General features: G+C 39.1%; 2 protein-coding genes and 1 long non-coding RNA gene across 5 annotated transcripts; all 3 read right to left on the bottom strand.

Moving 5' to 3' along the window:
- Positions 1-1,166: 1,166 nt before the first annotated feature.
- Positions 1,167-26,879, bottom strand: kitlga (kit ligand a). Of its 2 annotated transcripts, none has more exons than XM_066650041.1 (10): positions 26,577-26,879; positions 13,450-13,557; positions 12,464-12,520; positions 12,208-12,363; positions 7,868-8,075; positions 6,548-6,577; positions 5,925-6,025; positions 5,597-5,703; positions 5,152-5,205; positions 1,167-3,421 (listed from the first exon to the last, which is right to left on the bottom strand). In XM_066650041.1, exons 1-9 carry the CDS (start codon positions 26,589-26,591, stop codon positions 5,175-5,177), a joined length of 813 nt encoding a protein of 270 aa, XP_066506138.1. In that variant the 5' UTR covers positions 26,592-26,879; the 3' UTR covers positions 1,167-3,421; positions 5,152-5,174. The 2 variants fall into 2 exon arrangements, with proteins under 2 accessions (XP_066506138.1, XP_066506139.1); XM_066650042.1 differs by having other exon boundaries at positions 1,167-3,403.
- Positions 26,880-50,504: 23,625 nt separating this feature from the next.
- Positions 50,505-105,861, bottom strand: si:dkey-106n21.1 (solute carrier family 23 member 1). Its single transcript, XM_066649612.1, has 12 exons — positions 105,745-105,861; positions 95,253-95,408; positions 80,609-80,766; positions 80,319-80,490; positions 77,133-77,314; positions 76,012-76,129; positions 72,928-73,084; positions 65,522-65,775; positions 63,476-63,640; positions 54,936-55,044; positions 52,778-52,873; positions 50,505-51,376 (listed from the first exon to the last, which is right to left on the bottom strand). The coding sequence occupies exons 1-12, from the start codon at positions 105,817-105,819 to the stop codon at positions 51,189-51,191; spliced, it is 1,830 nt and encodes a 609-aa protein (XP_066505709.1). The 5' UTR covers positions 105,820-105,861; the 3' UTR covers positions 50,505-51,188.
- Positions 105,862-109,699: 3,838 nt separating this feature from the next.
- On the bottom strand, positions 109,700-110,451 carry LOC136673152 (uncharacterized). Of its 2 annotated transcripts, none has more exons than XR_010795890.1 (3): positions 110,365-110,451; positions 110,141-110,241; positions 109,700-110,035 (listed from the first exon to the last, which is right to left on the bottom strand). It is a non-coding gene; the product is annotated as an uncharacterized lncRNA (long non-coding RNA). The 2 variants fall into 2 exon arrangements; XR_010795889.1 differs by having other exon boundaries at positions 110,141-110,281; positions 110,365-110,421.
- Between the last annotated feature and the right edge of the window lie 20,766 nt (positions 110,452-131,217).

Genomic DNA, 131,217 nt, shown 5'->3' with positions numbered 1-131,217 from the left:
GGACTGACATAAATAAGGAATAAGGCTGTTTCTAAGGTTACAACAACATGGCATAATCTAAAATAAAATTAACAAAATCCATCTAAATTAGCATTGTAGCAAAGCACGATTATAGCAAAACATGTAGCTTAGGAAACTAGTAATGCAGGAATTTAGCATTATAGCTGAGAATGTAAATCCAAGCCATAGTCATTTTGGATAAATGAACTTTATTCACATCTCATACATATATTTTCATCATATGCATATATTCATATAAAAATACACAATACAGTAGACTGTTACCCAGGTATCAACTGGGCCACAATTACTTATTTGCTTTTTGGCACCCTGACTATCTTCCTGACTAAGAGCCTTTTTTGTGACCATCCAAACATGCAGGAATATGAAGCTGGACTTGAATACAGCTGATGGGACGTGCCGATCATCATACGCCCTCATTCAGTTTCTGTTCTCCTTCCTGGGCTCTTACGTATCCAACATCTTGTAGAGTATGTGCTGATCTAGGTTTGCCTTTTATGTCCATGTAGTGGATGATGATACAGATGGGGGCTTCTTCTAGTTCGTGTATTTGATATAGAAACATAAAAACCCAAAGAGCAGTTTTTCCAGGCCAAAGATAAAAATGACAAGAGATCAAGTTCTCAGAGGCCATTACTGAGCTGTATATTCATGAAGGGTATTAGGACAGTGGTGGTCATTTCTGTGGCATGTTGAATACTGTCCACAGGTTTCAAGTTCTGAGGCTCTTAGGCGGCTAGAAAAACGGGGAATGCCATCATACAATGTTTCATTCACAGCTTCAGCCTGTTTCCACACATATGAGTCAAATAATAGGTAATAATGTTATGTCTGTTGAGCTTGACTTATTAAAATGTCTGTGATGATTAGTATTCTGGTACAACTTTCCCCCTGTATTCTGGTATGACCTTTATCTTGCAACTGGCACAAGAGTTCTGTCATTCTGCTATTTTTCTCTTTTCATGATTAAATGAAACCTCACATAACTGTTGACGTCCAACAAGCGAGTACACAGGCACTAACATCAAAACTAAGCCATCTTACAGCTTTAACACTAGATAACACTTGACCACATGAGCATATACACTAACATTGCAAAGGTTTTTTTCTTCTTCTTCGTTTTCTACATCAGAAAAGCTGTACTGTTTTTATTTTATTTTTTTTTTCTACATGTATTTCATGTCTGGTGGATAAATAGGTCTCATAACTTGTCTCGCCAAGTCTATTACTGATACAGAGATCAATAAACTGGTTATTTGATATGATTGATCCATTTCTTCAACAGCACTACCCAGAAGTATAGTTTGAAAAAAAAAAAAAAAAGAAAAATGTTCTGAGTCACTGCCATACTGAGTATAAGGCTGTAAACGTTCATAACTGGCAGACTTCAACTACCGCCCACTGTCATCGCCTACACTGACACATTTTGGCTTGAAAGGAAACTTTGCAGCGCAGTTGATCAGGGAGACAAGTTTCTATCAGGATTATCAGAGTGGTAAAACACAAAAGCAGGCCACGGGCCATTTCCATACAGATCATTACAACCAGTTGGAAAATGCCGGATTGTTTTGGGTTAGGAGCTAAAAGACAATGATCTGTTCTGAAATGTATTATTACCTGCCTATACTTACAATTGTTACTACAATAATCAATATGTACAGATTACTTTTGAGCAACAGGAGAAGAGCAGGAGCATGCAGATTATGGATTCATACTCAGAAACAGTAAAGAGTGTTCATAAAATGAATCATATTTTGCCTAAAGCTAATCTGAACTCTGAGAACTAATTGAAATGTCTTCCTTATGCAAGTAGTGCAACACTGTTTTAATTACACTCTAAACTCACAGACCTTTCTGGAATAAATATATGGCTGCACATCCAAAAACAAAGAATAATAATAATTAAAAAAAAAAGTAATGGGGACATCAGTTTACAAAAGGCACAAAAATGATGAAGGTTTTAGCCTAGTCTGACATTCAGGATTATGAAACCTTAAAATACCTAAATGAAGCTGGGATTTATGTAATAATCAAAAGTAATGTAACTACAAAAAGCTTCTTTAAAACAATGCTTATTCTTTCTGGTGTATTCAGTTAAGAGTAATTTAAGAGGTTATACCTTACTCAACATGCAGCGTGGCCATGACATTAGTCCTGTGTCAGTTGTCTGCTGTGGTCTGTGTTCTGTGTCTTTTGCTTGCACCATCTGTTTAGTGCTGTAGTGATGTACATATGTACCCATAAACGTTTAGAAACAGAATGTCAACTCTTTGCTGGTAAACAAAAATGCTCGTTGTCCTGTAAGATTAGCAGCCATTCAATGTTTTCCTTTACTAAATTAGTATAAAACACTGAAAATAGACCCTTATACGTGATACCATGTGAAAGAGATTTGAATCACGGGGGCATGCTGAGCCTACAGATAAATAAAGATGCAGAGGAGAATGCATTTTTTAAAAATGTCACTGATGTCCCTATTGTGAAGAATGATAAGACAGTGAGATGGGATAACTAGCAGTTACAAGGCCCAGGATTAGCTAGGGCTTGGGTTAGCTAGGTGGTTGCAGCATGGGTGCTGTTAAGGATTGTGGCATACAAATGTTTTTTTTTTTTTTTCTCATAAGATCATCTCAGCCACTGTTCATTACCATGCAGGAGCAGCAAATTCTCTTGCCAACAAATTATCAGAAAATAAATAAATTAAGTCCACACCACCAGTTTAGACAATAAAAAAGATACACAATTCAGATGATACAATTGAAGAAGAACTTTACTGATTTAAACTACTCAAGGATGAAGCAGTGTCTCGCTGGATGCCCAAACCAAGAGCGACAGAGCTCTGTGAAAGAGGACGCAGGAGGTAAAAGGGCCAGTGCGACTGGAGGTAGCCATTTCTGTTTTGTTCCCTCCAGCTTATTCAGGAATTCTTCCTCTGCTCTTTTTTAATTTTTTCTTTTTTTCTTTTTTGTTTTGGACTGAAACTCACTAGCTCAGACAGGATCATCTTTTGCAGTCCTTATTTCAGCCCCACATCTCAAGATGGATCCAAAAACAAAAAAAGGCGAAGGATCGCTGTGCACTGCAGTCTTCCATTACAGCCTTTTTTGTGTAGGTTGTGGTGGTCATTAAATCTCCAGGAGGAAAAAGAAGCTTTGTCCGCCATATGAAGATCGTAACACATCTTGATTGTCATTTTCTTCCCCATCAAAGCCTACCCCACCCCTAGCCCCCTCCCGTAGAATAAGGTCCAGTCTCTGTACTTAGAAAGAGTGTCAGAACTTGGTGTGCTGTTCTTTTGCTTTTGAAGCCAGCACATTTCCCTCGCAGCTGAGAGTATAGGAAGAGATGTGTGTGGTTTGCTGTCTTCTCTCCGCTGTACAATCTGTGAAACAGATGGATGCTGTAAAGAGCAAAGACAATGCATGAATTCTTCTGCATGGCCTACAATTTCGTTACCTTTTGGAACCACTTGCCGTTATTCAAGACTCAACATATTCAAGAGTCAAGATGGGGTTTTATGATCAAGTTTTTTTGGAAGAGCAAAAATCTTTTTACAATCCCTATTTCAAAAAAGGTGTTGATGCTGTGTAAATTATAAATCATTGTAAATAATAACATGATGCAATGATGTGTCAATCTCATAGACCAATGTTTTATTCACAATACAACATAGAGCACATTGAAATTGAGGAATTTTACGATCTTATGAAAAAATATTCCCTCGTTGTAAATGTGATGGCAGCAATGCATCTCAAAAAGTTGGGACAGGGCCATATCTACCACTTTGTAGCATCCACTCTTCCTTTTATCAAGTCTGTATATGTCTGGGAAGTGAGGAGATGAATTGCTGGAGTTTTGGGAGAGGAATGTTTTCCCATTCTTGTCTGATGTAGGATTCTAGCTGCTCAAAGTACAGGGTCATCTTTGCTGGATTTTTCATTTCATGATGTGCCAAATGTTTTTCTATTGGAGAAAGGTCTGGCCTGCAGGCGGGCAGTCCAGCACCTGGACTCTTCTTCAGTAAAGCCAGGCTGTTGTGATGGATGCAGTATGTGGTTTAGCATTGACTGAAATATGCAAGGCCTTCACTGAGAAAATGACATGCTCTGGGTGGGAGCAAATGTTGGTCTAAAAATTCTATGTTCAGCATTAATATTGTTTTTACAGATGTGCAAACTGCTCATACCACAGGCAAAATCAACTCCATACCATCACAGATGTAGGGCGTTGAACTGTTCGCTCATAACAAGCTGAATGGTCCTCCTCCCCTTGCATCTGCAGGACACAGTGTCCATATTTTCCAAAAAGAATTCAAAGGCTGTTTTGCCTTTGTCCATTTTAAATGAGCTTTCGTCCAGAAAAGATGGTGGCGTTTCTGGATTGTGTTAACATATGACTTCTTTATATGATACATGTTTAAGTTGTGGATTGCACAGTGAACTGACAAAGATTTCTGGAAGTCTTTTTGAGCCTATGCAGTGATTCAGTACAAAGTCATGCTTGTTTTTAATGCAGTGCTGCCTGATGGCTCGAAGATCACAAGCATATAGTACAAACTGCTGGCCTTGTCCCTTGTGCACAGGGATTTCTCCAGATGCTCTGAATTTTTGATGATATTATGTGCTGCAAATGGTGAGATATTCAAAGTCTTCACAATTTTACACCGCGGATCATTTTCCAGAAATCATATCACAATTGTTAGATGTAGTTTTTCACAGATGGATCTGTCCACCTTTGCTTCTGAGACACTCTAAAATGCTCTTTTTACACCCAGTCATTGCTCTTCCAGCTGTTTATTAGTACCACTTACTCTTCCAGCCCCTGTCCTAGCTTTTTGAGATATGCTGATGCTGAACAAGTTTATAATGAGTTAATGATTTTCATGATATTGTAAATTGTCTCACTTTCAACATCTGATATGTGTTCTATGTTCCATTGTGAGTAAAATATGGGCCTGCAATATGCAAATGATTGATATTTTTTGTTTAACTTGTATTTATTTACATTATACACAGTGTCCCAACCTTTTTGGAATTGGTGCTGTATCTTCAACAAATTGGATTTATTTTATTGAAAATGGTGATTCCAAACTTTTGTATTAGGCTTCCTTCATGGAAAAACATAGCTTACCGGTTGTGATGAAGACAGATGATTTACACATCTCCAAATGTGGTTAATCTGTTCCTGTGCATAGACAAATATAGACCATGTTGAAGGCTAATAACAGTGATTCAAATAAAATCATAATAAAACGCATGCACTACATTAAGCCTTTTAAATATGGTTGTGGGGAAATATTATGACAGTCACTGAGTTGCTATAAAAGTATGGCCTGCTGTTTCATAATAAACTTTTTTTCCAGCATATTGTGAATATGGTGTAGAACATACACTTCAACTGCATGTTTTAATATAAAGAGCATAAGCAGTGCAGTGCAGAATGCTGAATAACAATAATTGTAACCACAGCATCACGCTGTGACTTGTGCCTTGTGACCCTCCCTAATTTATATGCCACTGTGACACAAAGATAGACCACAAAACCTCATAATTAGACTGAAGTGGGTGGTAATTACTTTTCAGAAATGTCATCTACTGGGGGTGCGCAGGCCTCAGCTCCAGGAAACAGTGAAGGGCTTTCTGAACTCCCCTGGACTGGAGGGTCATTTCTTCTGGATTTCACCTGCATGATAAAATAGAGCGAGGACATTTTAAAATATATAATAAAATAAAATTCATAATTATTTCTAAAAGTAAACCCAGTGTAAGCATCCATTAGTTCTTTTATAAACAATATGTACCTTTTGTTCTTGCAGTTTAAGAATATAAGTATGCCAATCTGGGGAATGTGGGAGAAAAAATATGTAGTATTGAATTGCTGGGTTTTGGCAAGAAGTCACACACCTTCCAGATGAGCAGGAACGCCAGCACGATGACTGGTATGAAGAGGAGAGACAAGAGGCTCCTCTCCAGCACCTCTGGCAGAATCCTCTGATTTGTAACCCCTGCAGATAAAGCAGATATGCGTCAGTGTTTGGCTTGCTCACTCCACTAAAGGCTCTCGCCTGTCTCTCCAAATCTTAAAACAGGGGCTTAATCAAGTGGGGCACAGAAACGTGACAGCTAAGTTGACTTTCCTTTAAAAGTCCAAAAGGATTAACCTTGCAGACAACCGGGTAAACAAAGCAAATCTGCAAAGATGCTGCCAAGGGAGCTAAATACCACATTGGCACTCACTTTCCTAAAGGTTATTACTTAGAACGTAAACATATAAAGAACACATAGAGTTGAGCAATTTATAATTTTTATACATATAACGTTTTATTTTTTGTATGTTTTATTATATTCTGGATAGGTTTTCAAAAACTGTGGCCAGATTCTCTAGCGAAAGTGACTTGAGGTTACAGGCTTTGGAAAACTTTCCCACAGTACACTAATTTGTGGTAAAAAAAAATAGAGTAACTGCCAACCACAACAGACTTTAAAAATATTCCTGTGTCTACTCTTAGATTTGTGCAATGACTCACCTTGCTCTGCAGTGTTCTCCCCAAAACTACCTGTAAAAAAAAGAGAGAGAGAGAGAGACCGGGAAAACAAAGGGTGGAGCGTTAATACACTTAGATGAAAACGGCTCATTGTAAGCTGATAAAGAGTCCATCATGGCCCCCTTTTCTTTCTCTCCCACAAAAGATCTGATGTGTCTGCTCTCAGACAGAAAGAGACCTTGCTTGGGAAGATCAGAAGATTGCTCTGTAATCAACACATTGACAATTGTGTGTCGGCTCTTTTATTCTTTTCATGTGGTCCACCAGGGAGCACAGCAAGGTTTTCGAGCTCAGCTGAGCACTGTCATAATGGGGGCTGACAAAACCATGCTGTATTTCATGTTTTGTTCAGCAGGTTTTTTTTGAAAAGGTGCTGTGTGGAACAGTTACTGACACAAATATGCCGACGCAGAAACACAGAGGTAACCAAACACCCCAACAAGTCAAGATGGTAAGTATATACATTTGTTGGTCATGATTTAATATACAACATTGAGTTGTTGGTGCATGGTTCTTTGTAGTAAAGTGTCTGATTCAAACTCCAAATACAGTTATGTTTAACACAATCTGCTTATTGCTATAGCATGCCCCTGGCCAGACCACTTCACATTTTTGCAACTAAAAGTACAGAGCCTGTGACCTATCACCTAGAGAAGATAGAGCGGGTGGAAGTGTATGGAGAGGTAGCAGCACTTAATTAATCTCAGAATACACAAGCATATACTAACAGACATAAACTGACTGATCACAGAAACAACGAACTCCAGCAGGAGGCCGTGAGCATAAAGCTTAAACAACTAGAGTCAACTGGGATGCCCATTTGAGTCACATGACTCAGTCACAGGTATGAGGCATGGCTGAGGGGAGACAGATGGGGAAAGGAAACACAAGGAAAACATGAGACCAAAACAGAACAAACAAAATCTAACATCCTGACATGACCCAAGTGGCCATTTGCAGTGGAGCTTTTTAACATTCCTTTCCACTTTAAACTAACTTGTCAAACACAAACTGCATTAAAACAAGCTTGACTGGAATGTATTAACTGTAACCACTGCAATAGCTCATGTGATAGTATGGTAACTGTAGTGGTCTCTCTTGCCAGGCTGGTCCACCTGGCATCAAAGAAGCTGCTCCATTGTGTTATGAAAAATGTCTTATAATGGATGAATAAAATTTTCCAAAATTACTTGGAATTAAGTTTAATTACATTAATATATTAAATGTAAGAATGTGTATTTGCTTCTCTTATTGAGTACGAGGTTATAAGGAGGTCTTATGCTATCAATTTGCAGGCTTTACCTTTTGAATTATGTTTTGTCAACACCGTTGTTTCTACTGCCATTGTTATTGTTGTTTTTGGTGTCGTGGGACATGGTGGGGGTTCACAGTCTACATTTACTCTTGAAGAATTGGCAGTATTGAAAAAGTCCTCCACAAATTCGAAGTAGGGTTCTGTGAGCCACATCTCCTCTCTGTAGTGGCACTGAAACTCGAGCATGGCATCCTCCTGAGGAAAACAGAGAAACAAACTCTAATTGGTAGCAGGACCAAACTCACTTATGATGTGTATGGGAATGTGTATTCTTTTAGAAATCAGCAGCCTAATAAGCTCCAGAGGAAGAAGAGAAAGAAGCAATCTGAAACTTAAAAAAAACATGAACAAAAACACAGAAAATCTTGTATAAATATCAAATAATAGAAATGCATTAACAGACTAAACCTATAGATCAGAATGTCTAAACTTTGATGGTGGTGACCACCACTCAATATGTCACGAAGATTTTTTGAGAGTGGTTCTACTCAAAATATACAGATGTAAACCAATATATAGCCCACACATATCGGTGTCAGACAACAGTTGTCCTTTGATGCTTAGGTATAAACTCCACACTACTCAAGTTAGTGCAGAATATGCCATATCATATTGCTAAGGCTATGTTAACATCATCAGGCTGAAGTGTCTAAATGTGATTTTTATGACATAGATTTAGTAAAGTAAACATATCCTTAGAAAATTTGGTCCTAGATCCTATACATATTCAATTCATTGGCATGGGACATGAATGTAGATAGTCCGATTGGGATGGGGCGGGACATGTATGGCATGTGAGCGTGTGAACTTGTTGAAATGCGTGTGTCTCACGCTCAATGCATGAGACTTGAGAGCCCTGTACATAATACAGAGCTCCATGGCTTCTGCACCACAATAACACAGTAAACATTAGAAAAGGAGCCATGCAGTTTATAGGCATATTGCTCAATATTTAGGTATAGGAGGACCTACATCAGGCACTACACAGGGTTTAGGAACTCAACTGGGATGAAGCGGCTTAAACGTATGTATGCACATGCATGCTGTTTCAGGGACAGATTTGGGACACATTAGATACAGATATAGGTCACTTACATTTATGAATGTGAACTATCATTCATTTCATTCATTCATTGTCTGTAACTGCTTATCCATTACGGAGTCGCAGTGGGTCCGGAGCCTACCCGGAATCACTGGGCGCAAGGCAGGAACACATCCTGAAGGGGATGCCAATTCTTCACAGGGCGACACACACTCACACATTCACTCACACCTATGGACACTTAAGTCGCCAGTCCACCTAACATGTGTTTTTGGACTGTGGGAGGAATCCAAAGCACCCGGAGAACACACCAAACTCCAACACACCAAAAATAAAATCTGAGATAAAAATAAAAAATAATTGTATTTAATTGATTAATGAAGTCTATAATGTGAACATAGCATACATAAATAGCAGGTGGTGCCAGCTTTCAGCTGAACCAAAACTGCAATGGTGCCTGCACAAAAGTAGATCTCTCAAGTAGTAATCACATAATTGTACATAGTTTTGTTGGTCATCCAAAATCAGGCCAAATTAATTGTAATGTTGGAAATCAGGGTTGTGTTTAATGAGGAATATTTCACATTTTAAGGAATCCATTTCCATAGCCACCATGCTACTTCTGGTAAAATAATTTGGATGAGACATTGAGTAGTAAATAGGCCATCCTTCAAAAGTTACCATGACAATCCCACAAACAAAAGCAAAATGTAGGCAGCATTTAAAAACGCCCACAAGTGCAAGACAAAGAGCACTGTTTAAATAAGATGGAAATGATTTAGAATTCTTGGTATGTGGATGCATCAATCAAAGATTAGTATAAACCATGCAACTAAGGTTTAATGAATGAAAGCTAAAAAGAGCTTATTAGAATTACACAAATGAGATCTTTCTAAACAGCCTTTCAAAAGTTCTCTTTGTTGTCAGACATGTTAGCTATTTTTTGGGCAAAGCATTCTTTCATGATGTGCTTTTTAAAGAAAGCAATTTTCCCGAGGCTTCCACTGAGCTGGACACCAGCCCAGAATTGCAGATGATTCCAATATTGAAAAATAACATGTTGAAAATAGGATGCCCAGATCTACTTTGACTCATATTCAGAACTAAATTATACTTGAAGTCGAAGTTATCTTGGTCTTTGTCAATACAATTTATCAGAAAAAAGATCTTCCACACCCTGTTAGGTAAGCACTCTTAACAGCTCCTGTTCACACCAAAGAATTGCTCAACATTTCTCCCCTCAGCTAGTGCATACCTTCATTTCTTGGATCAACTCATTTGCCTAACCCAGGTGCCCAAACTAAGGTTTGCCATTTTTTCCTCAAGCTATTTTCTCTGCAAAAGCACTCATGAACTCACTCTTTGTCTGGTACATGTACTCGCAAGGACATTTGTATCAGGAAATAAAACTGTCAACAATATAACAGCCTGCACAAGATTTGCTTATTTATGTATAATCCCACTATTTGAATTGCAAACCAATGCTGTCGGAACATGGCTGAATTCTTCATGGGTCATGTAAATGAGACCAAATCCGTTAGTGTGGGTGAAGAGATGGGCCATATGATGATTCTTATTATTTGTACTTGTACATTGACAATAAAGACATTAATGTGATACATTTTGGTGTTAAGAGCACATCACTGATATCATTAATACATTCATTACAATGAAAGCAGAATTCTGTTAAATCCTATCAAATAGGATTTAGAGCAGGAGAGCTGTGAAATACTAAACACCTGAGATTCTGATATTAGTTTTAAAATATCACTGGTGAAAATGTCTTAAAGTATAATAATATGATATTTTTGCCATTTTACCCACCCCAGTTTGCAACTGCTCCTGGGTTAAGAAGATTTTGTGCTAAACCCTAGGTTAGAGATAGTGTGTCAAAGATAGTGGATCAATAGAATGAATGTTATGTGTAAACCATTACTCCTACAAGACATGCCTTGCCGATGTCCTGGAAAGACCTGTCCTCATGTATGAATGCAGGTCATTCACTCCAGCTACAGATAATACCGGCCTCCAGCAAAACATTAAATGTGTAGCTGGTAAATATATGTACGTATCTGCACCTCCTCCAATGCTAACCATTTTGTGGAAATGGTTTTAAGAAAACATGTCATTTGTGTCATTTCAATGTACAATTAGGCAGCATGGTGGTGTAATGTTTAGTAGCACTGTCGCCTCACAGTAAGATGTCTATTGCTGTTCAATTATTGACATTTTTAACATTCTAAAGGAAGCAGAACAAAGTGTAAAATGTATTCAACTGCATATTTTTATTGTTTAATGGTTTTGCATTAAAAATAAAGGAATTAAGGAAGGAAAAAATTGACCGCACAGCACTAGATGGATGTCTGGATGGATGGATGGAAGAAATCTACAATCCCTGTTTCCAGAAAAGTTGGTATGTTTTGTTTAATGCAACAAATCTGTGAGAATACATCCAGTGTTGTCAATAGCCAAGTTAAATGTATTGTGTAAATATAAACAAATTAAGAATTTATTTCCCCTCAGAGGAGTGCATCATATCATCTATGGTACCTTAACAAGTCACACATGCTGTGGGCACTGATGCACACCCATACGATGACAGTTGTTGGCTTTTCACATTTTGATGTCTGGATGTTCCCCTTCGTTTTTGACACAGAGAACACAACATCCAATTTTTTCTCCAAAACAAGCTGAAACCTGGACTACAACCCATGTTTCCACTCTCTTTTGAATTATCTGGGATGAGGTCAGACCCAAACTTGAATATGCAATATGTAATATGCAATTCATTGTGTATTTGATATTTAAGCAAATCAACAAATCACAGATTCTTGTTTTTATTGCATTTTACAAAATCCTTTTCCAGGAATGGGACCCATAACAATAAAATGAACCATAGCAGACTGAACTATGTTATGGTATCATGTAATCCTCTGAGTAGTATGTTAGTTTGGAGCTAACATACTAGCTTAAGGTTAATAACAGTTGAATAAGGAATCTATGAAGGATTTAATATCATACATTTATAATGTTAAATGGTCTAATAAACAGAAAATGGAAAGATATTAACGTAAGGCATAATTTTAATTCATCATTTTGCTGTATCAGATTAGGACACCATATTTTATATGAAATAAAATTCTGATTATTTTTTGTATTGTTACAACCCTACTAAAAATAAAGACGTGAGATTATTATATTCAGAGCTTTCACATGAACTATAATTGATTTGGGGAACATTTATAGTTTACATTATAGCACAGTTATAGTGAAATGACAACTTACCAAGACATGTCCGATATGAAACCGTATCTCACGCACCATTTGGACAAACGTTCCTATATTATCTTTGTTGGAGGAGATGTTCCCAAATTTCTGTGCCAGGAGTTTTAAGCTCTCCTCTAAGTGGAATACGTTTAGCTTCACCCAGCACATTCCACTCTAAGGGAGAAATCATTTTTTATTTAACAAAGCAAACTGAGCCCTCATAAAGCAACAGTAATGCCAGTGGTATTTTTAATAATACAGATTAAATACTTACCACGTTTTTAGGTAAATAATATAGTGTGATCTTGTAATCTTTTGGTATATTCTGCTTCTGATAGAGAGAGACAATAAAAACAATTGTAAAGCTCTTGTCTGTGTTTTTCATACTAAACATCTTTTCTTTCTATCTAAACAGATTTTCGACCATATGGTAGAGAGCAGCATGTGATCTGAGAATTTTAACAGGCACCAAACTTGAAAAAGAAAGTTACTATTAAGAAACCACATATACGCTAACATTTCCCTTAACACAGGCATGTCTTAGTATCCCTGTGAACTGAGATCCAGAAGCATGTTACCAATTAGCAAACAGTTTCCATGTACAACAATGTAAAGAATGGTTGCTGCTAGTGCTATTACACATTTCATTACTTTTCTTGGTATTAGTTGTAAAAATAAGTACACCTAGTTAGAGTAAAGCTTGCTATGAACATCCACACACATTGGCTTCAACTGAAGTGACCCATGGCTACCTTCACTGTGTGCGTGTGATGAATCAATTTAACTTTATAGAGCACATTTTAAAACTACTTTTCATATGTAAGCAAGAGAACTACCAAGAAGAATCTACACTGAAATAATTAAGAGAGTGGTCTCTGATGCTAGTGCCTTATATAAAAGGACAATAAATCTTTTATAATTTTAAAATACAACTGACCTAAATGAATTTTGGCTGAATTGCTTAAATTGAAAAAATGTTCCAGATAAGTCATGATATTCTCAAATTCAGCCTTGTCTTTGTTCCTCACACATTAGTTCCATATCTGTCATGGTAATACGCCTTTGAAACAGTAAGAGCCATACCTTTCACAGTGACGTATGAAAAACATTTGAACTGTCAATCAGAATATGTACTCCTGAGGCACACTCACTAAAGAGCTCCCAGATTGCTTTATGTCTAAAAAACAAGCTTGAACACAGTACAGTTTCCTTGCCATGAGCAGATGTTTGACACTTTAAACTTCAAAATTTAGCACATACCAGCAATGAAATTTTCTTGATGTCATCTGTTATGGGGTTTCCAATTTCACTGGAATAGGCAGCAACTGTGATGTAGAGTAATAAATGGACACAGGTGCGTATCCAAATCTGAAAAACAAAACAAAAATCAGAAGCACTGGACTGCATATGAGGGACAGATGAAATGAGGCTTAATCATCTGCACTGAACTTGAGGACACTATGTAAGACAATGCAATTAACATTTGATTGCTATTTTTTTTTTCAATTTCACATTTGGTGGGATCAGCTAAACCCAACAGACCTTGTGTGCTATTCATGAATACATTTACATTGCAATGTAACTTTAAAATTACTTTATAAGATTATGAACACAGCTGGGTTTGCCTAAACAATATCAACGGTTTTTCTTATCTTGCCTACAGAAGTCTTTTGGTTTGCTAAATCCGAATTTGCCTTCCAGCAGCTTAGACCTAATACACTTCCCCTAGTAATGCTCCTTACAAGTCTATGATCCCAGTGTGTTATGTAACATGGCACAGATATGTTCTTAACCCTGATTAGAAGATCCCACAGAAACTTCATGAGAGCTTAATACAAAAGAAGTGGGCAGAAGGTTATTAGCATTGTGATGGGACACTAAAGCAAAGTCACTAAAGTCTTCATAAAGAAGTAAACCACATTTGTTCACCCCTTGAAGGCACAAAATTGTTTGCACAAAGAAACAATCACCAAAAATTAATAAATTAAATTAAAAAAAATTCTGCCTTCTGCAAAATCAACTATAGTTCTGGCAGGGCCACTGGCCTAGTTACATCACAGGTGTCACTGATTTTATAGAGGCACAGTTAAACAGACAGCAGAAATTACACCAAAATAGCAATACACATTCCAAATTCCTATTTTAACTCTGATACATCGGGTCATATTCAGAGATATTCCATAGCTAGTCCTCTGAAACACAGTGCATGCAGCTGGAAACTTTTACTGTTTGGTTGGGATTCAGTAGCACTTCCCACTTGACTTTCAGCTGGACAAACACTAATTGTCAACAGAACCCTCCAGATTGTGTTCCATGGTCTCTACATCTTGATAGGATTATAGCTAGGCTAAGCTAGGCTAGTCACACTTCTGGTACAGAGCTAAACAAACAAACATACAAATTAGTATGCCAATTCATTGATCAAAAATATAATTATCTCATAAGGAATGTAACATTCCTTTATTTGCCTAATGGATCAGACAGAAAATAATCCAACAGTCCACTGATTTCAAATGACATAGGACGTTTGAATAGTTTTGAACTTCTATTCAGTAATGATTTAATTCTCTTAGTTGAAAGTACTCTGTAAGCTAAAAGTAATAATAATATGTATATTCTCATTTCTTTTGCCAACATATCGCTTTTATGAACCATTTCTGTTCATTTGTGTCAAGATTTGCAGTTGCCGTTAATGTAGGCATATAATTTAGAAATGTTTACATATTTTATGCCTAAAGAGGCAAAAATTCTTTTAATCCAAACAGCCATGGACCCAGCACAACTGGGGCTGTTTTTGTGAAAACTCTGTACTGAAAATGCAATGCTTCAGCCAGAAGGGCAGATCTCTGGGTCCAAAAAACTACATTCCCCTCATGTGAAACTATGCTAAGCTTGTAAAATGGGTTAAAGGTGCTTTTAGTTGTTAATTCAGAGCATTATAGTGCAATGTCAATGAAGCAGCCAAAAACAGATATCTCTTAAGCTTGTTTTACATTTTATCAGCCTGAAATCGAGCAAATATGCAGTAGGCACATTCTTAAGGCTGTACTTTGGTATTCTGTCGCTTTCTAAGGCAATTTAAATATTGCTGTGTGCTAGCAAATACTGGAAACAAATCTTGGCTGTGATACAGATAATGTCAGAGTGAGGAACTTCAACAGTGACTAAAAACATGAATGATATCTATATTTATAATGTAGGCTCATATTAAAACAATACAACAGACTTGGGCGCAGTGAATGCTAGTTTAAAACAACAATAGCTGTTCACTTATATATTGTTTCATATTTACTGCACTGAGTGTAAAATCATCTTGTATCCAACACAGAGAACAGGTTTAACCTGACAGCCGGTACTTGATTTTTGTGTTCAGTGCGTGAGAACACAAAAGGCTAGGTTTGAGAGACAGATTCTCAAATATTATTTTTTGTCATAATCCATCTGGAAATAAACAAAATCACATCCGTCATGGAAGGGTTAGCAAAGACAAGAGGGACAATAAGATTCTTGCTGTGCGTAGGTGTCGTTGCATGTCGAGGTAAAAGTGTTTCTAGGTAAAAGAATTACTTAAATTTCCAGGTATTTTTTATACTGAAGTACAAAATCAGCCTATAAAATAACACACATTTTCCAAGTGTATCATATATGCAATTCATAAATTGCCTCAATAAACCAATGTTATGTCATTGCTCTTCACTTAGATAAAAATATCTACAGTGTAACAGATTATTTCACAGTGTGTTTATTGGTTTAATACATCGTTTTATTTTAACAGGGAGAAAGCAACGGGTTTCTTTGCAGTGGGGCCATGCATATATTATACAAACAGGTATAGAAATAACACAAAACCACAGACACATATACAGCAGCACAGGCAGGGATAATCATGGACAATGCTGTCAATTTCAGAGAACAATGCAATTTAGCTCTATTGAGAAACATGTTCCAGACTAAATGTCTGATGGACATCTGAATAAGATGCATTAAACATGTTTTTTTCCCCATACAGAATCCTGTGGTGGGCAATAGTATTATGACCATACAGTAAACCTACATGTGAGGGAAACAACATGTTCTTAAAAGCCAAGAGAGCTGTAATTTAAGTGAGTAATTCCAGCAAAAGCAGTGTAAATGACACACAGGTGAGGCTATAAAGTCTGCACAGAAGATAGGGCCAGTTTGAACATAAACCACTATAATGTCTGAGGAAGGGGTCATGCCTAACAAAGTGCAGTGAGTGCAGTCTTGCAAACAGATTTACTGAAATAAAGAATAAAAATGTGATTGTATGGACACATAAATGTCGACACAATCTGTGAATAAATAACCTGTGGTAGGCAATATCAGCATCTGGTACTTTACTGGGACTCTTCAGTTCATTAAAAATAGCGACCTGGTTAACCCCTGCTACGCAATAAACTATAAAGTTGTCATACATTAATGAATGAAGGAATTAAAAAGGGAACAGAACAGAGAAAGGAAAAAGACACTTGCTCTGTATAAGAAACAGATGCTAGCTTGACGAATGGGTGAACATTACAAAACCTATGATCAGTGACTTCTTATATGTTCCCTGATCTGAGACCAGCAATGACCCACTGCACCCATCTGCTATGGATCTGGGCAGTGATTTTCAATCTGGCATGCAAGCTCCTGAGGGACTATATGTGGAGGTCTCTGCACACATTTCTCTGAGTTTTGCGCTCAGTACGACTCAATGCAGAAGAAAATTAATGACAGAGGAACAATACAGCATAAATCTATGGCCCTGTTGGTGGAGTGGTGGAGAACCAGGATTGCCATCACAGTATATCAGACAGATTTTAGTGGGAGCATATTTGGGAAAGTGAGAACGAGTCTAACAGACTTTTTGGGGATGAACACAGAACCCGTGTTTGTCACCCGGCTGACTGCCGGAAAAGTTCAATTTCAGTTTTCCTGGAATTATTAACAGCCATAAATCGACCAAAGCCGAACACTTAAACACATGCACTGACAGGGTCAAGCAGACAAGACGAAAGGCCCACAGGAGGGGAGAGCCAAGAGCGCAAAGTAGAAAAAGGGCACAGGGCCCCATTTGTTTTACTGGATTACAACATCACTGTAAAGATGAATATCAAACGTGTTAGGTATGTGATTAGTATCTACTGTATATCTCATAGACACAGTCAGCCTTTCCCCAGAAAAATAACATAACATTTCCCCTTCTCTGAATAACATGACACTTCGTTTTGGAGTATCATTCATATGAGGGAAACCTCAGTGACATATATTTCAGCATTGACACAAGACTGAAGAAGCAGCACTGAAACAAGATGTGTTGGTCAAAAGATAAAAGTAATGATGTACATGAGAGAAATTAACACAGTGGTGTAGAAAAAAAATTGCTTTTAGAAGAAAACAGAAATTCCAGTTTTTGTTTTCCTTTCCTCAAGTCTTCAAACTCACAACAAAGACCTGGAGCCACAGTGCTATCTCAGGCTAAGTAACTGAACAGAAGCTAAATGTGATGTGGCCAGAGATAACATAGAAAAGACAAAGTTTCACTTTCTGTCCCTTTGTCCATCTGTAAGATGATGTTCAGCAGTAACCCTGTGAGCTCTCCAAACAGATAAATGCCTGATTCACACACAGCAGACATTTTGATCGTCAGGGATAATTAACTTAGCAAGCTCTCCAGACACAGTGCTGGATTCATAGTGAACAATGCGCCATTCACTTCGTAATCTCATTGACAAAAACAGAGCCAAGCATAATGCTAATGCCAAAGATCAGCCTGTGTTCCATTTGTCTTACAAGGGAACAGTTTCTTTTAATGTTTGGACAGCTATTACTTTGAAGGGACATTAAGTTGTAAATCACTCCTCAGTGGCAACAACAACAACAACCGCAGCATCTATGATTCATCTATGTTTTAGTGGTGTGCAGCGACAACCCGGTCTCACACCTATTCGTGATATAGTCACATATATAGGGGACTGCAATTCGTGACATAGTCGCATATTTTCGACATTTTATGCGACGATATCATGATCATAAGTGTATGGGTAATTACCATAGAAACACTATGCGACAGTAACACGAAAACTCTTCCTCATTACAGGCGTCATTACTCATAACATAGAAAAAGGCATAATGCGAATTACACATCATAGGTTCTTATTCCAAAGGCATAAATTATTTTATTATAATATTTCTCCTAAGCAATGTTTATTATTGGTTTCCTACTTTAGCTTTAGGTCTAACAAGAACATTTCTTTCACTTAATGTCATTTTGACTAGTTTTCAAAAGGTTAATATTGAAAAGGACAGTTCTCTAGCCATTATTTGCTTCAATACTTTAGCAAATAATGAATTAGTGACATTATATTTTCCGTAAATTAAAATAAGACCATGGTATTAACGCATGGTAATGACGCCTGTAATGAAGAGGAGTTTTCGTGTTACTGTCGCAAAACACGGGGCACGAATATGACGGTTTCTATGGTAATTGCCCATTCACTTATGATCGTGATATTGTCGCATAAAATGTTGAAGATATCACGAATTGCAGTCCCCTGTATATGTGACTATATCACAAATAGGTGTGAGACCGGATTGGCAGCGAGGCTCTGTTAACTCAATGGGCTTCATGATCCTAGCCAACAGTGGCTTTAAAGACTGCCGTTAATGGAAAATTTCCCAAGGGAACTATGCTCATGATGTTGCAAATGTTCTGATTTTAGTGTAACTTTTATAACCTACTAAACAGAAGCACCTGGAGGAAAACCATGTAGACATGGGAGAACACACCAAACTCTTCACAGACAGTCACTCAAAGCGGGACTTGAACCCACAACCTCCAGGTTCTTAGAGCTGTGTGACTGTGACACTACCTGCTGTGCCACACTGCCGCCTAGTTCTATTATGTACAAATATTAACACAAGGCACATTTTTGTAACAACTACTTCTTTTGGCTGTATAGACAAATGTATGGAATCAGGACAACACTGAATCTTATACAATACTCATTTGCATGAATCACAAATCCCCTCTACGCTAGCAGAGACGGACTATGTGTTAATGTGTTAACTGAAGTTGTTGCATTCTTTTAAATATCAGTGTGAAACGCTTATATGTTTTTCTCTTAAAAGTCAGCATTTCTCTTTTGTGATTGGTATGATGGTGTGTTGACAGCAGAGTGGCAGATTGCCAAGTTAGATTTCATCCCAGTCAGAGTTCTTTAATATGATCCTGGCTAACAATAACCTCTATTTAATATCTAGATATATTTAGTTAATTCCACACACAGATGTGTAAGCAGGACTCAGTGGGGGTCAATTGGCATGGAAGAATCTGAGAGTGAAAAAACAACCAAGCTTAATCGAACCATGAGGCTATAGCAGCAGAAGTGCAAACATCATCAGTGTCCGGAAACCTAGCATAATCATTACAACCTCAGAGATGTAGACAGAGACTTGCATCCACTCAAAAAGTGCCCAAATCAAATTTGCTTCTGCAAATTGCACTCTCTGTCTATTGCCATTCAGGTGCACTTAAAGGGCCTCCTACTAACTCAATAAACACTGCAAAAAATGATAGTATCGCATGTCATGTGGACACATGCTTTCACAAATGCCCACAAAAAAAGCACTGCAAACATGCAGCTTTCTCTAGATCGCTGTCTCAATAGATGTAAACATGATTTCCAGTGTTATATCTGTCCAGATGTAAATAAAGGGCAGTTAAAGATTCAAACATTAACGTTTTCTGGGGCACTTTCAAATGTGTGGTCACAGCGTGAGAGGAACGCTTAAATGAAATCAAGCAATAAGGAATCAAGCCGTGAAGGAACTCAACGTGGAATAGAAGAATGTGTAATTTTTTTTACTGACATGTGGAACGACTCACAAAGAAAAGACACAAAAGAAAACATCAAACTGACTTGGTGTATGAAAAACAACTGCTGTAGTGAATTACAACAAGCTGGGGTAGTTACAATGGTGACTAGGGAGTAATTTTAACACAAAGCATTCGAGTAAACTCCCCACCAGCTCTTGACTATACTGTGTATATATATGTTTGCTTAATGTGTTTTTTCCATGTTTCAGTGGCTATAAATGAATAAACTCAACTGGAAAAGACACACAGGTATCTAAGTTTACTCTAATGGTATATCGAAGAGGTGCCTTGGTAGTGCATACATAAAACATTTGACTGATTAAATTTAACGATGTCAACTTAAATAAGACCTTTCACAAAATGTCTTACTCTGTTGACACAACTGAATTTTGCAGTGTACCCTTTCAAATTGTTATTACACCTTAATAACCTTTTTCCTCATCATGCCAAAATTAATTGTGTAAGTGGCATTAAAGCCTGAGAGATGAATCACATTCTCAAAAGATCTTGAAGGACGTTTAGGTTTTGTTTCAAAAGAACAAAAGAAAGAAAAGTACTCATTTGTTCCTAATCTATCAACTGGAGAAGCCAACAGGCCACCTGAGTCTAATGAAACCTGATCTGGCTACTAGATTGCTTATTTAGAGGGACACTATGACCGGGTGGGGCATCAACAATTGCTTAATGCATTTGCTTCATCTGGAAGGAGAAGGCTGATCCATTGCCATGATACTGAGAAGTAAATAGTTGCACATGGCAGTCCATCAAAGCTCTGAGGCACTTAAGTTGCATGGAATTTATATTATGGGAGAAAAAGGAGAAAACTTATAAAACTTATAATATCGAAAAGTGGCAAGCGTTGAAGGTTTTCACCAGCAGCAGAATGTGCCAGGCAATCTGGCCGTTAGATATGTTTGGATATCTACAGGAAACTTGACTCCAATTGTAAACACAAAACAACATCATACTAGATTTATAATGCAAGAGCATGGGTAAAAACAAGATGTTAGAAGCAGTTTCTTAGTAGCTAATAAGGAACAGGTGTTAAAATGAGGCTATTCAGTCCTTCCAGGCTGCTGTGTGGCCACACACAGAAGTCTTGCTCACTTAGACAACAGAAAAGAGCAACAAACAAAAAGTATTAAATTTGTGCTATCAATCAGTAATGATGAGGAAAGCCTGTGAAATCTGAGAAGTGTGAGAATGAATTCAGTGGATCAGTGGAACTGAGCCAGCAGTCAACTTTAAATAATGTAAATATCTTAATGCCATCACTAACACAGATACTATAGTTCCTGCTATGTGCCATGATGTGCTATAGGGTTCAGTCACACTGATGTAAGTTTATCGCCACCTCTACTACTCCTACCCCTATTCTATTCTATTCTATTCTATTCTATTCTATTCTATTCTAATACAAAAAAGATAACTAGCCTTTGTTCAAAATAGCAATTGTAATATAATTTTTTAAGAAGTAGAATGCAAAATGTGAGTTCAACTATCCCTTATCTACAAAACCAGAAGATGTCAAATGGCTGTTTGCTTTATGAATAAACTGAGTTTCTATTTTGCTAATAAAGGTTAGTTTCCCAGACAAAGATTAATCTAAGCCTTAATCAGCATCACCTTTGGCCTTGTGGTTTAGATCAGGACCTAGGGCAGGATATGGCGTTAAAGAAGACCCACCTCATATAGGACCTATATATTTGCAGATATCTGATTTTTGAAATTTTATTGTATTTCTGTACAACATAACCATTCTATAATCACTGCCACCAAGACCTCTTGAAATCAGTGGAAATAATGGCTACATGTAGGGTCAAACATGGGTGGGGCTTTTGCTCTCAGAGTTTGACGCTATTACTCATAGCAGAAACTAAACATCATTCAAGTTAACGTATAAGCCTGCACAATGAGCTTTTCCTGTTTGGTCTGTGCTCATTTGGTCACTATCAGGTTTGTGGCATTGTGACCAATTTAGCATTGGAGCTGCACTTTAGAAACAATTACAGGAACTACAGGAAAGATTATAAGGTGAAAAATAAATGTAAAAATGTTTAAAATAGTTAATCACAGATCTTTGTTTTTCTTGTTTGGTCCTAGACATGGGCCTATAGATTTCATTAAGTCTGCTTATAATCATCAAACTAATTTCTTTTCTGCAAATACTCTGACAAGATAAGCCAAATGTCTTCATAAAACTCTATATAAGTTAATCACACATCAATCAGAGTGCCCACTATTTTCTCTGTAAATGAATCTTAGGAAATTTCACTAGAAAATGATAAAAATGATTTTCAATAAACTCAAAGATTTTTCTGAATAATGATTATATGATTTACTCCTGGCAAAAATGGCTGTAGAAAATTAGAAAAAAAAACCAAGCTGAATCCATACTGATTGAAAAATCCACATTTAAGTGTGTTTGCCTTGTGCCCAACGACTCTGTGTAGGTGTCAGATCCACCGGGACCCTGATGCGGATGAAGCAGTACAGAGAATGACAAAAGATGATGAGTGAATGCGATGAATAACTGCAAACCATGCAATGATCACTATATGTAGGATCAACAACTCACTCTAATCCTTATAGCTTTCCATCACCAAGATTCACTATCTGATGGTTCTCTGCCAAGCTTAACAACTACTCATTTTGAGTGACCTGATTCTGAAGAATGATTGTCCAGATTGGAATGTCCCTTCCTGTCTGACGCCTGACCACTTTTAACCATGAAGCTACACCTACATTCCTGTCTACCATCCAGAAAAACTCCTATGATTTGCGGGTAACCACTCACCTGCCATGGAGCCTTCTGCATGTACTAGTGTTTCACCTTCACAGCCACCCACTGATTGCAAGACTGCCTTTAATTTGCCCTGACTCAAACTGCTTGTTCTTCAGTTGTCTCACACTGTACTTCCTTAACACAACCCTTAACATACTCTTTACCTGACATTATAGACTACTGTACACTCATTATATCACACGTTATAACATGAGATTATAGACAAATATACACATTATAACTCTGTAATTCACACAGCTTTTTGTTCATATGCCACTCTTTATTTATTGGTATGTTCCATTCTCATGAGCAGAAAATTGATATTCTTTCAATTCAATCATCTCAATATTCTGTATGTTCTCTATGCCCCGATTAAAGAGCCCTTGATGCACCCACTTTTAAGGGTGTATATTTAAACTATATGACATTTACAATTAAAAGTATATCTAATTTCTAAACATGGAAAAGGGCAGATGTTTACATGGCTCAGAAATGTTAGATCAGTGTCACATAAAGAGGAAATCGCGTGATCACAAAACTCTTGTGATTATGGCCCACAGTACACAGTCGCTTGCTTTAGGAATTTGGAAGTGATTCATATCTCTGTTTTAGAGTGTACTGATGCATTTTAAATGTCTGAGTCTCTTTCAATCCTTCAGTGCATTGCCTGTGGTCACAAGAATGTTTTGCTTCATGTTAGTTATGTCAGATAAGCCTGAGTGGTATAAAAGCATTAAGCATTTATTAATAGCTTAATAATTTGGAATCTCTTAATAAAATCCATCAAGGTTTGTTATTAGGTGTCAAGGAACTAACCTTTACAATTATTTTCCCTAAAAGCACAGAAGCACTAAGTGCAGACAGTTTAATTTACATTAGACATTGGGTCAATGATTAACATCAATAACTAAAAGGTTATTATTGATAGCAGGCTCTGCATTAAAACAAGCATTTTTTTTCCTGAATATACAGCAAATTCACCAGTGTTAGGTCAACACTACTTTAACACTATTCAACATTAGTGTTGATTTAAAACTCGTGAACTTTCAGAGCATAATGCGTCCTGTGTATTGGCCTGCAGACAACACTGGGTTGGGCACTGGCTTTCGTGAACTTTGCACTTTTCTCACCTGGAGTCCATGCTGAGATTTACTTTCAGCTATCTCAGTTCTTTTAAAATAAAAAAGTCCACCAATATACAATAAGTGACTGTCTCTGGAAAGAGTAGTTAATCAAATTCACAAGTCAGTGTAACTTTACATCAGTAGATTAACATCAGCTGCATGGATTTCCAGGGGATTTACAGCTGGGAAATCATGGATAGTTATATTTCTAAGTTTGTCATTTATGTTCAGGCAATATTGGATTAGGAGGTGTGTTTTCCAGGCTCAAGGATCTCCAGACAACAACTCAAACTCCACAACCTAGTAAATCTTCAGCCATCTCAATATTAACGCTCCGTAGCTCCTTTCATCACAGTACAGCAGTGAGAGAAAATTAACAGAAGCTTAACAGCCAATAAAACCGCAGACTCTGGAAATTTGAACCCTTAATACTGAGTGGGCTTTGGGCACCATATCGATCTATCATACTAGGTGTTTGTGACTCTCAATCTGACGCATAGTAATAACCGTACACAGTGAGCCAGGCACACACACACAAACACACAGACACCGACTGCTCTAACACAGCTCTGTAGTCTAAATAATATTCTTCAAAATAAGGTGAATTTGTCCATCTCAAACTATTGCCTAGGGCAGTTCAAGTGATTATATTTGTAATTGAATAATCTACAAATTATTTTTTATAATTAATTTATAACCCATGACAAATTTGAAAAAGTCCTAAGGATTAAAATGGACTATAACAAAACATGCACAGAGAATTAAACATAACAGCAGGCGATCTGTCAGCAAACAGAAGCTGCTGTGCATTTCTCTTGCTACTAATTGTATTCCTATTACAGTAATCTGGTGATTATTTTAACAATTAATCAAGTATTTAATTTTTTTTAAACGTCAAACATACCCTACACAGACAATTTAAACATCACCACGTAAACTTCCAACTAAACAAATCTACTGTTTATAGCTGTCAATACTGATAATAAAAGTGCAGCTGTAAGGAATCTATACATAATTGTATGTTATCACTAATCAGAGACTTTAAAATGCTGAACACTTAAAATAAATGTAGCTTAGTTATAGATTCCTTTTTTGTTATTATTACATCAAGTTTAGTCACGTAATTGTGGCAGCCAGTGACAGGTAGCCTCAGGCTGATGCTGGCAGGAGCAGACAGAGTAAAAATGATTTGGGGAGATAAAAGTATTCTCAAAACCTAACAGTAACCTTTCTCAATCTCCTGAAGACAAGTGCTCTGCTGCTAAGCCCCCCTACCCCCACCCAACTCTGAACAATGTTCTCAAAAATCAAGTGGATAACAATAATGCTCATCTGAGAATTATTCTGCTAATGTATTTATTTATTGATTTATTCACGACTTTGCCTGTGATTTGCCGCAGGCTTGCTGTACAAGGACGTCAGTGACCAGATGCAAATGCATGCATCTCTGTATTCAATGAGGAAAATATTTTCCACCAAGCTCCAACACAAACAATCCCATAAAATACCTACTCAGATTGGCTGGGGGCAGGCAAATAAAAGGCAGAACGAGCAGCAACGAAGCAGTCATAATACACATCTGACCAGCGACAGCCTGAATTAGGCAGTCAAACATGAAGCCTATAGAGCCATAATGTTGGATGTAAAAGAGAAAACAATCAGTAATCATAACTGCACATATACACTGAATAAATAAACTGGGGCATTGTGTCTTTGTACCAAAATATCAGGAAATTTTCTTTAGGTTTTAGGACATACTTTTGCCATGTCACACACCCATATTTGCAGTAGGCAAATTATTATTTGTATACTGTGTGGCAGCATACGGACCAAACTCGGGCATTACAAACAAGATCTATAGGCTGTTAAAGTGAATCATGACTTTCACATGACCCAAGCATCATCAGAACACTGCAGGCTAATACTCGACCCTGTCCCGGCAGTGGTTCACCAAAATGCCCTAGTGCATATCCTAATCTCAGGATAGTGGCAGCAGGACTGGTCCAAAGCCTAACCCTGGGGTGCACAGCTCTTTTGCAACATTTTACCCACAGTGTAGGCTCCCACACAAACAGTTGAGGCAAAAGTGTGAACACCCTCTGTCACATTACATGTTTTGTTGACTTTCTAAGGGAGGAGGTACAGAACATCTACAAGGAATACAACTCCAGCCATTTTAATGCATATTTATAGTGGAAAGAAAAAGTTACTTCACCTACATGTTATAAACTCCTCATGAGACACCAGTACAAACGTGCAATAATATCTGCAGACATGCCTCGTATCTAGAGGCAGTGTTAACTTTTTCCACACTTAGAAAATCAGCAAAATGTGTTACTTGGCCAGACTTTTGCTTGACCGTTTAAATAAATGGTTCAATCATCCGGATAAATCTAAACCTAGTGGAAAACAGCGGCTTAAATTCCAAATCGCCTTTGCTTCCAGAGAAACACAAACTGCTGCAGAGCTCCGTTTCTTTTCAGCGCAAACCCATGCAGATAGAGATGATAGGTTCGGAGCTCACCAAACGCACGTGGCTGCACAGAAAACAGCTGCAAGAAAATAAAAACACAGAAAAAGCAAGATCCCAACTCACTTTTGACTTCTTCATAGGGAATGAGAGGATTAACTCCAGTGTCAACGAAACCCTATTTTATTTTACTTCTGCGGGCAAGAAAGGGGTTCTCTTCATCCCGTTTGCGCATATCCAAACTCATCCTCAAACAGAATCCAAAGGGGAGCGGATGGTGAGGCGCTCGCGGCGGGGAGCGTGCTGCGGGCTGGTGGGATTATTATCCAGACACCCGCTTCATAACGCGCGCGTTCAGAGCACACGGCGACGCGAGGAGTGTGTGAGACAGCGAGAGCGTGAGTGTGTGTGCGCGCGTGTTGTTTGCCCCTTGAGCCAAACCCTTTTTATCTGCGTGACTTTAAACCGCCCGCCCCCGCCCACACTGCTGCTGCCGAGCAGCGGTGCGCTGTAAACACACCCTTATTCAGACAAGATCCGCCCCAAGACTGTTTCAATTGGTTGTGAAACATGCGGATCCTTCGATATTATTGGCTAAGAGTTCGTGGTCGTCGGTAGGAGGGCGGGGTTACAGAAGAACGGCTGCCAATGGCAGCACTGGTTTGTGCTAGAAGTCAGTAACTATCTATTTACCAGTCAGCCGTAACATTAAAATTACCCCATTGTTTCTACATTCATTGTCCATTTTATCAGCTCTACGGATCATGTAGTTACATGTTGTTATTCTACAAACCGCAGATTCTAGTCCATCTGCAACCACTGTTAATATATATATATAAGTATGCCTACTTAAATATATATATATATATATATATTTTTTTTTTGCACATAACTACAGCCTTGAAAAGAGCTTCTAAATATCTGAAATACAAGGCAGAAAGAAGAAGTATATAACAAAACAAAAAGAAAGCAAAGAAAAAAGCAAAAATGGGACACATAACAGGAACAACATGGTCTCTTTGCTTGTCCACAGACCAGCACCAAAGTGCCAAAAAAAAGAGCCAAAGGCAGAAAAAAGCATCTGTCTTTAATGTGGATGTATTTCTCACAGTGGGCTTTGTCATTATGTGGTTTACTTTTTTAATAAATAGGGAATTCAAGCATGATTTTCTAATGACATTCTCAGTTCAGGCATTTGATGGATTTACAATTGCTTGTGAAAAAGATCCTTAATCACTAGTCTGTTAGAAATTCAGCAGGAAGTGTCAGGAGAGAGCAGGAGTGTTCAAATTCCACGTTTTAATTACATACATGCAGAGGATTATGGAGGGGCACAGCTGATCGTCTGTCTCTCACCAGTCCAAAGAACACATCATTTAAATGATTTACATAAAGGTACTGGAGGTCAGGGCAGAAGGAAGGAAGAAGGGTTGACATTTATAGTGTATGAGAAAAAAGGTGGGGCAAATGGTGACAAGGTCATCAAAGAGGAACCAGGCAGGTGATAAAACAAAGAAGCACTAAGATCTTAAAGCATTTCAATGAAAAAAAAGAGCCAAAAATAAAGTCACTAGCCACTCACTCTGTTCTGTTCTCTGGTTTTCTCTGGTCCCTCTATTCTGGGACTGTAATGTTGATTTGTGTGAAAATGTTGTTTTATATTAATTTGTTTTAATTATTTAAGATATTTAACATTTTCTGTACTCCAATTCCAATGTCAGATTATTCTTAATAATTAGCTTTTTTGAAAAATGTTCTTTGCTCTTTAAAGGGCAATATTATGCTGTAATTTTGTCATTATATCAGTTGCATAAATTGGTCTAAAATTGCAATATTTTTAATTGAAATGAATTCTGGGATAATACCACAAATATGAATATTGTGACAGGCCTATACACAGGATTACTCATTGCTCAGTAATGTTATGGTGTACACAACAGTGAGTTATGTGTTTTCTTTTTCAGCCATGCTGCATCGTGATTGTACTATTACTGAGTACTGGGGGATTGCAGTAATGCACTTGATATATTTTGCTGTGTTTTTAGAGTTACTTAAAGAGGCCATTTTGAAAACAGACAATTTAGCATTTCTTAGGCAAAATATAAAGATAATTTTTGTTAGGTAGTGAAATAACCATTCCCATGGGACTGAGTGGAAGGACAGGAAACTGGGTCCACCAATCAAGGATCACTCCAAACTCCAAAATTATTTTCACCCCAAGCGCTTGAATTTATTTTATTTACTCCACACACACAAATAACAAAAGAAAAATAAGTTAAAAGGATCATACAAAAAGAAAACAATAGGCCTATTTTCTTAGAGTACCACACACTGACTTCACAGCAATCAGTAAACTAAGGTTTGCCTAGCCCTCTAGGATAGCTCTTTTCAGCTCTCCCTAATGACTCTCCTTCTCTCCATTTTATAGGTTTTGGTCCTACCCCCTAATTAACTTGAGCCAACCCATTCTCCACATTCAGGTAGTACCTCTTTAAAACTAATTTCTATTATCCTCATACCTAAGATCTAATCCCTAAAAAATAAACATACGTATACGTATTTCATCTTACCGGTAAGTATACTCAATCTCATTCATACTGTTCCCTTCTTTCCTCTACAGGTACCATATTAGATCACCTACCCCCCATTTTTCTAGTCAATCAAGGGCCCTTTGGCTTCTAAAAAAAAGCAAGTTGGATGGACCTCTCCTCCTCTAACCACGCTACCTGAGGGACAAGCAGAAATAGGTAAACACTTTTAAAACATATAAATTTTTAACACATGGTCTACTACATGTTACAGATTTAGTGATGAGGCAGGCCTTCACCTCATCACAATTTTTTATATATAGTATTGCTTCTGTAGAGTTTTATGTGGAGTGAAAGCTATAATGGCATGTATGTTTGCTTTTATTTACATTCATTTACTTTTTTAAATTGTGCTATTATTGTGCTTCATTGTGTCCTAAAATGTTGAAGCTTTTGCATTGCAGCTTGAGCTTGTAGATTATGGCTGTGTGTAAAACATCATAAATGCGGTGGTACTCTGAGCGAGGAAGGCTATGTGTCCTGTATAACTGAATGTTTGTATAAAATGGTGCCTCCTTTTTGTTCCAGTGTTAGAGATATAATTATAACGAACAGTAGCGTATTGGTGTTGGTATTATTTTGATTTATTACTGCCTTCAACATGTGTATCCAAACTGATTTAGTGACAGGTACCTTCATCTCCGACTGCTGCATTCTGAGGAACTGAGCCATGAGACAGTATCTGAGCCATGCAGTATCTAAAATACCTTTTATTTCAGATACGGCATTTATAAATATTTTATTGTTGTCGATATTATTATTATGATCATAAATATTACTACTACTACTACTACTACTACAAGTAATAATAGTAGTAATTTCACCCAGAAACAATGAGCCTTCTAGCACAAAACCTAAAAATTATGTTTCTGAAGAAAAAAAAAGGGAAAATTCAAAGGAAATCCTGGAACCAGTCTTGTTTGCAATTGCAATACTGTGCGTCATATACCAGAGAAACATGATATGTCTTTGTACAATCTATCCTCTGTTTGATGAGTACAAATGTATTGAATTAAATGATGTTAAGCAGCTTAAGGTGCAGTCTATGACTGTTATGCTCTTCACATCCCAAGCTTATTAAGTCCTTAATCATATTATTCATTGGCTCTGTGGAAAGCAACAGTAACTGGAAGAGTTATTCTCAGGTTGCAGAAAAGAAAAGTGAAAACCTGGGCTACTGGCTGCTGTACATTTATGGGGTTATTCCAATTCTACTGTGTAATTTACAACAACAGGAACATTAAATATCTGAGCTGTGCCCTTCCAGTGAATATGATTTACAGAATGAAGAACTGGATTCAAGTGGACTTCTGCTCAAACCTACTAATTCATATTTTCTCTCATATATTTACATTCTGCAGCAGAATCACTTCGAAATTAAAACCAGCTACAGAGACAAAATACTTTCCAACAATATTCTGTAATATTTCGTAAACATTTCCATTTGTAAACATGGTAATGATGGCATTTGTGGTCAGTTTGTGGCTTTTTTCCCCCTCCAAATGTTGTTCTCATTTTTATGTAGATGCACAAAAGCTCAACTCTAGCTTTAATATATTAAACAATACATTGTTATATATTTAATGTATTAATGCTATACTCAAGCAAGCTTGCTATGGTATCCCCTGAACAGCCAACAGTAACACTAATAACTAAAATAATTATTAATAGAATAAAATAACAAACTAGCAGTATTTTAATGTTAACTTCAGTTTATCATTACAATTTTGGTTAAATACTTGCAGGTTCTCTCTTCTTATTGGGCCAGATTATTATTCTAATTTTGCAATGCAGTGACTTCCGATTTACCAGGGTCTTACTGTCTCTTCCACCATAAATGGAGTACAACTCAATTTAAGGTGGAATGGAAACCAAGTAACTTTTTTTCATGGGCTAGCAGAGCTTGGTTATGACCTCAACGCTTGTCTGAATGAATCCCTTTGCAACACATGCTGAGATGGTTTTTAATGGAGATAGATCTTTAACCATTGTGCTTCTGAGATATATCAAACCCTTATCTCAAATGGGTTTCCACTCTCTGACTTTAATATTTAATATTTAGCCTACCATTTATTACCAATTATTATTTTCTGTCAGATTAAAATTCTGATAGAACTATATAGAGGAATGAATAGTATAAACTCGATTTTCACTTTTGGGCAGATTACCCAGTGGCTGTTGATAAGGCTATATGTTATTATAGATTATATATATTTCTTCACCATGTGCCCACATTGGCATGTAATTGGTGGAGCATTATTTCTCTTGGCCAAGGGGAGTATTTATTTCTTGAAGCAGAACTTTCCTCCCTGTAATTTTGATTTTTTTTGTTTTTATAGAACCAAGAGTGGCGGCACGGTGGCGCAGCAGGTAGTGTCGCAGTCACACAGCTCCAGGGGCCTGGAGGTTGTGGGTAGATTGGGTGACTGTCTGTGATGAGTTGGTGTGTTCTGTGTCTGCGTGGGTTTCCTCCGGGTGCTCCGGTTTCCTCCCACAGTCCAAAACACACGTTGGTAGGTGGATTGGCGACTCAAAAGTGTCCGTAGGTGTGAGTGAATGTGTGTGTGTGTGTGTTGCCCTATGAAGGACTGGTGCCCCCTCCAGGGTGTATTCCCACCTTGCGCCCAATGATTCCAGGTAGGCTCTGGACCCCCGCAACCCTGAATTGGATAAGCGGTTACAGATAATGAATGAATGAATGAATGTTTCATTCAAAAAGCAGTTCATCAATGGCCTGATGATTAATGTCTCTGTTATTTAGGATGTTTTTTCTCTCCATCTCATCAGAGCAGCTCTGAGGAATGAGTTCTGGCAGGCAATATAGTCATTTTATTATTATATTCACTGCAGAACAGGTCAGTTCTGACAGGATTTGCAGGAACTGAATGAGTAGCTGTTTAAAGACCACACAGGCTGGGCATCTCATTTCAAACACGTTGTTAATACATTTCAGTTGAACTGATGGAGAATGAAGCAATCTGATCACATGAGAAAACCTCTCATTGTAAAACAATAAGGTCATAAATTAATCTGAACCTCAGATAACCTCCACTTAATGTGTTGGATTTTTCTTTGATTAAACATTTTCTCAGTAAAAGGCTGTAAGGGTTTAGTGGGAAGTATACAATTCTGGGCAAAGTCAGAGGCTACCTTTCATTTATTTATTTTTCAAAAAAACGGTTAGTACACCTGAATGAGGAAGGGGAAGCAACAAGGTAAATATCTGAAAAAAAAAATCCCCAACAGGAGGCAGTCCAAAAATAATTTACAGATAAAGAGAAAATGTGGTTCCTAACAACCTTGCAAAACCCAGTAGAAGAAGCTGGTGTATTCAGAATAATGCAATCACCACCCCAGAGTGCTTATGCCAAAATCACTGAATGTGTTTGGAATTATTTATATTTCACATGTAGGAGCTGTAAAACAATTCTCCCAAAAGAATGGAAGCTGGGAGTGAAGTATATACCTTAAATGCTAAGAAATATATCTGTTTGTTAATTTGCATATTTTGGTGTTGAATATATATTTCTTTGTTGTTTTCTGAAACCGAAAAACAGATAATTTGTACTGACAGTGCAGCCAATCCATACTGAAATAAAAGTACTGTTAAAATCTACATAAGTACTTATTAAATTCCATTAGCTTTCCAACACATCAAGCATCTGTCATGTAAGATATGAAAGTTTTCTTTTCCTGTGTGTGTGTGTGCCAAATCTTTTTACACACGGGCATTGTGGAGACTTGTCTACCTTATGGGAACAAAAATGATGTTGCCTTAACCTAGACCATTACATTTTTAAATGACAAGACTGGGATGGAGATAGTACAAATGACTGACTGGGAGGACAAAAAGGAGATGAAACACTGGACAGAACCAGGGACTGGACTTGAGACTGGACAGGAGCAGAGACAAGTGACAGGACTGAGGCTGAGTACTGGGACTGGACTTGACTAAGGAGGAGAAAAAAGGAGACGGGAATGAAACAATAGCAGAGCCAAGGCAAACAAGGAAACAAGGGAGACAGACAGCAGGAAAGCACAAGACAGGACCAGAGTGTGACAACAGACAAGCTTTTCTGGTTAATGGCTGGAGTGGTTTATGAGGAGGGTAAGTATGAATGTCACTCTTGAGAATTCAAGAGTTATTGAGAAATCACAGTCATCTGTCCCTTTAAGTTCTTGATGGACAAGCTCTTAAAAACACTTGTGTGCTTGAGGTATAATAATTAAGTCGTTTATTTACCTTACTGCTTATAAAATATTTTTAACTAAAATAAAAGTCTCTGAAATGACTGTTACTTCTATATTATTTTTAAAAAGGCGAGTGACATCATCAAATAGCTCTTTTTATTTCTCTGTGGAAACCCAGTGGCCACAGAGGAGTGAGTGTGCACAAATGCTCAGATTTGAAGGAACCCTCATATATCAGAAAGCTCCTCTGCCAAATTCAAGTGTGTAGTTATCAGATTATTTAAAATTCATTCATTCATTCATTCATTCATTCATTATCTGTAACCACTTATCCAGTTCAGGGTCACGGGGGTCCAAAGCCTACCTGGAATCATTGGGCGCGAGAAGGGAATACACCCTGGAGGCCAATCCTTCACAGGGCAACACAGACACACACACACACATTCACGGACACTTTTGAGTCGCCAATCCACCTACCAACGTGTGTTTTTGGACTGTGGGAGGAAACCGGAGCACCCAGAGGAAACCCACGCAGACATGGGGAGAACACACCAACTCCTCAGAGACAGTCACCAGGAGCGGGAATCGAACCCACAACCTCCAGGCCTCGACACTACCTGCTGCGCCACCGTGTCACCCATTATTTAAAATGATTTATATAATTAATTTCTGTGGTGTTATATGAAAAAATAGTTATTATTTGACCAGTTCTCAACCACTCTTCACTTCTTATGAGACTGATATGGAAATGACTATGGTATTGTGGCTCATTCAGAAAGCAGTGCAGCCTGAAACAGTACTTATATCTTCAGCGTGAGTGAGACTAAACAAATGCATATGTCCACCAAACAGTCAAATCAATAAAATGTTTATACACTATTCGTTCATTTCATCAGCTCCACTAACCATTTTTTAAACACTGGCCACTTTTTTAGACAAACCTGTCATGTCAGAGACAGTAGCTCACCTGTTGCTGCACAGTTTGTGTAGGTAATCCTCTAGTCCATCATCAGTGCACACAGGATACCACCCATAGAACACTGTTCGCTGTATATTTTTTGTTTGGTGGACTATTCTATGTTCAGCAGTGACATTAAGGGCTTTAAAAACTCCTGCAGCACTGCTGTGTCAGATCCAATTTTAGCAGCACAACACACACTAACACACATCAACCAATGATCCACCACCCAAAACACCATAAAGTCACCATATATGGACTGCACAAATCAGAGGGTTTATACATTTTTATTTTACTCACAGTTTACAAACTGTTTTTGTTTTCAAAAAAGGATGAGGCAGATAAAATGATACTAATATTATAATGTAATAAATGTTTCTAAATAATCTGCTGAAGAGTTCTTTAAGGAATCAAAAGGCATATATCAAAGTGAGGTCTTGCTTCTGTTCTCAAATGTGTGGATAAATGAATACCATAAAATAAACAGTCAAACTGAGAGGATAACAACCCTCTTGCACATTCTGCAGAATTGAATGACCCTCTTAACCTTTAAAAAAAACACCGCAGGCCTTCTGTTTATGTACTTAGCAAATTTATTGAGGCCTCACTTTCCAAACACAGATTAAATCTAGTCTAGACTTAAAATTATTTCATGGACCCTGAAGTGAATTGAACCACATTTCTCTCTGAATCAGTTGCTCCAAGTGTGTAAGCTTTATGCTGTGTGGTAATGTACACTGTAAACAGGAGAATGCTGTCTTCCTACACCATTTCCCTAGCATTAGCAGTGCATTAACTGCTACACGGGTGAGTCTTCCAAGTCATTTATGTCTGAGAATAGGACAGGAAAAAGATCCACCCACTGGGTACTGCACATGCCTTTGTGCTTGGTCACTTTTTTAAGTCAATCTAGAAAACAGACAACATAACAAATTATATAACCTACTCCTTCAGTCCCATATGTATTTGTTTGGAGTTAGAATTTCATCTTGCTACAAATAAATAAATAAATAAAATAAAATAAAATCCACTCACATCCCACCAGTCCTGTTTCAGTTACTTTGGCTCTATGTCCCACAACATATTCAGTTTAACCTCCCCCTGTTCTGATATAGATCTTTATGTGGTTTAGCACCCTCATACTTAGGTGAACATCTGCACCCCTATTCTTCTCCTGGAAAGTATAATCTTCCGATGCTGGTCTGTCCCACAGCCATAGTGTCTTTGCCTCTGTTTCTTCATTAATTCTCTTTTTAAAACTCTTCATTGCAGTTAATGATGTATGTTTTTCCTATTCTTGTATTCTAAAGCAAACTTGGTTTTGGGAAAGCTAATAAATAAATCAATGCTATTAAAAAATATAATAATAATAATAATAATAATAATAATAATAATAATGAAAGATAAACATTTGCAGTTGTATCCTGCCCAAATCAGCTCCTGAACAAAGACCAAACTGGTTATTGTTCAGGAGCTGATTTGGGCAGGATACATAAGGAAGTGGAAAATCAAAAGAATATATGAAGGAAAAAAAAAAGAATTTCCAAATCTGATAAAGATAAGTCCATTTATTAAAAGATTTAGAAAAATCTGATTCTTATTAGCGTCCCCTCCAGGGTGTATTCCCGCCTTGCGCCCAATGATTCCAGGTAGGCTCTGGACCCCCCGCGACCCTAAAATTGGATAAGCGGTTACAGATAATGGATGGATGATTCTTATTAACCATGCAAATGCATGCAGTCCTCCAAAATTCTCCCTATCACATAGTATTTACAGTTTTCACCTGTGAGAGACTAGAGAAAATCAAGCTGTCCTCTGGCCTTTGATCTGGTAAAATCCATAATTGATGTAGACTCTGTAGGAGGCAAATACGTCACAGGAAGTAAAGCCAAGACCTGAGCTTGAAAAAGGTTTAAAAGATTAGATATGTTTATTTATGTTTGTGGAAATTAATAAAAGACCTGAGGGCTTCATTCGGTTTTCGAACTAACTGCCTTTCCTTCTGATTTCTGACTTTGGCATTCCAGTCTCCCATCGCCAACAGAACATCTTGCTTGCGGGTTTTGTGAGCATTATCATAAACTTTTCAAGGTCTTCTTCACTTGCCACCTTTGTTGGGGAATAAACATGGAAGACTGTAAAGTTGCACAAATGGTTGTGCACAAATTGAATTGACATCTAAAAAATCTATCAATCATTCACAACATTTTATCCAATAACGGTTTTGTTGACATCCTTGTTGACAGTGAAAGCTAAACTCCATTTTCTTTGTTGTTCATGAGTTGAGTAGGAGACATTGTGTTTTCCTGATTGAAATGTAGACAATCCATCTCCATCTTCACAATGTCCAGCTTGCTATGATTCATACAGCAATCATTCCAAGTTCCCATGATGATTTTGTTTTTGCAGCGTTAAAGTTTTTTTCTCTGCTCACCAACATCAGCAACTAGACATCCAGAAGGCTTTGTCCCAGCCTCGTCATACATGCAGGCTGTACTCAGAGAATTCCTCAATAACAAGCTGAATGCCCTCTGACCTGAGGCACACATCTTCTGGCAGTATAACAACATTCATTCTGTTGGTCCTATCCATTTGGTTTTCTTGGTGGAGTGCAGAAGTGGTTTACTATTTTTACATGCAACTGAACTGATCTGGTCACTTTTGTGATCATCCACCTCTGATATCGTCCTATATTACTGCTGCCCAGTTTAGGTGGCAGGTTTAAACTGGCACCTCTACTAGGACTTTTTTACAATGGAGATCCCGACTGAAGCTAGCTTTAAAACAAGTTGCCATACTCTTTAAAACGATATGGACAGTGCCTCAGTGTTGAAAACCAAGACTAAGGTTAGTAAGTACACAGGGTTTCATTGTACATCTGATACATCTTTACAAACCTTCATAACAGGTCAAATTCCCACATTTATCACCCAGAGTTTCACTTATGAAATGAAAAGATCCAGTCAAATTCCACACACAGCTTGATTTTTTTTCCTTCTTTGCAGAATGATGTTGCCTGTGCTTCCTTGCCTAGACTCCTGCATTTTTTCCTCAGGTCCAGATGTTGCGTGAGGATGTCCTCTTTATGAACTAACACTGGTGCCTTGCTTCTCAGATCATCGTTTCATTCATTATTTCAGTATCCTCCTGTTTCTGTTCTTCACACCAGGCAGAGGTGGGTTCCTACTCTCTTGATTGATGAGGGAGACAGAGAGAGAGAGAGAGAAAATGGTGTGAGAGGGTTGGACAGAGACAGAGAGAAAATGGAAAATGAGATGTCTGTGAGAAAGAGAGTGAAAGAAACAGGGAGATTGATAGACAGAGAAACAGAAAGGGACAGAGAGGAAGATGTAGAGGGAGTGGGAAGAAAAGGAGTGAGAAGAGAAGCACAGAGAGGAAGAAGGGGTGAGAAAGAGAAAGAAGTGCTTCCCCTCAGAGATTCACTCAACACTGTTCAGTGTTTGTCCATACACTCTATGTTCTTACTATTACACTGACCTCGTTGAAAGGAAAAACTGGTTGGATATGGTGACAGGCGAAGGTTTGGACAACCGTGTCTCAGTGCTTTTCTAAGTGAACAGGAATAATTAGTACAAACTCTCTCCAGGGTATGCACCTTGGCATGTTCAGAGCCTTACGTATTGGACAAAGCCAGGAAACGTGACCTGAGCATTAAATGTGTTATATTTTTATATGTGTAATTGGCTAAGCTCACGCACCATATTAAAGTGTGCTCCCTGTAGGGGAGCTACAGTTTAACACATGAGAAAACATGAATTCATACAAAATTGTTATAACTAGGTTCAGATTCCTCTCTCAGTTTGAGGCTGTTTTTCTTTGCAGAATTATGTTTTTTGTCCTCCTTAAATATACAGAAAATACAGCAGCTTGTTCTCTGTAGGGATTGTGTACATATCCTATGTCCACTAGGATAATAGACATACATAAATGGGATAGTGCATTTTGCGACATATAATTATGCTAAATTATTACCATTTTCTGCTTGTGGAAATTAAACATATAACACCATGTATCACATGTCACTCAAAGAACATGGAAACAGACCAAAACAGTTGACATTCCAAAGCAAAAGACACAGCTGTAGACACATTTTGCTATTAATTTTATGCAGTTCCCATCATAGGTGTCCTACTTTATTTAACCTTAACAAAAACATTTGTTCCTATCACTTCTCAGCTTTCTGACCTGTCAAATATACACACATTCCCATAAAGACCAAAAGGAGAGAACAGAAAACAACATTTCTGTAGCCTTTATTAGCTTTGCTAGTTTAGCAAATAAAGCATTATTTAAGCTAAAGTATCAGTTAGTGTCACTGCCACAATCCCACAAAGGAGTTTGGTGTGTTCTCTATGTGCGCTCTGTCCACAGTCCAAAAAACACATGTTGATAGGTGGAATGACTGTGCAAAAGTGTCCATTGAGAGTATGTGAGTGACTATGTGAGTGTGTAGTGCCCTGTGATAGACTGGGGCCCTGTCCAGCACCCAATCCTGACTCTCAGTGGGCTCTGGACCCACTCTGACCCTCAACAAAATGAAGTGCTTACAGAACATGGATGAAGGAATTAATTAAATTATCGTAATTTTTTTTTCAGAACATTTAAGTATACAATGATATTTGTGTTGTTGCATAAAATGTCCACAGTGGTACCGTCAATGGTACATATTCAGCAACTTGTGAACATAAATGTACCTTCATTTATTCATTCATTCATTGTCTGTAACCACTTATTCAATTCGGGGTTGCGGTGGGTCCGGAGCCAACCTGGAGATTACTCCATGGAGGGGGCTAACTTATTTTATTCTAATAATAGATTTTACATTTGTATTGATTTCGTAGATCCCATTTCATCTTTAGGACATATGTTCTTTTAATTTGCACAATTCTTTTTTGAAAGATTCTGGATGTAAAAGGTTGTAATTTATCTTTAGGGAACACAATTGGACTTTAAAACCACTGTTGTAACTTTAAAGCAACATTTACAGTGTGTACCTTTAGTGACAATGATGTACCACTACATGTTTTTTTTTTCTGACAGTCTAGAAAGCCCTGTTAGGAGGATGTGTATTTTAATTGATATAAATTAAAACTCATTGGTGTGAAATGGTGTTGTACCCAAGTTGGGAATATTTTACACCAATTTTTGGTAAGATTGTCATTATGATTGCTAATAAAATAGTTGGTCCTTTAAAGAAATTATGTAAGTGAATTACACAGAGGTACATTATATCCATGTTCAAATCTATCAGACTGAGGAGTCTGAATCCAAATCATAAAATGAAAATTATAGCTTTGTTTAATGTTCTCAAGATGCATGGACTTTGGCCCATGTGCTAGCTTTTAGACAGGCAGCGCCACAGGCAGAATCAACGTATCCCCCTTTAGTCTTACTTTAGTCTTGTATTTTAGAAGCAAGAGTCCCCAGCGGCAGTTTTAAAATCCAGGCCACCATTGACTGAAACACTAAAAATCCTATTACTACCTTGAGGCTGATCAGAAGAACCTTTCTGTACGTTTTGAAATGTTCTAGTTTCTTGGCGCTGGTGCTGGTACAATATCGTACTCATCACCATAAGGTTGTAACTGAAGCCACCAAAAACTGATGAGGTCCAGATACTATTAAGTGTGTAGCAGATACTATTTGGTTAGCACCACATTCAATCAGGTATTTAGAATTGACCACTTTTCGAGATCTAGATACTATTTGATGAGCACTAGATACTAACAAGTGAGAGCCAGAAACAAGTTTCTTCTTGCTAAATAGTAATAACCAATGTTTTTCCTATTCTCACTTGACAGTATATAGTGAGACAATAGTATCTAGTTCTGAAGATGTTGTAACTGCTGCACTACAGCATTTAAAATACACATTAAGTGGCATACAGGTACTGTCTGGTATGCAGCAGGTTTTGTCATATGGACGGCAGATGCTGATGGGGGAGCACAAATAATTACTATGAACTCTGCAGCAGATATTGGTGAGCAAAATATACTGTCGAATTTGTAGCAGATACCACTTGTTGAGCACTATATACAGTTTACAGAGTACCAGACACTATCAGGTAAAAACCAGTTATCATTTAATGAACACCAGTAACTATGAAGTGGGAACAAGTCTCTATTTAGCGAACTCAAATAGATAAACAATAAGAAATAAACACCATCAAGTGTGAACAAGAAACAAGCAGGTTCAGACCAGATACAACCAACTTAGATCCACACACTGTTTGGTTTGCACCAGATACTATAGGGTAAGCACTAGACATTATCAAGTATGTTTATTATTTGGTGAGCACCAGATACTGTCAAATGGGAGGGACAGTGGCGCAGCAGGTAGTGTCGCTGACACACCACCTCGGTGTCCTGGGGTTGTGGGTTCAAGCTGTGAGGTATTCTGTGTGGTATGCTCCCAGTGTACGTGTTGGTTTCCACCGAATGCTCCAGTTTCCTCCCATGGTCCAAAAAACACATGGGTAGGTGGACTGGCTACTCAAAAAAATTGTCCATAGGTGTGAGTGTGTGTACCTAGCCACTGGAATGCATCTTGTGTAGGGAGTGTTGTGTCAGGATGGGCATCTGGAGATCACATGATCCGCTGCTGCGACCCCTGAGCAGAGCATCTGAAGAAAGAAGAAGAAGACCAGATACTGTCAAGTGAATACCAGAGACAATCTGGTGAGCACCATACTATTAACTGAGAACAGGTACTACCAAGTGTGCAGCAGATATATTTGAGGGTGCACCAGATACTGTCAAAAAAGGGCAATATACTATTAACTCTGTGACTGCTTCTGTCAGCACACTGACCAACGTGTTAATTGATCTATGTCTGTAAACCTTGAAAAATTGAAGAAACAATCCACATTGCTCTGTGTCAAATCTTTAGGTTAAAAGTGCAGCAGACCTTCTCCAGTAGAGCCTCAGTAGCACTATTGACTGGTCCAATAACTAATGAAGGCAGAAGCTGAAGGAGACAGAGTGATGGCAAACAGATCCACTGTAATCTCCAATGGTATTCCAGCAGCAATGAAATATACAGCACAGGGTAATGAGGAAGTCCTGTAACACTAGAGGAATAACCCAGTGGGAACAAGTCATACCTCTGTTATTGTAGTGTCGTACAGTTTCCCTGATTGGAGAAAGCTGGGGATATATAAACTTTCATAAGCTACATAAGCCTCATAGTCAAGGAAGAGACACTAAATATTGTGGCTGAGCAGCAACATCTGGGATATATGGACATTTTTTAGCTTGATTTTTTACAGACACTGTTTTTAACCAGGACTCTGTGCCACTTAGTTTGTATTTGAACCACTTCTTAGAAATAAATCTGTAATAGTGGTTAACAGAGATCTGATCTCACTGACTGGAGGGGGACTTAATGGGGAAGGAAAGATAATGTGTCATGAAAGTTTGGTATAAGCAGATAGCTAAGTGTTGGCCTGAACTACCCTCTATTTCATCTGTATTAACTTGCTTGTTTTTGTGATGTGCGTACTTGAAATTATTATACTATCCTGTCTTGAAACCACGTAATTTTACACACAGTGTAATTTTGTGTAATTTTGAGTGTAGTGCTTGAAATTTAAAGAAAACACTCCGCTGGTGATTTTGGGTATTAAGACAGAAATGATGAATAAGAAATATGTGTTGCTTATTCATGTAACTGTAGTAATTGAATATGTTGTGCATAATTCTGTAAATATATTGTTTCAATATTGCATGTAACTTGCAACACGTAATTAGTTGTATGAACGTAGCTCTGTGGTGTTGAATGGTCCAGTTCCAATCTCCCCAATCCAAAATGCTCCAAGCTCAGAGCTGATCTTGATGAAGATGAGGAGTTACTGGAATGTAACAGCTTCACAGACATAATTTGTCACTATCTGACTTCTCACAAGCACAGGTCAGGGCTAGTCCTTTTGTTACTTGATAAATTATGGCAGTTTAAGAACATAGCCTTTTCAGGGGCTACTGGTGCATATTCCCAATAATACAGCCTGATTTATTACATTAAGCAAGACCACATGTTGGGTGGAGAACAAGTGGGGGGCTTTAGAGAAGACAGGAGAGGGGTAGATCTAGGTTTGATTTAAGCATGCTAATGGACACAGGTGGAAACCCCAAAAGATAGAAAATAATAATACAAGGAGAAAAAGGTTTCAGTAAAGAAAACAATAAAATCATCTAAACTTTGTTTTCCCTTGGAGACCTCCCAAATAACAAACTGGTGGCTCCTCTGGTCTTTGCAATGTCGATAGGAAATTGTTTCAGTTCACCACAGGTTCCAAACAGATTGTATACTTGAAGTGTTTTCCCCTAAGTTTAGTTTGTTTTTTCACAGTGATAAATCAAAGCGCACCAAAATGCGTCACAACAAACCACATGACAATGTTCTCTTCGCTTATTAGTCAGACCTGTATGAGGCAGGAGGAAGAAAGTTCAAACAGGAAAAAGCTCCTCTGTTGTGGAGTCATGCATAATGCAAAGCACACCTGGCTCATGGAGCCGTTTAGCTCAAACTTGACGAGTTCACCTGATATTTGTGTCGGATCGAGGACTGATGACATTCTCACCACAAACAAACTGCTCCAGAGTTTATTTGGGACTGGACCGAGACCACCTACTCTCAAGTGTCTTGGTGCGACTGTTTTGGTCTGAATCAGAGTGCGATTACTACAAAGTACAGGTGTGAAAATGCCCTTGGAGTGTATTTTGGAGGAGGACTCCCAAACATTTCTCATTCATCTCATGAAATGAACTTTTTTTAAAAGACTCATTGTCATCTCCCAGGTCCAGCCAATTTCCTTGGAATGACTTAAAAAAAATTTGAGTTGAGCTAAGAGGACAGACTAACCAGATAAGAAACAGAGAAGCCTCTTTTTAAACAAGCAGCTATTTTGTCTGTATATGTCATGGGCTTAAGTAAAATGTCACTAGGTCACCTGGCCATTAGGAAATACAAATGTGCACACTTGCTTTTGCGGACGAGACAGATTAAAGCCTCTGACGCCTGGAATGAAAGACAAATAATGCAGTAATCAGTCTGTGGCTCTAGCAGGGTTGACAATAAAATTTGATTGAAATCAAGAATTTTTTAGAAAGATGGATGCTTCACTGCCACTAAGCACATACTAGCTAATTTTGTATAAATATACAAAACATCTTTTTCTGGGTATTTCCATCTCAGTCCCTCCATCACCTCTCCTTTGTGGTTGAAATGAATTAGCTAACAGAATGCCATGAGCTGGACATGTGGTTGTGGTTGTGGTTGTGGTTGCAGCCACCAATCATAGACTAACTATAAACTAAGCAATTACAGTTGTGACTGACCACAAACACACCAATAACAGGCAATTAAATCATAAAAATGATCATAAACAGACTGACCAATCATAAAATAAATAATTGGTTTAATCAGTCATTATTTATACACAGATCATAGATTAATCATAGAATATGTTTATGTTTTTGTGTTTTTCTGTCTGTTTTTGGAAATATTTTGCATTTGAGTCACAAACAAAATGCTGCGTCATGAAGCATGAAGAGCCCAGGAGCAACTCACACAAACAAAACACGCCAGTGCTTACTTTAGATTGTATCCTTCAAAAAGAGACCAAATTTGAGTCTTATAAATATATATATATTCATTTCATTGGTTTCTTTTATGTTGTGGTATCGAAATTGATATCGAGAATCATAGAATTTTATACCGATTTAGACATTTTTGGTATCGTGACATCCCTAATGCTAACACAGTCTTTTGTTCAGTCATAGGGATCTTTCCTGTTTACAGGCGCTCCGACTTGTAATGACCTATAATTGAACAGAGCTCACTGCTCTGAAAGAGCTCTGAGCTTTGCACCCAAATGTACACCATGCACTTTAGCACAGATTTGCAGGTATCTAGGAATGGACATGAACATGTTTTGTTGCTCATATTTCTCTGTGGAAATGTTGTTCTTGCTGATTTGAATTTGTCTGGCTACTATATGTTACTGCTGTTTTTTTTCTCCCAGTAATTCCAAACATTTAATCTAATCGTTTTGAAAACACTCTCTACTATAATATAATGATCGGTGACAGGCATATCAGCAAACCTCAGACTGTCAGCTATATCACTTCATTAAAACAGGGAAGACAAGAGTTTCTTTTTTTCCACCTTGTGAGAGACACTGAGCAGAGACAGGAATGTTGAGGGAATCCTCTAAATATTTGACCCTACATTTAACCTATAACTGCATTTGCAGCGGCAGGTTCGTACTGCAGTGAATATATTACTTCAGGTGTTCATCCCTGATATAAAAGACATTTTTTTTTCTCCAGCCATAACTCAGGTCACATGGAGCAGTAATAAATCAAGTGACTGTACAAGGCTGTGGCCCTGATTGTAAGGCTTTGCATCCCTTAACTCTCGCTGGAATGGAATGATGGAGGAGCAGATTCTCCTAACTGGATCACTTACGGGCTGTATAACCGTGGCCAATGCACTGACCCATTTGAGAACGCAAAACACCAGCTGGTGGGCCCCAGGTCCAACTTGCGATAATGCAATACGATGTACCCTGGGCTAAAGCTGGATAAAGGTTCTTATTAGCCCTGAGACAGGAGCATCAGTGGCAGAGGTCCAGCTCAAGCACTCAGGAGACTAAGGCAGTCAGAGTTAGTGACCCTTTGGTGGAGCAAGGTTATACTTTGGTCATCACTTTCAGCTCCTGCAGAGAAACAGAGACCAGATTCATGAGATATCTGTGTGGGGCAGAAATCAGACAGCATCTATCAGCATAAACAGATTGTAGAGTGTCAGTAGCTTCAAAATATTATGTCAAACATCTGGCAGAGATGAAAAACACTGATTTGTGGCAAAGCCACATTAACATACAGTCAAGTGTCATTGTCTGGAACCGCTTATCCAATTCAGGGTCGCGGTGAGTCCGGGGGAGAACACACCTCACAGACTCCTCACAGACAGTCACCAGGAGTGGGACTTGAACCCACAACCTCCAGGTCCCTGGAGCTGTGTGATTGCGACACTACCTGCTGGTTAACTTTGTAAGTGAAAATTTGTTAAAACTCTGAACAAACATGAAATTTAATTTAACAGATTTAACCAAAATTGCATACAACACAAAATGTATCATAGGTTTTGCAGTTTTTTTCACTATGTTAAATTTAATTAATAAACTGACTTTTTTTTAAAATCTATTATAGCCATATTAAAACCAAAAAACACTACACTTAAATACTGAATAAACAAAAGTTATGATACATTTTATGTTATTATGTTATGTTATTTATGTTTTTTAACACCTGTAATATATTCCTTTAATAAATTAAGAAATTATATTTGACATGTAAAATATTCTCCAGGGTTTTTCACTGACCAAGTTGACAGTATTTTGTAAAAATAAACAATTTTAGAATTCATGCCTGCAACACACTCTAGAAGAGAGACATGAAGCAAATATCCTTTTAATTACACTGTTTAATCATTTGGAAACTGAAGATCAACAAGTGAAATAGTTGTTGTAAATTATCAAACAAATTTGGTCTGAATGTGGCCAGGGGGTCAAAACATTTGCACAGCATGTATGTGTGCTTTTCTGTTATCAATTCTAAGTGATTCAATATTACAATTTTTAAAGCCAAATCAAGAAACAGAATAGTAGTGGCAGTGATAGTAGAAATGGTGCACTGAGGCACATTAAAGGGTGGTGTAAAGCTTTTGGCAGGTGGGGACTTTCACTAATGCCTGATCAGATGTTCCCAGGTGGTTTGGCGCACAGTTACCTGCTACATCTGCTAATTCAGCTCCATCCTGTCAATCTAATTCAGATTAAGAGACTGAAGCCAAATGCTGTTACATTTATGCCATCCAGCAGCTGCTGAACAGTCACTTACTGAAAGTGGTTATTGGAAACTAAAGCCACAGCTTGTAAAGCTACACTCTGTTTTAAAATTTTGACCAATAATTAATAAAAAAGTATCCCTGAGGATTAGCAAAATCAGCAACTAAAGCTGCAACCTTTGTGGACATGGATGCACCCACCACTTGGATAATCTCCAGGGCAGCTGTGGCCTAATGGTTCAAGAAGAGGGCTTGGGACTGAAAGGTTATTGGTTTCATTCCCATGATCAGCACGTAAATTCGAGGTGATGGTAGTGAAGGAGCAACACTGTCCTCCCTCAATCCATGGCTCAGGTGCCCTTGAGAAAGGTACCTAACCCATCATCCATTTCCTTTAGGATGGATTGGAGATCATATTTGTGATCCAAAACTAATAAAACTCCAAAGCTTTTGTGCCTGAATGCAATAAATTAGTTACTGCCACAAATGGGGAATTCATTCATTCATTGTCTGTAACTGGTTATCTAGTTCAGGGTCAGAATCACTGGGCACAAGGAGGGAACACACCCTGGAGGGGTGCCAGTCCTTCACAGGGCGACACAAACTCACACATTCACTCACACCTACAGACACTTTTGAATCACCAATCCACCTACCAACATGTGTTTTAGGCCTGTGGGAGGAAATTAGAGCACCCAGAGGAAACCACCGCGGACCCACAGACAGTCACCTGGAACGGAAGTTGAACCCACAACCTCCATGTTACTGGAGCTCTGTGACAGCGACACTACCTGCTGCACCACTATGTTGCCCCCAAATGGGGAATGGTGATGTTAATTCATTCATTTTCTCTTACCAATTATCCAGTTCAGGGTCATGGTGGGCCTGGAGCTTACCTGGAATCACCGTGGGCACGGCAGGAACACACCCTGAATGGGGTGCCAGTTTATCACACACTCACAGCTAAGAACACTTTTGAATAGCTAGTCCACATTTCAATGTTGTTTTGGACTGAGGGGATGCAGAATGCCTGAAGGAATTTGATGCAGACATGGGCAGAACACACCAAACTCCTCACAGACACTAACCTGAGATGGGGCTTTAACCTTGGATATTGGAGCACAGATACATTCCTAATGTACTTTCATTATGGTATCTAGTAATGTTGTGTTTTTGTGTCCATCCAGATGCTTACTTGTATTTTATGTACCAAAAAAATGTAGTCCTTTAACAATAATAAATATTCAGTCCACCTCAGCTCATTAATATTAGACTGAGGTTGTTAAGCAACACCATTTTACTGCTTCAACTGTTTTCTTAACCAGATCACTCAACCTTCATATCCGCTTGACCCAAATCTCCAAATAATCTTTCATCTTCAGTGTTATAACACTGAGCTGGCTCATTGGCTGAACTCACCTTCAAGTGAATTAGGCTGACTTTAAAGGCTGGCCTCCGAACAGCCTAATTTGGCTGCAGCGCAGTCTGACAGTGAGAACACTGCAGCTCCGGCCTTTACTTTCCCAGAGGACAAACTTCATAGCACGCATTCCCTGGCTAATATGATATTCCCCCTCTTTCTTCCACCAAATTTTCTGGGAAAAACACAGCTTCGTAACAAGGCAAACTATTTAATATCCCTGACGTCTCCTTCTGATTCGTCCGTCATCAGCTGAGGGAGCACATGAGAGAACTCAAGCAGAGGAATCTTCTGTGTGAATAAATTTGTTTTTCAGCTGATGCTTTGATCAACGTCACTCTTACCTAGAAACTGCAGATTAAACAAGGTCCATCTGACACAGGATGCACAACCAGGTGACAAACATCGGCATGTAGTTTGTAAAGCTTACAAACACGCAAAGTAATATGCCTGGAAACAGGACCATGCCGAGCAACGGGAAGACTAAAGAGTGTATAATAAAAGGGGTATAATCACACAGCTGTCCTGAAAGCGCTACTAGGGTTTTTCCAGTTACAATGACAGAAATCCACTCTCTCTTCTGATCAGGAAAAAAATTATTTCTCTCCATGTTTTCACAGTCGGAAGAGTTGGGTTTTCAAGGATTTCTTGAATGCAGAGAGGGTTTCTGTTGCTCTGATAGTGCTTGGAAGCTCGTTCCACCAGCGTGGTACCAGAGGTGAGAATAGCCTCGACTGACCTGTACAGGGGGTTGGCCGTGTTAGTTGGCGCTCCTTTGAGGAACGGAGAGTGTGAGCGCTAACGTATGGTTTTAAGAGTCTATTGAGGTAGATGGGAGCAGAACCAGGGAATACTCTGAAGGCCATCATTAGTGATTTAAATTTGATGCGAGTTGTTAAGGGTAGCCAATGCAGCTCAACTAATAGGGGCGTGACATGTGCTCTTTTAGGCTGGTTGAAAACCAGGCGTGCTGCAGCATTCTGGATCATCTGTAACCACAGAGCAGGTATGATTTGGGTGGTGGATCACTCTCAGTGCTAACCTTCTGGTGCTGTGTTAATGTCTTGGCTGGAATATAAATAAGGGAACGGTGGTATCTGATTTTGAGAAATGTTAAAACCTGAATGATGTGTGCATTTTAAAGAGGGATGCATGTTAGGCTGCCATTGTGCAGCACCATGGACACCAGTCACCACACGCTCTTCTGCACCTTCACACACCAATTCAATTAAATTCAATTAGACATTACTTTGTTTTCAGAAACTGGTGTTCTCAAAAAGCAGTTTTACAGAATTCCAGATTCTACCCCCAAGTAGAGGCGGCAGTGGCAAAGAAAAAAAATTGCTCGGGGAATTCGGAAGAAACCTTGAGAGGAACCAATGCTCCAGTAGGAAACCCATCCTCCTCTGGCCAACACTGATGCACACAAACAATGAGCAGTGCATCAACACAGAGCAGAGTATAATCAAAGATCCGTGTTAATGTAGAATTATAGAGTTATGCATGTTCTGAGTGTGTTAAGAGCTGTGCTAATAAATTATATTGAAAGGCAGGTAATCAATGAACATTTCTAGTTAAAGGCCAGTCTCATCAGTACCAGCACAGAATGTACCAGTCATACAGAATGTGGGCAAAGTCCACCATCTCTCCTCTTTTTAATATTTGGTATCCATCTTCCCCAGCAAACTGAGCAAATCACCACCCTGCCCACCCCACATTTCCTGTGCTTTTTCCCTGAATAAATAAAGCATCCCTTCATAAGACCTTCAAGGAACACTGTAGCAACTATCAACTGCCCTTTGGGGGCTGTAAAATCTGCGTTATCTGGTTCATTTAATACAACACACTATGAATTGGGATTGTGGTTTGAGTTCTGCTGTTTTTCTTTCCTCATCAACTGACTGAGCTTTTAAGCACCTCTCTGAATGTTAGATTTCAAACAGAAATAACCTTGTAGATAATAATGTAGAAATCAATGCCATGGAACCATTCAGTCCTTGACCACAGACATATTTAAATCTCATTGCGTCTATATGAAAGTAGTTTGCTTGCATTTATGTAGTCATGGATGCTTTCAGGAAAGGCAAGCATGTCTAATGCTATCCCCTTGTGCCTCTAAAACAAATGTTATTGCACAAATTCTTTTAAGGCAAATCAGAACAGGCAGTGGCATAATTTCATTTGGCATGAGTGAAATGTCATGGCACTCACTGTCCTTCTGTCCGCTGATGCTTTGACGCAAATCCCCCTGAAAAACACAGTGGTCTTTGGTAAACGCCATGGCCCCCTGTTAAACATTCAAAACAGCCACGCTTTTCAGCCTCTAAAATGGATTAAGGTTGGGTTATTTTTAGACCTGTGTCTACAGCAGCAGTGTGTGGCTATATGTGCACGATTAGTGAACTATCCTTATTCCCCTCTTCCCCTCTTGAGACTGCTTGAGACTGGATATTATATTTATAGATCAAAATGTGTGGTGATAACATGATCTTACAAATATTCTCACACAGAGTATCACACTCACTCGAATAATGTTATTTGCTTTTATTCATATATATATATAAATATATATATATATATATATACATATATGAATAAAAGCAAATAACATTATTCGAGTGAGTGTGATACTCTGTGTGAGAATATTTGTAAGATCATGTTATCACCACACATTTTGATCTATAAATATAATATCCAGTCTCAAGCAGTCTGTTTTTTCTTGTAAACAGTGCTGGATACCAGTGGCCTTACATGTGTTGTGTGTGATCTAAGGCATACTTGGTCTATGGCAGTTTGGATTTTCATTTAATTTTACAAACACAATCTACACCTTTAATCAATTGAAATACAAACATAAATCTGATTGAAAATCAATAAATGGCTTTTCAACTTGTTCAACTTGACATTGTAACCTAATTTCTGTAACTGCTCCCTCACAGAAATGCATTCAAAACAAGCTTTTGTTGTAGCCTAGTTCCCATATATGGACTGAAATAACAAATGATAACGAATTGAATGATACCGTTTGAAACTATGTCACTGTTTATATATTCACCTCACTAGCTGAGCTGTCGAGTGAAAAAAATATCTATCTATGAAAAAACAACTTTACAGGAGAACAAAAAGCTTTTTTAAATTTTAATGGAAATCATTGTAAAAAGATTTTATTCAGTGTAATTTTAGAGCATTTTGTACTGGTCATTCAGAAATTTTCATTCAGCGTGAAGGACAGCTGCTACATTCACATGATGTAAATTAAAAACCCACAAAAATGAGTTATTCCTTGGATGGACTGCTCCACACGAAGAGTTTGCATAGTGCAACTGCTTAAATGAAGAAACTACAAGAGGCCAGCTATACAAGTCATAATTTGAAACAACTTTGAAAAATTCTTGCAAACTATAGCACTGAGTTGAGTTTTTTGGAATGGGCCATGTTTGGATTGGACTATTTGCGTTATTAAGCATTGTTAGATCATTAGAAGGAATCTAGAATAAGGATTTTTTCTAAAATATTTCTGGCTATATAAACAGCTACAACAGTGAAAAGGAATGATTATATTCACAGCTGATCCATTCCTTTCATGAAACCAGTATGGTTATTGAAAAGGTCTGTACATTAACGGCCTAGTAAATTAAGCCTATTATAATAAATCAGTGTATTGTTAATGTGCCCAAAGAACTTGAGCCATCCTGAATCAGCTCCTGGGTTTAATGGTGTGTCTCCTGGTCTTGAGACTGAATATGAGGGAGGAAGGGAAGGCGCTGGAGGATACTGAATCTATGGATGAAGTTCATGCAGAAGGGCAAGTTGTAGCAGGACTGATCGCTGAAGTAAGCAGTGTTAACTCCGTGGACTGTCACCCTCCAGCTTTTTATCCCTCTTTCCTCATCAGTCCCTACACAGAGAACAAGAAGAGAAGATACAAATGTTCCTGCTGTCCATGGGCAGGTGTCCTGCCTTGTATATGTATAGTTTCATATTTTTGTTGTCTCTCTATACACATGATTACATTTCCGATACGACATATAACAAGGCCCTCCTGTACTGACCCCTGGGATATTTATGTGGGGCCTCCTGCAATTAATGTGGATGTGATTTCTGCCTGAGTTGCTTGTCTGTTTGCATGGACAATTGTAGCCTGATGCCACCGTCATGATTATTAAGCACTCATAGGCTGTCCACTGGATGGTAATGCCTTTTATAACATAAAGGCCAGCACAAGTTTGAAAATGGAAGGTACTGTCTGTCTGGTAGATTCTAGCTTCCCTCGCTTCTAATATTTCACATCACATTGCTATGAGCACACTGGCCAGTGTTTAACAGAACAACATCTCACAAATTATGGCACTTAATCACTGCATGCTACCTGCTCTACCCAACTCCACTTGGCTCTACTTACTTTTTGGTCCCCTGGTACCTGGTTGGTTTTCCAATGGCTCTCAACCCCTGAAATTTAGCCAAAACTCTCGCTAGATTCTTTCATTGGCCACCAATCTAAGAAGCCTTTGTACCTTTTCTAATGACCACGGCACAACCCAATTTTGCAAGCTGCTGTTGTGAGTCAGATAAAAACAAATGTGATCTCTACTGCGGTTTGAATATTTTAAAGATGCTTAGTTTGTCCTGGATGTCTGCATTTCATTGTGAATGACTCATCAGCTAATCAGTGTTCTGCAGGTGTACTTGCATTAGTCACTAATTGGCTCGCTTGGAACCACAAACAAGCAAAAGCAAAAAAGCAGAGTAGAGTCAAGCTGAGTAGAGTAGGTACCATGCTGTGGAAAAGCACCATTATACAGGTTTGGGCATTTCCAAGCTGTCCCCTGAGGTAACTCCACTCAATTTGCATACCTCTATGTCAGCTTAAACCGACAAAGCATCAAAAGAGCGACACAAACATCCGCTCCTGTGCTGACAGACGTTGGATGTTTGCAAATGTTCCAGGGCGATTCTGTAATTTACACCATTTTTTTTTACATCAACCAAGTTGTTTATACTCAGCTACTGAGAACTTTATGTGAGTGTTGATTGAGACATTTGCAGTGGCACTTAATATCCACACAGGAGGCCTTTGACTCAAAACAGTGCTGCTCTAAAATGAACAGTGATTTATCACTGCATATGACTTTTGGCCTGAGGTTAAGGAAAACCAACCTGGGGTCATTAAAACTCAACAGTGAGGTAACAATTTCAAAAAGGTCCTGAGGTCTAGAAAGGCATGCCTTGCTTTGGGGTTACTCAGTTTCTCATGGTGTTGCTTCTGCTTCTTTCACAGTCTGTAAAATATGGAACTTACCTGGAATTGTGTTGTCCAGAACAAAGCCAAAGAAGCCACCGATGAACATGTGAGTGGTGAAGAGCACCATGATGAGCTGATCCAGTTCTGTTATGCCTACGAGGAAAACACACAGCACTTAATAAAAGTGGCCATGCTGATGCATTAGTGAAGATTATGACATGGAGGCACACAGGGCCATATGATGTGTGTGCTGGTGGGTGTGCTTAAAGCTAGTGTAAGATTGACTATGGATGTTCCCTGGCTGATTACTGTCCATCTGACAAGTTCTACGATGAGCTCAGTTGGTCAGGAGTTCAATGTGTCAGCTTAGGGCGCTAACGCCAATAGATTGTCCATAATATGCTTAAGGGTGACTAATATAGGACACTTTTGTTTATGGTAAAGTGGCACACTTTGAGCAGTGTTTACTAAGCAATAGTAGAAAGATTAGGCCACAGGTCAGTGTGAGGTCATTTGGGAGCGATGCTGAAAAAAGACACTATTCTGAGAAGGTGTGTTCCTAAATGAAATGAGGAGATTACAGTCAAACAGAGACTTCTAAAGAGGATTGGCAGATAAGCAGGCCTGGCCTTAGGAGACCAGACAATTCTCCTCACTCCTATGGCTTAATCCTGTGTGGCATGGGCTACTTGAACCGACTGACCCATCATTCCCCTCCTCAGCACTTGGGCATCTCTCTCTTATGTCAGTGTACTTAGGAACCCTGAGTCCACAATTTCTGTTATTTTGTCATAGTTCAGTAATGCATAAAGGTACAGACATAATACACGCCGTCACAATCTGCAGACCACATCTATCCAACCATGCATTGTTAAAACTGACAAAGCTCTGCTGAGTAATCTGCCTCTGAAAACTGCTAATAAACCACTAGAGGTCAAATCTAGGAAAAGGGGAAATATGATCCACACATCAGAAAAATCAACTGGACCTCAGAAGCAAAGTTCACTTATAGAAAGTACAGGTCTGGGAGCATTTTCATCTCGGTTCATGACATTTATGGATAGACTAGAGCAGGCGGGACTCAAATACAAATCTCAGAGGTCCACTTAACCTTAATCTTCCACAAAGCTCAAGACCCAGATGGGTCACCCAGAGGTCAAATGTGTGAGACAAATGAACTCATACAAAGCACTTGTAAAGATGCCATTTTAGTATAAGGATGTGATATTAGCATAGGTTTGTTGATTTGCAATTCAGCTTTGCTAAGCAGAAGACCATAAATAAACTGCCTGCTAAGTGATATCACTAATTGTTGTCATGGAAGTTTTACAAGCTCCAAGATTGGACCACAAGAAATATAAGCAGACATTTAGGTGAACTGAAAGGTTCCCCCACCCTTCTCTCTCTTTAAATTTACTGTTATATACTGTTATAGACCCAGAAATAGATTAATCGGTAAAAATGATGATGTTGGTGATGATGATAATGATGTTATATACGGTTACATATTTGCAGTTACTCCTAAATTATTAGTCCCCTCAAATTCCCTTTCACCCTTTCAGTGAATCTCCCTCCAATGCACATAGTGCCACAGATGCTTTGTCTGAGACACGTGAGGCCGGCCCACTTGACCACACCACTCAACTAAACAGCATGTGGCCAAATTCCCCAACATGTACTCAACAGCTGAGATTTAAGGGTCAAAGGAGGAGGGTCAAAGATTGAGATGTAAGCAATGTTTCGAAGAGAAGAAGTTGAGCTGCTAGTGAGAAATGAGAAATGAAAACATATAATCGAGACCTTTCCCTAAAGCTTTAAAATATCTATCAATCAAAGAACTAATAAAATGGCTTGGCTTTTCAAAATTTTTTTGACTATTTGCTTACCTCCAATAACATAAAAAATTGCTACCAGTTTGGTAAATCATACAATTTCCATTACAGAAAAATATAAAAGCATAGCGCAAAACCTGAGGAGTCTTCAAAACAAGTAGGTCCTACATTTTATGGATACTGTGAAAAGGGATTAAGCTTGGTGCTCATGATGGTTGTCAGAAAGACTATCCAAAGACATGTCTATTCACAAAAGTCCAAAGACTGCTTTGTTGAATACCTCTCTGTTCTGGGGTTGTTTATCGAGGCCCTTTAACAAATTCTCTTTTGAGCTAATGATAACTGCTCTGAAGGAGCTCTCCCCTCACAAACACATATTTCACCTGTGCTAATCATGTCTGGATTTGAATGAAACCATGTTGGGAGTACAAGGCCACTGAAGGTTGAAAAGCCAAGGATCACCAGATTCCTGGAAGAGTTCAAATCCACATACTGCAAGAAAACAAACAGAAGCATGGTATGAGATTTAAAGATCTTATTACACCATAAAAACAATAAAGTGAATATTAAAGTGTTTAGTGGAGGCACATTAAACTCTTTTTCCACAAGTGAACACTGTCTTAGTGAAATGTCAATGATATGCTTTGGTCAAATACCACTAGGATCAAACAACTCAGCCCCTTTTTCTGACTGAACAGCCCTGTTCAGATCGACTGGCTTCAGGGTCTTTTTCTTCAAATGAGAATGAGCCACATCTTAATTCAGCACGAGAGCCCAGGAGTGAGGAGTGAGGAGAAGAAGCTGTTTTTTAATCATTTTCATTCTTGTTTTCCTCCAAATTTAATCAGTTAACTTATTTCCTCACGGTCGTTGTATGGATTTTGATCTGTTCAACCTTGTTTTTGTGCTCTCAAATAAACTCAGGTCCAGTGTTGTGACTGAAAAGACTCAGACGAGGAGGTCGGACAGTTCTAAAGTTTCAGTACTGTAGAAAGCAGCGCAATATCAGAAGACTGATTTTATCCTGTTTTCTGACTAAGGCATCCCACAGAACACTGACTAAGTCTAGTTTCATAGTTTGTGGTTCATTGAGATCCAGATTCCAAATTAACATACTAATGTAGTGATTTTTCCATAATAAGTCTCCTTTAAACCTAATAAATGTGAAAGTGTGAATTACAGTAATTATTATCAGCATTTTTAGATGTGAAGCACCTCAAGGAACTGGCAAATAACACATTCACTCATTCATGTTTAGGAACATTACCACAGTGAGGTGCCTTGTATCAAAAACACTTACTATCCTGGTTTATATACGTATGTAGGCATAATAGACATTCTAAATGCCTTCTAAAGTTGTAGAATGTGAACAGTCTGGTATGAAGTCAATGATACAGTGTAGCAGAATAAAGAAAGTAACATGGTGATGCTACAGGGAGTCACGCTACCAAACAGCTCCAGGGTCTTGAGGTCTGGAATTTGATTCTTTCCTTTGGATACTGTGAGGCCTTTGGTCTGTTTTCTCTGTGCCTGTGGGGGTTCCCTCCAGGTGTTCCAGTTTCCTCCCACAGTTCAAAAGCACATGTTGGTAAGTATATATAATGTCAGGTACTGTATAAGATACAGGTGTGGGTGACAGTTTGGGTGTGCGAGCATAGTGGTGTGGACTGGCTGCCATCGCATCATCAATATGGACGCTGGTTGAGGAGAAGTTTTAATGCTTCAAAGAATGGTAAACACTTTTTAGTGGCCAAAAAGTGCTATGTGTAAGAAAGAAAAGGAAAGCAAATACAGAACTGAGAAAAAAAAATAGAGTGGAGTTGTCATTTTATAAATATAAATTTCCAAGAAGAAATCAAGCAGATAATAATGAATAAATTACACTGAATGAAAACAGAAAGAAGTGAAAACAGTACCATAACAATATCTTTTTTAAATCAGTTCCATAACTCTCTCAAAATGCAGCATGCTTGTAAGTTCAGTGGGCCACATTTTTTAAAGTAGGTGGTGCAAATAAATTCCACAACTCTAAAATTAACTTCCTAGCAATTATCATGTCGTTTGTGACAGCTGTTTGTTTATAGTTGTCAACGTACTGAAATAACATTTGAGTAACCAAACCAATCACTGGTCAGGTGTCATTATGAGTTTATGTACACCTGAAAACATCTAACAACATCATACCAGAACTTAGTTTTGGACATGTCCTAACTGTTTCTTTAACAACGGTTCAAGTGTGTGTGTGTGTGTGTTTGTGTTTCGTTAGCATTAATGCATGAGGGTGAATTAGGTAAGATAAAAAATAATGACATGAGAGTGAGTAGAAATATATGTGTATATAATCAACATTTCTCCACTTTTACTGTGAGAATAACAGAAACAACCTACTTCAACCATTCTCACCTAATCTGAGTTTAGTAGAAAGTTGCTTGGGTTTACATTTGGTATAAGTTTTCTCATTTGTGTCAGCGGGCCAAAACTTTAGGAACCTCTCATGTAAATGGTAGAATTTATAAGAAACTTATAGGAAAAAGGCAGGATGAAAATGAATTGCTAAATAACAAAAATGTCTTTTCTGGGCCTAATCCCTCTTGGCTTCCACAGTGGTCCTCCCAGTTTTGGGGTCATGAAACTTGTCTTAAACTGCTGCTGGTCACAACAACGAGAAAAGTAATCTACTACAGATCAAAGGTCAAGCACAAAGGGGAGCACCGTCATTTCTACCCTCTGCCCTCTCTGCTTCCTGCAGTGAAAGTGAGCTGAGATTAAACGTGTTTCTCTGTGGCCAGATGCCTCCCGTAGACCTGATGACCCATTGAGCTGAGCAGCCTTTTTTAATAATTTTACATGCCCCCAACACCATGCCAACCCCACCCCACCCTAGGCTTTCGAACACGGCTTTAGTGTATCCTCCATATTGTATTTTTCCATGCTGCTGTAAGTCCTGCCTCTTCCTAGGTGATCAAGACCAAAGCAGCAGAATTATTGGTTGTAAATACATTTCATGTGTAAGATGTAAGTTTAATTGGTAAACATCAACATTCACTGAGAACCAGTGGCTGGAACAAATAGTGCTTGTGGGGACCAAGAAACAAGCATCCACAGAGCCTAGGGTCAGACTGGATAAGCAGAAGAATGTAATCCAGTAAATTGAGTTTCACCCAAACTAGTAAAATAGCAGGGATGCTGGTGTGGGAAATACAAGTTTATTTTTCTTCCTATTACTGTGTATTGGTACAATAAAGTATGTACTCTTAGAAGTCACTGTAACTTCTAATGCTGATCTCACTTACTCTCAGGATGAATATATTTGAGTACATGCTGCTAAATTACTTAATTTATTTTAACATATACCCCTTTCACACATGCACGGTAATCCAGAAATGTTCCAGTGTTTACTAGGAGGGACTGTATGTGTGAACGTGACCACCAGCAACATTCATCCTGGACCTTACCCAGACTTTATCCTCCTGGAGCCCTAGTAAATGTTCCGGGTAAACTCAGCGCAGTCAGCGCATGTGAGAAATGTTCCGGAGTTTCTCCTGCAAGCGCTGTGTGCCATGCCTAAAGCACGCGTTTCATCTCCTACTGTGAGAGTGCGCCTGGGGCAGAAAATCTCCTGCTGTGAGCTCGATGTGTGAACGAAATTCTCCGGAGTTCATGGCCAATAGTGTAGCTAAACATTTTAGACTACAGGTTCTTATTTTCACAAACTATTCTAAGGAGTAAGAACATATTTTTTAGATTCAGGTTCTGACACCGAGCATTATAAAGAGGAATGTAATTTCATTCTACTTGTTGAATATAAGTGCAGGTGCTTTTTGAAATGGCCATCTGGAGCTAAAACATTTTGTTAATTTGTAGGTCAGAGTGTGTTATCTGGGTGTGGTTTGAGCAAACTGAAAGGTTTGATGAGTTCTACAGAAGTAATTTGACCTTTTTAACTATTACGTGCTAGTGGCTGAGCAAAGTGACTATACACTTGAAAACTGCATAAATTACACTTTTTACTGCACCTTTTTCATTAACCTAAGAGTAGGAAGTCAAGAGTATTTTTAACAATGCTGTGAGCATAATGAAGGTCAGGACAAGGTTACACACCTAACGCAATGGAACTGTAGTTGCCTTGTGGTTTTTGTTCTTTCTATTATAGCATATTCTTTATAAGAACTAAATACTCACTTTACTAAGCAATTTAATCACAAGATACACCAGTAACTGAGGTCAAATACAAGCTCGTAAGTCAGCTGCAGTATTGTGTAAAACATGCTATGTGTTGTGTCCCCACTGGTGTTGAAGCACGTGACCAGTTACAGGTTGCTCAGGAGTTCAAAGGGTCAGCTTAGGGCATTAGGGTCAAATTCTTGGCAATAATATGCTTAAGGGGTCTTTATACAGGGCATTTTGTTTATGGTGAAGCCCCTCACTTTAAGCAGGGTTTTCAGAAATGTGATTAGACAGACTATTGCACATTCTGGACAAATGGATCAAAAGGTGACAGAAAGGACAAGTCGGAACAGGAGTAATTAATAAAGCATTTGACTTTATTTCAATTCCTTTTTAAAAACATGTTGCAATGTTCAAGATTTGTCACTAAACTTATTAAGAAAAATTAACTTATTGGAATGACAGTTCCAGTGCCTTCTTTGTTATCCAGTAAGAACCCTTTTCTCAGAACACTGTGCTCTTTTTTTCACACTGTAAATATTTAATACCCCAAAATCAAAACATTTAATGTAATGATTTAAATTATCATTTACAATAGGAATCAAGGTGTTTCCTCAGCCTTCTCTCTTGGTACTGCATGTTCTACTAAAAGCTTTTCTATAGGCTGAACAAGTTTGGAGGTTTAGGCTGTCACTTCTCAATGCAGTAGCCAATGGTGAGCAAACCCTGTAAGATCCACCTGCTAGACACTATATCAGAAGCATGCCAGTTAGCAAAACACGTTGTGAACCATTGAAGGAAACCCAAAGTGAATGATCAAAGCACAGTGTGTGAAAGGAAGCTTGTTTGGAAAATAAATCCAACTTTATATGTTGATGCCATTCTTTCATTTTCAAATTATTCTTTTCATTTGATAATCTAATCCCGCTGTATGTCACTGAGTGCCATTAGATTCTATTTGTATAATTCTTGTGCAGGTGCCAAAAACCAGAGCCAGTGGAAAAATGCAGTTCCAGTTTTCTATGCTGATTCATGTGCTTGCTTTATTGTTCACTAATGCACAGAATATAATTTATATATATTTTTTAAATTATGCATTACACTATATTAAGCATGACTAGAAATATTATGACCTGTAGGGATCAACAAATGGATTAAAATCTTTATTTGTAGAACTGCAAACTGCACATATGCAGTCAGTGTACAGTGGGTCCATGTACCTTTTGTTATTAGTTTTCCATGTCTAATCCTGCAGTAGAAAAATGTAGAAATGTATGTTATCAACAGTACCAGAGAATGTAGATTTTATTGTTTTTTCCTTTTTTTCCAACACATCAAAACACAAATACAGGGAATATTAGAATCTGATATATATATATATATATATATATATATATATATATATATCCAATTCTACTATTCCCTGTATTTGTGTGTTGATGTGTTGAAAAAAAATAAAAATAAAATCTACATTCTCTAAATTAAAAATTCAAACTAATTTGAATCTACATTCGAACTAATTAAAAATAAATAGTTCACTATAAATAGATTTTTTTCCTTAATACCTAACAGGAAAAAAATGGATATACGTGTCACATAAACGTCACAGTTCTGCTGCGGTTTCGCAAACTTACTTATATTAGCCTTAGAACACCCTCTGCAGACACTCAATGACCCCAATGTGCATAGAAATTTCAGTATACTTTCCCCGTCCTTGACAATATTTTTAATTAAATCGTGAAATGGGTCAAGTATGTTCATCTTTAATCTACCAGCAGAATGTGGTTCCCCCGTTTCAAAATATTTTGTTCTGCGGCCCAACTAATAATTAGCCACAAGCAGGAATGAAAAAACTTTTATTTTAATTTAGATTTGTTCATATTCATTCTTTGTATTTTGTTGTTCATTCACTCATCTTCTTTTCCGCTTTTCCATTTCAGGGAACAGGTGGCAACAGGGCGAGCAAAGAAGCCCAGACGTCTCTGTCCCTCGCAGCATCCACCAATTCCTCCTGGGGAAGAATGCTGCTGATAGGTCGAGCAGAATGAGAACTGAGGATTGACCTGTTGCTTTTGCATCTTTAAGAGCTTCCATTACTGACAGAAGTGCAGTTTCCGTCGAGTGGCCGTTCTTGAAGCCAGATTGGTTCGAGTCAAGAAGGTTATGTTGGGAGAGGAATTTTGTTGCCTGCTTAAAGACAGCTCTTTCAATGATTTTAGACAGGAAGGGGAGGAGAGAGACTTGTCGGTAGTTCTCTACTATAGAAGGAGCAAGAGCAGGTTTTTTGAGTAGAGGTCTTACTTGAGCTTGCTTGAAGGTGTTTGGAAATGTTCCAGAGGTTAGTGAGGAATTGATTACATGAGTGGCTGCGGACACAATGGACGGGGCTATTGTTTGCAGTAGGGTGGTAGGAATGGGATCCAGTGGACAGGATGTAGGACGGCCACTTCTAAGAAGATTTGATACCTCGTCTTCTGTGAGAGGAGTGAAAGAAGGGAAGGAAGCAGTAGGTTTAGGAGGATTCGAAGGGGGAGCCGGGGGTTGGGGCAGGTTCTCACCCCTTACCGATCACTTCACACTCAAACTGCTGCAAACTGCTCAAGTGAACGCTGGAGGCCTCTGTGCGAAGAAGCCAGAAGAACAACATCGTCTGCAAAAAGCAGAGATGCCCTGACGGAATCCAATGCCGACACTGAACAAGCTTGACTTACTACCAAGGATACGAACACAACTCAAACACTGAGAGTACAAGGACCATACGGCTCGCCGGAGCACCCCATACTCCCAGAGCACCTCCCACAGAATCTCTCGGGGAACACGGTCACATGCCTTCTCCAAATCCACAAAGCATGTGTAGAGTGGAGTAGCAAATTCCCACTCCCCCTCAATCATCTGTGAAAAAGTAAAGAGTTGGTCCATAGTTCCACGGCCCGGACGATATCCGCATTGTTCCTCCAAAATCCTAGGTTTGACTATTTTGTTGTATTTAGTTAAATTATGTTGGAGAAAACTCTTTGTTTCAAAATAGGGAAATGGGTCATTCTGTTTTCTATTGCAGGATTAGAAATGGAAAACCAATTAACGTAAGGTACACAGACCACAGTGTGTGTAGAAATGAGGTGGTAGTAATGTTATGGCTGATTGGTGTCTGTGCAATAACACATGCACTACAGAGGTTACAATAAATGCTAATAGTATTAGTGTAAACTTCCTAAATAGCAGCCATGGCCTAATGGTTACAGAAGAGGGCTTAGGACTGAAAGGTTTTTGGTTAGTTTCCCATGAGCGGCAAGAAAAATGGGGGTGGTGGGAGTGAAGGAACAGCACTGTTCTCCTCCCATAATCCAATCCTTGAGCAAGGCACCAAACCCACAACTGCTTCTCTGGGCACCAGGGATGGCTGCCCCCTGCTCTGGTGCACTAGTGTGTGTGTGTGTTCACAGCCACAGATGGGTTAAATGCAGAAGACACATTTGGTTGGACGTTGTACAATGACAAATAATTGCACATTTCTTTTTTTTCCATTTAGCTTTAGTTACTTGAGCCAACTTTTCTCTAATAATTTAAATGATTCTATAATAACGATATACACATCTTCCACACCCTCATCGATAATATTTTGGTGTATATTTGTGATGTAATAGTGCTGCATGAATTCATTTTATCCTGGAATGGATAGTTTGTATACTTTTTGCTGATGTATCTGTGTGGAATTATTCAATTTTTTTGCCTCAACCCCTGTTCATTTACGGCCAAGACGCTCACCTGACCAAATAAGAGGTCAGATACTGATATTGCTTGAGGATTACTTCAACTCACTCCAACAGTATTGGAGTATGTCAGGTCTGAGTGTGTATCGAAGAAGCAGGTCTTCGTTGGAAGTAGTGTACGCAAATATTTTTGAAATTTGGCAACGTACACAGAAAGGTACAAGTTCACTGCTGAGGAATGACTACCCAGTTGTGAAAATAAAAGGTCATTACCTCCTGCGTGCCATCCGATCCTGCCATCTCATACCATCAGATTAACATTCAGTACCTGATTAATGTTTCACCAAACCTGTTCTGCAGTGTACTTCAGAGTCTGAAAGTTGGATGTTATCAGTTAGTATACAATTATTTAGTTGTAAGACTTTTTTGTAAAAATGTAAACCTGTCAACATTCTCGGTGTTAATTTAACTCTAATAGTGTTGAGTCTGAAGGATGGTGGTGTGTATTTAGTACATTGTCCCTGTCACATACACTGTCACATACACTGGGATCCACACAGACTTCAAGGACACCACCCCCTGTTGGTCCAACCAACACCAATAGTCACCCAATGGTCAAGCTTCTCTTGCTGGTTCATTAGATTTGTGTGTGTGGTAGTTACAAACTCTACTTTTCTAGGAAGGGTTTATATGAATGCTTGAACAAAGATGTGGTTGCATTCAGCCAAGGTCAGGTACTGATATTGAATGTCTAGTACAGGATGCCAAATATTATTTGGAATATCATCAGAAGTGAATGAAGAGGGATGCAGTTCCAGTGCTCCATGGCCCACTCTTGTGCTTTACATGAATCTGAATGTGTGTCCAATATGGAGGCACCTTAAGGTAGATTAATTCACTAACTATAAATAAATATAATGTACATTAAGCTACTATATGATAAAATCTTATATTCAGCTGGTAGCAGGACTATTTGTTTGGGTGAACACTCATTCAATGAAGTAAAATCCATCCTAAAATGTTAACTAAATTAGCTGGAGAGTTACCTGCAGGTTTGATATTCCTACGGCTGCAATCATTCCAAACATGACCAGGAACATGCCTCCAATGACCGGCTCTGGGATAGTGATGAATACAGCGCTGAATTTCCCGAAGAGTCCTAGGAAGACCATCAGCAGGCCAGCTGTCTGCAGCACCAACCTGCTGCCAACCTGGCACACAAGTGAGCATTAGCCATCATTAATTTCATCACTGGACATGAGACAAATGTTGTGACTAAATTACACCAAAAGCCATGGGTCAAACAGATTTCAGAGATGGAAACTGATGACTAAACTGTGGTCAGCATACCATACACCACCCATGAAAACTGCTGACTTGGAGGCAAATGTCCAGTAGCACTTAGTGAACATTAGGTCCAATCATTTATGGTTAAGTAAAAGAAAACACTTCTTGACAAGCCTACAAACTGGTTCGTAGGATAGCAGGTATCTATTGTCGATATTTCTCTTTAGTAGAACTTATGATTAAAGCAACACTAGGTAGTATTTTACCTAAAATAACAGCTTCTAAATGATCAAGATTCTTCACTGATCTGTAATAAAGTGAAAGGAGCCTTTGTTACTCTGGGCTCAGCACTGTAGAAACTGCACTATGTAACATTTGGAGGAGGGTAGAAAACTACCCCCTTGCCTCTTTCTCTGCCTTGATTTCAGTACAGTGCTGTAAAAGTGAATTACACTTGGCAACAGTAAAGAGATCCCAGGAGAAAAAATAACTTGTTCTTTAACTTTTTAATCCATAAAATATATAATATAGTGTAATATATATATATATATATATATATATATATATATATATATAGTGCTATTATTAATGATATTCAAATCTCAAAGCTGGGCTTTCTTAACATGTGTATGGGAGGAAAATACACATGCTTTCTCTTCCAGGTGGGTTCACTTCTGCTCTGCTTGTAATAAACTACTTAATGCTTGCAGGTGATATGAGCATTTTCAGGCACACAATTAATCTGCCTTCTCTGTCACAGCCTCTGCCCCAAGCTCACCCGCATGATTAATGAATTCTGTAGGTCTGACAGTAGGTTGACAGTTTCCTTTTCATATTTCACTAAGTTACTATCTGTTTTCTCAGCCTTAATCCTAAATTCCTATCATATTTGAGGTTACTCATGTCACGACAGTAAACCATGCCTTTTCTCCCATGCACCTGTCTGAGAACACCTTTGCATTTTTAGATTTCAATCAAGTTATGGCTTAAAACATGCACATGTTTAGCCTTTACAAAAAAGATTTATGATTTAACCAACAGATAGCATACAATTATCTGCTGTAATGTGCCTGTATTTATGTTGGCACAGATATGTGTGTTAAACAATACTACAATACAGTGATTTTCAGGCGGAACACTGCTTGTGTGAGACATTAAAACGTTTGCAATGAATCCTTTGTGGAGAATTTACAGCATGCTTAATGTGAGCAAGTGAACTGCAAGCTAATAGCTGCTATGGTCCTGTCCGTCTATCTGACTGAAACTGATGTGAGAAATATGGCACAAATATTGTATCATGGTTCTTAAATGGGCCATTATTTTTATCACATTTTCTCAAACATATCAAATGCCAGATTAGTCATCTCCAGTCCCAGCTGTTAGGGATTGTCCTCAATCACTCTTTGTATCACTAGCCCTGGGAGAGTGAGAGCATACACACATTTCCTTCAAGGTAAGTGAGCTGTTACTTATGTACCCTCACTGAACAGCTGAATGCATCAGAGAAGTGTGAGATAGCACCAGAGCAGAGATGGAGGAGAGGATGGGTCATCCTACCTACCTAGAGTGCAGGCAAAACTCCTGGCCTCAGATGGCTAAAGTAAGTCCTGGGATGAACAAACAAGGCAAGGCCAATGCTTAAACTATTGCACCACTTGGGAGCCCTCCTAAAGCTTTTTTTAACTACTAACAATATGTGCAATATCCTCAAAGAAGCTTATGAAAATAATGATAAAACATTGCCATTTTGACACCTCTGGTCTGAACACAAGAGTATATATGACAGAAAATGACCCGACACCTACCCTGGTGATTCCTAGGGCAGCAATGTTCTGGCTGTACGAAGTTGTGCCATTTCCACTGCCCCACAGAGCGGCCAGTATGCAACCCAGACCCTCCACAGCAATGCCACGGTTAATGGCATGTGTGGGTGGAGGAGGGGCTCCAGAGAGCCGGGCGCAGGCATAATAATCCCCAATAGACTCCATAGTGGATGCCAGAGCCCCTGCCATCATGCCCAGGACAGAAGAGAAACTCACTGTGGGAAGACCCCACTGCCCTATAATGGGAGGCAAAGGAGACAGAAAAAAATGAGCAAAACAGTTCTATTACAAAGCAGTTGTGAGACTGGTATTCATTTATGCTATTTTCGTTGTTGTTATCTTAGTGTTTTGTTCTGTATTTGTTCTCTGTCCTTTCTTTATCAGCCATTTTCTTTGATCTTTTCTTTGATGTTTTGTAAAGCCCCATTGATTCTGTGTGCCTTTCAAGAGCTTTACCCTTTCCCGGGCTGCCATTGTAAATTAGAAGCTGTTTTAATGACTTGCCTGGTTGCCATGGATCAGATTAAATAGCCTTAATTCGCCCGAACCCCAAATGATATTAGCCAGTCAATTCTGGTTCTCTGGGCCTGTCTGTGGTCCAAACTCTGGTGCTCAAGCCTTTTTTTTCTCAAGCGTGTTGTACTGGAACTACACTTTCAGAAAAGAAGTTAATGTACAGGTAACTTATTGTTCACTAAAAGTAACAACAGCATAAATTTACCTTTAAATGTACAACATTCAACCAAATTTCAACGTCTACTGATGTTGGTGGCGAACTGGGCTTCTGCATGACCGGTTATCTGATCATTGTGATAAGCCTAGAGTGCTGAGAGAACTGCCTGCACCACACAACTGCCTGCACAAACACCACAGCTTAAAATTAACCAACCAAATGAACTCTAGTGTAGAACTGTACTAACAACAAATCAGTGTGCGAGAAAATGTTAGCTAATTAAATATCATTAAAAATAAGGAATACAATCAAATACTATATTGTCCCCCATAGCTGTGTTATTAGATTAATAAGGCCACTGTCGGTTCAGTTCTGTGTAGTACAAAGTTGGGACTGTGTTAAGCTGCTAGTGAGCAATAATTTATTATTGGGGAGGAACCCCTTTGTGTGGAAACAATTCACAACTCTCTATAAATAAGATTGGGCCAAATTAGATGGCACACTTCAGATTTCTTTTGATATATGCAGACCTGCTTGTTCACCTACATGCTTTGGTTTTCACGCATTTCCAGCGAAATTTAATCATCAGTGTCACTGAGGAAAGAAATGCATAGTTCAAGTGAAAGACCTTCTCCAAAACAGGTGGAAATGATTGTTTACGTCTACTGTGCAAGCGAACACAGATTCATTTATAAAAGCAAACATGTGCAGACAAGTGAAAGAATTTCAGAGAACAGTTATCACACTTAACCTGTGCAAATAAGCTGGAAATGTTTTGACAAAACAAGTAGACTTGTGATATTTCGATCAGGAAAAACTGTTCCACTGAACTCTCTGGAAAATGCAGCTGAAATCTGTGCCAGGTTGGAGAGGTTGGCCTAGATCAGGCAAATCACATGGCCTGGCTTTTGTGTCTATAATGATTTATTGCCCTGTAATCATACCTAATAAAAGGTTGGGTTGGCTGACTACCTGTCTAAGAATCATATACCAGTTTTAAAGCAGTATTATGTAATGGAAAGACATAATTACTGATAGCAGAGAAAAACTAATTCAAAATCATGCTTGCACTTCAGTGAGTTGCCCTGCAAAACCTGACATTATCAGAGCTCAAATGGCAGTGGTGTCTGGTTGTATTTTTTGGGAGTTTTTCCACATCTTTTGTATCTGGTGGCAATAAAACTAGTTTTCTAAACCACACTCCCTTAACTGACACTTACATTGCACGGTCTAATGTTTGACACCTGCTCATTCAACAGGAATGGGGAATTAGTTCCTCCTCTGCCGCAGTTTGAGCCTCTAGTCTAGGAAGGCTTTATACTAGATGCTGAAACATTGCTAAAACAGAGATGTATCGACAAACAGTTAGAAATATAATGTACTTCTTGATTTATCTGCTTGAGGGTCTAGAGCAGGGTTCACGAATATGTGGGCCGAGTCCGGAACTAGACCTGTAACTGATAAACTACAACCCCAATTCCAATGACGTTGGGATGTTGTGTAAAACAGAATACGATGATTTGCAAATACTTTTCTACCTTTATTCAATAGAATACACTACAAAGACAAGATATTTAATGTTTAAATGGATAAACTTAATTGCTTATTTGCAAATATTAAGTCATTTTGAATTTGAGGCCTGCACGTTCCAAAAGATTTGAGACAGAGGCATGTTTTCCACTGCGTTACTTCACCTTTCCTTTTAACAGCACTCACAAGTTTTTGGAAACTGAGGACATTAATTGTTGGCGCTTTGTAGGTGGAAATCTTTACCATTTTTGCTTGATGTACAGCTTCAGGTGCTGAACAGTCCAGGGTCTCTGTTGTCATATATTGCACTTAATAATACGTCACACATTTTCAATGGGAGACAGGTCTGGACTGCAGGCAGGCAGAATATTTGCCAAAAAACAAAAAAGTTTATCGGTTTGAACATCAAATATCTTGTCTTTGTAGTGTATTCAATTGAAAGTAGGTTGAAAAGAATTTGTAAATCATCGTATTCTGATTTTATTTATGCTTTACACAATGTCCCAACTTCATTGGAATTGGGGTTGTATTAAGAGAGTTTTTGTTTTAAATAGTATGACTCTTCTAGTCATTACGGTTCAGGTTTAGCACTCCAGAAAATTACCAGACTAATCACATATCACACGTGAGGCTACTCAGCCAATCAGATCTGTCCATTATGAAGAGTGCTGTGACTCCAATGAGTGACACATACAGGGCAGCGCTCTAGACATGTGATAAAAGCACTTTTGAGACCTTTCAGGACAACAGCATTGTGTGAGAAACTGTGTCAGAAACTTTAAAAATAAGGGAATGATTACAGGTTGAAATTCTCATAACGCTGAACATGGATTCACATCTTTCAGCATAAAGAGTCAATCAGCTTGCTGTTAACAGATAAAGTCCAAACCTCCAGCAATAAGAACCAATCATACTGCTGGTTATGTAACGCAGTTAACTGCAATTAAGTCAATAGGGAACATTTTTGTTTTATTTGTAAATTTTACTTGAAATAAGACAAGGACATTTTATTTAGAATATTCATTCATTCATTATCTGTAAGCGCTTATCCAGTTCAGGGTTGTGGTGGGTCCAGAGCCTCCCTGGAATCATTGGGCGCAAGGCGGGAATACACCCTGGAGGGGGCGCCAAACCTTCACAGGGCAACACACACACATTCACTCACACAATCACACCTACGGACACTTTTGAGTCGCCAATCCACCTACCAATGTGTGTTTTTGGACAGTGGGACGAAACCGGAGCACCTGGAGGTCTCCCAGAGCGGGAATTGAACCCACAACCTCCAGGTCCCTGGAGCTGTATTTGGAATATTTGTTATTTATAATGTTTATAAACCTTTTTTATATTGAAATAGAATTGAAAGGGTAATTTGATTTGAAATTCCGTTGTTAACCACATAAAATGTTGCTGTAACTACAAGGCTACTTCAATATGCAGGGTATGGCACTGATCGTAAGGCTGGATATGCATTATGTTCCGGACTTTGGCTTGAGAAATTTTTCTCTAACTGGACCTTAATGAATTTTAAATAATTAACTAGAGAAATAATCCATGAGAAACCACACAAAGAACATTTGCCAGTGTTGCCAGTGTTGGGTGTTAACGTTAATGGTGTTGATTTAACACTGGCAAATTTGCTGTGCACTGAATATGATCAAATATAGGCAGAAATGTCTCTAATTTCATGACTTTCAAAGGATTACTAGGTATATCATACTTATCACATTAATTACAATCGATATGTCAGTGTATAATTATTTTTCAGCTGTCTACTGAACACACAGAATAAAAATGCTCTTATTGTGAAGGAAGCATTGTGGGAAAAAGGTGATCATTATATTTTTTCAGACAGTTCACTGGAAGTAAAAAAAAATCAGGGAAATATTTGTTATGCTAGGCTCTGCTCCCAGATCAGCAGTCACAGATCATTCAGTGAGAAGCTGTATGCTAAACATCTGTGAGGAGCATCCAAATTTGACTGTCAAGAGTTTTGTTTTGTTACTGAAAGGCACTATTTGCATCATTTACAAAGGTCGCCCCATTTACACCAAAAGTAGTCAACAGCCAAGACATGTTCAGAGTCTTTAGTTCGATGCTTTGGTTTTGTACAGGAGCTGCAATGCTAATGTTGCTAACAGAAAAAAAAAATTATCTTCACAACAGATATGGTATGGGTATGTTTCAAATACTTGCCTTAAACCATGTTATACTGTGAAATAATTTCAAACAGACTTGTGAAACAGATATTGACCTTATGTGACTTTAATCCATAAGTAAAACTAGAGTTCCAGGTTTATTTTAAAACAATATATAATAAATATGAACAAAAATAGAGATATAAGCTTTTGTTTAGTCATTGTTGATATACTTATGATTTATATATGCCTATACTTTCTTACTTTCTGTCTTTCATCTCTATGATTGAAATCCCTCTCTGGTCCTTGACTGAACCCCAAAATCTAATCTTTTCATTTAAGTTATTTTCAGGAGTAATCTCTCCTCCTCTGTCTTCACCCACCCATCACCCACTCGCCTGCATCTTGAAAGCCCTGCCCCACAAGTTGACAGGATTGGTTCCTTACATTTATGACATATGAAACACATAATAGTGTGTAGCTTATATATACAGCCCAGCTGGGTACTAGGAAAATCTGCCCATGGGATAAATGTTGGCCCCATTTATGAATGCCCTCAGGCTCAGTGATGGGAAAAAGATGGATAAAATTTAGGACCCATGTGAGCAACCTACCTGAAAACACAATATTTCTTTAAACAGGCTTGAGAGTTGGTGGGCTGCACATATTTATTCAATATAGGCAGCACAGTTGGGTTCCATTAATAGCCAATGTACCAGCCCACCTAAAATCCATGCCTACACTGAAAACAGTTAGCCCATATTCAGTCTATAACAGATCCACTACAATGTGGAGTTTGGAACACTGCAGTTTAAAATCACAACTGTTCAGTGAGGACAATGACTCCTCATTTCAGCTTTAATTGATACAGCTTCTAGTGTGTAAACAACACCCCACAGACATGACCACAAGGTTCTTTTTCTTTTTCATTTTCTATTCATTTTTTGGTCACTTGAGCAATTTGAAGCCAATTTTTTGAGTCGCCAGTTCACCTATCAACGTGTGTTTTTGGACTGTGGGAGGAAACCAGAGCACCCGGAGGAAACCCACGCAGACACAGGGAGAACACACCAAACTCCTCAGAGACAGTCACCCGGAGCGGGAATCAAACCCACAATCTCCATGTCCCTCCACCTGGTCTGTGTCTCTCCAATTACAGTGCTAGACCTGCACTCATGGGAGGGTTCAAAGATAAGTTAAATGGAGGAAAACAGAAAAAAACAAGGGTAGAGAAATAAGAAAGGGAAAGACAGAATACAAAGCAAAAATGACAAAACAAAACAAATAAAACCCAAGCATTTCTGCTCTTTGTGCCACACTGCAGTCCTCTGGAATAGGTGTTCAAACTGATTGTTCTGAACAGGATTGTTTAGAGCGGGAAAATACGCTGTGCTCTTTGATCCTTGAGGTATTTTGTACAAAACATGCCATGCATGTGTGGAAAAGGGATAAGATTTGTCCCCTTTAAATGTTTGCCACCAACAGCTGAAACAGACCAGTGCCACCAAATTAAAAGATAGCTGCTTTTTGTGTATTTTTCTATTGAATTTATTTTTTTGGTATGTTTTGAACTTCTGCACATTCTTGTGGATGACAGACTGTTACACACACGTGTGTTTCAGAAACCACATAAGCAAAGAGTCTGGATTATTTAAAAACTCATCACAGGCTGAGGCAAGTGTGTGATGAATTAGAGTTTTGGTTGAGGCTAACTGCTTTGGAATAATTTCCAGTTACATGCTAGCTTCATTAGCTTTGTTGCTCCTGAGCAAACTTCAGACATCAAACGTGTCTTAACTGACCAAGCACATTTAAGTTGGAAAAGTGGAAAAACTGTGTGAATTTGACTTCTTAAACTACAATCATTTGTCACCCGTGAATACTGTGCTAACAAATAATCCATCTCCATTTTCTTCTAATGCGCTACATCCACAGAGGCACCGCTACGGCGCATGAAACAATAAAGCGTGGGAGACATTTCCCTTGACATGGATTTTTACAAAGTAGTGAACTTTTCTACATCTTTTTTTTTTTTTTACAATAATTATTGGCTCTGGTGTGAATTGAAATTTTAGTTTTTACACTCTTCCTGAGTAGCTTCCTTTGCTTGATTAAAACAAACAAACAAACAAAAAAACTAATTTCTTTAAAGGGAAGTCTTTAAAGTGACTGCATATTTCAGGTCATTCAAAACTTTTTGTTGTGAAATGATGGAGAGAAACCCAGCACATCTGATTTATTTACAATTGTGGTGATAAGAACCAGAGCTTTTGATGTCTACAATGTAATTATAGCCTTTTCACTTACTATACAGTGTAACCACAGAACATCCATATATCTGTGTTTGTGTGTAGTGCTACCACACATAAAATAGCGCTAGATTAAAAAAAAACACCTCTGGGTATTACATGCAATGTGTTTTTGTAAAAAAGACTTAGAGTTATTAAACTCTTCAGACATCTGGTTCCTATTATCACCACTGTAGATGTGTTAGTAAACTTCTCCAGAATGACATCTGGATTATGACTGAAGACCACTCAGACTTTCTTCTAAATGTTTAGGTCTTAATCGTAGTGCAAAAAATAGTGCAAATATTGAAAAATCAAAGGAATTCACATTAAAAACTCAAACTCTTGAGTTGACCTAAAGCTTTTTAACACACCACAACAGTTTCTGCACATTTCCTTTTCTCATTCGCTCAGAATGTTGGACAGGATGTAATAATCAATATCAATATAGGTTCTCCTGGACGACAAGGAGATCAAATTACAAGACAAAATAGACATAGCTGAAGTCCCCTGCTGCTCAGATATTAATCCTGTGAAAAAAAGTTCCCAGTGTCACATGTCTTGAGCATTACTGGAGATCTCAGTAAAGTCTCACACTGCTTTCAGCCTAGATTTGATGAAATTTGGATATTTATCTATGACTGAACTAAAGACTCTAAAATGTTGATGATGTGCAATTTAAGAGAGTACATTAAATCTCCTGAGCAAACAAAGTGCAACATCTAGGGTCACATATGTGGCTCTTCAACATGCACCCACCTGGGTAAGGTACAAGGAACCACGCAGCACTAGTAACCGCATCCAGGTTGATGTCTGTCCTGGCTTTATAGCCATACTGGTCTGGGGAAGAGGGAAGAGCGCTGAAGTACGTCAGGAGGAAGCAGACTAGCCAGGCTCCACACATCCCAAAGAGGGCCTGCCAAAGGGAAAAAAAAGGCCAGCTTTCTGAATTCTTTCATACTTCCTCCAAACCTGAAGGAGTTAACAGGATCTATTTCCCAGACAGCGTTTTACCACTGTTGCAAATCTGCTCCCATTTACACGCAAATTTCACTAGATAGAGGCATAGTGGAGTGGAGTCCATTTATACGTTGCCTCCACAGCCCTAACCAAAAACGGCCGTCTTCCTAATGTAAACTGTAGCATGTAAAATCGGCACGCATAGCATAAGTCAGTGGCCTCCAGTGTTTAGGGCTTTTAGTCAACACTTGTACCAACAAAAGTCCTGAAAAGAGTTGACAGACCAGCAAAGATTTCTCTGAAGCCTGACAGACGGGTTTAGTTATGAAGGCATTTTTGGGCGAATTCCAGAGTGTTTTCTTTTTTTAACCAAATCCCTTTATTCTCTTCTCCTGAGAGCGTGCAGTTAAAAATGCAAAGCCCTAGTTACACACATAACTTTCTCAATGCTTTCATCCACTGACCACTGATTATATTATTTGCCTCATCCACTGACACTGAAACCCAACCAATTCCTTTCTGTCAACATTAGTAACATCTAGAGGATGAGAAATTAACATATTATGGAATACACCATGAAACACATGACACATGAATACAGAGAACAAGCAACATTTAAACTAAACAGATAATATTTCTAAGAATGTAGACAGAAAAAAACAAAAAACTAACTTGAGACTAAGACTAAAACAGAAAAACCAATGCATGTGTCACATGACATAGAAGGGGGTGTGGCAAGAGAACACATGAGAGGCACATGACTGTGGCAAAACAAAGATGTGATAGAACCAAAACAGACCCAAAAACTGGAACAGAACCGGGACAAAGTGTGACAGTAAAATATAGTCCTGATAATGTGAACCCCCCACCCCCACAAAAAACTTAAGGTACCACTATAGGGAGGCCTTTTTAAGGCCTACACCAATGGGAGGCCTTAAATGCAGGCATATTCATAATAGGATTTACTTCACACATTGCAGGTAGACGGGGAGAAACTGGAGGAACATGCTTTTTTTTCTTTTTCAAAAATAGACTTGGTTACATTCTTTTGAACTACAATTGTAAGTTTAGATCCTGCACAAGACTTCAAATGGACAGTGTAGTTACAGCTATTGAAGTAAAACTAGTGAGGTAAGTGATCATGTTTCTCTCTCTCTCTCTCTCTCTCTCTCTCTTTCTCTCTCTCTCTGTCTCTCTCTTTCTCTCTCTGTGTGTGTGTGTGTGTGTATATATATATATATATATATATATATACCCCAAAAAATCTGCTGTATATTGTACTTTAGTGCGCATTTTTTAGCACACGTGTTCTGAGCCCAAAGACCAGCCATCTTCAGTGTACAGGTGCAAATAATGTGTGTTTACCAAAATAAAATAAATAAATAAAAACGTAATATATTTATGTGTGGACACGTAAAAGCTTTGGTCCCAGTTGTATGCCATAACATGTCTTAAGGATAGTGTTCAGCCTGACAATGCTAAGGCACGTCTTATTGAAAATACATTTTTTCAGTGCATTTTAGCATATTGATTTGGAGATCTGATGCCCACCCACAAACTGTAAAATAAAACAGCCCAGTCCATTTATTGTGACCTGCCTAATTCTGAAAACATGGGATAAAAGGAATGGTTCTGTTGGCAGGCTTCCTTGCTGGGATCTCTCCAGTCAGATCACAGGACCTGTTTGTATGTGAGAGTGCAAAGATGGGGTTAAAGAGTTAGAACCAAGATAAAAATGCAAATATGAGAGAAGGAAGAGACCTGAGCATAAATTGCGAAAAGTAGGCTTACACCGCTTATACATTTTACCTTGCTTGGCACTGCTGATTGCTGTGAGCTGTCTGCGTCTTATTGTTTGAAGGAACAGGTATTGGAACCGGTTGTCCTGAACAGAGCTGTGTTGTCAGGGGGAAAATTGTGGGTTGTTTGATCCTTGAAGTATTTGGACTGAAGCATGTCCAAGATAATGCTGTATGGCTCCAGGGAACTGTGGTAACTTGTTGAAAAGAGGTATTACACCTTTAAAAGGACCTCCTTTGGCCAAAAACATGCTTCTTACGATGGTGACAAAACACTTTCACAAGCAACGCTATTCAGAAAAGAAAAGCCATTTTTATATAGAATACTGAAGGTGGTAGGAACTGCTCCTGCTTTGGGGTGGACATAGGATATAAAAATATAGAGCCAGGACAAATAAGGCATAATTTCTAGATTTTAATGAGTCATATACTATCTGTTTTCCACATGTCAACATAGTTCTGGGGTCTTGAAAATGTTTCATTAACATGCTTTGCCCAAGATACCACAAGGGTCAAACACCACAGCACTGTTTTCCCCCTGTCTAAAAAGCCCTGTTCAGAATAGCTGGTTTCAGCACCTGTTCCTTTAAATGAGATTGAGCCACTGTTCAGTTCAGTGAAAAGCCCAGGAGTGAAGATTTTAGCCCTGTTTGCTCAGTTCTCTTTTTTCTCCATTGTTGTTTTCTACATATTTAATCCATAATCTTATTTCTCTGCCCCCATTCATTCATTGTCTGTAACCGCTTATCCAGTTCAGGGTCGCGGTGGGTCCGGAGCCCCTGGAGGGGGCGCCAGTCCTTTGAAGGGCAACACACACACTCACACATTCACTCACACACTCACATCTATGGACACTTTTGAGTCACCAAACTGTTACCAGTTCTCATACTTATTATGGAAATTTTTAAGATTCAAACCTATCTTTAATACTCCGTCAACGTTTTGCTTCTGCCCCAACTGGTTAAATCTAAGATTAAAATTAAGTTGTACAGTGAAAACACTGGAAGTTAGGTTTGTAATAACGCACTAAACTAGAGAGTTTTTCATCTGTCCCCTTTAAGGCAGAAACAAAAATAATTCTCACCGAGAAGAGCTTAAAGAGTGGATAATGAAAGACCGTCCATTTCTTGTCCTTGTAAGCAATGAGGGGAACCTTGACCTTGCTCAGATACTGGGAGAAGAGCAGAATAAGACACACGGTCCTGTGGATAAAAGATCAAACATATTAATAAACATTAATAGTAATAAACACATATTTCTATTATCATGCCCTTTACTTACTCAGTACTTATTTTATCTTATGGCTTACTTAACAGTTACTTACTCTGCACTTACCCAGTAATTAGTGGGCTGTAATTTAAAGTGTTACCAAATCCTGAGTAAATTCTTTGTGTGGCTTTGATAACCAACATTTAATAATAAAATGTATATTAATGTACGAATAGTTCAAGTTAAACAATAGCTGAGCTACAAAAACATATTATTTTACCAGTGCAAGAGCAGCATGTGTAAAATCTGACCTCTAGGAGTTTTTTCTTTGCCTTGGAAACACTATGCATGAACTTACTGAACAATGAATACAAATGCAGAATGGGCAATAATGACTTGTGTTTGGTTTGTAGTGTGAAATTTGATCTTGCACATGATAGATCTCATTAACGTTTTTCACATGTTCCTGCTTGGTATTAATTCTTCTTCATTAAACTTTGTAGTGACTGCAGATTAAAGAATCACGATTCAGTAATAAAACCCACTAGCCATGTAAAAGTTGTAAAGTCATAAACCTCAGAAGATTAGCAAAAGTATAATGGCTGGCTTGGACCATAAAAATCTTCAGCAGCATGAAACAGTGTTCCTCAAACTGGGGGCTGGAGTGGAGGGCACTAACAGGACCCTCAGAAAACATCTTAATAATCCTTTACTAGAGGGTATCAATTTAAACCTGCTTCAAAAATACCTAGAAGAATGGTACCTGTAAAAGTGCTAAACACTAAATGTTAAAATAAAATATGTGCCAAGCAAGCACCCAGTCCAGCTCCCACTTAACAAATTAGCAGTTATATTAAAAACAGGGTTGTTTATGTGGTATGTACAAGTCAAGGATAGAAAAGCTAATAGACTGGACAAAGTTATGGTAAATGGGGCTGTAAACGCGGCTTAGCTAAGCTAAATCAATACTGCTACAGATGCTATATTCTAACTCACAAAGCTGAAATGCCCCAGTGTGCTCCTGACTTCTGGCCGGCTTCTCTGAAGAGCGCTAATCCAATCAGGTTGATGGTGGGTGCAATGGCTAGTGGTCCGATGAACTTTAGCACCAGCCCCACCAAACCAGACAACCCCAAAGCAACCTGTAGCAATGATGCCACCAGAATAGCCCCCTGGATCTGAGAGAAAAACAACACAACAACAACAACAACAAGTGAATCTGAAGGAGTACAAGGCCTGCAGAAAAAAATGCAAAAGAACTCCAGGACTACTGAGGACCAGTCAGTTTAAACTGATTTAAATGTATTCTTCAAACATGTTCTCTGAATATTTTCCAGACAACACACCATTCATAAATTCACCCTTTAATGCCTGTTGCACATGGGAACTGCTAGTGTGACACCTTTTCACATCAAATGTATTTAGTGGTTTCTTGGCAGTTTCATTTCTAAATCACACTATAATATTTAAAACAGCACTTAAAGGGAATGTCTATGATTGTAATAAAAAACACTCAACATTTTTTACCCTCTAGTCTGTGAGTTGGAAAGTGATCTAATGTGTTTACTAAGCCGCAGTGTGAGTAAACAAGTTTAATAAAAAAAAACAATGTGGCTCCTTCTGCTCATGGCAGAGAAATGTCAAAGAGTCGTCCAAACGTTGAAAATCACGAAAAGAGATGAGGATATGCCTTTATTCCTGCTCCATAGGTGGTTAATTTAGCTATTACACATTATTTAGGTAGGAACCTACTCGCAATCTGCTACCTGCATGAAAGTAAACACAGCTACAAAATAAACAACTTGTTACAAAAGAGTTTCTGAGGTAAATCAAACAGTGAATATAAATTGACAGATAAGTTAAACTTCAACCTCATACAAACAGGCATTTTTCTCCTCAATCATACGTTTCCACCTTAAAAGGTGTGAAGCTTCTGAACATAAACAATCCAGAGAGAACTGCAGTTCTCTACAATCATAGACCTTGCCTTTAAATACATTTTCAGGACCATGAAGCTGTGTTGCTAGTTGTGATGTAATTTGTGTTATTGTATTGTAGAAAATACAATGCTGGTGAGTTCACATATGCTACAGGCCACAATTGTTCAATGGAACTTTATTAGAAGATGTTTGTGTGTTTATATTTTATGGTTCTGGTGAAAGGGAAACAGTCCCAGAATTGACAGAGGGGTGTGGGATGGGGGGAATAGTTTAGGAAACTGACTCTGTGTGAGAAGCAGAAACTAGACAGGTTTTCACACAGCTTTAAGTCAGTGAGTGCATGCAGAGGATGTGGTCTAAGGACTGTCTAACAAATGACTGACATCTAATAAAGTTTTGTTGAATCTGGACATGATAAAACTGAAAATAAACAGTGGGTGTCTGAATCTGCAGTCAGTTGGTTTTTTTCTTCCTGCTGAGAAACCACAGTGTAATTAGTGTGCTGGGCAGCCGCATACACCCAGAGCTCAACACTTAAAGAATAATGGCAGTACTTTTGTTGTGAAATCTTTGTGTAACTTATTGCAACAGTTTACTGGAGGTCAATAATATTTTTTGATGATAGTGGCTCCATGTACTCAATTTCTGAAACACTTGGCTCTGCAGGGGTCTAGGGGGTTAAACATTGTTTTGATGTGTCTTCAAACTCTCACAGTCAGTTTAAGATAAATATTTTTCAAAGTTTATTTATAACCAACCTGGAAACTGACAACAAACCAAACTTCTCTAGATTGCGGAATTCTTTTTCCAGGTGTGAAACAGGTGCTGTTTTCATTGTTATGATATTGTGAAAAACATATTTGTAAGGACATAATTTTATAACAATAATAATATTAATAAATTATATTTTATAGGTGCCTTTCTGTCACTCAAGGACACCTTACAGAATAAATACAAAGTACACAATAAAATAAATAATTAAGAAATAAAAGAGTAGACACCATTAAATATAGGTTCAAATAAGACAATGCAACTGAGTCAATCAGATGGAAAAGGCCATCTTAAACAGGTGGGTTTTGAGTGTGGATTTGAATTGTGAAAGTGAGTTTATATTCCTTATGTCTGGCTGAAATAAGCAGCTAATAAGCACAGTATTTGTACATTCATTCATTTTCTGAAACCACTTCGCCCTTTTCATAGTCGGAATTTGGCTACCTGGAATTTCTTGGCAGAAAGCAGGACCATCACAGGGCTTCACACACTTTATTAGTTTCATACTTTATTGTCATTGCACAACAGTGAAAATAATCATTTGACCTCAGGGTAGGGTAGTGAACACACACCCGGAGCAGCAGACAGCCGCCCTGGGAGCACCTCAGCCATGGATCGAGGGAGGAGATCTCATTGAGATCTCATGAAATTGCTGTGTTAAATGTGTGGCTAATATTTGAAAATATTAGTTAAAATTGTACTGAATGTGCAGCTCTTAGCTAGATCTCATTTTAAAGGCATCTAAAGCATGGTTCATTTATGTTTAACGTTTTAAGAGCCAGTTTCCTTTTTAAAAATGCAGATCGCAGAGCATTGTTTTCCAATCCGGGTCCTAACACCTGTTTGAATACCAGCTTTAACAAGAGCTTGTCTACTTAACCTCACCACTTCCCCTCAGGGGAATACCGGGCACCATTTTAAGTGCTGTTTCATTGCTTTATTAGCTCAAGGGAGGTATGCTTGATGAGCCCAAATGGAGCAAGAGAATGAACAGATGTTTCCCAGTCAGGAGCAGAACAACCTCCCAAAAAGAAGACAAAACTATTTATAAAGTAAAAATATAAGATTCTTTAAAATGCTTAAGATGGTAAAAACTAAAAAAGAATTAACAAGGCCAGACAATGCCACAAAATTATATTCAAATTGCAGGTGTGCAGCAGAGGGACGAGTTAAGACTGGATTGGCGATTTGGAGGTAATAGATCTGCATTTATTCAATGACATTTAAGCCACTTAAAGATCTTAAAACGAGTGTTTTTATTAGAAATTATTTATACACATGATTCTGAAGTGAGGATGAATTTTAGAGGGTTCAATCCATGGCCAGAGGGGAACATTCTCAGGGATCAGATGTGTTGAAAGCAGGAAAAATTCTAGAATGTTTTGTGCAGGAGTGCCTCCAGGAGCAGGGGTTGAAGCCACTGTTGTAGATTTTTCAACTTGAGTATGCAATGATAATTTATTGGCCATACCTCACGCATGCGCACTTTCCAGACTTCATCTGGGTCCAACGGGGAGGCAGACGCCACTGTGGTATTGAATTCGGGGGTTGTGCCAGTCTCTGGACACTTCCATTTAGGCAGAGCCAGGATGGCCAGCGTTGGTGTGATGAAGGTGAATGTGCCACCTTGCAGGATGGGCAACCTGAGTGAGAAAGCAGAGTGCAATTACAAACCATGCTTAGCATGTTATAGGGCTGTTTACTTTGGAAAGTGTACTTCTTACACCACTGGCTCAAAAGTGTGGAAGGCATTTGGGGTACCTGCTGCCAATGGTGGTCTGGAGCATGGTGCAAAGGCCTGACACAAAGAAGATGGTGGAGATGAGCTGGCTCTTGGCTGCATTGTTGTCTTTGATACACAGTGGTTCAGCGAGGATGAGAGGGATGGCCAGGATGCCACCAAACGCCAGAATGTAGTGCTTCAGGGAAAGGCAGGGACGCAGAGAGAAAAGAAAAAGGGAAACAAGGATGAAACTAAGCAGGCATTTGTCGAAAAACAACCTGCGACTAAGCCAAGCCGGCAGACCGATGATCACAAAAAGATGTAGCTAAGACTTAAGTGCTACTCGACTGAGCCAGAGAGACATGAAGAAATGGAAGACAGATGTGGGGTGATCTGTTGTGAATTGATAGTCCTTTTTCTCCCAACAACAAGCTTCATAAATTTATTGAGCTTGGGGGAAAAATGGAAACCTTTGGCATGGGTCTCTCCTGGTTTGACATGAGGTCATAGTGAGGATACTCCCAAGAAGTAAACCCAAGAAGGTTGACGTACCGAGCAAGGGAGGAGTACCCTTTGCCTCTTGTTAAGCACTGCTATATCCCTGTTATCATTAATACTGTATTCCCTGTGCTAGATTCCTTTCAACCGCTACACCATCCCTGCTCTTAGATCAGAGGATAGAGAACCTGAACATTTTATGTTACTATTGGGACAAGGTGTAGAACAAACACATTACGGCTAAAAGCAAAAGCAAAGCAGCAAGTATAAGACCCTTGGGAATTCTCAGTGACATGAAATCCTCATCCTCCCTCTCTCCAAGTTGCTGGAGAGATAAAAGCAAAGAGGTCTGGAGGAGTAAGGCCCCTTGTTGTGCTCCTTTATACTCCCTGCACATCTCCTTCCCTCACATGTTGGGGTAGGTCTCCCATGTACTCCTCTGTCTCTCTTCTTTCTTGCCCCTCCTCAGGTTCCCTTTCATCTTACCGTCTTCATGGGCTCAAGAGAGTGGGAAGCTTTGGCTCATGTTATATTCCCCTCAGACTGGAGGAATAATGGGAAACAACACACCCTATAGCGGACCGAATGAATTCCCCTTTCATCTTTCCATTTGGAGCATTAAGAAAGAAGACATGCCCTTAATGGAGCTATGACAGGTTGTAGAGCTCAGTGTGTGCTTCAAATGTCAGAACATTTTAAGTATGTTTATTTAAAAAAAACAATGTCTTTCCTTTTCCTTGTTTTCCTGATTTCAAATTATTTGTAATATTATTCTTATTTGATACTATTTGCTATACATTCCTAAAAGTCCTTTTTTTGAAGAATTTAAGAAAATTTGTATTAACTTGATTTTAAAGGAGCTGTGAAACACTTCATTTTAATGCTAAAGGTGTTCATATATAATAGGTGTATCCAAAGGTGACAGTAATTAAGACTGACTCACTCTCACTGTGTTAATTACATGCTTCACAGTCATGCTGTTATTTTACGTTATATTATAAATCTGTAAGAATTCTGCTGCTCTGTGAAAGAAAAAATTTTTTTTTTTCTTTTTCTCCTGGGAGAATCTTGAGCAATATCTGTCCGATGGCTGGGAAAATTCACTGTTGACATTGCTACGGGAATGTGAGTATGTGGCCAAAAACACATTCTACTTCAAATTGTTCAGCTACAAAAAAAGTCACATTTTATCCCATAATGCCCATGCCCCACACGCCTAGATGCTGAACTCCATTACAATGCTGTATTTCTTTATGTCTTTACGCCTTGGTAATGTGCTCCCAGTCCCATCACCAGAATAACAAATATTGGAAAAAAATGAATATATTTATCCATACACATATAAAGTCTATAGACTGTTTACATATTGTGCTTTAATGTTGGACTCTTACATCACAATGATTGTGGGACTGTGGGAGGAAACCGGAGCACCTGGAGGAAACCCACGCAGACATAGGGAGAACACACCAACTCCTCACAGACAGTCACCCGGAGGAAACCCACGCAGACACGGGGAGAACACAACACAATCCTCACAGACAGTCACCTGGAGGAAACCCACGCAGACACAGGGAGAACACACCAACTCCTCACAGACAGTCTCCCGGAGGAAACCCACGCGGACACGGGGAGAACACACCACACTCCTCGCAGACAATCACCCGGAGCAGGAATCGAACCCACAACTTCCAGGTCCCTGGAGATGTGTGACACTATCTGCTGCGCCACCGTGGCGCCCCAAAATAATAATATAAAACAAATAAATATATGATTTTTTTCTATAAAGTAGTAGGTGATAGTAAGTTTGAAGAACAATGTTTTGTTCAGACTCTGCTTGATCTGATTGAATGTGTTAAATCAGCAGCACACATTATTTAAAATCATTATTTATTTACCACTAAAACTATTGGACAATAACCTCAAATAATACGGACTCCACGAGGAGAGATTTGGAAAAAATTACTGGAATAATGTTATTTGGTTTTATTCTAATGTTTGGCGTTATTTCTTGTTTGTTTGTTTTTTAGCAAATTAACACTTACTGCTCAGATAAATAGCTTTTTTTTAAATCTCAATCGCTGGTGCCTAAACCTTTTGCACATATGTACAGCTACCTGTCATTCTCTTGAGAGAGCATGCAGATGTAAGATCATGTTTCTGCGTCTGCCTGATATCAGTGCCATGGTGAGAGCACACTTGAGACTGAAGTGTTATCATTTGGTTATCATTCAGTTAGTGTCTAAATGCTACTCTGCCCTACTCTTCTCCTCCTCTGCTCAGCCCTGTTTGCTGACCAACTGCCTGCTCTCGTTCTTGATCTATGAGCATGCATACAGTGGAAGCCTGCTTTCACTGCTCCCTCCTCTTTTCCAGCTGATTGCTGGCCCTCACCGCTGCTCTCTGTGCCATGTACCCCCTAGCGGGGTCGGGGGGGCGGGGGTGCTTTTGCCACCACTCACCTGTTAGCAGCTTGCTCATGCTATTGTTGTCTGCTCAGCATGCCAGCTGGAGGAGCCTGCTTCTGCTGCACCTGCTCGGCCCTGTGTGCCCTTGGGAGTATCTGCATGTTTTGCTGCTGGTGGAAAATGTCCACCTTTGCCAATGTTGTACTGACCAGTGTAATGACAGATGACAGAAAGGTAACCACTTCTGCCACCGCTGCTCTGCCTTGATGCCAGCAGAGAGAGCACCCATTAAGCCCCACAGCACTCTGCCCACTCAAAGCTGAGAGCTGCAGCCGTCCATCATATTAACAATGAAAAAAAAAACTTTTCAAAACTCATTTGTACACCTAATATATTGTCATTGTCCAAAGAATCAATTTCCAAAATAGAAGTTTTACAGGAGAAGGAAAAAAACCTTCACCTTTTGGGAAAGTCAATGTAAAAAGAGATTTTACACCCAAAAAAATCCTGAGCACTTCTATTGGACAGCTGTTGCGTTTAAATGATGTAGTAAACTAAATATCAACATACCGTTATTCTTTTGACAGCGACACTATTCTAATTATAGCCATATAATGGCTATGGGCTGATGAAGTGCTGCCCCTAGCACAGAGCCTAGCCCTATTCCATCATTCATCACACTCACAGAGACAGAAGCAAAGAACAGTTATACGCACGCGCCCACCAATTTGTAAAGGTCTGACAACAGCCCTTCTTCACCTTATCAGCTCACGGCATGGTCCATATTACTACAACAGTGGCACATTTCCTTCCCACCATCTTAAAACTCTACCACCTGCTGAGATTCTGGCTGTTGATCACCATCCTCATAATTTAATGGTTCAAAACAGGAGACAGTACCTGGACTGGATACTTCACATAAACATCACTCGTCAAAACTAAGAGATGGAAAAAAATATGTAAGGAGTGAAATGAGTAGCAGACTTCATGCAGATGTTTGGTTTTAGCAGCAGTCTAATGTTGTGTTGCTCTAGTATAGTGCACAGACAAATTAGAAACATTTGGCTGGGCAGAAGACCCCTCTTCTTCATCAGGGATGTTTTGCAGAACAAAAGTCCATCATCTATCACTTGGTGATTGTATTTGAAATCATTTTGCACTCATACTAAACCAAAACATGTAATGCATATTTGCTTTAAAGAACTCTTGCTGATTTGTTCATCTGGATCTTCTGGAGATGAATGTCTTAACATTTTACGTTGGTACAGAAAGCATGCAGTCTGATGTTAAATCTCATTGTCATTGAGCGCTCAGGCTATTCATCAAAAAAGCTTCACACCACCATGACCACTTAATCTGCGCTTACATCAGGATCCAGATCTGTGACACCCTCAAACCTCAGAGTCACCAGATTATGCTAATCATAAGCTAAAGTTTCTTGTCCTGGCAAATGTTCAGCAATTTTCTAAATGAGCCATGCTCTGCAGTGATTAATAGTCTAATCTTGATACCACACCTCTTGGCCATTTCTTCCTGTTTCAGTGGCTGTTAAAGGAAGCTTGATGTTTCTGCCAATTACTCACAGTATGTTTTTATCATTAGTCATCCTGAATGCTTTTCAGTGCACACTATTATGAGAAATATGCAAAACCAGACCAAAACAATCCCCCTTAGTACAAGCTATAACTAGTCCCATGATTACATCTGTTTCCATTAAGTGATTGATTCATTACACTGGTCACATGAAGCGGAGTCCATGCTGGGAAGACAATGCCCATTCTCCAAAGTATAGACAGACATTGCATTCAGCAAAACAACTAAAGATGGAATGTTTGGTGTGTACAGTATTTAAGCTGCAACATCTGACGTTGATGTGTCTATTGTTCCTGTGGATTTATTCATTCCAAATCCATGCTGGCTTCATTTCTGTAAAGAATGTATCCTCAAATCAGTCAATAAATCTTGTGTTTACGTTAGTCTTCTTCCAAAACTGCCTTTAAACAGATGTAGGCTCTCTGTCTCTTTCAAAGCTCGTTTAAGTTGCCTGACAGGAAAACACTTTCCCACTGAAAACAGGGTAGGTGTAGTTTTGGGTTTAATAGGGAGAAATACATTCATTTTCTTTAACCACTTCATCCTGTTCAGAATTGTGGTGGGTCTGGAACCTACTCTGAAACATTGGGTGCAGGGCAGGAACACACCCTGGACTGGGTTCTGCTCTATCACAGGGCATCACACCTATTAGCAGTTTCTCACACACACACACGCACACTTATTAGCAATTTTTACACACCCTACCAACATGTTTTTGTGTGTGTTTTTTTTTTTAAACTGGACCACCCAGTGGAAATGCACGCAGACACAGAGAGAACACATCAAACTCCTTACAGACAGTGGCCCAAGGCAGACACACAGTAGCGTCGCAGTCACACAGCTCCAGGGACCTGGAGGTTGTGGGTTTGAGTCCCGCTCCGGGTGACTGTGAGGAGTGTGTTCTCCCTATGTCCGCGTGGGTTTCTTCTGGGTGCTCCATTTTCCTCCCACCATCCAAAAATACCCGTTGGTAAGTGGAATGACTACTCAAAGTGTCCATAGGTGTGCGTGTGTGTGTGTATACCCTGGAATATGCCCTCCAGGGTATATTCCTGCCTTGTGTCAAATGGTTCTCAGTAGGCTCCAGACCCAAAGCAACCCAGATATGGATAAGTGGATGAATGAATGTTGGAACATTGCTTACAAAAAAAACAAACAAACAAAAAAAAAAACATCAGCATCCTTGCTTGAAAAATCATTGTTAAATGTTGCCATCAAGGAAAAGGTTCCCTGGATGCAATTACATGATATAGTTGGCCTAGATGTAAAGCCAGCAGCTAATTAAAAACAGAAGTAAACAGCTTCACAGAATATGGCAAAAGGTCAGTTATGTTCTGATCTGACGGCAGAGAGATTATTGCTATGATGGATTCTTAAAAATGAATCATGTTGTTCTGCAACATCTCAAAGCAGACACCTGGTAAAGCAAGGCCTTCATGATCTTTTAAGAGACAGCAGAGGAAAATATGAGCAGCTACTTGTAGTTGGCTAACGTTAAAGTCACACTCAAATGAAAAATACAATCATGAGTAACTCTGCTGTAAATGTGCCTGGCTGTTTTTTTACAGTAGTGCCAACCTAGACAGACCTGCTTTTCTTGTTTAAAGTGAAGAAAAACAATTTCTGATTCTGAATCTGAAAGGTGGAAATGAAAGACTACAGGAGATTTACGAACAATGCTTTGAATCAAATTTTGCAATAAATTCTCCAGCTGAAATATTCTTTCAACAAAGAAAACACAAAAAGAGTAGTGCAATTAATATAGACTATATTACCACAGACACAGCATCTAGATCAGTGGCTAACAATGAGGATATTATGAACGACGTTACCAAATGGTAAGCATTTCACCTGTGTAAGGCATGCTGGGTATTGTACAAAAAGAAAACACATAAAAAATAGACAAGTATAAAATTAGTGAGTGTGTGAGTGGCTTGAGTGAGGGTATGATGCTCTGTGATGGAACACTCATTTCCTGACAGGTATACAACATGAAGAATATTTATGTTATTAAACACAGTTTAAACACTGAGCATGAATAGACACTCTTCCAATGTAGGACAGCTCTGGCTCCCCATCACTGCTCACAGTGCTTACTGGCATAGATGTCAGGACAGTTTGCCTTCTTCTCCAAAGTGCTATCCAGTTTAGTGGTTTTGCATCAGCAGCAGTTCAAAAAGAAGAGGTGTGAATGCCTCATTTTTCAGAGTGAGCATATGCTGTCTGGTAACTGGAGATGACTAATTAAAAAGTCTGCAAAGAATTTGAGGATAAACAAATTAAAAAAGGAACAGAAGAAATGTATGTACAGATGAAACAATGGAGAATTCCACATCAAAAAGTAAGTTATCAGTTACATTAGTATATACAGGTGCATCTCAATAATTTATAATATCAAAAAGGTAATTTATTTCAGTAATTCAATTCAAAATGTGAACCTCATATTATACAGATTCATTACAAACAGAGTGATCTATTTCAAGCATTTTTCTTTTAATGTGGATGATTATAGTATACAGCCAATTAAAACCCAAAAATCATTATCTCAGAAAATTAGAATATTATATGAGAAAAATGATTTTGAGTACAGAAATGATGGCCTACTGAAAAGTATGTAGAGTATATGCACTGGGCTCCTTTTACATGAATTACTGCATCAATGCGGCATGGCATGGAGGCGATCCACCTGTGGTACTGCTGATGGTAGCCCAGGTTTCTTTGATAGCAGGTTTCAGCTCTCTATAGATTCTCTATAGGGTTTAGATCAGGGTGAGTTTGCTGGCCAATCAAACACAGTGACAATGTTGTTATTAAACCTGGTATTATTTTTTGGCAGTGTGGACAGGTGCCAACATCTCCATAAAGCTTGTCATCACAGGGAAGCATGAAGTGTTCTAAAATTTCCAGGTAGACTGCGCTGACTTTGGGCTTGATATAATACAGTGGACTAACACCAGCAGATGACATGGCTCCCCAAACCATCACTGATTGTGGAAATTTAACACTAGACTCAAGCAGCTTGGACTGTGCCCCTCTCCACTCTTCCTCCAGACTCTGGGACCTTGATTTCCAAATGCAATGCTACATTTACTTTCATCTGAAAACAAGACTTTAAACCACTGAGCAACAGTCCAGTCCTTTTTCTCCCTGGCCCAGGTAAGATGCTTCTGGCGTTGTCTCTGGGTCATGAGTGGCTTGACACAAGAAATGCAGCAATTGTGGCCCATGTCTTGGATATGTCTGTGTGTGGTGGCTCTTGAAGCACTGACTCTAGCAGCAGTCCACTCCTTGTGAATCTCCCCCAAATGTTTGAATGGCCATTTCTTGACAATCCTTTCAAGGCTGTGGCTTTCCCTGTTGCTTTTGCACATTTTTCTACTCAACTTTCCATTAATATGCTTGGATACAGCAGGAGGGCCTCAATGACTGCCTTCTGGACATCTGTCAAGTCAGCAGTGTTCCCCCATGATTGTGTAGCCTACTGAACCAGACTAAGAGACCATGACTTAATGGATAATTGAGATAATGACTTTTGGGTGTTCATTGGCTATAAGCCATAATCATTGACATTAAAAGAATTAAACACTTGAAATAGATCACTCTGTTTGTAATAAGTTTCACTTTTTGAATTGAAATACTGATTATTAATTATAATCATAAACAAGACATTAGAGCTTCACATAGGGCCCACCACACTCTCTTCCTACCTGCAGCCACCAAAATTCCTTGAATTCCATTGAATCCTACACCTCAACACTAAGGTTGCTGTGGCAGTTTATGATCCGATCAGCAACTGGCTATCCTTAAAACCAATGGTTACTCATAGTTCTTGCCAGGAATGTGCATATATATATATATATATATATATATATATATATATATATATATATATATATATATGGAACTGACCTTAAATTCAAGATAGCGATAACTGCATGAAAATAAACACAGATCACAAGTGCTAAAAAATGGACAACTCATGTTACAAATGTATAATTCATACAGTGAATAAAAACTGACAGACAAGTTCAACATCAGCCAGGTACAAACAAACTTATAATAAATTAACAACTGACTGTCTAGTCAGGCTAGTTAAATCTTCTGCGATATTAAACTGAATTTGGATTTTTTTTTTAACCTTCCAGTTTCACCTTAAATGTTTCAGTAACACCAAGTGCTAGAATGTAATTGATTCACTACTTAAGGTTGAACTGAAAACTACCAACCTACCAAGACATAAGTGTACTAGTGATGTTTTACACTTATTCTTATTTCTCAGAAAGAACTGAGAGCTGCTACACTAAAGCAAACCTGGGAAATGTGATTTACCCTAATTCTGAATAGTGGTGTGGAGAAACAAGTAGGCTAATGCCATGTATATTTGGTTTCATAATGTAGTAAGCGTTCAGATGTTGTGCTCTTTGGGCTGCATTATAAATCAGTGGACAAAATGTGGGTTGCTTAAAAACATATTTGAAAACCCCTGGTGGAGTGAAATCCAAATGCCTGAGAGCAGTCCTGAAAATGCTTTAGCATTCTTCATTTATTTTCTGTGATCGCTTCATCCTGTTCAGGGTCACAATGGGTGTGGAGCCAACCCGGAATTATTGGGTCCAAGGCAAGAACACAACATGAACAAGGATGGCACCAGTCCATCACAGGGCATCACACACTCTCTCATTGATATGCATACTTTTGAACAGCCAGCTCATCTCCTCAAACACAGGGCCCTGGGGCTGTATGACAGTGACACTACTTGTTTCACCTGCTTTCCTCCATGAAAAACATGGGGCAGCCCAGAAGCTATTAACGAGGAAAAGAAAGTTGTGTGTGGAAAAACATCTTTACCTTAAAAATCTTCTGTTTTTCTACAAAGGATTCTTACAAATTCTAATCTAAGATTAACAGTAAAACCTTTGAAATAGCGACATGAACTTCAGAACTTCTTGGTATTTGTTATTTTCCACATTTTATTTTAATGACAGCTTGCACTGAAGAACATTACAAGTGTGTGTAAAAGTCTCTTATCAGTCGATCAGTTCCGGAGTCGTCATAGAACGAGCTTCAATGGAATAAGATAAGATTCCTTCTTTATACAGGCATTTTATCACGCACTATCTGAAAAGAGAGTCTAGTTCCTATACAGTACCATAAACACATTAAAATCCTATTCCATTAATTAAGTGGGTTGGAGTGCAAATTTGTATAGATTCATTGTTTAATCTTGGAAAAATAAAATATCAAAACCAAATTTATGCTATCACTACAGCTTCAAAATCATTATTAATGTGGAATATACATTTAGGTTCCATGGCTAAAATACTGAAGGTACCTGGCGAGTTTCTGTCAGTGGGTCAAGATCAGTGACACTCACCTGAGACTAAAACACAAAAATGAATTGCACTGATTGTTAAGACACTGTGGAGAATTTCTCACACACCTGTGGACCATCTCACATACTCAGCCAGTCACATACACACTCATATCTGTGGACAATTTTACACACTCACCCAGTTACTCACACACCCACAAATATGGAAATATTAGAGCAGCCAATCTACCTACCAGCTTTCTTTTTTAGACTGTGGGAGGAAAACAGAGCACCTGGAGGAAACCCATCCACACAGCGACCTGAGGGACTGAACAAACACAGCCCCAAGACTACAACCTGTAACCACCATGCTAAACGATATCTTCTGATGAATCTCTGAAGCACACTTTTTCACATATTCCTTTTTTAATTTAAAAATTCCAAAGGTTTTAAAAAAAATTGTCAAACATGCAGCAGTCCAGAAGTCATTAAAGCAACATCTGCGATTGTGGGGAAACACTGTTCTCTAGTTAGTTTATGCTCAAAAGCTCCATGTCTTTAAGTTGAAATGGTATGTCTGAGCTAAAACAATAAGTTGTTATTCACTGTTTGAATTACCACAGGTATTCAACATAAGTATAGAACAATATCCTCATCTCAGTTCATGCTTTTCAAAGTATGGAGTTTTCTTTGTTGTCGAAAACTTCCAAAATGCTAATTTTCTGCAGTGAGAGAGAGCAAGCCTAGCATATTGGACAGAGACACTTTTTACCAATTAAAATAATTGACAATGCCTTTAATGAGACAAAGATATTGTGGAATAATATCACCACAGATCTTTTCTGTTATTTTACATAGGTTTTCATTACAAATTCTAATCTCAAATTAACAGTTTGAGTGAACAGCACAACTTTTGAAATAGCGACATGAACGTCAGAACTTCTTGGTATTTGTTATTTTCCACATTTGCTTTAATGACAGCGTGCACTGAAGAACATTACAAATGTGTGCAAAAGCCTCTTATCATTCGATCAGTTCCAAAGTCGTGAGAGCGTGAGGTTTAAAGGTTCAAAGGAAAAGAATAACTCCCAGATTTTCACTGTGGCCTCAAACCTCTGGACCCCACTGTGTGTCAGTGTTAGACCTATTAGTCTGGAGTACACAAACCAGACTGGGTCACCACCTACCGTTTCACAAATACCTCACTTGCACAGCCATCACTAGACAAACAGAAGAATATGTTGGTTACACTTTTGAGGTCTCTCTCTCTCTCTCTTATATATAGTATATATATATATATATCTATATATAGTCTCATTCAACGATTTAACGCAAGGCTCGTGGAAGTCGTGGGGTCATTCAGGTTTGGCTACGTCAGTTATTGAGTTAATTTAGCACATGCTGTTTCAGCACATGCTTCAGTCAAACCCAAATAACTTGTTTTGAAAGGACCATAGTGGAGATGGCCAGAGGGGAGGAGATACTTTGCTACCCTTCAAGACTACCAGTCCATCACCATCTGAGTTTCAGTGTGAGGCTCCAATGTTCTCATGAGAACATTCTTCTTTCTGAGGCATTCTTCTCTTTGATCTGACCCAGGTACCGGAGCTACGGTCCAGCTGTGCAAGCCACTGCAGTAGTTCATCCAGGGAAGGAGCACATTTCTCCAGCCACATTCTTGGAGAGCAACCCGCCCACCGAGATTCATTCCAGCCATAATCTAACACACCTTGCACAAGTATTCAGATGCTTCTGAGACCAAATGGATGAGGTATGTTGGATCATGCATGGAAATATGTCTAAGGAAAGAAAGGACTCCAGAAGTGGAGAAATTGACTTTTTGAGGGAAGGACAGGCCCCCTCTATGGGCAAAGTCCGGTTCATGAGTTACACCAACATTGTAACCACATAACATTATATCAACCAGTGGTGCGGAGATCCAGGTCATGATTTCAGTTTCCCATCCTTGATTTTGTAATAACAGGACTTAATTTAATTATTTATGCAGGTAATTAGCCACATAATACCATACCTACCAAAATCCAGGAGTGGATTCAATCCTTGGATTTAAAGACCCCTGAGTTAAGCCTACCATATGCACTGTACACTGGAGTAGGAACACCTACCTTGTATCTACACTCATAGTCCATTTTATCAGCTCCACTCACCATACAGGATCACTATGTAGTACTACAATATCAGACTGTAGTCTATCTGTTTTTCATCCCCATTTTCCCTGCTCTTTAATAGTCAGGACCCACACAAGTCCACCAAAGAACAGGTATGATCTTGGTGGGGGACCATATTCAGCTCTGCAGTGACACTGAAGTGGTGGTGATGGGTTAATATGTATTATGCTGGTATGGGTAGATCAGACCCAGCAGTGCTTCTTAATTTTTTAAAGCCCTAATTGTCATTGCTGGACAATGCTGAAGGACTAGAGGATGACCAACACAAACTGTGCAGCAATAGATGAGCCACCTTTTTTGACTTTACATCTACAAGGTGGACCAGCGAGGTTGGTGTGTTTAACAGAGAAGACAGTGAGTGGACGCAGTGTTTAAAAACTCCAGCAACACTGGTGTGTAAGTGTCTAATCCACTAATACCTACACAACACACACTAACACACCACTACCACATATGAGAATCATCCTTCACCCAAATCATATTTGCTCTGTGGTGGTCCTGTGACCATTGAAGACCAGATGTGTGCAGAGAAACAGATGGATTACATTCTGTAATTGCAGAACTCCAAAGAGCTCCTGTATGGTCAGTGATGCTGGTAAAATAGACAATGACTGTATATACAAGGCAGGTGTTCCTAATCCAGTGACTGTTCAGTGTACATGCATTTATGACTGTAGCCCATGTGTTGTTCGGTTACTAGGCCTGAAAGACTTGTTCCAGCAGGACCTTCACCATCTTGCCACTACATTATTGACATCATTTGTGTGCTGAGAATGGATTTCAACCCTATACAGTGCCACCAGATATCAGCCTCACCTAGTCTCGCCCATTGCCATAGTTACCTCATCAGACATGTCACCTACTGCTCAACACACATCTCTTCCCCTTATCCTCTTCCATTTAAGAGTTCTCCAAACATTCCAATTCCCTGCAAAGCATGACCAGAACTGAGGTATTTCTTTACCAAACCTTTTGCCGTGTGGTACAGTCTTGATTTTTGAAGTGCTATACAGCTGCTTGACCCATTTCCATAATGACCAAGCTTCTAAAATAGTGTGCTTTTAGTGTTTTTTTTATTACTATTTTTAATATAATTTAAATTTTTAAAAATCTTGCACATGGATTTAAACCAAACTTCACACATTTGTTAGAGGTCCACCACACAAATAATGTGTGGGTCTTATGGGAGTGCATTCCAATGGTGTATAGGGTAAAAGGGGCAGAAAATTGTGCAGTAATAGATGGTCTACAACTGTAAGTATACAAAGGGCATTGACATCATTGCGAACACACTTATTTATTTTCTACCAAACTTACACGCACAGGTTCCTTCATTTTCTAGGAGACATTACTGAGGGGATAAGATGTAATAATTGAATTTATAAATCAAAGGAATGAGAGGACATTATAGAGAGAGTGGCAGGAGAAACCTCAGAGCATGAGAAAGAACCCTTCAGAGGAACTAAATGTCAGATGGGGACCCATCCTCACTTGGTCAACACTGAAGCAAAATAACAACTAAAAGCAGTATAAGCAAAGACTTTAGCAATCAAAAAACAACAAGCAGTGTAGAAACAGAGAATAGTTGTTAAACAAAGAGTAGTATGGACAAATAATGATGGAGGTACAGTGAGTGTACAGTAGTCTATATCCGCTTTTCTCAAATGGTGTGCTATGGCACTCTGGGTTGTCCTCTGGCTTCTGGGTCATCTGGGGTGCAGTCAAACTATTCTGATGTTGTTGACATCAACAAAACTTATCATGGAAATGCAGCTATGACAGCTCTGAGATTAAAGATAGAAATTTTGAGAATAACGTCAGATTATTTTCAGAATAATCTCAGAATATTGAGAGAAATACAGTTAACAAATGTGTTAATAAAATATAGTGCAGGTGAACAATTAATGGTTCCAGTTAAAGTAAAAGCCCAGTTTCAGCAGTCAGTTGGTGGTTCTGAAAGTTAAACACTCTGACACATAGCTCTGTGCGATCTGAACTTTATCTGTGCAAAAAAATATTTGTGCAAATTTCTAAAAACCTCTTAAAGTCTCCTAAAATATAAGGAAGCTGAAACAAAGGCAATGGGTGGAGACCTTCAGTTTTCAAAGATAATGCTTGTTTGACAAAGCTCCTGTTTAATTCATTCATTCATTCTCTGTAAGCACTTATCCAGTTCAGGGTTGTGGTGGGTCCAGAGCCTACCCGGAATCATTGGGTGCAAGGCAGGAATACATCCTGGAGGGGGCGCCAGTCCTTCAGAGGGCAACACAGACACGTTCACTCACACACTCACACCTACGGACACTTCTGAGTCGCCAATCCACCTACCAACGTGTGTTTTTGGACTGTGGGAGGAAACCAGAGCACCCGGAGGAAACCCACGCGGACACGGGGAGAACACACCAACTCCTCACAGACAGTCACCGGGAGCGGGAATCAAACCCACAACCTCCAGGTCCCTGGAGCTGTGTGACTGTGCAGCAGGTAGTGTCGATTTTCATGTTGTTAAATCATTTATAGTTGTCAGATGAAAAACCATTTGGAGTGGAAATGAATTACTTTTGCACAGTTCTGCATGTGCTAGGTGGTTCTGATAATATGGCCAATGAGTTTTCAACAGTCTTCATCTCTTCCTCAGAAGTAGACCAATGTAATGGAATGCTGAAAAAAAAACCAGGTTTCTCACCTGGAAGCCCAGCAGGACACAGAGGTACCAAGGTGGGCGGTCATTGATGGAGTAGATGAGGGTGCTCCCAGGCCTTTGGTCAAGAACCTCCTCCAAGCTGCTACTGCGGAGTTCAGTTATGATCACGTGGTCTGGCTGGCAGCTGCCATCTGAAACCTGTAGAATGATTAAAAACAAGTACTTAAATAGTATGAGATATTTAAATATAAACTGTCTAAACGTAGCTTAAATGTTTATATGGGTTAACTTTTTTGGTAACATTGGAGAACTATGTGCCTTTACTTCTAATGAGTGATTTCCACTACTTTATGATGCACCCATCCTGACACAGCCAAAACATATCTGATAAAGAGTAAAAAACTAAAAGATTTCTTAGATTCATGAACTCAGGTCAGCTAACAGAGGTATGGTGAAGCACAATTTAGTTAAAAAAATGTTGCAGTTAAAGGCAACATTTGTTGAGTTTAATATAACATTTTTAATTCCATTATTTAAAAAAACTTTTAATAAAATTCTGAAGATGTTTCCTCACCATTTGCTGCTCTCCAGTCTGTCTATCATATGCTAGTCTCTCTCTCTCTCTCTCTCTCTCTCTCTCTCTCTCTCTCTCTCTCTCTCCTCACAGCAGTGAAAAAGTATCAGGACTTTTTTTGACAATGAAGAGAACTCCAAACGTAGAAAACACAAAGAACCAAGATGTAGATATTGCTCTATTCCTTCTCCATAGGTGGGTAATATTGGCTTATTTTTTAGTTTTAGTTAAGGTTGAATGTCTCCAAAATTGGGAGACGGGTAACTGCATTACCAAAAGTGCTACAAAACTAAATTTAGTTTACAAATTAGTTTCTGTGGTCATTCAAATAATAAATAAATTCTTACAGACCAGTTAAACTTCAGCCACATACAAACAACATTCATTCTTTTCCCTCAAACATATAGGTCTACTTTTAAAGGTGTAGGGTGTGTGTGTTTAATAATAGCACAAGCAGGTTGCTAGATTTTATGAATTTTATGAATCCATTGAGGCTAATAGAGGTAACAGTTCAGTATTACCAACCAACACACATTGATGTATTCTTTGCTAATTTTAACTACCCATGGTACAAATTTATTTAACCTACCTCTACATTCCCTACATGCACAGGTATGATGCTGGGTTTTTATAAGCTGCTAATTCTCTTGGCAAACACAGCTTACACTGCATTATAAAGATGGCAAGATGGCAACTTCCTTGCAATATTTCCTTCCAGAGCACTCAGCTGGGTCTGCACTGGTAACTGCTTCTGGTGACTGTGTGAAAAGTTTGGTGTGTTCATCCCATGACTCTGTGGATTTCCTCTGGGGCTTCAGTTTTTTTTTCCACTATCCAGAAACACATGGTAGGTGGACAGACACGTCTAAATCATCCATAAGTGTGAGGGTGTGAGTGAATGTGTGACTGGCACTCCATCCAGTGTTTGGTCTCAGAAATTAACGATGCACCATTCTGGCATGAGCTGAAGTGGTGTTTATGATCCAGAACTAATAATCCAACAAAATTACCTCACCTAACTTCTGCTCTTTTAGCTGAATGCCATCAAATCTTCACGGCAATATTCTATGTAGTGTAAAGCCTTTCTTTATGGATGGGGCTGTTACTGAAGCAAACTTTCAAATGGCATTCTACTCTGTCTCTAGAGGTTCACACTTAAGAAGTAGAAAAAAAGTGATGCAGCTTGGTCATAAGTTCCTAGAGCATGGGAAAAGTTTTTGAGTGCCATAATCATCAGCAAACATGTTGTCACATTTTGCAGTCATGCACCAAACAGACAGTGGCGTTTTCTTTCAGAAGCAGTTGGCCATTCCCTTCTTATCTGTGTAGCTGTCATTTTTCATGCGCACTTTTTTTCTTCTTAAGCGTTTCTTTTTTCTTTTTAGATTCACACATTGTTTGTTTTAATGTCACCCATACCTTCGCCATGAGTAATCACTGAGTGGAAAACGAGGGCTTTAATGGCACTGATTCAGTGAATAAACCGCTATGATACTAAACTAGGCCAACATGGCTCACTGGGAAAACATGATAGCCTACCAGAAACTGACCACTCGTTTTGACCTAGGGAAGCCAGGCAGGAACGTACACGTCCCTGAGGATAACATTTTATAAAGTGTTCTCTGTCCATGTTATCTTGTGCTTTCCCAACTAAACCTTACAGAATGAGTCCCTTTGGAGAACGTGTGACAGCACATGAGGACGTGATTACTGTCACACTCATTCGTGATTTGTGGTGACTGGTGTGAAAGGCAGATTTCTAAAGGGGGCCCGTCCTGCACTTTGAACTTTTCACTGGTCTGTAGAAGGAAGCAATAAAACCTTTCATGTTGGAATAATAATTCAAAATCTAACGCTCCCCACCCTTACATAGCCTCGAGCACATGTGCGTGGGCAGACATTTTCACCACTTCAACAACACACCATTACTCACGCTGCTTGTGTAAATAAAGCACGGCTTAGAATGTACTGCCACCTACTGGAACATAGGAGAAACTGCGGTCATGAAAATATGTTTATTCACTGTCCAGATGCCCTTTTCCCCGCTGGAGTTAACCAGTTAAAGGAACAGTAGTTAATAAAAGGTATTCTTTTGCACTTAGGCTCCCCTGCAGTGTAATTCACTATTAAAAGATTGTCCTGAAATCATCAGGGGGTGGAGAGAGTGTGGCAGCGTTGTTTTACTCCAATATGTACATAATGCAGTTTCTGCAGAACTTGGATTAGCAACAAAGACTCTGTTCTCCTCATTACAGCTCAGTGCATCACAATGACATTTAACCTGTAATACTGAGGATAAAATACTACCTAGTGTTCCTTAGAATATGTCTAAGTTCATCTGAGTTCATTTGGCCATTTGTATGCATTAATCAAATTCAGAGAGAGAGAGAAAGAGAGAGAGAGAGAGAGAGAGAAATAAATATATATTGTATTTAAACTGATTAAAACTATTTTGAAAGGTGTGTATAAGTGTGAATATTGCTCTTTAGTAAAGTATCCTGAATATATAAACAATCTGACTCAAATAGTTGAAACTTCTGTTGTATACTTCTGAAGACCTGTCTTTAAATCGATGTCCTGATTCTGAACTGACTCTGTGCTGAAAACCTTGCTGGAAGCCTGAGTAGATGACACTGAGTAGTCTATAAATCGTTTCAGTTCCAGGCATTTGTCATGTATAGAGACGACTGTGCCCAGAAAGCACACAGCAGTGGCTGGAGCAGGACACAGCAGCTCTGTCCAGTATCCAGTGGGGTTCCACTCTTACAGCTGATATTTATTATTCTAAGTCTCCTGCCCTAACAGAGCCTAGCGCATGTCAAGTCCAAGCTTAGTGTTTTTGTCCAATCCTTGTGTGACTGTCCAGGTGTTTGCATCCTTGAAATAACCTCTCTGCTAAAAGTTGCAAATAGTAGGAATGTTGTAGCTGACAGCTCTGACCACAGCCTGGTTTTGTTGTTGCTGTTTTTTTTTTATTTTTTTATTTATGTTTTAATGCTAAGACAAAACTTGGAGCTGAGACAGAACCATTAAAAGACTCAGTGTGAATCAACAACCCATGAACAATGTTGGCCAGTAACTCTTTAAGTAACTGTAACCAATTTATTATAAACTCCTAGTGTTGTTTTAACAGAAATCTTACCCACAGTACCTTTAAAACCGTCAGACGTTTAGATATAAATTTTAAAAGCTTGACTCTGGGTTCAAAAGGGAAAAAGAAATTCCCAGCCGTAAGAAAGAACCAAGCTTGACTCAAGCTCTGATTGTATTCCAGCACAGCTCCGAGTTTTGTTGGAATGAGGTCACCAGTGCACTAATATGCCTGTGTTTGACAAAATAGTCAAAAGTTTGAGCACACTAGCTTACCCAACATTCATTCATACTCTGTAAGCACTGATCCAATTCACGGTCTCGGTGGGTCCAGAGCCTACCCGGAATCACAGGGCGCAAGGCGGGATCACAACCTGGAGGGGGCACCAGTCCTTCACAGTATGACACACACTCACACCTATGGACACTTTGAGTAGCCAATTCATCTGTGTTTTTGGTCCGTGGGAGGAAACTGGAGCACCCGGAGGAAACCCACACTGACACAGGGAGGACACACCAAACTCCTCACAGTCACCTGCCTACCACCTGCTGCCCTTCGCATGATTCCTTCTGAAAAGAAGGGCACTAAAGGGTTGTTTGGCCCCCATTGCTTCGGGAGCCCTGTTGCAGGTGTGCAAAAGCACTACTCAAATGGCTCTGGAAGCAGGGCTGCCTTTGAGGCAGAAGGAACATAATCGGTTACCAGCCAATAGACGGGGATGAATGCAATTGGTTCAAACTCATTGAGTGAAGACTTTCAAATACCACTCCATAAACCAGTAAAGTTCTGTCTAGACCCTCAAGTTTGCCTGTGCTGTCTGCCAGAAATGTCTATGGAAGAATAAATGTGCACTATAACTTTCTTTTCTGTTACTGTACACTTTTGAAGTGCTGCAGAATTTTTTTTTACTTGAATGGAAGAAAATGTAACTCACTGCCTCAGAGGACGGTGCAGAATGTTATAATGCTCTGCTGGCTCAGAGGCAGATTCAGAAGAAATGCATTCCTTTCACATTGGTGTTAAAACTGCTGCCTGTGAAGGAACTGCAGAAAGTTATACAATGATGCTCTACCTCCTCTGGGCAGCAATCATAAATCAGGTGTGCAAAAGGTACTTCGATGCAATCTGCCTCAGATGACAATAAATACACATCAAGAACAGGATTCTGCACAATTTTATATGCACAACAGTTTATATGCTAAGCTGAATAGCAATTATACAAGTTACGGCTTGTTTTATGTCAAACTCAGCAAATAGATATGCACAAATATACAAATCCAGTTTCTGGAGAATACAAAGAATAAACAAAATATTTTCAATGTTGTTACTAAGCAGCTTGATCGTATTTTGTGAATATGAACAAAATTTTGAAATTAATGCCTTCAACATACTCCAAAAACGTTGTGAGAGAGGCATATTTAGCACTGTGTTACATCAACCTTTTGTTGCTCCCTCTTGCTTAATACAAGACTTCAGCTGCTCAACAGACCAAGGTCGACATTGTGAGATTCTTCTCTTCATGATGCATCATACAAGACCCATCTGTTCTGCAGGCAGGCCAGTCAAGCACATGCACTATGTGTCAATAATGCTCCACTGTTGAGTATCATGAATGAGGACTGGCACAGTTTTGAGAATAAGGCCTGGATATGTCTAACCTGACCACAGCACATGTTTCCACTGTCTTTCAGATCATCTGAGATGAGCTTGGGCCCCGGGAGATGGACAGTGTTTCTGCAGAGGATTGATGTGTGGCCTTTTTCTTGCCATGCCACTCTAAGTACGCCCATTCTCTTCTGATCTCAGAAGCATGACTGTAATGTGACTACAGTTTTCTGAAGTACTCCCAAGCCCATGTGGCTATATTTATCACAGTATCACATGACGGTTTCTTATGCAATGCCATCAGAGGGCTCCAATGTAACACATATTCAACAGTGGTTTTCCGTCCTTCTCTATATGGTCTAAGATTTCCCTGCATTTTCTGAATCTTTACAGAGTGTTAAGCTTGATAGATGGTGAAAGGCCTGAATTCTTTGAAAGCTTGCATTGAGAAATGTTCTTTTCGAAAGGTTTAACAAATCTCTCACAAACACCCCTTTACGCTTGCAAACACACAATGCTGAGCACAATCCACCACCGAAATATCTGCTCTGTGCTGGTTCTGTGGGGGTCCTGACCATTGAGTCACAGGGTGAAAGGAGCTAACAAATTATGCAGATCAACAAAAAAGCTACAGAGTGCACCAATATAGTCAGTTGAGGTGATAACAAAGAAAAGACAGTATTTTTTTCACATAGTATTCAAAAAACATGTATCTTCACTGGTGTTTTGGGATACTATAATAATTTAATATTTCTGTCACAGCACTGTAAATACACTCTACAATAAACCCTTTTGTGAGAAAGCCTGTAAAGTTGGTAGAATCCTATTTAAGTGAATAATGCAATTCCATGCCTTTAAAATTGCTTCATTTAAAGACTTCATTCATTTAACACAGTGTAGCAAACATTCGGTGGAGAAAATATGATTGAACATATTTCAATCATAGAATCTATAAACTATTCATTGGCTGTGCGGCAGTCATTGTCAGAAACCTTTTCACTCTCCAGTGAAGCAATTTGATTGTACTCAGCCACATAAACAGTGAGTCAATGTATATCACATATACAACTCCAAGTCCTACCATATGTACTGAATGTTACTCGGTCACTTCAGAGAACACCGTTCTACTGCACCTTAAAGTAGTTGGGAGCCCTTATTAAATGTGTAGATTACAACTTGAATATTTCAAGTACGAGAATACGAACCAAGCTGAACTAGCCTTCATTCATTCATTTATTCATTCACATCGGTCATGACTGACTCTTGTGCTTTTAGTAACAAACACACTCTGGGCACTCCAGCGATAAACACACTTAGACACTCCATGAACGTTAATCCTAGGGAATGTGTGTTCTTACGAGCATAAAGTGTTACCTTTATGGTAATCTAGGCATTTAAACCATGCAGCAACTGACAGAGAAGTTTTATTACCAGAATCTATGTTTAAGTGAACTAATTTGGCTAAAGTTAGCAGCCGCAAACCTTAGCTCACTGCCAGGCCCGTCACTAAAGATTAATGATTAGGGGGCTAAGATTTAGCCAGGGGGTCTGGGGTAATTGCCTCATAGCAGCAAATATCTTTGATGAGGTACAGATTAAGCAAGGCCACAAGGAGCCTTGTGATAACATTAGTTCTGTCTAAAGCAGAGATGTAGTTCCCAGTGTTTCAGCTCTGACCCGCTGCTCTCAGCGCAGCTGCAAAACAAATCGCAGTAGGAGGGGCTATGATTCCATTGGCTACACACTGAATGATGGACAGACACATCTGGCTGCTGATTGGCTAAATAAAGGTGACGACCAAAGAAAAGTGTGTTCTCTGTCTCAAACCAAAATACAAAACAAAACGTGTCCCGTGTTATGTTTCTTTTCCACCACATGGGTTCGGTTCTACATGACTCGACTCAACACGGCTCGGCTCAGCTTGCTTAAAGCTTGTCGCTTTTCTACTGGCAGGGCTCCTCCATGAAATGGAGCCAGTGACGTTGCAAAACCCCATCTCTAACAGGAATTGCTGGCTTTGGTGCCGGTAATGTTAGGTGCTGTTTACTCATCGTGTACTCACGTGTTGTTTTAGTTTTTGGACTAAACATGGCTCCACATCCCAGTTCTCACACACCAGTTTTACTTGTTGCAAGTTCGCCTTTCACTGTAAATGTTCGTCTGCCATCAGCCCTAGGAGCATTTAAACCTCTTCAAAACACCTTGAGGTACAGTTAGGAGCTGCCGTTGTGAGTGATTGATGTGGCTCTGGCCAGTAAGCGCTCTGCAGGGTTTATACGTCACCATTTAGCACCTACACAGTATGATCAATATGGTTGGAACCCAGAGCGAGCTGGGACTGAAAACTTACCCAGTTCCAGGGACCATATTTGGTCAGTAGAAAAGCATTAGAGTCGTGCCGAGTGGAGTAGAGTGCTCACTGCTCAGTAACTCTTAAAAACCTGATTATAACACATTTTCCTTAACAATATTTATCAGTAACCAACACAGCAACACATAAAGAAAAGGCATCATGTCTCTCTCAGATTCCTACACCAAATCACCATAAAATTGTAATCTTGTCAGTTCCTGTGTCTAAAATATTTGCTTAAATAGCGTTTAAATTAGTTTTGTAGTAAATGGATTTTGTAGTTTATTATCAACAGAATACAACAGTATTAATAAATTAGTAGTTTAGTTAAAAAGTATTGTTACTTTATTAGATTATGTATGTAAGTTTACAACAAAGTTTTGCAGGTGTTTCTGTCTCATGCCTCCATTCTGCCTGAGATATTCTATTTTTTTTAAAAAAAAACAAGATGCAAACAACATGGTCACACTATGATTATGTGGTTTAAAGATAAGGTTCCAGCCAGTGGGTTTTTACATGGCCATGCTCCAGGATTTTACATGACCATGCTAATCTGAAAAGAATGGATGTATTCAGTGTGGAGGGATGAAATAACAAGAGGAAATAATGGAATAAACAGTATGAAGTGAATAGCAACGTAATTACTATAATGTCACTATATAAATTCCCCAAACTGCATTTACCCTGGTATTATATGCAACTGTATCCCTAAAGTAGGATAATGGTCCTTGATTTCTTGAAGGCAGCCTTCTCCTTCTAATGTTTTGTAATTATCCCTCATTTATTTAATGGAAATATGATAATGTTTAATATGGTCAAGCAAAAATCTCAGCAAAGGAAAGCCAAAAAACAGGCATTTTTCTCCAGGTCACAGCAATGTCACATGCTCTCTCTACAGTTGTAGAGTGTAATTCACTTTTACAGCACTGTCCTGAAGTCTAGAGAGTTGGGGTGTTGGTGGATTCTTACACTCCTCCAAAAGTTACATAGTGCAATTTCTGTAGTGTTGGAAATGGAGTAGCAATGACAGAGGCTTTATTCTCCCTCTTACACATAAGTGGAACATTACAATGATTTTGAAATTGTAATTTTATGGTAAAAATACATTGTGTTCCTTTAAGACCGTTGTAATGAATGATTTCAGGCACTTTAAGCTTCTTTTTTTAAATAATTTACATATTAAAACACTGAGCATTTACTAATTAGTATGCTTAAATGTATGATTTTAGCACTGATATTGTCCACAACATTTGGCTATGTAATGTATTTAATTGATGGCGTCTTACTGAAAAAGAACAATGGGCATTTTATACTGTGCGTTACATGTGCCTTTATGGTTTTTTTAAGAATAAAAGTTAAGTAAAGGCTGTATTTTCTAGATGTGTCATATTAAAGTGCTCTAAAAACTGGCAGCAGCAGCAGTTTTGTACATACCATTACAACGCCATGGACAATTATAGAATTTATAATTTATTAAATTCAGAGAATTTAAGGTATAAAGCCACTATTTTAATGCTAGACAAGACCCTAAAATTATATTCATCCCATCTGGCTTCTTAGTTTTTATTAATTTTTTGTATTTTTTTGTTATTGAAACATTAAAATGGTTATTGCGTGTGGTCAGTGGTTTAGTCTGAAAAGAACTGGAAAAATATGGCCATAGCTCATTTATACTTTTATTGTTGTAGGTGTCAGCTCTGCCCACGTTACCCAAATCTCTCTCTCTCGTTAGGTCACGCATGAGTACATTAACATTTCTAAAGGTAGAAATCTGCATAATACAATTGATTTGTGTATAAGCAAAAAAATTAACAAATAAATTCCAGTAAGTGAAATACTAGTTTATAAAGCAGTAGTTTTACTTTATTTTTTAAATATTTTTTACATTCCAGATTTCATACCTGCGGCACATTCCAAAATGCGGAACCATGTCTTCATGGTCACACTCCTCTTTAACTTGAAATGATTGTTAGATATATTCCAGCAAGGGCTCTGTGGTCTGTCCACAATGATCTGCTTGTAGTTCCCAAAAATAAGTTGAAGACTGAGGAGGCTGCTTTTAGCGACTGAAAAGCCCCAAAGTCCATCTACGAACACTTTCAAAGAGCCTTGAATCATTCCCGATCCCATTTCAATCACTTTAACATTGTATCAACTTTTTATGATTTCTCATTTTTATTACTTACTTACTTTTTTATTTACATTTTATCCTATTTTCAGATTTGTTTAAAATGATTTAAATTTTTCTTTTCATTCATTCATTGCCTGTAACCGCTTATTTATTTCATTGTCACAGTTGAATTTAATTCATCATTGTCGTTGGTCTGTTGTCATTTACATGTAGACATTTTCCTGGATTTCCTGAAGTTTTTGAAGACCCATGTAACTATTCATTGTGCTTGTTGGATTATTTACTAGCACATTTTTGACATAGTGGCATAGTCTTGTCCCATCCTTGCACATAAAATACTAAGGTTGTCTGGATGCTGTGATATTTTTAACAGCATCCTTGGTTTCAGCTCCAAAACTGCACCTGTGTAAATTTTTGGCCCATGCTGCAGGCAACAATTTCAGAGTGAGTGGGTATTTACTGTAGAACCCAGTGAAGATGATACGTTTAAATACTCCTTTGTATGGTTTTATTATACTCAAATCAAAGCTGATCTACAAATCTCTTTCTGTTTCTTATTTGCACTTTGCCTGCTCTCCCACCTTGGGTTTATACATCAGTGTTATGCTTTTAATAATCTGCAAAGTCCTAATCCACTTTAAGTACAAGAAACAGAGTGGACAGAGCATGTGCTAAAGCACGTGATTCTCAAACAACAAATGATTGATTTAAAAAATGCATTTACTTACGCATGCAATTCATCATGAGTTTGCACTTTTGACCGACACAACTGGATGCACTTACTTGGAACGGTGTTCCTGTGGCTTCTTTGTCCTTCGGCATGGTCTCTATCTTTGGATCTTCATGAGAGAGATGCATGGCTGATGTGAACTGAGGAGCACTGAGCTCTGAGGACTCCAAGTCATATGAAAAGTGCTAAGCAAGATCAGATCAGCCTTTGTAGATGACCAAGGCTACGTCAGGCTGGTTGTCAAGGTTACCAGAGCTACATATTAGTGGAGGCTTCCCTGAGCGTCTGTATAATCGCCACCCGCACTGAGATGCCTTGTAGTCTTGAGTGTTCCCGTTTTGTTTTTTTTCTATTCCTAGGTCATGTGCCTGGCTAACCACTCCTATTAGAAAGCTCAGTAGACTGAAGATGCACTTGGGGAATGTTTGAGTTTCAGGGAGTTCAGTCAAAATCTGGGTAATATTAATAAGAAACAAACAGCAAACTGTTGATTAGAGCATAAACAATTAGTGATGGACTTCCACTGGAAGAGTCTCTGCTCTTTGCTGATGTATCTTCAGCATCTTAAGGTGGTCAATGGAAATAATAAAATATTTAAAATAGCTGAGAGGGGCTCCAATTCATACAGTCACTCTCTCAGAGGAAAACTTGTATCTTCAAAATGGGAAACAGAAATCAATAGCGGTTAATGGAACATATATTCCCAAAATATTTTTATCTGGTGCCCAAGTATTAACTGGGATACTAACCCAGTATAAAGTGTAGCTGGCATTTTTGTCTGTCGCTATGGTCTAATAGACCCAATGCACAAAGAGCACCTGCCAAATGGAATACTACAGAATTTAAAGAGACTGCTACATCACAGAAACCACAAAAGCCTTCTCACCAAAATTTGTTGCAAGCAACGAAACCATATAAGCTTTAAAATATTTAGTTTTCGCCACACCTTTCCAAAAATGATCAGGCCACCTCTCTGACACTGGAGCCCTTAAAGTTGACCTCAAGGTGACTCAGCTTTTCGACACATTTGGCAAGTTCAGCACAAGGATATGACCACACACAAAAGCAGATTTAGTGTAAAGCCTTCACATTTTACTGGCAGAATTTGAGCTGTTAATGGTAATAGTTTCTTACCTTTGGGTAACTGCTTTCCTAAACCGTTTTCAATCATTTTGGGCTATTTTTGGGGTTCCTCATTTTCACCCATTTCTATTGTCTCACTCAAATTGTCAAGTATGTTTCTATGTTGTTCTTAAACAGCTGTTCATACAGACAGCAGGATGTCTTAACACATGAATGTGCACTTGGTAAGAAAACAGGGAAATATAAATATAGATACCAACATCTAATCCTTTATAGCTTTTAAACAAGTTGGAATGATGATACATATGTTACATAATACTCTGATGTTTTCTTTTTTTTTTTTGTTAACTGCAAATAGAGCAGTGGTGTAACTGATCTCTTATGGGCTCCATATACACAAAATATAAAACCATACAAATATATTAAAACAAAAGCGTCCAATCACACTACTCCTCGAATCGCAGCCCCCAAAATGAATGCCCTTTTGACCCCTCAGTAGTTATGTCACTAAAAAAGTGCATAGTTCTGTGTACCTGGGGTACAGTACATAAAATATTAACTCATTATGTTTACACCTATTTTGTGGGTGTATTTGTGCAGAGCACATCATAAAACTGGTTTGTATCTCACTCCCTTAACAAAGTTCCCAACTGTAAATCAAAGAGAATGAGAAGTGGCACTGTCATTCTTATTTTCTGTTTTTGTTTATTAAATGTAGTTAAATCTACAAGTATCATGCTGTTATATTTTTTCCATAGTTCTTACCCTTAGATTTTATTAGCTATTTATCACTTTATTTATCTGGGTAACATTAGCCTGCTAATATATTGTAGCTGTTAAAATTTAGAAGAAAAAGAAAACCTTAAATTTTCACGTAAGGCAATGGAATATGATTTTTTTTTTTTTTTTATTTGTACTGGGGGGCGGCACGGTGGTGCAGCAGGTAGGTGTTGCAGTCACACAGCTCCAGGGACCTGGAGGTTGTGGGTTTGATTCCTGCTCCAGGTGACTGTCTGTGAGGAGTTTGGTGTTTCCTCCGGGTGCTCCGGTTTCCTCCCACAAACACACGTTTGTAGGTGGATTAGCGACTCAAAAGTGTCCGTAGGTGTGAATGAATGTGTGTGTGTTGCCCTGTGAAGGACTGGTGCCCCCTCCAGGGTGTATTCCCACCGTGCGCCCAATGATTCAAGGTAGGCTCTGGACCCACTGTGACCCTGAACTGGACAAGCACTTAAAGATAATGGAATGGAAAAAAATTTATTGGTCATCCAAGCCTAATATTTTGAAACTGACTTTAAAAATGTATATGATAAATTATCTGAGTAAATGTAGCTGGAGGTGAGGAACTAAAATTGGATTTGCTGAATATTGATTACATTGCATTTAAAATTCTGCTCCCATAGACCTCTTGCCTTTTCCTTTGGAGAGTGTGTTCCTGGCCTCAGGGATTTGGCACAGGGTGACTTGGTTTAAAATGTTACATACTAAAGTCTGGATTTAATTTGTGTTTTTGACCCTGGGAGTCTGAATGTTTGTGTTTTCAGCTTTGAGCTGAAGTGGCCTTTGGCCCACTGGTTCTCACCCCCCATCTGAAACAGCTGGTTTATTAAAAACATTGCATATATCGTTGCATATATTTGCTCATCTCAAAGTAAAGGTATCTATATTTACTCACGTTTAGTAAAGAGATGCTTTATTTGGTTAAAAAAGTTTCAATGGTGCAGTAACAACAGTAATTATAAACCTACTGTATATGAGGCAGATTTGACAAGAGCTGATCATTATGTGAATGTGTATGACCTTGAAGAACTATGATCTTCAGACACAGTACAACAGATATATGTTACACTGAGTCACACAAATCTGATTTTACACGCTGAAAATGTCACATGAATGTCACCATTTATTCAACAATTCTTAAGCACTACATTAGAGACACTGTACAAATATCTTTTAGATATTATTCCAAGTATAATCACAATATGAAGCTAAATCTAAACTTGTTTTAGGGCTCAGTCTGAAACATGTATCACTACGGTACCTTGCTCTAGGTGCAACAGCATGTTATTGTCCACCACCTGCCCACCCACCTTTCTTTTAATTAATTAATGTATTTATTTATTTACTTGAAACCCCTCTTAACCTCCTTATATAATTGTATGCAGATACTGAATTCTGATTACAGTTAAATGTGGTCAGTACAAGTCTCTGACCACTTAGACATGCTCTTTCATTAACGTAAAGGCTACAAGTGCACTAGCAACTCATGCCTCAAAATAAATCAGCACCTCATTATGCATTTTTTCTTTTAAGTTATGTATGCTAGTTAATGTGCTCATTAGCTTGCCTATTAGGTAGCTAGTTAACTGATTCATTCAGTTTGGTACCAATAGCTAACTTCTCATATCATTATTTGGCTTACCATTATTCATGTAGGAGCAACAGCAGCTCAATCACGAAGTCAAAGTCAGAGCCTAAAGTCCATAGTATCACTCACTTTAGAGTCTCAAACTGCCTCAAGAAACAGCACACGAACTATGTGGTAAGAGCTTCATGAAACGGTTTTAATGGTTAATCAGCTGGCCAGAAGACTAAGATCACTGTGGAAAGTGTCAGCTGGAGTAGTATAAAACATGCTTGAGCAGTGGAGATTTGTTCTCTGGGTTGATTAATCATCAGTCTGATGGGGTGTCTTGGTTTAGTGGATGCCAGGAGAATGCTAACTACTGCAATGCACAGAGCCAGCTGTTAAGCTTGGTGGAGGAGTGATAAAGGACTGGTGCTGTTTGTCAGGCTTTGTGCAAGGATAATTCCTGCTCCATAAGACTGTGCTCCTGTGCACAAAACAAGGACCACAAAAACACCCTTTGACAAGCTTGGTGTGGAGAGACTCCAGTGGCCTGCACACAGATTTGACCTCAACTTCACTGAACACTGCTGAATTATGTTGGAACGTTGACTTTTCATCCAGTTCAAAATTCCCACAGAAAGACTCAGTGAAGACCTTCCCAGAAGAAAGGAAGTCAACTTGGAATGGTACGTTTAATTTTTAATAATAAAAAAAGAACATAGAGGCGTGTATATGGTTCCTTAATTTAAGAACACATTCAGAGTATACCACTTTAGAACATAATTGGAATTATAGCATTGTCCTGCAGCATGTACGTCATTAGACCTGTCTTTCATTTTCAACGTTTCTCTGTCTCCAGATAGCCGTTGGGCATCGGTCTGTACGGCCTTAGTAGTGTTGGTGTTACGCCCCTGAAGGTGGGGAAGTGAGGGAAATATTCGTTTTTTGAGAAAACTTGCAAAGTGTATATGTTATTTTATATTTAAAAAAAACTGTTAAACTGTGACATAACTCACCAATTAAATTAGCAAACAGCTCGTTTATCAGAAATTTAGGCAGCTTCTACCTGTTCTTCACAATACTCAGTTAAGACACTGAGCATGCTAAGCGGCTAAAGCTAAGCGGAGAGAACCGTCTAGTAATTAACCAAACACGTTCTAAGAACAATGAAACAAAGTTTTAACACGCAGTAGTTACTCTAGACATTATACTTGTTATTACTTTACAGTATTGTCCATACCTGAGGGTGGGGAAGTGAGAGAAATATTAGTTTTTTTAAGAAAACACGGGACACGCTGTTTATTGCTTGCTGCTGCATTACTTTGAGCCCCGCCCCGCCCCGCCCCGCCCCGCCCCGCACCGCACGCCCCGCACGCCTTCTCTAGCTCCCCACACCCGCCCTGAACCAACCACATTGTACTTAGAGAGAGACGCTCTATCACACGAGCTCATATAGAAAAAAAGGTGTTCATTAGACAGTATACATTTTTAACACATTACACAGGCAACCGTCCCGTAAAATAGGGAATCGTCACGTATTTGGACGCTAAAAGATGCGTTCCGCTTTAACCGATAGGGGACGCGTTTTGTTACATAGTTTTGAGGTTACTTTGTTGTTTGAGACGGAAAAACGCAACTCTCTCATATTCTCGACCCTTTTCATTGGTCGTTACCTTTATCTAACCAATCAGCAGCCAGAGTTATCTGTCCATCATTCAGTGTGCAGCCAATGAAATCACAGTCCCTCCTACAGCGGTTTGTTTTGTGGCGGCGCTGAAACACTGGGAACTACAGTTCTGCTTTAAACAAAACTAATATTATCTTAGCTCCTTGTGGTTTTGCTTTATCTGTACCTCGTCAGAGAATGTTGCTGCTATGAGGCAATTACCCCAGACCCCCTGGTTAAATCTTAGCTCCCTAATCATTAATCTCTAGTGAGGGCCCTGTCCTGCAGCCAAAAGATTTATCAAATAATACAAGGACAAATCTTCTGAAAGCACTCACGGGGAAATAACAGAGACAATAACTCTGCGCAGGGGTATTTGGATTGTGTAACTATGTCAAGAGCAGGAGCTTCTCCAAATGACACAAAGGGCATCTTTCTAATCAGAAATTGTAATGGAATAATATTATCAACAAAATGAAATTGTATTGTGATCAGAGGTCAAGCTGACTGTGAGATCGACTTTCAGATGCTTCGCTAAGGTCAAACTCTCTGTGGTCATCTCTGTTGTGATTAAAGATGGTTCAGTACTGACAGTGAAGACAGACAAGTTGTTTATAATTTGAAAACCTGTGACCTAATAAATGATTTATTTTTTTCTGGTAGTGATTTTATATTCACTTATCTTCTGTAAAACATTCATCCTGATCAAATTCATGATGGGTCAGTCTGGAGACTCCCTAGATTCATTGAACACAAGGCAGGAACGCACCTTGGACAGGGCCCCAGTCCATCTCAGGGCATCACACACACACATTCACAACTGTGGACAGCTTCACACACTCACACAGTCATCCATTATTCTACAGAGAAAGAATACACCTAAAATATTAATGTTAAGACCTAGACCGTTATAACTGCCCTCAGACAATGTATGTACTGTTTACAATATTATAAAAGAATGACAGTGAAAGGGGTTAAAATCTAGCCTGAAAGGCCCTGAATGTAAAAGGAAGAGCCAAGTAAAGACTGTTCTTCTCCATGTATAACAGCAGATGGCAGTATTATACAAGTCATATTGTTCTAGCGCCAGCACTCTGCACTACTTTTGCCTTTTACCGTGCTTCAACTCCACACCAAATAATACCTACCAGCGTAATAACGGTACGTTGTATAATAATGTCACCAGGGGTCATGTTTTAAAATATTTATGGCGTAGACATTACACTGGATATTCACAGAGGCCACATCCCCCAGTTTGAGAAACTGCTGAATTTAAGAGTTGTACATTAGCTGTGAAGAGCCATTCTGGAGCCTTTCAACCTCTTGCTTTTGAGTTCATTTGGCAGTTGATCAAGAAACAAAGTGAATTCATCTCCTACTGTACATCTGCCATCAGTTCAGTCACTAGTTCTTTCAGGCTCCATTCAGCGCAAACAGAAGATATGAATCATTCTCAGAGAGCACAGCATTGAGCACGGACAAATCTTTCAGTTTCTAGGCTGCACTAGCACAATGTTCTAATATCTGTCCTCTAAAGGGTCTTTTATTTAGTGAAGTACTGTACAGATTCAGACCAGTGCTTAGTGCCCAGACCTCAGAACAGTGTGTATTCTTGCCATGCCTGCCCGACAAAATTGGGTCACTTAACTTCCTGTGAACACAGAGGGACCAGTCAATAGTGACTTTGGAGGGGGAGGGGGAGAGTAGGGGTCACAGAGGCCAGTCAATTTAGACCACTCTGACCACTTACTGTTCAGTGCATTCAGTAAGGTAATAGAATAGAAAAGAGCTGTGATGTCATTCCTGTGTGTAGCCTTTTTTAAAGAGCCAAGATTTTACGCAAGTCAATTCCAGTCAGAAGTCAGCTGTCTCTACTCTCTTTCGAAAAAAAAATGGAACATTTCTGTTAAGATTTGATACATTTCGCCCCATAATTATTAGTGAATTTAGATACTCCAGAAGTTCCATTCCTCCAGATTTGTGGCAACCCTGGAGGATAGAAATAGAAGGATGCTGGAGGCAGGGTCAGTTTGGCTCTCAGTTTGTTTATTTCAACACACCATCTTAAATTCCAGCCAATAAATAACCATTAAGCCAAACAAGGTCCCCATTCTTCTACTTTTCCTCCCTCTCCTCAACTCTCCTGGACACTCTATACCCATCAGCACACCTTTACCAGGTGTTTCTCGTCAGCTTGTAACAACAGATAGTCATCGCTGGAATCAAGTGAGATGTGTCATGTACTCTCAAAAGCTCCCCAGTCAACGCTCTGGCTTCTACTCAGGCTGGGAGTTGGTGCATGGCCACGGGCATTTTTTGTGTAATTTGAAATTGCCCAAGGCCCCATTTAATGAAAAATGAACCAGTAAAATTGTCTAAAGTACTTTGATGGGATAGATTGACATTAACTTGCAATTAAATTTACGAACATTTTTTTCCATCTTCTGTTAAATGGATGCTGGACAAATACATTCATACATTTTTAATATCTCCAAAGACCTTTTTCGATTATATTGATGGTCTTAGGCCATAGTCTTTATTACTAGAAATTGGAAGTGTGCAAATCATGAAGTGCACTAACTCTGTGAACTCATAACATTTCAGCTCACTTTGTACAGATACATTTGTATCTGCTCTCTGGATGTGTGTGTGTGTGTGTGTTTGTGCGTGCACTGTGTGCATTGAGTGCACTGTGTGCATTGAGCGCACTGTGTAGTGGGTCACGTTGCTCTGCATGCATCAGACCCACACGGCACATTCTTCCGCATGAGTGAGCAGAACTGCAGCCCAGTGAAGGTGATGTCTCTGCCTTTCAGAGTGGATACCGTGACCCAGAGAGTAGCCTCAACTGGAGCTTTGACACCTGCTCATTTGATAATTCTTCTGAAAATCAAGGGTATGAATCTGAAGATTTTCTGCTCGTCTGGGAAATCTATAAAGCAACATGGATATTAGTGAGGTCATATACAGATATAAAGGGATTAATTCTGGAACACAAACACCACTCCAGCATTTCCCAAAAGTATTGAATTACTCCAGTGTGAATTGTGTCCAATGACTCCAGAGTGTGTGAATGGACTGTGTCTATTACTCCAGAGAATACAATTACTGTGCCAGAAATAGGTGCACCCTTTAATAAGGGACGCCTGTTACTGTTTGTATACGTTATAAATGTTTGTACATCTCTTTTCCCACTGCAGGGCTGAACAGTTAGCATATCTGCAATGCACCATTCTGCCAAATTGTGATTCTGGTCCTGTAAATTTACTATTAAAGGGATATAGGGTTTTGTACAGTAGCAGTGACACAGAATTATTTTTAACAGACTTGAAGTCATCTGTGTACATCATGTACCTGGAGAATAAAAAGGGATTCAGTGACTCAGAGCTCTGTGAAGGATTTTTCTGCCACTCACCACTTTTACACTGGACTTATGAATGGTGGATCATGGCCTTCTTTTGTTGTATATGCCTTTATATACATCTGTTAACAAAAAAATCATGTGATCTTTGATCTGTGGTCTGATTGGTTGTTATGTTAAACTGGGTCTAGTAGGTACTTGAAGCTAATGCTTTCTAAAGGGTTCTTGGCTTGGTGTATGTACATTACATTTATCCACTAAAGATTACGAGTCTCCATGTTCACATGATGAAAAGATCTTGAGGAAAGAATTCAGATCAATTTGGTTTCAGTGCAGTTTCATTTACAGAAAACCATTTCCTCTGGTCTAGTTTATCACGTTTCTGACTGTGCTAATCAAATTGTTCCCTTTAAATGAGAATGAGCCACAGCTCAGTTCAGTGAAAGAGCCCAGAAGTGAGGAGCGAGGAGCAAAACCTCTGGTTTTTAGTAGAGCTGTGTGATACCGGGAATTTTGGTATCAATCCAATACCAAGTAAATACAGGGCCAGTATCGCCGATATCGGTACTGATACCGATACCGCTAGTCTTCCAAAAATAGGCATTTCAAAAATTAATGCGCACATTTACTGAACAAGTGATTTTTTTCATAATACATATATTTTATTGTATTGCCATAATGTAAATTGGGGTAAATATCTAGAGAGTGATTTTAAACATCCTCAGGGGTCAGCTATAAACAGCTATGTGCTGTGGCTTTTCATCCTTTTAAGCTGAGAAAAGCAATACTGTGCCTTATTGCAGTGATTTGCCTAATTTTGGTGCTCACTTCTTTCTCAAAGGCATTGAAAAGCATCATGAGAATGGGACAAGGGGCTTTAAAATGTGACATTACAAACCAAATTCATACTCTTCAGAGCAGGATGTACTGGTGTTAATAGTGTGGGTAATTACACTGGTAATATCTCTCTCTCTCTCTCTCTCTCTCTCTCTCTCTCTCTCACTCTCTGCAGTACAGCCTTCCCTTTTCAGGCTGTTTTTTTCTCAATGAATACACAGGCTTGCTTCCTCTACTTTCTGAGAGAGAGAGAGAGAGAGAGAGAGAGAGAGATGCTGGCTGGCTGTATTAGCCGCTGCTGTTGCCATGACATAAGCAAGCATGAAACATCCGGCCTCCCTTTGGAAACGGAAGGAAAAAGGCAGATCTGTGTCATTCACACCCTGCCTGAGGATTACAGCCCATAATCTGCACAGCAACAGCCCCCACATCGCTCTCTCTCTCTCTCTCTCTCTTTCTCTCTCTCTCTCACAAACACACACACACACACCCACACACATACACACACATATATAGGGATGAGAAATAGGGAATAGGGAGTTAGAGATTAGAGAAAGGTGAGAGTAAAGGAAAAAGTGAAAAGAGACAAAGAGTGAGAAAGAAGAAAAGAAGAGAGGACTGATGAAAATGCTAGTGAGATTGAAAGAAGGGAGAGAGAGAGAGATGAGATTAAGAATGGCTGCTGATTCATTCATAATTCCCCCCCTCCCTCCTCCCACCATTCACATTCACAGCCAGCCTTTCATTGGAGGGCAGTGAAATCACCCTTTTAGCCTGAGCGTATGAAGACAGACGGGCGTGTGTGTGTGGATGCATGGGTGTGTAAGGCCTACACACACACACACACACACACACACACACCCTTCGTCGGCATTGAGGATGAGGAGGGTGGTGACGTCACCTGGCAAATGCAGCACTGTGTAAAACAGGAGCTGGATTCTGCAGCATGGTACAGATCTGCAGTTGCAAAGCATTAGGTAAACAACATGCTAACATGCTAGCTCTTATAATAGGAGAGTGCATGTACATATAGAAAAACTGATGTGAAAATAATGTCCTCTTTTTTTTCAACACACAGCTATAAACCCATGCACATGAACATAATGAAAACAGAATGGGAGCTTATATGAATGAATGTAAACTACAAATCTTAAAGACAACCTAGCATTAAAAAGACTGCTAGTGAAGGCGAGTTAGCAATGAAGGCAGGACAGCGCTGTGTTTGATGAGGTTTGGGCTTGACGTAAGCTGCATGATGTCATCGGTTCAGATTCAGCAAAGAGAACAAGGTGCAGTCAGACAAAACCAGATCACTACAGCAGAGGGAAAGCAAATACTCACAAGCCTTTATCCAGCTAATATCTGGCCACTTTAAAACTACTCCATTTGGTTCGAATCCAACATTACAGAGAATTTACAACATGCTTTTTATCATCGTTGTACCGCAGTACAATAAAATGTAACCTCCATTTTTAACCCATTTATGGCAGGGAGCACACACACACACACATACACAATTCTTTCTGCCAATACTAGGGATCAAACCCTCAACCTTTCAGTCTCAAGCTTGCATCTGTTTCCTTTAGGCCATAGCTGCTGCATCGGAACTCAGAGTGTCCAAACCTTTTGAGCAAATGACCCCAAACACACTTTATGGGTGCTCTGTAACCCCTTATTTTATTCTGAATTTAGAGTTCAGGATATATTACATTGATTTATAGCATATTAGCGAAATACTGCGACTGAAACAAATCCTTATATCTCCAAATAGCTTTAAAGAAGAGGAAAAACACAATGTTGAATGGAACTGAATGGAAACTTGTGGTCACTTATGGAGTTTTTTATTTGATTTGTTCAGCAGTCTAAGTGCTGGCCCTATCATGAGGAGATGGCCAGTTCATTCCCTGGTAATGCTCCAGTCATCTGAAGCAGGTCCAACAGAGTAGAATTACTCTCTAGGATGGCCTTTCTTCTTACCCATCACTCTGCACGATGCTAGCCAATATGAGCGTTTGCAAGCTGACATAACAGATCTAGGCCATTAGCATTCTCCTACAAGTGTTTTGATCCATGCAGTAAACTTAGTCCATATTGTACATTTTACAAAATATTATCATGTGCATAATGATCAGGATAAACAATATGATTGTGAATATTATTTAACATTAGTTAGAAAATACAACTTAAGAATCAGACAGCCTTGCGCTGGGTATTTCATGGAGTTGGTTATTGATGAAGTTGCCAGACAAATCAGCCATAAATTAGCACTCTTTGCTAATGAAAGATACATTGTTGGTGTACAGCCGCTTCATTTTCTGTGGCTTCATGTCTGAAAATGTAAAGCCAAATATATTTCTAGTTTCTCAGCAGCGGGGTAGTTAAACCTGCTCTATTTCTTTTTTATGTTTAATCAATTTCAGGGTCATGGTGCCAACATGGAAAGTAAATAAATCCAGGCATCAATGTCTACTGCAACTTCCACCAGCTCCTTCTGAAGGATCTTCAGGTTTTCCCAGGCCAGCCAGATGTAAAATATATACAGCATGTTCTAGGTCTACCCCGGGCGATGCTGGGTATACCTCAGTTGAATATATCTAGAGGGCATATGTATCAGATGCCCAAACCATCTCAACTGACTCCTCTCAACACGAAAGAGTAGCGTTTTTATTCCAAACTCCTCCTGGATCACAAAACTCCTCACGCCATCACGGAGAAAAGCAGGGAAAACTCATTTCATGAACAATGTGTAGTTAATTAGCTGATGATGTCTTGTTTGTAGAGTTTTTATTCCTACCATGTCTTCTCCAAATACACAAATTTACATGAGAAGGAGAAACATTCACAACTTTCAATGCAAAACTCATTTTACAGCATTTCAATAGGTTGATTCCTAATGAAACTTTGACACAGTGTAAAGGTCAGCAGGCATGCGTAATTTATTTTAACATACAATGAACATATAAGGTTTCGTTCCAACAGTGACGTTATGCAAAGAAATGCAGTTCCTATGAAAAAGTGTATTGTTTAATCACTTAGGCAAGTCAGCCTGTACGTGCTAAAGATAGGAAGTAGTGCCTATTATTGGTAACATGTTAGTCAATGAGAGAAAAAAAACTAAGACAAATAGAACTGGAGCAAAGACAATGAAGTTATTCTGTGGAGGAAATGCAGGCTTTGCAGTCTTAGAAGAAACCTTTGAGGGAAAGACAGCTCTCACTGGGGTGGTACCTGCAACGTATTTCTACAAAACATTTAGTTATGGAATATAATTATATCATTGAATTTCTATATTTAAAATAAATTTTCCTTGTTTTGTTCTCAGGTTGAAAATGTGGCCAATCCCCCTGGGAACATGACTGTGGCTTAGCTTTACACAATCTAATGTAAAGTGCTGTGAGGATTTGGCTACATTCAACTATACAAACTTCTATTAATGCCAGGTCCTGATGTTGAATATTTAGTTCTGAATCACAAACCTCAATCAAACTCATCTCAAAATAGCTTTATGGTGCATCACTTTTGAACATGCAGTTCCACTCACCTACAGCCTATGCTGTGGGGCTTTATATCCCTCTAGACCCTTGGAAGACTTAAATAAAGAGGAAAATACCAAGCTCCACTCTGGCTTCTGAAAAAATCCACAGTTTTTTTTTTTGTCCATCTTTTCACTGTGTGATTTATACATAAGTCAACACTATCACTCTCACTCACACTTGTGCACACTTTTGAATAGCCAGTCAACCTACCAACAAGTGATTTCTGGCTATGGGAGGAAGCCAGAGCAGCTGTAGGAAACCCCCATTCCTCCAAACTCCCCACACATTTCAGGTGGTGATTAAACCCCACTGAACACTGCAGTACCACCTTGCTGCCCATTTTGTTTGCTTTTTCTTGATGCTAAATTGACTTGTTGTGTTTATACTTCGCTGATTACTACCGACTTGTGTGGGTAATTTTAAACGCTCATGGAATGGAATCCTGGACTGTTTACACTGTGTAGTTTCTAACAGTGTAAAAAGCAGACAACCTGGATTTGAAATGTTCTCATGTTACAGCAGTAGTATGTATTTTATATGTAGAGATCCATGTGGACTAATTTAGCTCCAGTGAAGGTCATGGTCATGCCGAGGAGATATATTTCCATCGTCCTTCTCTTAGTATCCTGTAGGAACCGATTTACTCATGCTGGCTTAATGCACTCTCTCTCTCCTGAGTTTTCAATGGACAGTTTCTCAGCTTATTCTTCTGTGACCCAGAATAGCTTCCTCACTCTCTCTTAAAAAGAGGTCAGCACCTACCCCCCATCTCCCAATCGAGAACTGGAGGAAGATACAGAACAGGGGGTGGGGGGATGAGAAAAGAGAAAGAGAAAGAGAGGGAAAGATAGATAAAATTAATCATGCCAGGCAGGATGACTAATGTCTTACATAACTGCTGAGAATCCCGCCCAGTGTTCATCAATGGGCGGTGGGTTTCGTAACCCTCCCACTTCTCCTTTCCGAAAAAGATCAAAACCTGTGAACGTTCGCAGCCACCAATCATTATGAGACATATGTAACTGTCGTGGCAGAGGGATGCTGTTTATAGGTGAGAAACAGAACAAAAAGAAAGAGGGAAAATGGCACGTGATTGTTCATAGCTGACAAATGAGGATAGACCTAGAGCGAGAACAGTCAGCCCGGTCCAGTTTGGTTTAGGGTGACCACAGGATATTTCACCGGGACCTGGGGTCAGAGACATTTACCTGCTGCAAGATTTCATCAGCATTATCACCAAATCTCTGACCTCACAAAAAAAAAAGTTTATCACTCCACTGATCCACAGCCCAATGCTGGAGGGCATTACATTTTTTTGGTCAATGTTTGACATTGGGTATGGTGACCTTAGGCTCATGTGCAGCTGCAACAAACAATGTCATTCTTGTGGCAAAGCTTTATTATAAAGTGTTTGTATAAACAGTGTGTATAAAGTGTGATGAAATCTCACATTAGAAGAGCTGTCTTCACGTTTGGTCTCCTAAGATTCACTGAAAATTGTCAGTGTAAATTAAAACATTAATAACACCAGTGGAATACAGAAGATTAAAAATAATAATTTATATACAGGGTGGGCCATTTTTGTGGATACACCTTAATAAAATGGGAATGGTTGGTGATATTTACTTCCTGTTTGTGGCACATTAATATATGGGAGGGGGAAAACTTTTCAAGATGGGTAGTGACCATGGTGGCCATTTTGAAGTTGGCCATTTTGGATCCACCTTTTGTTTTTTCAATGGGAAGAGGGTCATGTGACACATCAGACTTATTGGGGATTTTACAAGAAAAACAATGGTGTGCTTGGTTTTAACGTTACTTTATTTTTTTCATGAGTTATTTACAAGTTTCTTTGTTTACAGCCATTGACATGTCGCATAGGTTAACACGTAAGGAGCGGATAGGAATTGTGTTGATGTCTGGTGAACACAGTAACCGGGTCATTGCAGCAGATTTCAATGCAAGACACCCTACCAGACCACCCATCTCCCATGCTACAGTTAGCAAACTGCTTGCCAAGTTTCGTGAAACTGGTTCAGTGTTGGATTTGCCAAAATATGGACACATGAAAACTGTCACTAATGAAGAAACATCAGTGGCTGTCCTAGCTTCATTCAGCAAGAGCCCACAGCGTAGCACTCTCTGCATGCCACAGGAGAGTGGCATCAGTCGAACATCCCTTCGGCGGATATTAGCTACTCACAAATGGCACCCTTAAAAACTCCAGCTGCTGCAGCATCTCAACGAGGATGATCCAGATCAGCGCGCTGAATTTGCAGAATGGGCAAAACAAAAATTTGAACAGGACCCTCAGTTTACACAGAAGATTTTTTTCAGTGATGAGGCAAACTTTTATGTGAGTTAACAAACAAAACCACCGCTATTGCTCTGACACTAACCTACATTGGATAGATCCCTTCAAGACTGTTGTAACAAAAATTGATGCTATGGGGTGCTATATGGGGTACAAAGATAGTGGGGCCATTCTTCATCAATGGAAACCTCAAGACCACTGGATATGCGAAATTGCTACATGATGATGTGGTTCCCTCTTTATGCACTGAAGCTGGCACTTTCCCTGAGTTTTTCCAGCAAGATGGTGCACCACCACATTATGGGTGTAAGGTCAGAGCGTTCCTAGATGAACAGTTTCCTGGAAAGTGGATTGGTTTCCGTGGGCCAGTTGAATGGCCCCCAAGGTCTCCCGATCTGACCCCTTTAGACTTTTATCTTTGGGGTCATCTGAAGGCAGTTGTCTATGCTGTGAAGATACGAGATGTGCAGCACCTGAAACTACGGATACTGGAAGCCTGTGCTAGCATTTCTCCTGCGGTGTTGCTATCAGTGTGTGAAGAGTGGGAGAAGAGGGTTGCATTGAACAATCCAACACAATGGGCAGCACTTTAACCACTTTTTATAAGTGGTCAAAAACTTGTAAATAACTCATAAATAAATAAAGTTACGTTAAAACCACACCATTTTTTTCTTGTGAAATTACCAAAAAGTTTGATGTGTTACATGACCCTCTTCCCATTGAAAACACTAAAGTTGGATCCAAAATGGTTGACTTCAAAATGGCCATCCATCTTAAAAAGTTTTTCCACTCCATATACTAATGTGCCACAAACAGGACGTTAATATCACCAACCATTCCCATTTTATTAAGGTGTATCCATATTAATGGCCCACCCTGTATTTGGAACAAGAAGTAGTTTCTTGCTTGTGTTACTGAATATAATTATGAATGGCATAAAAGGTTTTGTCACCATTTGCTAGCTCTTTAGCCTGTTTGCGCTGGAAAGCTGTCTAATGTGTTTACAAAAAAGTGTCTCTGTCTGGTATGCTAGGCTAGGCTAGGCTCTCTCTGCTCACTGTAGTGGAAAAGCATATGGAATAGTTCAGGAGACGGCTAACTGAGACCAAAAGTGCAACCAAACTTAACTTGAGTTACAAACTAGTCTCTGTTTCTGTTGTAGTTCAAACAGTGAATAAAAACTTACAGATCAGTTAAACTTGTTAAACATTACCTCTTGCACCACCATGCTGCAAACCAAAACACCTACATATAAATACCATTTGCTTAAAGTAGAGGCAACATTGCTTACATTGATTACATTACTATTATTTAATAACTTTATTATTGCCTTGTCATTACTTAAAAGTTTTTATTACAATTAAAAATGCACATAAACTGCAAATCATTCTAAAGGAATTAAGTATAAAAAATTAGCTTTTTAAAGTACATTTCTGTATCAAGTATTTAAAATAGTTTTCTGTATATTTTCTTCTATTCTTTTTTTATTGTATTTTACAACTGTAGAGAATAATTACCACATACATTTAATGTATGTCCATATGTTGTACACTATTATCAAGGAGATATAAAAAGCCTGTAATTATGTAAGTGAAAATAGCATGATGTAACCATACGCGTAAGTAGTAACATCTGGTTTTTTCCATAAAATAGTACATAGCATTTTAAATTGAATTTGGCGCATTGTTCATAATATCTTTATTACACTGCTATGTAAACAGTTTTCCCACATGCATTTGTAAGTAAATGGATGTGGCTTCTTGATCTGACTGCCTGTGAAGTTTAATCCCTCAGGCAGCACTGTATTAAGAACCTTCATACTGCTGTGCCATGACGGATATAAGCACATTGGTTTCAAGACAATTTGACAATTCATTCTCAGTAAACAATATTGTTGTTGCACTTACAAATGCACAATAAGACAGTTCTACGTGCAGGTGGAATCCATAGATCATCTGAAATAGACAGATTCAAAATTTATTGTGGCCTGATGAATTCTTTTTTATTTTAGAAATAATGAAGGTTGTACTCTCTGGTCTAAATGAAGAAAAATACCTTAGAGAATGTAAACTGAACAGTGAAACACTGAACACATGAACACTGAAAGATTATCTGAAATAATTGAATCAATAAATTTTGAGGTCAGAGATTCACACTTACAGATTTTAATGAGGGCCTCTGGGGCTAAAAACTCTTTGACATCTAAGGAAACGGGTATCCAGTGACTGTCAGGATCAGACTGGACTAAGGTGGCGTCAGAGGTCAGCTGGATGTTGCTGAGCTTTCTTAAGGTATTGCCCTTATGTAATCTAGCTCCCGTCCTACTTCCATCCCCAGTGTTCCACTTTGTGGCATGATGGAGACTCCTGCCTGCATCATGGCCAACGTCACCCACCTCCTCTAGACCCGCCTTCCACCCACCTATGAGTTTTTTGTTTCAGTGAACCAAAATAAATTGCCTATGGAAGCGGATGAATCAGTCATCCCCCCTGCCTCCCCTTTTCCAGTGCATTGAGCTGCATGCAGAACAGTTCTGAAGGGAGCTTCCGCGCTTTTCTCTCCATTTCTCTATCAATCTTATTTTTTTCAAGTAGGGCGTTTCTCCCAGAGCCCACGCTGCTGTGCTCCTCATAGCTCTGCAGTGGGCCCACTGAATCACATTTTGAGTCATAAACAAAGACAGTTGCACTGCACTTTTAAGGTTTTTCAGTGGTTCTTGTCTTGGTGTATATTTCTAGGCTTAACCTTTGGAGTGTGAAGTCCATGGCTCCTCAGAAAACCAAATGTGTGTCTTCTATAAATAGTATCTTCAAGTTTTGGTTGAGATGTTGCTGTATAAAGTCATTTAGTATTGTTTGTCCGGTAGCTTGGCCAAGACCTGATTCAGCAATGTTCAACCTCATTAAGTGGACATTCTGGCAATGATGAAACAACTGTGGTGAACATGTCTACATGCATCCTACAGTGGTGCCACATTAGTCTTTAGTAAAATGTTCAAATATAACAAAAAGCTTCTTTTGATTATCTATTTTGAAAGTGTGTGGTAACTGCGACTACTTGGGGTGGATATTTGAAGGAGGGCTGTTACAAAATGCTTTTTCATTAACTGAATGATGCAGGAGAAATGCAGATAGCTAACTGTATAAATAAGGCTAAACAGAGCTTTTCAGCTGTAGTAAAATTGTACTGAGAGAATGGTTCACTTTCGACAGAAGTGGCTCCTCAAATGAAGAGAGCAACTAAAAACTAAAGCTATATTTAGTCATGGATCACATTTAAATCATGTGCTGACCCTAAATGGAGAACCTTCACCATTTTCATCTTTCTACTCTATGAACATAATAACAACACAAAAGCACTGAAAAAACAACACCAAGAGCAACATTAAGTATTCTAATAATTTTTATAATTATTTTATTAAAAAAAACACTTTTTATAAAATTCTGACCAGTATATTAGGCTTTCTCTTTCTCTCTCTCTGTTCACAGTGGAAAAAAAGGCATTTGGGGATATTTGACATTGGAGAGAACTCCAAACGTTGAAAAGCACGAACCAAAATGAAGATACTGCTATATTCCTGCTCCATAGGTAGGTAATATTGACTTAGTTTTGCTGTGGCAATTCAAACAGTGAATTAAAAACTTACAGACAAGTTAAACCTCAGCCACTTACAAACAACAGTCATTTGCGATCCACCTTAAATCGTGGAGCTTCTGAGCATAAACAAACCAGGAAGAACAGTGTTTCCTCACAATCATAGACATTTTCTTAAGGCCCAGAGATTGCTAAATCTAAATTTACTAGAACCTAAGCTTCTTTGTTGTCATTCAGCAATTCTCTAGCTCACAGAAAACAACCCACCCACTATTCTCTTCCAAACTCATGCATGTTAGAGACAGTGTCAGGTTCTGAGCTCTCAGGAAGCCTTCTGTCCCAGTAGGAGTGGGTAGAAATTGGGATGAATGAGGAGGGGTCAGTCTTCTCTGGAGTGGGCCAGGAAGGATCATGTTTGAGTATTTGAGGCAGGATTGCTAGAGAGGTGAGATATTTCTCTCACACATCCACTCCAGTAGCCTACAGAGACAGCCTGACGCCCAACAAGCCTTTATTGTTTTGTTTTTTTACCCATTTCCCAGAACAGGGCCAGGGGAGGGGGTTGAGGGTGTCTGATTATTAGGTACCGACAGTAATCATAATTCATAGTTTAGGATTAAACCAGTCCATGCAGTTTAAACTTTACTTTTTATTTTTAATATTTAAGAATTTGGAGATTTACTTTTTCCTGAAATAAACTTTGATTCTCCTAAGTTAAAAACCCAACCACATAAATATTGTGACAGCATTTGAACATCTTAAAAAAGGTGATCCATTCATGCTTGGGTTAAAAGATGCATCCAGGAAAAAATTCAACCTCTGCTGAAGTATAACACTGTGTTTTTAATGAAAACAGGCTGTAGTACATATTATAATTATAAATACAGGGAGTATCGAGAAATATCTTTGTATTCAGGAACTTAAATCCTAAATCCTAAGATGGTTTATGTTATGGTTTATTTTAATTTCTTAGCAAAAAAGATCAGATGCTGACTCTTCCTCTGTTCAAGCTGAAGTAGGTTTCACACAGTGAAAAGTATGTGTCTGCAGGGCCTTCAGTTCTCCCAGCCAAGTTTCTGACAAGAACACACAGAGCATGCTAAGAATAACCCTTCAGGCTCACACACTTTCAGCCTAATCTCACACATTTCAGGACGTGGCAATGTGTGTCACCCACAGTTGTCCAGAACAGGCAGTAATAACACTGCACCCACCCAGATCAGAGTGTGGTGTAGGAGGAAGTGTATTTCTAGAAAGTTTCAAATTTGTGTCAATAAGTCATCAGGTAATCAGTTATAATGGGCCAAAAGTGGAAACTGTGCTAAAATTTCACTATAATGCACTAATATTTGAAATTCATTCAGTATGAGCTGAAATAACCATGAACTGACCATGCAAAGGCTTACAGACAGTGACACATTACAGTGCAATTTTAGCACATTTGTAAACCAACATACCACTCATAATAAATTTCTTCTTTGTTGCGTACTATTCCATTTTTTTCTGAGTTTGAACTGAAATTGACTGAGTTTGAACTGAAAAAAAAACTGCCAGTGAATTTCTGATTTTAGCATATTTAGAGTGAGAGAGGGCGGCACGGTGGCACAGCATGTCGCAGTCACACAGCTCCAGGGACCTGAAGGTTGTGGGTTCTAGTCCCGCTCCTGGTGACTGTCTGTGAGGAGTTCTCCCTGTGTCTGCGTGGGTTTCCTCTGGGTGCTCTGGTTTCCTCCCACAGTCCAAAAACACACACTGGTGGGTGGATTGGTGACTCAAAAGTGTCTGGAGCTGTGTGTGTGTGTGTGTGTGTGTGTGTGTGTGTGTGTGTTGCCCTGTTAAGGACTGGCGCCCCCTCCAGGGTGTATTCCTGCCTTGCACCCAATGATTCCAAGTAGGCTCTGGACCCACCGTGACCCTGAACTGGATAAGCACTTACAGATAATGAATCACATAATGAGTGAGATAGAAACCATTTTTAAAAGATTCCTTCTTTGTTTCTTATCAGTTATTGTAACATTTTTTTTTATCCTGTTGGAGCTCTTAGTTTGAAGATAAAGCATTAGCATGTAAGGCCACTCTCAGTGAACTGAGAGTGAACACACAATAGATAGAAGCAGGAAGTACTGCTCTGTGGCATGATGTCACTAAGTGTTCACTCATGCTGACTGAAGACATGACATGAGGTTATTCATAAAATATACACTGATGTGATCATTTCATTAAAAATGAAAGCCATGGCGTGGCTTCACAAACCAGTCCCTTGTTTATGAGGTCAGACTGTACAGAGAAAATCAGTAATAAGATTAAATATTAATCTGCATATTATAATATTAATAAACATGACTAAAATGATATATTATTGATAGTGCATGCTTTCATTGTTGTTCTCTCCTCATTCTGAAGGCTGATATCAGTCACTGTGAGTTGATGTGTCATAGTTGGCCTTTTAGTCACTGTTTGCCTGAATGACTAACTCTACTTTTGTCCTCTTTTAACTCTCTTCACTCTCTTGTTTTTCTTCACCACTTACTACCTAAACATCCTCCAACTTCTCTCACCAACTTTACTCATACAGTATATATTTAAGGTCAGAAAGAGACAGCTCAGTTGTCACTGCACAGTTTGTGTTGGTCGTCCTCTAGTCCTTCATCAGTGAACAAAGGATGCTGTTGGCTGGATATTTTGGTTTGGTGGACTACACTCAGTACCGCCATGACACAGAGGGCCTTTAAAAACTCCAGCAGCACTGCTGTGCCTGATCCACATGCACCAGCACAACGTCAGTGTCACCTGAGTGCTGACAATGATCCACCACCTAAATCATACCTCCCCTGTGGGGGTCCTGAGCAGTGAAAAATAGGGTAAAAAGGGGCTACCCACAAAGTGGTCCTGTATAGTCAAGGGCACACGCAGGCGGGCAGGCAGGCAGGCAGGCGGGCATTGATCCTGTCCTCTTTTAGGATGCTTCCCCATTGTGCTCCTGTTCTCCTCTAGCATTCACTTATGATGTAAACGGCTGAGTCACACAGCTGTTTGCCAGATCAGTGATCTCCACCTCACCCGTACAGTACAGCACATACAGACAGATACATAAATACACACACACACACAAAGTGATGTGACACTGCCTAACACCTGAGTTCATACCTGTCTGTCAGATTGACCCAACCTCTTCGTCCAGTAAAATCAAAACTGAAGCATCTGGACAATGAACACCTGATAGACCTCAGCTTGGATATTTGTTCCTGAATTTTAATCTAAAGGCGAATGGTTGGATAAACAGAAAGCACAGAGGATTATTCCGATCTGCTTGTATGGTCCCCTAAAAGGGATTTTGTGATCATCATGAAGAACGATATAGAATGGTTTATTTTCTTGTTGCAGGGGCCAGCTGAAATTCTGACCCATTTACCAGAGTGACCTTCTGTTAATAGCAAACACAACATGATCACAACATAATATGAGAATTTGTTTCAGTTTGTTTATATGACTGGCCGGTACATTGTAGTGAGTAACACTCCACAGCAGACTAGGGTTCAGTCCCCAGCCAGTTGCCACTAATAAGAGTCCTTGGGCAAGACTCCTTACACTGTATCAGCCTTTCAGTACAGACTAAGATTACAAATTGTTAATAACTGAACTGTACCCCTATATATAAATACTAAAAATACTACTAATAATTCAGTAACTGAGCTTCCACACTGTTCCAAATTAGAGCGCCATGCTAAAATATGGGTTTCACACCTGGCCTCACACCATCCTTCAGGATTCCTTCAGCTTTGGTCCACCACTTGTCCATTTTCTGTTCAGTATTCAACAGTATTTTTGACAGAATGGCACTGAATCCTGGCTTTCAGATGCTAGTGTGATTAATCTCTTACTCATCTCTCAGAGCCCAGTGAGAGCAGCCATGTGCTGGACACATTCTGCTGTTTGGGTACCTGTACCCTTCTAAAAAATCATGGCAGTATTTTGTGTCTTTAGATTCACAAATATATTCTGAACTCTGCTCAATATTCACCATGGTAAAACATGTCCCATTGTGCAAGCCATCTTGTCTAGTTTTAATAATCTGTGCCTCTAGTATTATAGGGGAGATATTTGGAACTATACACAAATATACTAAAAATAACTAGACATTTCAGAGCAATATTTGCTCCATGTCCCAGGTGTTTGCAGAAGATCTAGGGGACTCATTCCTTTTTATAAATACTCTCCTCTTTTTTTCATTATCATGCAACTTTGCAGCAGATACATCTGTGTCTTCTTTGTGCCATGTGTAACTCATTTCAGTGTTCCAGAGTCATCTAAGAAGCAGCTCTGTGAACAGAGAGAGGAACAGAAAAGGGAACCTGATCACCCTGTAAAGTAAACATACAGGACATTTTCCTGTTTTTATATCAATGTGGTTTTCTGTTTATCTTTCATAGACTTTCTTTCATATTATCATTTAGTTTTTATTCATTGACAAAAATTGAAAAAACATTTCTTGTCTTCCAATGATTATTTTTAATCATTATATTTTTGGATCTCTTCTAGTTTTCATGGACAAAAATAGATTGTAGGGCGGCACGGTGGCATAGCAGGTTTCGGGATCTGGAGGTTGTGGGTTCTAGCCTCGCTCCAGGTGACTGTCTGTGAGGAGTTTGGTGTGTTCTCGCTGTGTCCGTGTGGATTTCCTCCGGGTGCTCTGGTTTCCTCTCACAGTCCAAAAACACATTTTGGTAGGTGGACTGGCGACTCGAAAAAGTGTCCATAGGTGTGAATGTGAAGAATTTCAGTTAAGAAGAGGGCAACAGTCAATTCCAAATCTCGTCTCCTTGTGTACTCTGCTGAAATAACACCTCCTTTAGTTTCATCTGTGGACTTCTTGCTGAGATGTCTGGACAGTTGGACACAACAGTGGCAGTAATGACCATCATAAATCTCGTGCAGTGGTTTCAGACTGGTAATGGCACTGATTCAAGCTCTCAGGAATGTTATTGTTCTGAGGATGAATTGTGTACAACAGGAAGCAACGAAACCTGAGCTGGACTTAAAAGCAGTCAGAAGACTGTCTCACTGACATTCTTCCCTCCTGGCTTCGATCAAGGTGTCAGTGGAGATAAGCTTTAGTGCTAATCTACTTATTGGGTGGGGAGTGTGTGTGTGTGTGTGTGGGGGGGGGGGGGGTTGTTGAGCTGCTTTGTGATGGTAATGGACATAATTGGGTGAGAATAGACAGGATTAGATGAGCATATTAAGGCTGGGGTGACACACAAGCCATAGACGCAGTTACAAGGAGCATCCACATGGGGTCTTTAATCTGCTGAGAGTCATGTTTGGGGTGGCCAGGTTAGCCACAGGTCTACCATGACACAGGGTCAGGTGCAGTTTTTGTCCCACACTCCAAAAAGCTATGTTGGTAGGTAGACTGGCTGTGCGAGACTTTCCACATGTGTAGGGACTGGGTGAGTGTCTATGTGTGTGTGTGAGATGCAATGTGATGGAATGATACCCTGTCCAGGATGTGTTACAATGTGTCCCAGTGACCCTGGGTAGGATCGGTACCCTGATGAGAATGAAGCATATATGGAAAATGAATGAGAAAATAAATGCATTTTTTTATTATTAATAATAATTATCATTGTTGTTGTTATTAGTGGTAGTAGTACAAATAATATTGCATTATTATTATTATTATTATTAGATTTCAACAATTCAGTGTGTGTCATAAATCGATAGAGTCTAATATACTATTTTAGAAGAGAGTGTATTTGAGTTGAATGAAATTGTTTTGTGTGCGTGTGCGTGTGTGTGTGTGTGTGTGAGTGTGTGTGTGTGTGAGTGAGAGAGAGAGAGGAGAGAGGCAGCAGTTTACTGACTGTGGCATGGCTGTTTTCAGCTCATCAATATTTCAGCAGGCCTGCCCTTCCTTCCTTCCTCTCTACACTCACACCCCCACCCTCCCCCCAGGCCAGAGAGAGGAGGTGATTCTTGCATAATTTGGCTTTAATGCAGTCCTAGCTCGTTAGCCTTAATGCATTCTTCCCTCAGTAGCTGGAGAGCAGGAGTAAGCTGGGTGTTTACTTAGGCTCCAGACACAGAGAAACATGTAAACTGTGCCTGCTGTGCCTCTGCACACTTTCACATGCAGCCCCTGACCTGTTCCTGAAGTCTGACGCAATGGTGTTTGTACTGTAAAATGCCTTTTTAACTTTGCATTGTTAAAAAGACAAGACGGGGTTTGATATTTTTTACAAATAAGTGAACTTGTTTTCCTTAATAGATTTACATAGGGCAACTCTACAAGGACATGGCATATTTTCATATTTTCTATAAGCAAGCCAGCACTATTTATTTTAAGCGAATATAAAACTCCTGTTTCTTCACTGCTGCTAACACAGCCTCAGAACACAGCTTAACACCTTTGGAGGAGAACATTCACTTCCTGGCTCTTTTATGGTGCAGTGACTAACAATGGAGATACAAGGTTTTGTTCAGAGGACAGCGAGCCGCCGACCCACAACAAGCCCCAACAAGTGGGTGATGAAAAACAGTGCACAATTACACAATCATACACTTATTGAAGGCAGGCTGTAAAAACCCTTTCGCTGACCACGAACTGCTTTAATTACAGAGAGTGGGCGGTCTGTCTGGACAGCAGAGGTGTTGTTAGTGTTCGTCCTGTGACACACTGTGTGACTGTCCAGTGCAATAACTCTTGGCCTCTCCCTCTGAGCAGCCTGAGAGTGTCTGACTCTCCCTGCAGCCTGTAATCTTTGGCTTATCCGGTGTAGGCTCCT

This window comes from Hoplias malabaricus, chromosome 17, assembly GCF_029633855.1.
Source record: "Hoplias malabaricus isolate fHopMal1 chromosome 17, fHopMal1.hap1, whole genome shotgun sequence".
Lineage (NCBI taxonomy): Eukaryota > Metazoa > Chordata > Actinopteri > Characiformes > Erythrinidae > Hoplias > Hoplias malabaricus.
Note: the sequence above shows the minus strand (reverse complement) of the source record. Positions and strands in the feature narration are given on the sequence as shown.

Coding starts and splice junctions, on each gene's coding strand:
- kitlga (XM_066650041.1), bottom strand. Junction 8,076..12,207: donor TTCATATCGGACATGTCTTG/GTAAGTTGTCAT, acceptor TGTTTTCCTCAG/GAGGATGCCATGCTCGAGTT. Junction 6,578..7,867: donor GACAAAACATAATTCAAAAG/GTAAAGCCTGCA, acceptor TTTTTTTTACAG/GTAGTTTTGGGGAGAACACT.
- si:dkey-106n21.1 (XM_066649612.1), bottom strand. CDS start 105,819: ATGCATCTCTCTCATGAAGATCCAAAGATAGAGACCATGCCGAAGGAC. Junction 80,491..80,608: donor CAGACCACCATTGGCAGCAG/GTACCCCAAATG, acceptor TTTCTCACTCAG/GTTGCCCATCCTGCAAGGTG. Junction 63,641..65,521: donor CTGCCCTAGGAATCACCAGG/GTAGGTGTCGGG, acceptor CTTGTGTGCCAG/GTTGGCAGCAGGTTGGTGCT.